Below are 120,685 nucleotides of genomic sequence, written 5' to 3'. Positions count from 1 at the left end.
GGGGGGGGGGGGGAGGGATGGATCGCTGAATTTTATTCTCTCTCCAGGATTTATGCTTCGGCCATTACCGTGACTTAGCCCGAAACTTTGACTCTGAAAAGGTGGATTCTAGGCGCCACGGCTCTCAGGAGGGGAGAGATGGGTGGGCTCCTCTTCCAGCTACACAGTTCAACTAGCACCCAGAGAACTGGGTCCTAGGAGTCCACACGGTAAACAAGACGCCCGACCTGGAGCTGCCCCCAGTCTGCCTGGGGAGACGAGGCCCTCACATTCCCTGAGAGCTCAACTGTTCTAAACCTCAGTTTCCTTACCTGTGAAATGAGGATAACCCAAGGGCACTTTGGAGAATTAACTAAGAGCCTAGGTCACGCTAAGTGCTCAGTAAGTTTTAGGTATTTGGAAACACAATGCTGCAGATAGCATCAGAAGCGGCCTTGAGTACCTAAAGGAGGAGATCCCTGAGGCCGGGCCCTCGGGAAAGACCACCGCCCCACCCGAGGAGGGGGTCTCCATCTGGGCTTGAAGAAGAGGTAGGATTTAAAAGGGAAGTGGAACCTACGTGGGAAAAGAATCTAAAAGATTGGATATACATATGTGTAAAACTCATTCACTTTGCTGTACAGCAAAAGGTAACACAACATTGTAAATCAACTATACTCCAATAAAAATAAAAAATAAAATAAAATTGAAGTATAGTTGATTTACAATGTTGTGTTCATTTCTGCTGTACATATAAATAAGTAAATAAATACCTTTTTAAAAGATAAATAAATAAAAGGGAAGTTGAGCTGGGTGGACTCATGATGGGGAAACCAAGGGAGGAAAACAGGGGAGGTGGGACAGACTCGGCAAGATGAGGGCGAAAGAACACAAGATCAGTTGAGGTTGGGGAGGGTTTTTACCCAGGAGGTGTGGGAAATAAGTTAAAAAAGGTTTGTTGGGGCCAACTGCAGAGGGCTTTGAATTAAGACCCCAAATATTTATTGAGTGCTGGCTGGGGGACGGGAGCCAGGCTGGATGCCAGGGAAGCTCGCAACCCACAGAGGAAGACGGACGCATACACAGCTGACCTAAGGCAATGCGCCAACTGCTGCGAATTCGGATACGCCTCGTGAAGAAGGTGCGTTTAAACTGTAGGAAATGAATGAAAGTTTTAGGCTGGGGCATAACAAGCTAAAAGCAAGACCCCCCCTACCAGCTGGAGGATACATTGGAAAGTGGGAGGAGCTGGAGGCCAGACGATGGGAGGAGGTGATAGTAGTCCAGGTGGTCGGCAAGCCTGGGCTTGGGCAGCCGCGCAGCGAGGACCAGTCAGCGTGGGGAGCACAAGGGCGCCGCGGATGCCCGGGCTCGCGTCCCGGAGGAGACGATCCGAGGACCAGCTACTCGGAGAGAGTTTGCCTCATCCACCCAAACACAGCCCTTCTGGGGGGAAGCTGGGCCACAGGGCCGAGTCTCAGGGGCCCTGAAAGCCGTCCAGGGAAACCTTGAGCGGAGCAACTCAGTGAGGGAAAGGAGCTGCCTGGCCGGGCCATAGGGGAGCCCAGGTCTGGCATCTGGAGAGCCTAAAGCAGAATCCGCTTGAAATGCCCCTAATGACCTTATGTAATGATGTTACATAAGCCTATGGTGTAAATCCAGGTCCTGGTATTGACCAAGAGCGTCCCTGCCATGAGGCTGACCTCCTCCTAGCCCGGGGCTCTGTTCTCTGTCAGGTAGTTGGGGAAGTGTTTCCGGCAATGCCCTGTCGTGAGGACCCCCAGCTTCTCCACCACCTGAGGCCACAGCACAGGGCTCTGCAGCCTTTCCCCAAATTACTGCTCCCAGGAAAGGATAGGATGTCACCCATCTGCAACAGAGTAGTCACCCCTGATTGTGAAATACAGACTTGTCTCTGGTTAACAAGATACCAATAAGGTAGAGTAGTTTGTTTCTCCCACCCTAAGGTGGGGTGAAGCTCTCCACCAGGTCCTCGGAATTACTTTCCTCCCGAAGGGCATCTGCCGTGCTGTGACCACACTATGCCAGGTCCCACCACAACTCCGAGGAGGGTTTTTGAGTCTCCTGGGGCAGAAAAAATGTTCACTATTGCAGACCAATTCATCCCACTTCAGTCTGCCCATCCTCTCTCCCTCCAGATGCTGTGCAAAAGCCCCACCCCCACCCCAGCGCAGCCCATTTCTCTGAACTGCACCCCCTGCCCTTCAAACCCACTTACCCCTCAAGGCACACTCAGCCCCATGCCGTTCCTCCATCTTAGGTCTCCCCACAAATAAACCCTAGAATAGGCACGTGCATGCGCGCGTGCAAACACACACGCGCACACACATACACACACACGCACACACACACACAGTTTTCAGAGACACTAAACAAAACAGTCACGTTTGAATGAAGATAGCTCAGTTCTCAGCTGCTCCTACAGTCTCCTAAAAGTCAGCTGTGCTCTTTCTTTGTTTACAGTCATGTCAAAGCTACTTTACTGTTTTAGAAGTAAGAAAATATCAATTTAAAACATTACTGTAGAAGAAAGGAACACGAAGAGACATTTCTGTTACTATCGCTGGGCTTTTTTGAACACTCTGATGTTTCTCCAGAGCTAGTTTCCCAGCCTGTCACGTGGAAGGCAAGAGCTCTGGGGAACACAAGTCGAGTCTGATCAGAGCTGTGCCGCGCGAGCCCCCTTCCCTGCGGGGTGGAGCCAGTCATCCCCTCCCAGCACCGGGAGCCTGCATTTCAGTGTGTCCTCCTCCAGGGTTGACACAGTATCTCTGTGAAGTTCCCTGCGATGGGTTGAAACGTGTTCCCTAAAGAGACAAGCTGAAGTCCTCACCCTGGGACCTGGGACTGTGACCTTATCTGGAAATTGGGTCCCTACAGATGCAGTCAAGTTAAGATGAGGTCACTGGGGGCTTCCCTGGTGGCGCAGTGGTTGAGAGTCCGCCTGCTGATGCAGGGAACGCGGGTTCGTGCCCCGGTCCGGGAGGATCCCACATGCCGCGGAGCGGCTGCGCCTGTGAGCCATGGCCGCTGAGCCTGCGCGTCCGGAGCCTGTGCTCCGCAACGGGAGAGGCCACAGCAGTGAAGGGCCCGCGTACCGCAAAAAAAAAAAAAAAAAAAAAAAGATGAGGTCACTGGGGCGGCTCTAGTCCAATATGACTGGGTCCTTCTAAGAAGAGAAGAGGGGCTTCCCTGCTGGTGCAGTGGTTGAGAATCTGCCTGCTAATGCAGGAGACACGGGTTCGAGCCCTGGTCCGGGAGGATCCCACGTGCCGCGGAGCAACTGGGCCCGTGAGCCATGGCCGCTGAGCCTGCAGGTCCAGAGCCTGTGCTCCGCAACAAGAGAGACCGCGGGATTGAGAGGCCCGCGCACCGCAATGAAGAGTGGCCCCCGCTTGCCACAACTAGAGAAAGCCCTCGCACAGAAACAAAGACCCAACACAGCAAAAATAAATAAATAAATAAATAATAAACTCCTACCCCCAACATCTAAAAAAAAAAAAGAAAAGAAAAGAAGAGACACAGAGACAGACACACACACACAGGAAAGGCATGTGAGCACAGGAGGCAGTGGTTGGACGGACGAGGCTACAAGTCAAGAATCGCAAGCGTTGCCAGTAACACCAGAAGCTGGGAGGGAGGCCTGGAGCAGACCCACCCCAGAACCTTCGGAGGGAGCGTGGCCCCGCCCACACCTTGATTTTGGACTTCTGGTCTCCAGAACTGAGAGGATAAATGTCTGCTGCTTTCCATCCTCCTCGTGTGGTGCTTTGTTCCAGGGCCCCTAGGAAACAAACACAGCGCCTTTGGTGAAGGAGTCCCGCAGCACAGACCCGGGCTGTTCAGCCCCCTACCCCGCCGCCCGGCCGTGCGTGCAGGGGAGAGGCCTGTGGGGCAGGGAAGACAGGCAGGCAACAGCCAGGCGATTCTCAGATACTGGGGCCCAGAGACGGGCTGCGCTGGGCGGTGTCACTCAAGCCTGTGATACAGGCTGTTGTCCCAGTTACAAGCCGGTTACAGCCGACAGCCACCCTTCCCTACCGACTCCCATATCCCCGCCGCATGGTGACCCCATAATTCACCATCACTTCTGGAAAGGGAACATTCTGCAACCAATACACGAGCTTGCTTTCAGTTGCTTCCTGCTTTTTCTCAGGGGTCTGCCCCCTGGAAGTGTGGTTTGCTGCCTTGGGCCCAGGGGCAGGAACCCCTTTCCCTCTCCCTGGATACAGACACTCCTTAATACGGTGAGTGAATGTGACCACAGTACCCGGCTGGCCGAGAGCCCAGTCCGAGGAGGTGAGATCTCAGCAAGTCACCCCACCTTCCAGAGACCCCTCCCGACCCTCCACGTGCACTTCACTGCTGTTCACCCCTATCCCATGGCCCTTCGCATGCTTCCCTTCCACACTGATCACTAGATCCATCCACTGAGCCCCTGAGGACCAGGAACGTTGAGGGTACTCTCTGCAAAGACACCGAGCTTGGTGTTTATACAGGCTCTAGGGAAACGCAAGTCAAAACCACAAAGAGGGCTTCCCTGGTGGTGCACTGGTTGAGAGTCCACCTGCCGATGCAGGGGACACGGGTTCGTGCCCTGGTCTGGGAAGATCCCACATGCCGCGAGCGGCTGGGCCCCGTGAGCCATGGCCGCTGAGCCTGCGCGTCCAGAGCCTGTGTTCCGCAACGGGAGAGGCCATAGTGGTGAGAGGCCCGCGTACTGCAAAAAAAAAAAAAACCACAAAGAGAGATCACCGCACACCTGTTAGAATGGCTACTATCAAAAGAACAGAAAACAACCAGGGTTGGCGAGGAAAAATGGAACCCTTCTGCACTGTTGGTGGGAACGTAAAATGTGCTTTTTTAAAGTACAGGCTCTAGGGTCAGACCACTGGGTTGCTTTCATCACATATGCTGTGTGACTTGTGCAAGTAACTTAGACTCTCTGAGCTTCTTTTACCTCATCAGAAAAACTTGACCAAGGACAACGATGCCCACTCATAGGGTGGCGGAAAGAAAAACAGAGCAACACTTGTAAAGCCCTTAATTTGTAGTATACTTAGCACAGAGTATTGGACACATTTTAGTTTATAACTACTATTACTATTCCCAGCATCGAACAGTGTCAGACACACAAGCAGGTACTGTATACATGTTTGTTCAATGAATGAAGGAAGGAAGGAATGACCTTGTTCAAATGGCCTAATTGCTCTGTGCTCAGTTTCCACATCTATAAAATGGGGATAATAATGGTAGTTATTGTGAGTTTTGGCTATGTTAATATATATGTAAAGAACTCAGGTCGGGCCCCGGCACATAGCAAGTATTAGGTAAATATTAGCTACCATTACGATTAGCGGTAATCACAACAACCCCTTTTCATACTGCCTACCCTGTCCCTCATCCCTCGATAGTTTCTTCCGGGGTGGCTGACACAGGGAGGTGTTGTGCTGGGACCAGCTCGGTGAAGGGCTATGGGAGAAGGGAGTCCTGAATGTTCGATGCCTCGCTGGCAGAGGACCTGGAACAGGGCGCCCTGGAGATGTGAGTTCTCTCTGCACTGGCCCTGAGCTGGGTGACCTGTTCTCATCTCAAACTGTGTGCAAATACCTGATCCCCTGCAGCCCGGCGCCTCAACATAACGTTTAGCACTTAAGGGTTCCCAGTTCCTCCTGGTTCCTCCCACCTCCTCTCGGTCTCTTCCAGTTGTAGCCGCCTTCTGGACTCACCAGGACTCTCCTCCTGGCAAAGCCATCCCTGACTGTTCCAGCCCAGGCCCTCCCCCTTCTCTGAACTCCTCCAATACCTATATCTTGAAGAATAGAATAGAACACCTGGGCCCAGACCACCACATACGATGGTCCAGGTGTTTTATGAAACTCAAGCCTGTCTCCCTTCTAAGGTTTAGGTTTGTGAGTCAGGGATCTTGGCTTTTTCTTCTTCGGAGTGTCCCAGAGCACCCAGCGCTCTGGGCCCCAAAGCAACCAGCTGCTTGTCTTATATCTGGACTGTCGATGCCACAACGACAAGATCTTCTGTTCAATTCCCTACAACGTTTACGCAAGGCTGGTTGGACTCCAAAGCTCACCCGTCCTTCTGGGTGGAGGATTGCAATGCCTGTCTCTCTGCCTTCTGAGCTAGCCGGCCGAGCCGGGGGAACATCTGGAATCTTTCTGACTCAAGATTCGCACGGATGTCCGGCAGGTCACTCTAACTGGCATGTTCTCGTCCAACCCTGCAGATGGAGAGGAAGGAGATACAGGAGGAGGCCACTCGGAAAGTTCTTTGTCTTACTAATTATGTGATAGGCAGACTTCACTAAAGCCTGGATTAAGGCTCTAAGTCTACCGACTTCATTTTGCTCTGATTCCATCGCTGCCAAGCAGCCTCTTTATCACTAACTTAGTTGCCCGAGCATAGTGTTACCTAGAAGAAAAATAGGAACATTTAGAGCATCTGAGTATTTTCTGATACAAGGCGCACCGGCTGTGGGGTTTACAGCGATCTCCTGCTTTTTGAAAGTTCGAATTACGCCACTTCACTTTTATGAAAGACCTACGTTAGTACCTGCTTCCGCTAACTGCAAGGAATCTGAAGAGGAGTTTTGCTTTTATGAAAAGTGAAAATAGCATCTAGCATTTGTTTTGCCCTTATAGAGGCAGCGTACCCCAGGCAGTGAGAGAGACCCTGCAAAGCTCCTTCCTGGGAACCACACTCAGCATGCCAGCATCAAGCCGCCATGGCTTTGAACTGTGTCTGTGAGCATCTGTGCTTCTTCTCTATCTGTTCTGTGTATCCATTAGCAAGATGTGTCCAAAAGTGATTGCTTCTCCACTTTACGATGTTTCAGCTTATGGAAGCTTTCATAGGGACGCCCTACTTTAGGATAGCTGGGGAAACCTGTATTTGAAACACACCAGGCTGGCTCCTTCGCTGACCATTTCCCCTCCTTCTCGAAGTGGAAAGGAAACAACTTAGGAATGGAGCACGTGTGTGCTTTGGGTGCCAGTTCATTGGTGTGGGTACTTGAAGGAGCCAGCTAAGCCGTGGGGATGCCCGAAGCCGGCAAGAGGCACTGTCCTCTGTTCACTACTGTGCTCTGTTCACTACTGTGCTCTGTTCACTACTGTGCTCTGACTCAGAGGGGCCGCCTGGCTCTTCGTCTTTTCCGCCTCACCCAGCACAATGGTCATCACCAGAATGGCTGTGGGACGGGTCCCACCTAAGATTTCCCAGGTCTTGCATATTCAGACCAGTTGGACTTATAAGATTGGGATAGGAAGGAGGTGGGAACCCAGGAAAAGGACCAGGAGGAGGGGCTGCCCACTTGCTCTTTGCTCCCATCCTTCAGGGCTCACTTTACAGGTGTCCTCATCCCGGGAACCTCCTTTGACTTTTCCTGAATTTGGGACGCCACTCCCAAAGCCCTCTGTGCTGGCCCTCACCCCGCACTCCTTATGTTTCCTGCAAGTTCTGTGAGGGCAGGGTCCTGTCTGTCTTGCTTACTATTGTTTCCCAGTGCCTAGCACAGGGCTAGGGTTATTTTTGGTGATAGTGCCATTAGAATTGGAAAAAAAGCCTCAGCCCTCATCAACACCAGCAATCTTTTTTTTTTTTTTTTTTTTTTGCGGTACGCGGGGCTCTCACTGTTGTGGCCTCTCCCGTTGCGGAGCACAGGCTCCGGACGCGCAGGCCCAGCAGCCATGGCTCACGGGCCCAGCCGCTCCGCGGCACGTGGGATCTTCCCGGACCGGGACATGAACCCGTGTCCCCTGCATTGGCAGGCGGACTCTCAACCACTGCGCCACCAGGGAAGCCCCAGCAATATTATTTTAATGAGAAAGCAGAGGCCCAGGAAAATGAGGACTCTGCCGCAAGTCCTGCAAGAGGCTGAGGAAGGGTCAAAGGTAAGACTTCTGACTCCAAGTCCAACACGTTCCCCCATCATCCCACCCCTCCCAGTCACTCCCAGCCAGCCCAGCTCTCCTGCCAGTCTAGGCTGGGGAAGCACAGCTACAGAAACGTCTGCACCCATGGTAAAGAGAGAACCTATGGGAAAGTGTGATGCGAAAGCAACCTTCATCTGTCACTAACATCCTTCCTCCTGCTGCCAGGCAGAGTGGCAGGTGGGGCTGCTGTTCTGAGATCCCCTTGGGAGAGCTGCAAACAGAGGCAGAGCCCTGGAGCTCCAGAGCCCTTGGCGGCACGCCGTCCCCATTGGAATGGCCAGGGGCACACTGTCCCCTCTCTTTGCATTCCCTACAGTTCTAGCCTTTGACACCTGGCATGAGAAATGTATATTGATGTTTCTTCCTTGTCAATTTGAGCTAAAGGCAGGGAGCAAGATGGTGATTTAGCAATTAGCTGGATCACATTTTGATTTGATAAAGGCCATTACCGGCAGTTGGCTAAATTTAACTCACACAGGATAGGAAGGGAAGGGGTGTCTGTTTGTGGATTACGGTGGGTGAGTGGATGAGAAAAGTCTGGGGTTCCATCCCCCCAACTCATTTCACAGCCCCAGAACCTTCAGATTGTAATTTTAATGAAACTTTCAGTACACAGATCACCATTCTTTCCCTCCCTCGTAGAGGTTCCTGACTCAGTCTTTGGTCAGGAGTGGTCCGGGAAATGTCTGCTTTCCGATGGGGTCTCTGGGTGGGAGATTTCCAGGAACTCAGGCCTGAACTGTTCCTAGCAAGGATTCACTCTCAGCACTGTTTTTGTCCCAGAATGTCAAAGCCGGTTATCCTTTCCAGACTTCTCCCCAGCAAGACAGAGAGGGAAGGAAAATGGCCAGAGGCTGTCCAGGCCGTCGTGCTCCTCCGCCCAGGAGATGTCGTCGGGCATGGGTCTCTGGAACCAGGGAACAAAAGAAGGCAAAGGCAGGGTCCGGCCTAGAACAAGGCTCAGAAAAAGAGCGGGGATGCCACCACCTCGGTGGGAGTGGGCCAGACGGGAGCCAAGAGGTCAGATTCGGAGGTCGGGTGGGCGGCGCCGCCGTGGATGCGCTGGTGTCGCGCCAGGTGGGTCTTGCGGCTGAAGCTCTTGGCGCACTGAGGGCAGGAGAAGGGGCGGGAACCCGTGTGGACGGCCTGGTGGCGGACCAGGTTGGTTTTGGAGCTGAAGCTGCGGGCGCACACGGCACAGGAGTGGGGCCGACTGCCTGTGTGCACCGCCTGGTGGCGGCCCAGGTGCGACTTGCGGCTGAAGCGGCGGCCGCACTGCGCGCAGGCGAAGGGCCTGGCGCCGCTGTGGGCCCTGGAGTGGGCCACCAGGTTGGGCCGCGAGCCGAAGCGGCGGCCGCACTGCGCGCAGGCGAAGGGCCGTTCGCCCGTGTGCACCCGCCGGTGCCGCGCCAGGTGCTGCCCGTGGGCGAAGCCGCGCCCGCAGTCCGGGCAGAGGAAGGACCGCTGGCTCGCGGGAGCGCCCGGGGGCGCCGGTGTGCTTCGGGACGCGCAGGCCAAGGGCTCGGTGGCAGCGGCGGGGTCCACGGTGGCGCCCAGTGTGCACTCGTCGCACCCGAAAGGGCGGCCCTCGTCACGGTGCAGACGCTGGTGCATGGCGAGGTTCTTCTTCCAGCCGAAGCTCAGGCCGCAGTCGGAGCAGGAGAAAGGCTTGGGCCCGGGAGGGGACGGAGTGGGGGACGGGGCAGGGGACGTGGGCGAGGCGGACGCGTCGGGGGAGGATGGGGCGCGGCCGGCCGCCTCGTGGACCCTCTGGTGCCGCACCAGGTGTTGCTTGTGCGTGAAGCTACGCGCGCACTGCGCGCACTGGTAGGGCCTCTCGCCCGTGTGGATGCGCTGGTGGCGGATCAGGTGCGTCTTCTTGCGAAAGCGCTTCTCGCACTCGGGGCAGGGGAAGGGCCGCTCGCCCGTGTGCGTCTTCTGGTGCGAGCCCAGGTGTATCTTCTGGCTGAAGCGCTTGCCGCACTCTGCGCACGGGAAGGGCCGCTCGCCCGTGTGCGTGCGCAGGTGGCGAGTCAGGTGGGCCTTCTTGCTGAAGCGCTTGCCGCACTCGGAGCACGGGAAGGGCCGCTCGCCGCGGTGGCTGCGCTGGTGCAGCAGCATGTGCGCGCGCTGCGTGAAGCTGCGGCCGCAGTCCGGGCAGGCGCAAGGGCCCTCGCCGCGGTGCAGCCTCTGGTGCAGCCGCAGGGTCAGCTGGTCGCGGAAGCGGCGCTCACACTCCCCGCAGCCATAGGGCTTCTCCGAGGTCGGAACCCACCCCGCCAGCGCGAGCCCGCCCAGTGCCCCTGGGGCCCCCGGCTCCAGCTTATAGGCGGCGGCCAGAGGCCCCAGGTCAGGTGCGGGAAGGGGGCTGGGGAGTAATGACAGATGCTGGGGCCATTCCACCTCCTCTCCTGCCTCGTGATCTTCCGCCTCCACCTTCACCTGCCGAATCATCCACTCCTCCCCTGAAAGGTCAAAACAAGGCGAGTCTGTTAAGCCCCACATTTCTTTATGCGCCGTGTATCTGCCAATACGACCACCACTTCCTGGAGCCCTGAAGTCTAGCTTCTGCTCTTTCCACTGGAAATTCCTGGGAATGACCAAACCCAAAGATCACTGAAAGTCTTCCTCCCGGGCTCTGCGGCGGGGACGCTTTCGCCCCGGTTTGCCGGCCTCCCTGCCTCTGGACTAGCCTCCCCTTACCCTCCCTCAAGGTTCAGTCCTCAGGTTCCTGTCCTGGCTCATATGTCCACGTGGCCCCCCAGATCTTTCTGTTCTGGAACCTCAACCTCTCATCCCCAGTTGAGCAACTCCCCTGCGTGTCCTGCGAACTGGTTACAGCTCAGCAGGCTTACCGCCAAACACCCCACCTTCCCAGATCTACCCCGCTGATGTCAACGGTAGGTCTACAGCCTCCTTCTCCCAGCGGGCTGGACTTGGAACCTTGACCTTCACCTTTGACGCCCCCCTTGCTCTCTAACTCCTCCCCAGTGGACACTGAGTACCTCTGCATTCCTTCCTGTGGTTTCTCAAAGTCTCCCCCTGCTCATACGCCCTTCGCTGCTGCTTCTAGGGCCAGGTGGGAAATCCCAGTTTAAGAAGAGGATTGAGTTTACAGGACTTGGAGGACCAATAGATGGTACCACCGCTGGAGAAGCAGGGAGGGCCCTCTGAGGGAGCAGGTTGGAGATGGGTTCCCCTGGAGCTTTGCCCACTCTCGGGCACTGCAATGGCCCGGCCAAGAGGAAGGAGCTCAGGACCCAGACCGGGAGTGTCCCCTTGGGTTCCCCTCTGCCACTCAGCAGCAGTGTGACCGTGGTTGAGTCACTCAATCTCTTTGAACTAAGTGTGTTAGCTCGCTTAGGCGTAAAGGTTGGACCAGTTCATGGTTCCTAAATCTGGTGCCACGTCATAATCTCCTGGGCAACTTTCACAAAATGCATCTATGGGAGCCGGGCCCGTGAATCTGTTCTCTTTCTTTCAAGCTCCCAAAGTGATTCTTGTTTGAGAACCTTTGTACCGGCTGATCGGAGGTCCTGTCTGGCTCTAAACGTCTGTAATAGCCTGAGCCTTGGTTACATTCCACGTGCACTATCACAATTAGATTTACTCCTAGTTTCCTTTATCCATCCATCAGTTCCAAACAGCTATTTATCGTACTGTGATGTCGCTTTCATTTTCACTGTGCCACTCTTCTACTGAAGAACAACCAATAGCTCCCTATTATTTAGAGGATAAAGTTAAGTTCTAGCTGCATCTGAGGCTCACGCCAACCTAGCCCAACTCTCTTAATACTCCCAGGCATAAACCCCTCACTTCAGACAAGCTGGTCTTCTGTAACCCCAGTCACATGTCAACTTCCCTAGTTCGAAGTCTCTTAGCCTAGAATGTTTTCCCATCCTCCACCCTCACCCTCATCCAAGCTGGAGTCTACACCTCTCTCAATATGCAGCACAAGTCAACAAAACCTTTGACAGATCCAACGCACGAGGATCTCATATAAACACTTAAGTGCTGACACTTTTACACTTCCTTGTGATGTGCCTTTATTGTTATTTGTTCTTTTCATTCTTTACTCTGGCTCATATTGGTATCAGATTTCAGTTTCTGGAGGGCAGGCATCTTGTGTTCTGTTTCTTTACGCGCCTAATGAAAATGAGGGTTGCCACCATGTACTGAGTGCCAACTGCAGATGAAGCACTGCATACGCTCTCTCACAAACCTGCACAAAAACCCCTGTGCAGAAGTGAGTCTTATTTCTCGTGGACAAGCTGAGGCTCCTCTAGCCTATCCAAGGTCGCTCAGGCAAAAACTGTGGAGCAAGGATTCAAACCAGGACCGTGTCACTCTAGAGCCCCCTCTTCCCGCTCTACCTAACACAGCCTGGACCTAGTGGGCACGAGATAAGCCCTCGTGGAGTAAGTGACATCACCCAGGCAGAAGGGGATAAAGCTGGTGGTAGTGGAAGGAAGTGACGGGTAGGACTGTGGAGAGGGAACGAACTGTCTGATCGCCTTGCGTATGGGGGAGATGCGCCAAATACAGCAGATTCGGAGCATCTGCGAGGCACCGAGATCAGTGGAGATTTGGGGGAAGGAGCGTGTCTGGGGAGAGACAGTGAAAAGGTTGATCAACGCCACATGTCTTCCTGGGAAGCATATTTCAAGTTGTCAACAGGAATGAACTTTGGGGGAGACAGGCTGGGAAGTTAAGGCTTCTGGAGGATGTTGAGGTGAGAGTGTGTTTCTCTTTGGTGGCCAGCCTCTCTGACTCCTGTTGTCTGTGGATGTAGAATTCCCTCTGCGTGCTGAAGCTCTACAGCAGAAAGGTGCCAGGGCGTGATTCATCTTGGGTTGGGAGGGCCTGGGGGGGCTGCCTCCTCAGATAGCAGCTCTGGAGCTGGCAGGCCCCTGCTCCCTCCGCCTGGCCCCCTGGTGGGACGGAGAGCTGGGGAGACTCACCTGGGCAGGAGCCCATGGGCTCAGCCTTCCGTGGTGCACATGCCCGGCCTCCTCTGCAGGGAGCTTCAGCTTGTTCAGTGGGGGCACCTTCCTCTGGTCTGGGGGCCTCGCGCCCTGGCAGAGAACAGGCTACCTCAAGGACGCCGCAGACATCAGAGATGGACAGAGCTCCCCACTGGCGCTAGGAAGCAGGGGCTTTTGACACCCCGGTCCCAGCCCCACCGGCAGGATTGCATCCCACATCATACCTGCAGGGGCTGAATTCCCAGCTGCCCCAGGGCAGCCTCAGGCTCCTTCAAGCAGGGCAGCTGCTAAGGCCGTGCAGGTTGCAAGAGCCACAGCTGTGAGGAGTTTCTGGAATATGTGTGTGTAAGATAGTGGAAGCAAGGAAGGGTCCCTGCCCTGAGGCTTACATGAGGCTCCTAGGAGGGGAGATGGGGGACCTCCCAGCCACCAGATGGACTCCAGTTCCAAGGCAAATCATTAGAGGAGATCGGGGTGTCAGAAAGCCAGGTCCACGCCTGCCTTAGGCATCTTCTCCCCGCATCTGCTTAGCTGCCTCCCTCACCTCTTTCCAATCTTACTTCCCCAATGAGGCCTACTTTCACCCCACTATTTAATCCTCCAGCCTGCCCCGCCCCTACCTGCAGTGGTCTCAGGCTCCCTCACCCTGCTTTACGCCCCCAAAGCACATAGCCTCTTCTAACACGGGTTATAAGTACACTTATTTCTACATTTGTTGTCTGTTGACCCTCTGCCCTCACTAGGATTAAGCTCCTGGAAGGTAGGGATCTTTGTCTCCTTGGTCACTGAGGTATCCTGAATATCTAGAATAGCATGGAGCACGTAGTAGGTGCTCAATAAACACCTGATAACAAAGGAAGGAAGACTCTGCCCTGAGCCACCTTCCCTGGTCCCCACTTACTTACCTGAGCATTTGCCCAGCGCTCTCTCTTCCCGGGGAGGGGACATCTGTTCCTGGGCATTCTGGGACTCTTCCCCAGGCTCACTTTGGGGGGCCATCTCCGGCTGTCCCACAGAGAGTCCTGTTACAGGCAAAAGGATGGGTCCAAGTAAAGCACAAAGTACAGAAGAGGCGATCAAAGATGGGGGGGTCTTCCCCTTCCCAGCCCACCCAATGGGTTTTCCCCATGTGCTCAGGAAGGAAGGGTCTCTAACTAGGACAAGGGACAGCCAGGCCCTGCAGTGTCTTGGCCAGGTATCGACCTCAGCCCCCTTGCACTGCGTCAAGGACAGGCGACAGAAGGAAGAGAGAATAGATTTAAATATCCTGCTGTTCTGTGAGTACTAGCACAACCTCCAACATGGACCAGGCATTCTTCCTGATGAAACCGAAAAGGATGCTGCCCTAAAGAAAGGCTCCTCGGGTCTCCGGGGTATCAGGGTGGCAACCTCCTGAGGATGCTCTGCTGTCTGAATTAGGGAAGCAGCAGGCGTAGTATGCTCTTGAATCCTCCTATTCCCCTGCCCCCCATCCAAGTTCCTTCAGTTCTGCTGGCTCACCCAGGGACCTGAGGGCCTCGAAGGTCTCTCTCATGGCAACCCAGGATAACTCCTCCTGGGGATCCGGCCACAGACCCTAAGGAGAAATACAGCCTTGTTCAGATTCTTCTCAGCTTCCACCTGGGTCCTGGCTCTGCCCAACCTCTCCCCGTCAGCTATCTCCAGGAGCTCCAAAGGTGATGTCCTCAGGTACAGGTGAGGGAAATGAGGGAACGTGGATTTCAGAAAGCAGAGACCTTTGAAGGTGGACCAAGGCGAAGGCCTTGAAGCCGTTTCTGCAAGCTAAGCTCAGGTCAGCTCTGGAAATCAGCCTGCCACCCTCACCTGCAGGTCTCTCAGAGCCAGCACCGGCCCTTCAGCGCTCCCCACCCCCCAGGGCCCTTGCCTGGGGGTGTCAGGAGTCAATCGATTCTCTGGGGAGAGGGTGGAGGGTGGGAGACCGGAGGGGAGAGCGGGGAACTTCGTCTCCTAGGCCCTCCAGCTGTCATTGCAGGAGCCGGTGAAATAGTAGCCGGCCTAGGGGCGGAGGTGAGTATCACTACTGGGCAACTGGTGGGGAGGCTCTCGGAGGAGGGTCCTCACCGGAGGCAGGAATAACTCTGGCTTCACCTCCCCCAAACCATCGCCCCTCCCCCACGGGGCTTTCCCAGGCTTGGACACCCGGCCCTCGAGCCGCCTTCGCGGCTCCTCCTCCAGCGGATCCCCTGCCCCTCCCCCAGCAGACTCCCCTCCCCCCCAGTCTCTGGCAGCCTTCCCTCCACCCTCCCCTCTCCCGCTCCCTCCGCCTTCCGCCCTCTCTCCCCACGGAAGCTGGCTGGCTGTCCAGCCCCGCCCCCTGCCCCGCCCCTCCGGCTCCTCCCCCTGCCCACAGCCTGCCTGCCAACCCCTCTCGGCCCCCTCGGGTCTGCCCTCCGTAGCCACCGCCCCCCTGACCCTCAGCTGGGGCAGCCTCCGCGGCAGAGCTCCCCTCCCCCCTCCCCAGGCTCAGGGCTGCCTTTCCCTCCCCTCCCGGTTCTCCCCCGGCTCCTTCCCCCTCCCCGGCCGCAAACCCTCTCCCTTCCTTTCCCCCTCCTCTTTTCCTTCCTCCCCAACACCGCCCTCCTCCTCCCGGCTCTCCCCTCCCCTCTCCCTCTCCTCCCCCACTCTGATTTCCTTTCCTCTCTTCCCCCCAGTTCCCTTCCCCCCCCCCCCCGCTCCCCAGCCCTCCTCCTCCTCTCCCCACACCACCCTCTCCCTCCCTCCATCCTTCCCTCCTGCAGCTCTCCTTCCCCTCCGAGGCCCCGTCTCCCTTCCCCCTCTGCCTCCCCAGCGGGCTCTCGCTTCCCTTCCTTCCTGGTCCCCACTCCCCAGAACTGCTGTTCCCCTCCCCCTTCCAGTCCGCCCCCCCGAGCTCCCGCCTAGTCGCCCGGCCCCCAGCAAGCCTCGGGTCTGAGGCTCAGCGCTCCCTCCGACTGCCCCGCCGGCCCTGCCCCTCCCCGCCCCTGCCTCCCAACCCACCTCCGCGTCCCTCCCCTCCCTCTCCGGGGCTCCGTTCCCCATTTCTGCTCCCCACTGACTTCTCACCCCTCCCAAGGTTTCCTGTCGCCCAGACCCCTCCCACCCCCTTCCCCGCCTCCATCTGTCCCCCGGAGCCCCTCCGCCTGGAGCTCACTACACGTCCCGACGCCCTCCCGGCTCCCGGGCTCACCTGTCAGCGCCCTTCTCGCGCCCCTCCCGAACGCCGGATCCCCGCGCCTCGACTCCCGCCCGTGCCCCTCGGCCCCCTCCCACACTCCCTGCCCCCTCTCCGGAGACGCCCCACTCCCTGCCCTCGGGGGCCTCCCACCCTTTCCCACCTGACTCCCACCCGGACCCCTCTCCCCAGCCCCCGCCCATCCCTCCGGATGCCGCCTCTCCGCTCTCCTCAAAGCCCTGACCCCCGAGCCGGCCCTCCTCCCCGGTCCCACCCCTCCCTTCTCCGGCCCTCGCCGCTCCTCTGCCCTCGCTCCCCTCCAGCCCCACCCCACCCCTGCTGCGCTCCGGGCGCCCGCACCCCCGGGGCTGTCACCTGCGCCGCACGGGCGGTGGCTGCGAGTGCGGGTGTGGCGGGGAAGCGGCGGAGCGCCCGCCCTGGGCGCCTCCACGGTCTCCCCGCTGCCGCCCGGACCCCGGCGCCCCGGCCTCCTGCCCCCGCGGGCTCGGCTCGCGATGGCGCCCGCCGCCTGCAGTCCGGGTGCGGACTGCCCGGAGACTGACAGACTGACAGCCCCGAAACTTCGCGGGGAGGGGAGAGGAAAAGACGCGGAGGGAGCGGGAGCGGGGAAGCGGCGCCCGGGAGGGGGAGGGGAGCGAGGAGGCGGGAGGGGGCAGCGGGGCAGCCAGTGGGGGAGGTCGGGGACAGGGTGCCCAGGAGTGGAGAGGGTGCCCAGCGGGTTAGGCGGGCAGGTGAGGGTCTGGAGGAACGACGGCCCGCAGTAGGTGATGGAAAGTGGGAGCTAAGGACGGGGGAGGGGAAGGGGTGGGGGGGAGAGGAGTGCGGGGGGAAGGGGTGGAGGAGGGAGAGGAGGCAAGGAGGAAGGGCACTCGGGCTGCGAGGGAGGGTGCCGGCAGGCGCGGAGGGAGGAGCCAGGGGAAAGGTGGAGCGCGGGGCGTCGGGGGGCGGTGTGGAGTTGGGGGGAAGAGGAGGGGGCCTGTTAAGGGGAAGGGAGCTAGTGTCTGCGCTGCTGTCTTTGAATCGCAAGTGTCCGGCGGAATGTGTCTGCGTCGCGCTCCCGCGGCGGGATCGAGTCCCCGACTGTCGGTCGGTGGGGTCGGTCTGGGAACCTGCGGCCCTGCCCCCGCTCTCCACCCTGATCCCACTCGGCTCCACCCAGACCCGTACCCCCCCCCGCCCCCCACCGATCTTAGACCCACCGCGGGAGCCGGGTCCCTTGGGGGCGGTGAGGAGAGCCCGAAGGAGACCAGTCTGGGCCCCAGTGCCTGCTAAGAACGTGACCTTCGAAGTAGAAATTGGGATGGGGGCTTTGAACCAGGTCACCTGGGAAAAGGCAGGGCTGGCGAGGAGGCGTCGGGGGTGAGGCCGGAGTTGGATGGGGTGAAGACTCCCCGGGGCGGCATCCAGGGGAGCCGCTGCGACGAGAGGGCAGAGTCCCCTGGGCGTGGTGGGGAGCGGATCCTCCCACCCGGCTGGAAACCTCTGCCAGTCGGGTGTGGAGGGGTGCCCTCAGCCCTCAGACATCCCTGCCCCTGGTTGTGACGTTTATCTTCAGCTTTGCCACTTGGGCACCCCAACCCCTGAAAGCTTCCCGTATCCCGTCCTCCTCCATCTAAAATGTAGGCTGGTTATTCCAGGCCTCCCTCTCTAATCTCTTTCTCCAATCTCCTCTGGGTTCTAGCTTCCTCCCTCCTGGCCTCTTTAGAGAGAAGGATGTGACTTGTATTTCTCCCCAATCCACGTGTGGCTTTTCCGGGAGGGGTGGGGATGACTCGGTGTGAAGAGCAGCCTCCCCTGGCTTCCACACCCCATCACCTGGAGGGGACACCAGGGCACAGAGAAGCACAGCATGCAGCAGGGGCACATCAGCATTTGTTGATGCTTAGGATGAGGGGGACAGGAACAGGTGATGCCTGGAAGAGCACAGGGTGCCTCGGAATCAGCTGTGGAGGGCTCTTCTACCTTCTGTATGGGCTGCTTCAGCCGCTCAGTGTCTGGCCTGGTCATCGGGCTGCAGGACGGCCCTGGGAGCAGAACACATCACTGTGTGCCAGCATGGGGCACAGGCACCTCGGTCTGTCCTTGCAAGACCTGCAGTGCGAGTGTGTGTTAGGTGCCAGAGGGAGAGTGTCCAGGTGTGCATGTGTGAGAGGCTGGGAACAGCTGGGTGTCCACGGCCTGACCCTGGACCTTTCCGAGGACCCCCTCCGAGAGCTCCCTGAGGGATTCACTGCGCCTTCTCCTGGCCCAGGACCAAGGGTCGGCCTGGAAGAATGCCTGGCAGGGCTCTGGTTCCCGGCAGCCCCCCGCAACCCTGCCCACCACAGGTGGGGTGACTGTGTGGGATGCCTGGAGGCACATCAGGTTTAGGGGTTGGAGGGTTACAGGATCTGAGGCTCAGACCACATTCCAGCCTGAGTGTCCTCGGAGCTGGTGACCGGTAACCAGGATGTAACCAGGATTCCCCTGGGGAGCGAGCTGCTGCCCAACCCTCTTCCAACCGGATGGTCTGCTCAGATTATCCCATCCGGTTGCCCTGCCCCAAGGGCTGGGGGAGCTGGCTGCAGGCCCCTCTGCACCCTGCCCCCCACACTTTCTAGCCCAGGCACTCCTCCCTGAGGCTGGCTCTCCTTCCCCTATCTGGGCTTCCTGGTTCTGGATCCCAGGGACCCTAGGAGAGCAGATGGACCCCGCCAGCCACAAATGATCACCCTCAGTAAGAAGTCAGACCGCACAGAGGGAAGGGCGCATGCCACCCCCCTGTCCGCAAACAGTCCAATCGCCCTGGAAACCCCATTCCTTCTGCTCACTGACCCTCGTTTCTGGAGTGCTTGGCAGGAGAAGCAGGAAAGGGACAGGGGAGAGGATCAGACACTCAGGATTTGAGGGCTGGAAGGCCGTGGCCCTGTGACTCTTAACACTATTGTGGGGTCACGGCCCCCCTTGAGAATCTAATAAAAGTTATGGAACTGTCATCAGAAAAACATGCACACACACAATTTCAAAGTATTCGTGGAGCCCCTGTCCCACCTGTGATTCCCCGGGAGGCCCCTGAGGTTTTTACTGGTAAGGAAATTGAGTCCCAGAAAGAGAGTGTGGCTTGCCCCTGTCCACGTTAATTGGTGGTAGGGCTTGAGAGTGTACTATCAGGGACACACGGACCCCCCATCACACACACACACACACACACACACACACACACACACACTCACTCACACACACAGGAAGGGGATTGTTTCCAGGGAGAGCTGGCCTCAGCTGGCCTCTGAGGGGATTGCGCCATGTGCAGGCAGGTCCAATCTGGTTCTGGGCAGCTGGGCATGGGGCTGAGATAACACCTCCCCAGTGCCACGGGCCTCACGTTCGCTGTCTCAGGCCGCCTTGGACACACTGACCCCAGGCTGCAGTAGCAGCAGTGTGGGGCTGGGGAGGCCAGCCCCAGCCTCTGCTCACCTGCCACGGCATTGGCTCCTCAAAGCCTCACAGCCCCCAAAGGTGACTTGGGGGTCGCCATGCTGCTCCCTGCCCTCCTCTGTGGGACGGCATGGGCACTGGCTAACGGGTAAGCAGCCCACCCTGGGGCTCCTCGGACTAAGATCCTTCTCCTCCTGCCGCAGGCCCAGGCCCCTCTGGGGCAGCCAGACTCCTTCCCGCACCCCCTTCTCTCAGCCTGCGTAACTTAGCCTCCCCCTCAGCTAACTAACTCTCCACGGGGAGTGGGGTCACAGGATAGGGCCTCCCGGACAGATGCGGACAGTGGCCGCAGCTGTCGCTCCCCATCTATGGGCAGGCGGTGGTGTGAGTGGACAGAGACCATCCTGGTGGAGGAGGAAGTAACCCCCCCGTCAGGAGGACCTGGTGCCCTGCACCAGCCTCCATCATTACCAGCGCCGGGGCTGGCGGCTGGACTTGACCTGGAGTGGCCGTGGGGGGCTCTGCCCCATCTACAAGTGAGTGACGTGGAGGCTGGGCTACCTGCCGAGCAGGAGAGAGCCGTGGGGTGACATCCTTAGAGTAGGGGAGGACTGAGCGGTGACCTGGAGAAGCGGGCATTTGGGAAGCAGGTCGTGGGTGGGCTCCAGAGGGGCGGAGGGTGGGGGTGGGGGATGAGTGGGCACTTCCGTGGGCAGCGCAGGGAGAGTCATGATGCCTGCTCCCCGTGCCCCCCCTTCAGTCCGCCTTCCCGAGATCATTCTCGCTTTGGAAATGGAGACCAAGAAGGGAAAATTACACGATAAAGCCTCTCAGAGAGTAGGTGACCAGACTGAATGTCCCAGGCCATTCCCAGGGATGGGGCTGAACACTAACATCTTCTCCCCTCCCCCTACCTGGTGGACCCAGACCCCCGGAAACCAGGCCTGCTGCATGGAACCTGACGGTGAGGGCTTGCTGCCCAGGCTCGGGGCGGGGGGATGGGGTGGGGGCACCCACTGCACCCTGGGTAAGCGCCTGAGATTAGCCCAGATCCAGGGTTGCCTGGAGGTGGCAGTCCGCCTTGGGGAGGGAAGTCCGGTCCAGGCTGACCGTCTGGCTCTGCCCATTCTCTCTTTCTACCCACCACAGCCCTTGCCGAAGCCAGCCTTGAGGGCCGCTGCTTTGCCACATGGCTGTGCCAGCCGAGGGCAGGCTCAGCTAACGCTTCTGTGGGAAGCCTGGAGGAGTGCTGAGCCTGGCCTTGGGGACACAGCTGGCGGGACGGCCACTCCCAGCCCTGCCACAGCTGCTCCAGCCACAAACTCCCCGGTGGGTCCACAGACCCCAGCCTGCGGGAAAGGCACAGCCCCGGCCGTCACTTGCTCCCCTGACAGGCAGTTAGAATTCTTTTATTTTTTAATTATTTATTTATTTATTTTTGGCTGCGTTGGGTCTTCGTTGCTGCACGTGGGCTTTCTTGTTTTTAGTTGCAGCGAGCGGGGGCTACTTTTCTTTGCGGTGCGCAGGCCTCTCATTAAGGCGGCTTCTCTTGTTGCAGAGCACGGGCTCTAGGCACGCGAGCTTCAGTAGTTGTGGCACACGGGCTCAGTAGTTGTGGCTCGCGGGCCCTAGAGCGCAGGCTCAGTAGTTATGGTGCACGGACTTAGTTGTTCCGCGGCATGTGGGATCTTCCCGGATCAGGACTCGAACCCGTGTCCCCTGCATTGGCAGGCGGATTCTTAACCACTGCGCTACGAGGCTGCAGCCCAGGATGTGTGCCATCAGTTGCTGGACGGTCCATGCAGGGAATGCCATGTCCAGGTACGGGTGGGGGTGCAGGTGGCATCAGGCACTGGAGGGGTGGGAAGGGGGAGTGCTGGGGAGCTGCCAAACGGGGCACCTGGTCCAGGCACCAAATTGCTTTGGGCCGTCGGTCAGGGCGCCCCCTCTGGGAGGCTCCTATATATTATCTCTAAGGTCCCTTGCAGTGTTCACCTGTTTGGTTATAAACCAGGGCGTTTTGGAAGCAAGAGGAGGGAGGCGCTGATGAGTACTGGAGAAGGCTGGTTGGCTGAGGGGCTGTCCCGGTTCGGCAGGTGCCCCCTGCTGAGTACCACAAGGCCTTCCTCTTTGCCTACCGTGCTGGGGCCCCAGCGGGCAGTGGGCGGGAGGAGCGGCTGGAGGCTGCGTGCCCCACCTTGGCCAGCTACGCCCAGGATCGTGCGGCGCGACGCATCCACGTGCGCTGGAGGAAGCCCGGCTTCTGCGGTAGGGCTCCCGCCTGTCCCTCTGTGCACAGCCTCTGGCCTACCCACCCTGTGGAACTGGGAACTGACCGAGGGCTGTCACGTGGCTCCTGTTTCCTGAGGGGTCCGCCACCCCCTGAGCGCCCCTCTCGGGGGGCTGCCAAGGCCTGCTGGCTCTCCAGCGGCAGCGGGATCTGACGGGGGGAGGGAAGCTCCTTGGGCCTCACAGCCACTCCTGTGCCCGCAGAGCGCCTGTGCCTAGGGGGCCGGCTGTGCTCGGCCTGCGCCTCGGCCTGCCCGCCCAGCTGCTCGGCAGTGGGCGAAGGGGGCGAGGGGTCCTGCGGGGAGGAGTGCGTGAGCGGCTGCGAGTGCCCGCCCGGCCTCTTCTGGGACCGCGCCCTCTGTGTGCCTGCCGCCCGCTAGCCCTGCTACCACCGACGCCGGCGCTACGACCCCGGTGACACCGTGCGCCAGCTGTGCAGCCCGCGGTGGGTCCACGGGCCTTGCTGGCCTTTTCGCTCGGGTTGGAGGCTCCCTGGTCCCCTCTGATCCCTCCCTTATGCTATCTCCTCAACCTGCCTCCCTTCTGGGGCCTCCCTCACAAGAGACCTGTGACCTCTCAAGGCATGAGTGACGGCCCTGCTTAAAAACCTAGCCGGTGACCTCCATCAGTTGACCTCTAGGGCTAACGGGGAGAAGGGGGTGCTGGGGGAGGGAGGGACCAGGGTTTTAGGGGGGTAGGAGGGCGTCTCCAGCTCGGTCCCTCCCCCTCCACCCCCTCCACTCCACCCCCCAGCCCCCCTCCACGCCCTCCACTCCACCCCCCACCCCCCTCCACTCCACCCCCACCCCCCTCCACTCCACCCCCACCCCCCGCCTCCGCCGTGGGGCCGATCCGGAGCGCGCTCTCCAGTCCCTCGCGCCCACAGCGTTGGCCAAGACAGCCGCTGGCTCTGCGCGCAGGCGCCGTGCCCCGCCGAGGGCGCGGTGGGCGGGGACGGGCATTACCTCATCTTCGATGGGCGGAGCTTCTCCTTCCGCGGCCGCGCGGGTCGCCGCTTCAGCCTGGTGCAGGTGTCCAGAGGACCAAGTCCGGGAGTGGGGTGTCGTGCCAGAGCGGGGGCCCTCGCAGGGGTGCTATGGGGGAGAAGGGACTGTAAGCAAACCACTAAATAAACAGAACACACAGTCGTCCAGGGAAAAGCTGAGAGAGAAACGACTCTGGAGGGAAGATGGCAGCCGCAGACCCACAAGCCTGCCCTTTGGGTTCTTGCCTCCTCCTTAGGTTCCTGTGAAAGTCCCGCCGTCATCGCCACCCCAGCCCAGGGGCCCAGAACAAAACCCAACCTCACGGTCCTTTCTCACACACGGGACAGCTGGACTTGTCACACGCTACTTCCTGTAAAACAACCCTAGGGGAAATGAGGGTCCTCCTTCCTCCCAGCCCTCCCCCAATAAAGTTAGGTGACTTCCCAGCTCCAGGCCCAGGCCACCTTCTTACACACATAGGCACAAACAGGAGCTCGCACATGACATGCTCACACGTGTGCACATAGATTTAGCGTGTGTGTGTGCACGGGCACACAGAGATGAGCGTACATACCCACAGGGAGGAGGGAGAGGAGACATGTTGCCCAAACATGCACACACACACCTCCACATGCGGGTGCACGCGAGCACGCACACGCACACGCACACACACGTCACATATGCCAGCCCTTGGTGAGGGTTAAGCCCCTTACCTCACAGAGTCTGGCTGGCTGGCAGGCGGTCAGCGTACGTGCTGCGTGGAAGCTGCCCCAGTGTGTGCCGTTGGTGACCAGTAGAACAGGAGCTGCTCTCAGGGTCTGCCCCACCGCCACCATGTTCCTCACCATCGGCCCCAGGACTTCGTAAAGAGGCCGCTACTGACTGTACTGGAGCGCGGGGACTGCAATGCTGGGAGCTGCCTCCACGCCATCTCAGTCTCCCTGGGGGACACCCACGTCCAGCTCAGGGACTCAGGTGGCCTCATCTCTCAGGGTACCTACCTACCAGGCCTTCTGCTCCCAGCAGCCCTCTGGAGTGTGGCTCAGGCCCCAGGGGCCTCCTGTCATCTCTCCTCTCCCTGTGGACTTGGGCTCTGTCCAGCACCCTCCATCCACACTGCCCTGTGGTTCCTGAGCCCAACTCTCCCGCGACTCCCTCAGCCCAAATCACTGCCTCAACTTCCCCCTCACTCTGCCATCTCTGAAGCAGACATAAAGTCCTGTGGAAATTTCCCAAGGCATCTTCTGCCCCATCCTAAGGGGAAAATACAATTCATAATGTTCTGAGGGATCTGAAAGGCCTCTTGGGGTGACCGAGGCAGGCAGGCCCCTCCCAGCTCTGGACAGCCAGGGCCCAGTCCCAGCCCCTCCTGCACACTGACTCCAAGGGCAAAGGCAAAGTGGGTGCGAAGGGTCACGTGGGGGTTGTAGGTGGGATGCGTGACCTCCCAGGGGTCACTCCAGTTCCCCTTGCTCAGGGTGGGCAGCCCACCATGACACAGGCCCTCCCCGCTCCTGCCCCAGGTCCTTCCCCTTCTCACAGCCCCATCCTGCAATGTGCCCTCCCCCCACCGTCATCAGCCCAGCCCAGCCCTGCGGGGGTGGCCCCCTCACAGACCCCCTATTGCAGGAGCAGTACTGGTGGACGGGCAGGATGTGGTCTTGCCCTGGAGCGGCTCTGGGGGCCTCAGCGTCTCCCGGCGCCTCTTACACTTTCCTGCTGCTGCGCTGGCCTGGGGCCCGTGTCCTCTGGGGAGCGTCTGACCCTGCAGCCTACATCACCCTGGACGCCCGCCATGCCCTCCAGATGTGCCAGAGGGCGGGTGAGTGGCTGGGCGAAGCCACAGAGGGCCTGGAACCAGCAGGATGACTTCCTGACTCCTGCTGGCAACGTGGAGACCAGCATTGCCGCCTTTGCTAGCAAGTTCCAAGTGGCAGGCGAGGGAAGGTGCCCCTCGGAGGACAGCGCCCCGCTTTCCCGCTGCAGCACCCACACTCAGCGTCACATTTTCGTGGAGGCAGCCTGTGCCATCTTGCATGGCCCAGTCTTCCAGGTAGCCAGCTTGGGGGCACTCCTCCTGTTTGCACCTGGAAAATGGGGTCAATACTTGCCCTGCCCTCCTCCTGGGCTACCGGGAGGGCCCTGGTGCCGTGCCAGGACAGCTGAGCACTGGGAGGTGGCAGTGGGGACCAGAGAAGACAGGGGAATCCGTGCGGGAGGAGCCGACCCCCTTCCTCATCTCCCTCCAAGGAGTGCCACGGGCTGGTGGACAGGGCACGGTTCCACCTGCGCTGCTTGGCACCTGTGTGTGGCTGCACCCACGGCGGGGACTGCCTGTGCCCCGTGCTCGCTGCCTATGCTCGGCACTGTGCCCAGGAGGGTGCCCTGCTTTCCTGGAGAGACCAGACCCTCTGCCGTGAGTCTGCTCAGCCGGCCAGCCCCATCCCCAGGCTCTTTCTTCCAGCACCTTCTAGGAATGGCTCAGTGGGATCCAATGGCTTTGCAGCAGGGGAGGGTCCCCAGAAGGACCTCTGACCTCGGCAGTTTGCTGGGTTTGCCTTCATTCAGAGACGTAGGGACTGTCGGGTCCGGAGGGGTGGGCAGAGCAGCAGTGGCAATGCCCCTGACCTGCATGCATCTCTGTGCCCAGCTGTCCTGTGTCCCGGTGGCCAGGAGTACCAGGAGTGTGCCCCAGTATGCGGTCGGAACTGTGGGGAGACTGAAGGCTGTGGGGAGGTGGGCAGCTGTGTGGCCGGTTGTAATTGCCCCCCTGGGGCTGCTTTGGGACCCTGAGGGCCAGTGTGTGTCCCCCGGCTCATGCCCCTGCCAGCTTGGGGCCCATCGCTATGCCCCTGGCAGTGCTACCATGAAGGACTGCAACCACTGGTAAGAGCACACACCCGTGGCGGGAGGCAAAAAGCTTGGGGGTGAAGAGGTGGAGCTTAGAGAAAAGGGGCCGGGGATGTAGCTCTGTGGGTTCCGGGCCGATGGCATGCACGTCAGAATGACAAAATGCTGATAACTTGCCCTCAGTTGTGGAGCACTTCAGGGCTTGTAAAGCGCTTTCACATATATTACCTTATTTAATCTTACTTTATTCTTACAATAACCTAGTAAGGTAGGAAGAGGAAGAATTGTTCCCATTTTGCAGATGAGGAAACTGAGGCTTGGATAAGCTAAATAGCCTGCAGAGTCACATAGCTTGTTAATGATGAAGGACTAGAACCCAGATCTCTGAATTCCAGGTGAGTGTGGTCCAGAGGCTCTTCAATGGGTTAGGAAGTAAAGGCAAGTTACAGACCTACAGGGGCTGTGCCGGATTCAGGCTTTGGTGGGTGAGAGTGAGACTTCAGCGAAATCCTTTTCCTACCTGTGCTGGGAGTAGGGTTGTTCAATATCTCTGCCCCTCCCCAGAGCCCAGAGAATGGCCTCTATTCGAGTTGGGGCAGGAAAGGGTGACAGTGTCTATCCCAGGTATGGCCAGGTGCTGGAAACACTTCCTGTGCTTGTGACAACTGGGGTCGGGGGTGAGACGCTCAGGTCTCCAGTGTCAGAGCTGGATTTTCCCTCAACGTTAGGGGCTCCAGACCCCTGGGATCCTGAGGCTCTCCCAGGGCAGGTCAGGGGCCTGGAAGTGAGTCTGGGTTTGGGCCTGGCCCTTACCTGCCTCCCCACCTCTGGCAGCATCTGCCAGGAGAGGGGCCTGTGGAATTGCACTGCTCAACGCTGCGCCCCACCATGGGCATTCTGCCCCCGTGGGCTCGTCTACGTCCCTGGTGCCTCCCTCCTCACCTGTGACAGCCCCAGTGCCAATGGCTCCTGCCCCCCAGGCAGCATGGGGGGCTGTGTCTGTCCCCCGGGAGCCGTGCTGCTGGTAAGTCCTGGAGGGGGCTACCCGAACCAGAGCCCAGCCCTGACCCCTGCCTGTGTGTAACTGGTGTGGGGGGGGATCAGGCAGTCCGCCAAGAAGCCCTTTGTCCCCGGCCTCTGCTCAGGATGAGGGCTGCGTACCTCCCGAGCTCTGTCCCTGCCGTCACGGTGGGCAGTGGTACCTGCCCAACGCTGCAATCCAGGAGGACTATAACATTTGGTATGCCCAGCCCATGACCTGTAACCCTGTGACCTAGTGACCCCTGGCTAGGGGCTGGGATGATGGTGGGTGCGATATCCAGACTGGCCTGGACAACCGGAGTCCTCAGCATCTCTCCAAACTGAGGGTCTGTCTGGAGTTGCTTGGAATCTGGACCGGCTGCCTCCACCGGATACAGTTCCAGGTCCCTGTCTTCGTGAATCTGTCTCCCCTCTCCCCGTTGCCCACAGGGTGTGCCAGGGTCGGCAGTGGCGCTGCACGGGCCAGCGGTGTGATGGACGGTGCCAGGCACCAGGTACCCCCCACTATGTGACATTCGATGGGCTGGCCCTCACCTTCCCCGGGGCCTGCGAGTATCTGCTGGTGCGGGGCCAGCGGCCGTTTCACAGTCTCTGCCCAGGACCTGTCCTGCGGGGCCAGCGGCATCACCTGCACCAAGGCGCTGACCGTGCGCCTGCAGAGCACCGTTGTGCACATGCTGAGAGGTGGCTGCGACATTGAAGGGTGACGTTGCCAGGGAGGGGCACCCCAGGTGGCATCACAGCTGCATGGGTAGCTGAGGTCTGGGGTTCCCTGTGTCTCCCCACTGCTAACCATCGGTGCAGTGGGGCTGGTGCCTCTTCTCTTGGCTGGGAATCATAATTCCGGAAGGCTCCATGAAATTAAAGCCCAGAGAGGTCTAATGACTAGCCCCAGGTCACACAGCTAGAGAAGCAAAGGAAAGGTTGGAGGGGAGGCTAGGAGGGCCTCGTGGGGATCTTGGAGCCCCTTTATTCCAAGGCTGAGCCTGAATGTCTCTCTCCCTCCACAGGCCAGGCAGTGACAGTGAATGGGGTGAGTGTAACGCCCCCCAAGGTCTACACGGGCTCCGGGCTGAGCCTGCGCCGTGCTGGCCTCTTCCTGCAGCTCGCCACCTGCCTGAGCTTCACCCTGCTCTGGGATGGAGGCAGCCCCCGCCCCCAGCCATCTGACCCCCACCCCGAAGCTCCCCACAAACTGTTCCTTCTTCTCATGTGTGGTCAGAGTCTCCAAATTATGTTTTCATAATTATATTTTTCTTCATTATGAAAGCAATACCTCCTCACCAAAGAAACAGTTTAAAAATACCAAGTTTTAGAGAGAAGAAATAAAAATACATTTCCTAACAGCCCACCACCCAAACCCAAGCAGTTGGCGATTTAGAAATAACCGTTACTGAGAAATCAAAGGAGATCAAAATAACCCCCACTGTGGGAAAAAGTCACCTGCACTGAGGCCTCTGGGGCTGGTGGGTGTCACAGGCCGTCCTGGAGTCTGGAATCCTGCCCTTTGGAGAATTTCCCTACCGCCCCCCCCAACCTGGGTTTAGTTCGGAAGGTAAGCTCTCACTTCTTGCCCTTAGCCCCCCAAAGGTAGGTCTCTTCTATCCCCACCAATCATCACCCCCGAAAGAGGGAGCCAGCGTCCCCTGGTGGGTGGTGGTACTTACCTGGGAAGGTCAAGCAGGCCCACATAATAGGCACCTAGGTCTTCTCCCAGCCCCCTGCCCTAAAGAAGGCCTCCGGGATCCTGTCTCCACAATCCTTCCCCCTGCTGCCCTCTCCGTCCGGGCACCCGGGTCCTGGTGCAGCTGTCCCCCGAGTTCCGCGGCCGGGTGGCTGGGCTGTGTGGAGACTTTGATGGAGATGCCAGTAATGACCTTCGGAGCCGCCAGGGAGTCCTGCCTGGAGACCACGGCTGAACTGGTTGCCCACTCCTGGTGCCTCAATCCTCTCTGCCCAGAGCCAGGGGACCTGCGGCACCCCTGCGCCGTGAGGATGGGCAGGAAAGGGGGAAGCGAGGAAGGGCAGCTGCGGAAACCCGGGGTGGGGGGGTTCGAGAGGCTGGGTGCTGCGGAGGAGTCTGGCTGGTCCACCGTGGTGTGCCCGGCTGGGCCCGCGCCTGCTGCGGGGTGATGCGGCAGCCGCTCTTTGCCCGGTGCGGTGCGGAGGTGCCCCAGAGCAGCACTTCGAGTGGTGTGTGCGTGACACCCGCAGGTGAGAGGAGCAGGCCTGGGGAAGGGCTGGGCCCGAGCGCTCCCTCCCTCAGATGTGATTCAGGGGGCGACTGTGAGTGTCTCTGCTTGGCCATCGCCACCTACGCAGACGAGTGTTCCCGGCATGGCACGGGATCCACGTGCGCTGGCGCAGCCAGGAGCTGTGCCGTGAGTGCCCCACCCTGGGTCCCGGATGCCCAATCCCACCACACGTTCAGCTCCTGCTAGGATACTTCTAGCCTGAGAGCCAGCCGTTCATTCATTCAAGGGCGAATACGTGTGGAGCACTCACTGTGCGCCAGCCACTTCCCTAGATGAACCAAACACGATGAAATTGCGGCTCTGTGGAGCGCGCACGTGGCACATAGCCTCGGCAGGGGCTCGGCAAGGGTCTGCACCACGCACCCCCGTGCCCTCCTGAGTGTCGCCTCGGGCTGGCTCGCCTGCCGCTGTTGCACCCTGGTGCCCTTGCACCTCAGGGACCCAAGCCTCTCTCCTCTCCACCCAGCTCTGCAGTGTGAAGGGGGCCAGGGGTATGAGGCCTGTGGCCCCATGCGTCCCCCCCCAACCTGCCATGACTACGGTCCTGAGCCTGGGTGGCACTGCCAGGCCGTTGCCCGTGTGGAGGGCTGCTTCTGTCCTGAGGGGACTCTCCTGCACTGTGTGTAGGGTCAGAGTGGGCAGAGGGGAGGGGCCCACAAGGCCATGGTGACAGGGCTGGCACAGAGGGCTGCCGCGCCCCTTTTGCCAGAGCCCTGCCCTCTGTGATCTCAGGAGGAGTCTGCCTCGAGCCGGCTTCCTGCCCCTGCGAGTGGCGAGGCAGCTTCTTCCCCCCGGGCACCGTACTGCAGAAAGACTGTGGCAACTGGTGAGTGGCGGGCCTGGGGGAAGCCCTGTGCCCTGGGCTGGCTGAGCCCAGGACACTGTCCTCAGCACGTGCCAGCAAAGTCAGTGGCTTTCTGGGGATGACGGTAGCCGCGGGGAGGAGCCGGTGCCTGGCTGTGCGGAGGGAGAGGCCCCATGCCAGGAGGGCGGGCACTGTGTGCCCCACGGATGGCTTTGTGACTACCAGGATGACTGTGGCGATGGCTCAGACGAGGTGGGTGAGTGTCCCGGGTGGCAGTGGCCGAGTGGTGGGTTAGTCCTTGAAAGTGTAACGGAAGCATGTGTCCTAGGGCGGCTTCCTAAGCTGCCGCTCCTGTTACCAGCAGCTGCGACCTGTGGGCAGGGCTGTTCTGGTTTCTGGGTTTGGGGGCTTCTCTGGGACCCTTCGTCGGCATCCTCAGCCTGCCTGCCCTCCCCACACCAGGCTGTGACACCCCAGGCCGTGGGGAGGGGCAGACGTCTTGCAGCTCCGGCCACTGCCTGCCCCTGGCCCTGATCTGCGATGGGCAGGACGACTGTGGAGACGGGACGGATGAGCAGGGCTGCCCGTGCCCCCAGGACTCACTGGCCTGCGCTGACGGGCGCTGCCTGCCCCCCGCCCTGCTCTGCGATGGGCACCCTGACTGTCCGGACGCTGCTGACGAGGAGTCCTGTTGGGGTTAGCGGTCCCTACCCCGGACTCCAGTCCACCAGCCGTCCCCTTCCGAGAGACCCATCTTGTGGGTCCCCACCTGTCTGCCTCCCCTCCTTCACCAATCCAGCTTCCAGCTGAGAAATGGGCACCTGTGGGTGTGTGAGTGAGGGCACCCCAAACAGTGAGGAGAAGGGGCAGCACCCTGGGACCAGCGCCTTTCTCTGGCTACAGGGCAAGTGAACTGCACCCCTGGGGAGGTGTCCTGCATCGATGGTGCCTGCGTGGGGACCATCCACCTGTGTGATGGAATCTGGGACTGCCCAGATGGAGCCGACGAGGGGCCAGGGCTCTGCCCGCTCCTCTCTCTGCCCACTCCCCCGGCTGGTACCTTGCCTGGCCCCTCCGCTGTCTCCAGGGAGACTGCACCTACTCCCCAATTCAGCGTCAGCCCCGGTGAGTCTCCTGGAGGGAAGGGGGTGAGAAAATGGGGTCTGGAGGCCTGGAAGGGAGGGGACAGCACCTCAGAGGGAGGCCTTGGGGCAGATGCTGGGGGTGGGAAGGAGCAGGGCCCAGACTCAGCCTCCTGGAGACACCGGAATGAAGGAAGTGAAGAGCGTTTGCGGCGGACTGAAAGAGTCCAGACTTTATTCCCAGAAGTTCAAGGTCCCCCTCTAAACCGACTGGCGTCTAACGGGAATTCTTGGATGCGGCGGGAGAGCCTTTGGAAAACCAGTAGGGCAGCAAAAAGCGGGAGCGGCTGGACTTGGGGAGGGCCGGGCGCAGGTAGGGGGCCGGAAGGGCCTGGAGGGGGAGCGGAGCCGGAGGCGGTGGAAGGGCCCGGCGGCCGGCAGGCATCCCCGGGCGCCCCGCCGGGGTGGAGCGCGGAAGCCCCCGCAGCGCCGCCCTGCGGCCTCTTCGCGAGCGGCGGCAGCGGCGAGTGCGCCCCGCAGGGCTGGCGCTGCGACGGCGAGGACGGCGAGCACGGCCGCGACCGGCCCTGCGCGCCGCACCTCCCGCCCTGCGCCCGCGGCCCGCTCTGTGTGGCCCCCGCGCAGCTGTGCGACGGCGCCGCACACTGTCCCCACGGCTCGGACGGGGACCCCGGCGCCTGCGGTTCGGGGTGGCGCTCGCTAGAGAGCGACTTAGGTCTGGGGGCCGCCGAATCTGAGCGAGTTTTGTCCTCCTTGAATCTTTTCCCGGAAACTCTCTTTGAACGCTCTTGCCCGCCCGCCCAGCCCCGGGGGAGAGAAGAAAGGGCCTTTGTCTTTGCCCGTGTGGAGGGCTGCTTCTGTCCTGAGGGGACTCTGCTGCACTGTGTGTAGGGTCAGAGTGGGCAGAGGGGAGGGGCCCACAAGGCCATGGTGACAGGGCTGGCACAGAGGGCTGCCGCGCCCCTTTTGCCAGAGCCCTGCCCTCTGTGATCTCAGGAGGAGTCTGGGCTGGATGCATCAGAGGGTGGGCAGTGAGTGGCTCTGCCGCAGGCGGTGGGGGGCAGTTTTGGGGGGCTCCCCCCAGCTTCTCCCTACCAGGCCTGGGGGTCCCCTCTGTGTCCCCGCGAGTCAGACCTTCACGGCCTGGCCACCTGGTGGCGGCTGGGCGCTGTCCACAGGCCCCATCTCCTCCCCTGTGGCCTGCCCCTCCTGGACCCCTCACAAAGGTGTCTGAGCCAGGCTGTGTCCCCTGAGGGTTTTGCCTCATACCCCCAGCCCGTGCCTCCGGCTGCCCCGCCCTCCTCTGCAGCCTCCTGCCCCGCTGCGGCAGCCTCTTCCCCTGTGGTTTGGCTCCCCAGCTGTGCCTGAACCCTGAGCGGCTCTGCGATGGGCTCCCCGACTGTCCGCAGGGCGAGGATGAGCTGGGCTGTGATAGGCACACTGTTCCCCTGATGGAGGCCACGGCTGGCGGGGGCCTGGGAGGTGACTCTCACTCCCACCTACCTGTTTTCTCTCCTCTTCCCTTCAGAGGGGCTGCCAGTCCCAGGAGGCCCCAACAGGACAGGGCTTCCCGGCCCAGAATACGCCTACCCGGATGGCCTCTGTCTCGGTTTCCAGCTGGTGAGGGTGGGGAACGGGTGGTGCGGAAGGTAGAGCCACTGTGCCCCCAAAGCGAAAGTCACCCTGACCCCGTTCCCTCCCCAGGTGTGCACCGGGCAGCCTGACTGTGAATTGGCGGGGGAGGCAGGGCCCTCCTGGGAAGAGCAGTGCTGTGAGGCCTGGGGCCCCTGGAGCCCATGGGCGCCGTGCAGCCAGACGTGCGGGCCCGGGGTGCAGGGCTGCAGCCGCCGCTGCTCCCCGCCCAGTCTCCCGGTGCTGCGGCACTGCCCAGGCCCCGAGCACCAGACTCAGGCCTGCTTCACGGCCGCCTGCCCAGGTGCGGGGTCCTGGGCACCAGGAGGCCAGTGGGATGGGCGGGGCCTACAGAGAGCCGGCGGGAGGAAGGCACTGGTCCCCGGCCCAACCTCACGGCCCACCTCCCCACCGGTTGGCCCTTTCTCCTCACAGTGGACAGTGAATGGACCTCCTGGTCTCCCTGGTCCCCATGCTCTGAGCCATGCAGGGGCACCATGGCCCGGCAGTGGCAGTGCCGCCCACCCCGGAACGGGGCTCACACCTGTGCCGTGCTGCCTGGGGCCCCTCCCAGCACCCGCCAGACCAGTGAGTGGAAGGGAGGAGGGCAAGGTGGGTGAAGTGTGGAGGGGCTGCTGGTGGGCGGCTCGTCCCTGAAGGGGACCCACCCTCGATGACCTCTGGTTCGGCTTCATCTCAGGACCCTGCCCTCAGGACGGCTGCCCCAATGTCACCTGCTCCGGGGAGCTGGTGTTCCATCCCTGTGCCCCTTGCCCTTTGACCTGTGATGACATCTCTGGTCAGGCCGAGTGCCCCACTGACCGCCCTGCAGCAGCCCAGGTAAGGGAGCTCTGGGCCTGGGGTACGGCAGGCATGTCTGCCGGGACCGAGCTCTCCACAGAGAAGCCTCGCCCTGGGCCTTCCCTAGGCTGCTGGCGCCCCACGGGGCAGGTGCTGGGTGACGAGGGGTGGTGTGTGTGGCCGCGGCAGTGCCCCTGCCTGGTGGACGGCACCCGCTACTGGCGCGGGCGGCGCGTCGAGGCCGACTGCCGGCTCTGCATCTGCCGAGATGGACGGCCCCGGCGCTGCCGGCCCAGCCCAGACGGTGCTGGTGAGGCCCCCCCGGCCCTTCCTGAGGGGTCTCTGGTCTCCTCCCAGACCAGCCGGCGGAGCACCCTGCCCTGCTGCGGCCCTGACTCTTGGCCCTCCCTCAGTGAACTGTGGCTGGTCATCCTGGTCTCCTGGACCGAGTGCCTGGGCCCCTGTGGGAGCCGCAGCATTCAGTGGTCCTTCCGGAGCGCCAACAATGCCCGCCTCGCTGGCCGAGGTCGCCAGCGCTGGGGCATCCACCACAAGGCTCGCAGCTACTGCACCCGCCAGGGACCTGCGGGGACCTTGACCTCACCTCCAGCTCCCACGTGGGAAGCCGCCTGTGCTCAGGGTGCTTCCCCGGGCACCACGGACCCCAGATAAGGACCCCCGCACTCTGTGCCCCTATTAGTCTAAACACCAGGACTCCCAGCGCATCTTCGGGGATCCCTGGCCTTCTCCTGCATCAGCTTTATGCCCTGAAGGTCCAAAAAGGGGGTGCAGGGGGCCCACAAGTCCAGGGATGGGTATGGGCCCTCTGGTTTGCACCCTGTGCCTCTGGAGGTACCTGGGTGAGGCTTGTAGGCGGAGTAGCCACATCCGCCTGTCCAGTCCCCTCTGGGGCCGCTCCACTGGCATAGCTTCTTCCATACCCCTCGCTTGGGCCAGCTGCCGTTTCTCGGGTTTGGGGTGGGATCAGGGTGACGGGGTGACCAAGTGTCCCCGTTGGCCCAGGACTTTCCAGGTTCTATCACTGAGAGCCCTGAGTCCTGGGAAACCCCTCGCTCCGGGCAAAACAGAATGGGGTGGTTGCCTAGCTGAGCCACTCAGCAGGTGAGGGGCGGCCCTCCCTCCCCAGGTGCCAGCCGAGGCCCCGCGAGGGTCCGCCGAGTCGGGGATCGCTGGCGAGAGGGCCCCTGCAGGGCTGCCCGTGTCTGCACGGCAGCACGTCACGTAGCTCCCACTACTGCCCGCTGGGCACCTGCCCCCAGGCGAGGGGGGAACAGGGGCCCTGGGGCCAGGGCGGCGGGGGCGGGGCGAGGTGTGTAGAGGCCAGGGTCGCAGGTCGGGCCAGGTAGGTGGCCAGTTCAGCACGTCTGGCCTGACTCTTGTGCCCGCAGGACTGGGTTCTGGTGGAGGGATTGGGAGAGTCATGTTGCCACTGTGTCCTGCCTGGTTAGTGGGTCTGCGGGGTAGCAGAGGGGCCCCAAGGGGAGGAGGGTGGCGAGGACTCAGAGCGAGCCACAGGTGACAGCGCCGAGTGGGGGGCACCGGCTACCCAGCCTCAGGGTGATGGGAGCCTGGGTCCTGGTTGCTGGGGAAGGAAGGGGCCCTCGGGTGGGGCTGGGGGGAAGAGCGCTTGCTTGTCTCTGCTCTCCTAAGGCCAGGCCTCAATCTCTGCCCGCCTCCTCTGACCTTTTTGGGGTTTTGCGTCCCCTGTGAGGTCACCCTTGAGGACACTTTCTTTTCTCTGGTTCTGCTGGGCCAGATCTGGTTCCTTCCCTGTTCCCACTAAGAGCAACCATGACAAAGTTGGGCTTTTCAAGAGCATCTTTACTTGGAAACTGAATTATAAATAAAACAGGAAGATACAAAGGCTCAGAAACTGATGTGCCTTTGGGTCCAGATTCCATATCTTAAAAGTACACCCATAGGCTGCTGAGGTTAGGAGAGAGCCCGCACGCACAGTTGTACAGGTGGTTCACTGCATAAATTATGTGGCGAGTGGGGCCTAGGCTCTAGCCTGGAGGACCGCTTCCATCCAGAGATGCCCTTTTCTCGTGCCCACAAGGGTACCCAATTAGCAACAGCAGCCCTGGATTAGGAACTGCAGCCGCTCGGTCCTGGCCCCTGAAGGGGCTTTGGACTGGTGGTTTTATTCTACGTTAAGTATTCAGTGGAAGTGAAAACCCCCAACTCACAACAAGGGAAAGAGGATGGGCTTTTCCAGCTGGGGAGCTGTTCTCAAAGCTCCTGGGAAGTCATGGGCGAGAAAGTGCCCCAGGAAGTGGAGAGAGGTCAGGGAGCTGGGCCAGGGGCTGGTGTGAGCCTGGGTCTCCCCACACAGGAGACAACCCACAGTCCGCCACATGGCCCCTCCAGCCCCAAGCCCCCGGATCGGGGCCCCTCTGATCACCTACATTCTGCCTCCCCCCAGAGGTAAGGGCCACGGGCTATCGTAGGGCGGAGGGGGGATGTTGCCCAAGGGTTGTCCAACCTGGGAGGGCAAACAGGATCGCTGGGCTATACCTCTTGCTTCCATGGGGAGGATGGTTTGCCTAAGCATCTAGACGTCATCCTGGCCTAAGTTGCCTCTGCATCCCTGCCTTTCCTGAACCAGCCTTCTGTCCCTGTTGACACCGCAAGGTCAACTGTGTGGGCCCTTCAAATCCCCCAACTCCCCTCGTGCCTTCCTATCTATGCCCCTAGCAGGCTCCTGCCAGCCTCTGCCCTCCCCCAGCTCCAGCCCCTCTCTCATGCACCCAGATCCCTGCTATTCTCCCCTGGGCCTGGCCCAACGCCCCGAGGGGAGCCTGCATGCTTCGCCCCAGCAGCTGGAGCACCCCACCTGGGCTGCCATCCTAAGGCCTCCCACGGAGGCACCTGGGCAGCAGGGCTGGAGCCCCGTAGAGGAAGCTTATATTCAGTGGCACGCCCAGCCCCCCTACTTGCAGCTGGACCTGCTATGGCCCTGGAACCTCACTGGTGCGTGGGGAGGGGGCAAGGGCTGGGGGAGGAGGTGGCAGACGGTGGATGGAGGTAGCGGTGGCGTTGGAGGTTGGTGAGCTGGGGTAGTGTTCACTCTGACCCCTGTCCCTCCCGCCAGGCATCGTGCTCATTTGACTGATGGGAGGACTGAGGCTCAGCTGGGAGAGGCGATTTATGATGGAACTAGAGCCTGGAGTGGGGGCGTTCTACGTTCTCCTTCCAGTTGCCTCTTTGTCTTTCCTGAGTGTAATTCACTTCCTGGGGTGCACTTGCTTTCTGCTCAGAAACCTTGAAGCGCCCAACACTCAAAACGGATACCAGGATCTGCCAGTAGAGGGCGCGCTAACCCCATTCCCTCTGTTTTTTTCAATTTTCCGTTCTTTTTTCTTTCCTTTCAGTTAATTTTCTTCTTTCTTTTTATTTTCTGTCCCCTGGTCCTCCCCCAATTCCCTCCTTCATTCTTCCTCTCCCCCTGCCCCTTTCTCTTTTGCCTTTTCTCTCTTAGATTTTTTTTTTCTGGAATGTCCACAAATTTGACAAGTGGGCTTTAAAACATTTTTATTGGAGAAAACTAAAAGGGAGGAAATACTCAAGAGAGAGATCCAGGAGACTCAAGTTAGTGTCTACTCCTTCTGAACAGATGAGGCACCACCTCTTCCTCCACGCCCTGCCCTCACTTCTCATCCCCACACCACCCACGGCCTTGTCAACCCCTCCCTGTCACCCCAGGGACCCTGCTCCCTGAGCTCCCATGCAGCCCCACGACCTTCCCAGCCGCGCCCCGAGCTGATGCCTCTCCCAGGTGGGACCCCGGGGGAGAAGTGAATGTGCCTAGGCTGAGCTGTCAATCTCTGTGTCCCCAGGGCCAATGCCTGGTGTGTGTCCCCTGGGCAAGCAGTGGCTGGACAGTCACAGGGCCCTGCTTCCTGTGCAGAGCTCAGTGCCCCAAGAGGGACTGACCAGCCCTCCCACCCTGGCTGCTGCTGCAGAGCACTGAACTCAGGGCGCGTGGCTCTGCTCTGCCAGCCCCGTGACCAGCACGTGACCCCGGGCGAGTGGCGTTCAGTATGGGCCTCTGTTTTCCTGTTTGTAAAATGTTGATTGGTTTGGAAATTCTTTTTTTTTTTTAATTTTTATTTATTTATTTTTGGCTGTGTTGGGTCTTCGTTTCTGTGCGAGGTCTTTCTCCAGTTGTGGCAAGCGGGGGCCACTCTTAATCGCGGTGCGCGGGCCTCTCACTATCGTGGCCTCTCTTGTTGAGGAGCACAGGCTCCTGTGGTCACCCTGGACCCCATGGAGCGAGTGCTTGGCCTCCTGTGGCCCTGCCCGATGCCACCGGCACCGCTTCTGCACCAGGCCTCCCGGCGTTACACCGTCCAGCTTGGCACTGCTGCCCCCACTGGCTTCTGCCCCACCTCCTTGCCCAGGCCCTGAGGCAGAGGAGAAGCCTTGCCTCCTGCTGGGGTGTGACCGTGAGTCCCGTGGAGCCCAGATGTGGCCTCTGCGCCCTGTGGATGCCTGCTGCCTTGCACCAGCCAATCCCCCGCCACTCCTGTGTGGGCGGCCTCCAGAGCCGGACCCCACCCCGGGGCCTGGGGGATTACTGCGAGGGGCCTCGGGCCCAGGGGGCCGCCTGCCAGGCTCTGCCATGCCCAGGTACCTGCTGGCGACGGGGCTGGGTCAAGGGGCAGAGGTGGAAAAGCTGCAGGGAGCATGACGGGGAGAGGGGCCTGGGTGGGCCGGGGTGGGCAACCCACCCAGCTCTCTGCCTATCCTGTCCCCTCCCCCCAGTGACCAACTGCACCGCCATCCAGGGGGCCAAGTCCAGCCCCTGTGGCCCTCCCTGTCCTTGCTCCTGTGACGACCTCGTGGTGAGTCTGGGCTCCTGAGGGTCACTTTGCGGGACGACAAGGTGTGGCTTTGGGGTGTGGCCCCTCTGACCTGGGATTGCCCCACAGTGGTGAGAAGGGGCGGGGTCAGCGCCCATCAGGGTCCCACTTGCTCCAGAGAGAAGTGGGAGCGAGCCTCACCCAGCAGCCCTTGCCTTCCTTACCGCAAACATTTCTCAGTTTAAACGTTTTATGACAGAAGCAGCATAAACACATAGGCAGGGGCAATCATCCCGTTATATCATCGTAAACCCCAGGGGCGTATCGGTGCACAGGCCTTGCCCTCCGTGCGCGCGCGTGTGCGCCTGCGCCTGCGGGGGTGTGGGGCTATCCTCTGAGCGCCCGCCCAGGACCATGGAGAGGGACACAGGCAGGCCGCCGGGGTCTCTGTCCAGCGGCGCCTGCGCGGTGGTGAGGAAGCCGACCCGAATCAAAAATGCTGAGAGAAGGGCTGGGGAGAAGGGACGCGCTTGGAGGCCCTGCTCGGACCTGTCCAGGGAGGTCGGGAGGCTCCCACACGGGGGCAGGACGAGGAGGCGGTGCCTGGTCCCGGCCTCCCCCAGGGAGCCCCAGCGCCTTCCCAAACGCCCCCCTCCCCCTAGCTTTCCAGTCGTCTGCTCCCTACGTTCTAGGAGGTCTGGGAGGTGCCTCGGTCCCCACTCATCCCTCCATGGGGCCTCACTCCATGGAGGCCACTGCGCCCAGGGAAGCTCCTCTCAGGCTCTCCTCTCCCTCCCCCTCCTCCCCTGGAGGAGAAACTCCGGTGGACGCGCGGCGTAAACTGAGTGTAGAACGCAGCAGTTCTGAACTGGAGCCTCGCACCTTCTCCCCTCTGCCCCCCCTCCCCCTCCACTTCATCTTCCGTCCCGGGCGCCCCTTCCCGGTCCCCTCGGCCCTGCTTTCCGCTGACCGGGGCCCTCCCTTGCTGTCCCCCAGCACTGGGTTTGGCACTGCCAGCCAGGCGGTTACTGACCGCCGGGTCAGGTGCTGAGTGCCGACGACGCTGTCTGCGTGCCGCCCAGCCACTGCAGCTGCCTGGGCCTGCTGACCCGGGAGCGGCACCGTCCCGGCGCTCAAGTGGCGAGGCCCGATGGCTGCAACTGCTGGTGACGCGGGCGTGCGGGCAGGATGCAGGGGTGAGGCACCATGTGGGCAGGATGAAGACGCAGGTGTGAAGGCACCGTGTGGGTAGGATGCAGGATGCAGGGACAGGTGCAGGGGTGAGGACAGGACTAGTCCACTTTGTGTCTCGTGCACCTGAGCTCTCCCGGTCTCAGCGGATGCACGCTAGGCTCCCACAAGCCCTGAGGAGTTGTGGCAGGCCCCCCAACCCCTTGTCTGACAGGTGGGGAAACCGAGGCAGCCAGCTCCGCAGTTCTGGGAGACTTCGGAGGGCTGGGCGTGTGCTGTGAGGGGCAAGGGGGCGGCGGTGTGGTGTTTCCTCCCACTGTCTGGCCCCTGTCAGCAGTAGCGACCTGTGATCATTTCCCCATAGGACAGAGTCCGCAGGACACCTGAGAGGGCCCTGAGTGGGTCAGGGAGCAGGGGCTGGAGGCACTAGAGGACGGGGAGGGTGACTGAGACCTCAGAGGGAAATGGGGCCAGGCGGATGGAAGGGAGGGCCGATTGGAGGGGTGTGTGCGGAGGACCCGGCGGGACTGAGCTGCCCTCTCCCTCCTGTGCCTGCGTGCCCCGCCCAGCACCTGCTCAGAGGGCAGGCTGACCTGCACAGACCTGCCTTGCCCAGGTATGCACCCCACTCCGGGGAAGGTGAGGAGAAGCAGCCCAGGGGCGCAGAGAGAGTTGGGTCCAGGGGAGGGATGGCTGCACCCCAATGCCCGCCATTCGCCTCCACAGTGCCTGGAGGCTGGTGCCCGTGGTCAGAGAGGACGGCGTGCTCCCAACCCTGCCGGGGCCAGACGAGGACCCGCTCCAGGGCCTGCACCTGCCCGGTTCCTCAGCATGGAGGGGTTCCGTGCCCTGGGGAGGCGGGGGAGGCAGGGGCCCAGCATCAGAGGGAGACCTGCGCCAGCCCCCCTGAGTGCCCAGGTGAGATGCTCCACTAGGTTGCGCCAATCCCAATAGGCTGGGACCTCTTGGGCCTCCTAGGGCAGCTGGATGATTTTGTCTTCCTGGCACAGTGGATGGAGGCTGGGGCCCATGGGGACCGTGGTCTCCCTGTGACGTTTGCCTGGGGCAGTCCCATCAGAGCCGAGCATGTAGCTGGCCCCCCACTTCTGAGGGAGGCCGGCCCTGCCCTGGGGGCCACAGGCAGAGTCGCCCCTGCCAGGACAGTTCTACTCAATGCACAGGTGAGGGCTTCTGTGGAGCTCTGGGGGGGGTCCCTTGTAAGGCTAGAGATGCTGCCTCTGACCTCTGACACCCCACATACACACTTGCATGTCACTTTCTTCGAGGGACAGCCCTTAGGTCACTCACCCCGTGGAACTGGGGCAGGGTGAAGGTCCGAGCGGGTGGTGGGCATAGCAGGAGGGCTTATCGCCCGACAGTCGGGATCCCCCAGGGTGGACCCCCTCAGCACCCACCCTCTCTGCTTCCCTCCTGCTGTAGACTGTGCAGGTGGCTAGGGTCTCCTCCCCTGTGGGCGGCCCTGCCCCCGCTCCTGCCGGGACCTGTCCCCCGGGGTCGTGTGCCAGCCAGGCTCGACAGGCTGCCAGCCCAGCTGTGGGTGCCCCTTGGCCAGCTGTCCCAGGACGGCCTTTGTGTGTCCCCAGCCCAGTGCCACTGCCAGTACCAGCCCGGAGCCATGGGTCAGTGCCTCCCCTCCCCCTCCCAATGGCCCCCTGAGCATGGCAGCACCCGCCTGCCTGGCCCCTGCCGCTCTGCCCACAGGGGCCAACCTGGGGCTGTGGGATGGGAATGGGCAACTCCTGCATCCTTGGGCTGGTCCAGGTTGGGGCTTCCATCTCCTGCGTCCAGGATCCCGGTCCCCATGGGGTGGAGTCTGGTAGGGAGGGAGGGAGGGAGGGAGGGAGGGAGGAAGCAGGAGGGTACGAGGAGGGATTGATGGGGCTGAGCCATCTGAAGTGTCCGCCCCCACTCCTGTGTCCTCAGGGATCCCTGAGAACCAGAGCCGGTCCGCAGAGTCTGGGCTCAGCTCCTGGGAGAGCCTGGAGCCCGGGGAGGTGGCGACTGGACCGTGTGACAACTGGTGAGCCGGAAGGGTGAGCCAGGGAGGGGGTGGACTGCCAGCTGGGCAGTAGGGCCCTCGGGGAAGCGGGCAGGGCCCTGTCTTCTGAAGCCGCCTTCCTTGTCCCTAGCACCTGTGTGGCCGGCATCCTGCAGTGCTGGGAGGTGCGGGGCTCCTGGGGCCCCTGGGAGGACGGCAGTGTTTCGTGTAGAGGAGGGGAGCAGCTGTGCTCCCGGCGCTGCGCCCGGCCACCCTGCCCCAGACCGCCCGCCTGAGCCGCATCTGCTGCACCGAGGTCTGCAGAGGTGAGTCCCAGCCCAGGCTCTGCCCTGGACACTCCGACTGAGCTGATTCCCACTTTGGCCTTTGACCCTGACTCACAGGTGCCTTTTGACCTCTCCCACGCCATCCCCACAGGCTGCGCCTTACCCAGGCCAGTGATGGGCAAGTGAAGGAGGAAGGAGGTAGACTCGGGCTGTGCTGAGGTGTGGGGGGACCGCAGGAGCGGGCGTGGCACGGGCCCAGAGGGGCAGGCTCGGGAGCGTGTTGTTGGCCTGTCTGGGGGTGGGCGCCAGGGTGAGCAGAGGCAGGCCGCGGGGTGGGCACAGGAGGCAGCGAGGGCAGCGGGGCCGGAGCTGGGCACTGACGGAGGTGCTGCCTCAGAGGCAGGCTGCCCGGCTGGGCGTCTGCACCGGGAGTGCCAGCCTGGCGAGGGCTGCCCCTTCTCCTGCGCCCACATCACTCGGCAGGTGGGCTGCTTCTCCGCTGGCTGCGAGGAGGGCCGTCACTGCCCCGAAGGCACCTTCCTGCACCGTTTGGCCTGTGTCCCGGTTAGAACTCACCCTGCCTGGAACCCACGCCTCTCCCCTTCCCTGTCAGCTCTCACCTCTGCAGACCCTGTGGCCTCTGGCAGCCTCTAAGCCTCCTGACTTAGAGCTGGTGACACTGAACCCCAGGGAGGGGAAGGGACACACCAAGTCAGGAGACAGTTACTGGCAGAGTTAGACTCAGACTCAGGTGTCCTGGTTCCTGGCTGAGGCCCTTTCCTCCTCCCTCGCTCCTCGCTCCCCACTCCCCCGTCCCATCCTAGAAGGGCCTCTGTGGACCCTGCCGTGTCCTGGCTAAGTGCTCTGTACAGGAAGGTGCCTGGCCATCTCCGATCAGGCCCATAGCCATGCATCGCTCACGTTCATACCCCTGACACAGGTGAACAGTCCCACTCGCTGCCGGAAATGCTCTCCTAGGGCCCAGGACCTCACCCCTGCCCCCTACCGTCCTCCCCTACCTGCTTCCTTCTCCCCACGCGCCTTCCGAGGATGTGCACAGATGCGGAGAGCTGGCACCCGGCAGGTGGCTCCAGCCTGTGCCACTGCACTTTCTCCTGCGCTCCCCGCAGCAGTGCTCCTGTGTGCTGACTGCCTCGCTGCTGCAGGAGCTGCGAGCTGCCGGCGCTGACCCGGGGGCTCACCTGTCCATTCTGGGAGAGGGGGGTCAGCCCCTTGGGCCTGGAGATGAGTTGGGCTCAGGTCAGACCCTCCATACAGGCTGCAGCAACTGGTTTGGACCGTGGAGAGCCAGGGAGCTGCATGGGGTTCGGGGCCTGGCACTGGCAGGTGCTCCAGGGATTGGCAGATGGGAGGCAGAGGGGCAGAGACAGAGGGCAGCTAGGGCAGGAGGTGGGCAAGACCCACTGTGCCTGGGGGCAGCTACAAGCGGACATAAAGCCACAGCTGGGCCTGTGGCTGCCAAGTGGGAGAACTGTGACGGCTTGGGGGCGGGGGGCCGGGGAGGAGCTGCAGGAGGAGGGGCCCCCTGCCCACCCCCACGCCTCCTTCCCTCCGTGACGTCCAAGATGAACCCCTCTCCTGCAGACCTGCGGTGCTCGGGGCCTTGACAGCTCTCGCATTCTGACTCGTGGCCGCTCACCCATGCCCTGGCTGAGCACCACACGCGTGCAGCTGCTGTGGGCCCTGCACGGTGCTGGCACCAGGATGACGAAATGATTGCCACACAGCCCTGTCCTCGTCTCCCCTTCTGCACGGGGGCTGCTGGAGCAGGCTGGAGGCTGCATTCCCCCAGAGCAGTGTAACTACCAGCACATCTCAGGAGAAGGAGCTGGGGTGACCCTGGCCCCCGGGGACCACCTGCAGCTGGGCTGCAAAGAGTGGTGAGTGTTGGGGGCGGGGAAGGTGGCACCAGAGCGCTGGGACCAGAGAGTGGAACAGGGACGGGGAGGGGTTCCCCAGGGCAGCCGCGCAGAGAAGGCCAAGCTAAGCCCCACGGGCCCGGTCCCAGCTTCCTCTTGCTCCAAATGAGCCCAGAGCCCAGGTTACCCCTACATGAGCTCCCTGCCCACGGCGTGGGGCTGGGTCCTGCCTCCTGAGCCCACCCTGACTGCCCCCTCCCACAGTGAGTGCCTTCATGGGGCGCTGCAGCGCACCAGCCGGGGCTGTCAAGGTAACTCGGGACCAGGGGGACCAACTGTCCCCGTTTGCCCAGGGTGGAGGGGTGGGTTTCCGGGACTTGGAACTTTCATTTCTAGGACAAGGACGGTCCCAGACAAACCAGGATGGTTGGTCACCCTGCCCTGGCCCCCTACACCTCCCTCAGCCTCTCCTGTTTCCGGACCTTCCTGGTCACAAGCTGAGCCCCTCCCTCCCTATCTACTGTGGTCTCTGGGTCTGGGGTAGGGTCCCGGGAAGGATGCTTACGTGCCGCCCTAGGTCTTCTGCCTCTGAGCCGCTGGTCCGAGTGGTCACCCTGCGGGCCCTGCCTCCAGGACTGCCCTAGAGGAGCACTGACCCGGGGACCCAGCTGGCCTCTCCCCCACCTCGGTCCCCACGCTGGCTTCAGAGCAGCACCGCCGCCGCCTCTGTTTGGACCCCGAGACGGGGAGGCCATGGGCCGGGGATCCAGACCTCTGCACCGTGCCACTCAGCCAGCAGCGTCTCTGCCCAGACCTGGGAGCCTGCCAAGGTGATGGGAGGGGCGGAGGCCACAGGGGGAGGGGCCTGGAATGCGGTGGAGTCGGGCCTGGCCAGGTAGGGCTGGGCCGCGTTGTTCACGTCAGCGTCCCAGCAGTTAGCTGGCCTGCTCACCCTCCGGCTAGTCCCCAGGGCCTGCTGGATCTGAGGCTGGAGGGTCAGCAGCTAGAAGGTGAGGAAGGGGGCTCAGCTGGAGGCAGGAGGCAGGCCTTGGGACCGACTTCCGCTTCTTCTCCCCAGGTTGATGCCAGTGGAGTCCTTGGGGGGCCTGGAGCCACTGCCAGGTACCCTGCAGTGGGGGGGTTCCAGCTGCGCTGGAGGAGGCTGCCAGGGGCCATGGGCTCAGACTGAGAGCTGCACCATGGGGCCTTGCCCAGGTAGCCGGCTCCAGCAGCGGAGGAGGGGCCAGGGGTATGGCACCTGAGGGGGATGCTGCCTCTGGCCCTGGAGGTGCCCAGGGAAGGCTCGGGACTCACGAAGTCCCGACACAGACTCCTACCTTCTGGTCCGCAGGAGAGAGCTGCGAGGCCCAGGACCCCGTGCCCACCCTGGACCGTGCCGACCACTGCCCAAGAAGCTGTGCAGACCTCTGGGTCCGCGTGCAGTGTCTGCAGGGACGGCGCCACCCAGGTGGCGGGCAGACGGCTGGGCCGTGAGTTATAGGGCAGCCGAGTGGATCTCTGAGTCACTTTCAGCAACCGGCTGGGGGTCCTGCCCGAGTGAGCCTTAGTCAAGACAGGCTGCGTCCTAAGGATGCTCTCAGGAAGCCTCAAAGTTTCCCAGGGGGTCTTCCCTGGTGGCGCAGTGGTTGAGAGTCCGCCTGCCGATGCAGGGGACAAGGGTTCGTGCCCCAGTCCAGGAAGATCCCACATGCCGCGGAGCGGCTGGGCCCGTGAGCCATGGCCGCTGAGCCTGCGCGTCCGGAGCCTCTGCTCCGCAACGGGAGAGGCCACAACAGTGAGAGGCCCGCGTACCGCAAAAAAAAAAAAAAAAGTTTCCCAGGGTGGTGCCCACACCCAGGGCAGGTGGAGAACAGGTCGTGTGGGGGGAGGGGCGGGAGGAAGGGCGCTCCAGGGCTGCCTGAGGCTTTGGACTCCAGCTGGCTAACAGAGGGATCCGTCATGTGCGCCCGCCCCAGCCCCGCTCTCCCAGGCTGCCGCTGTCCCCCTGGCCAGCTGGTACAGGATGGGCGCCGTGTGCCCATGTCTTCTTGCCGCTGTGGCCTCCCCAGCCCCAGTGCTTCATGGGTGCTGGCTCCGGCCAAGGCGGGTGGCTGGACTGCAAAAGCTGGTGTGGCTGCCGGCCGGCGGCCAGGCAGGGACACGGGGAGCTCTGGGTGGGAGGCTCGGGCCAGGTCAGGGTTATGGGCCTTGCTGGGGAACAGAGGCTCTGTTCACCCTGGCTCTCAAGGGTCTGAGCCCTTTCTGCACACCGCTGGCACAGCACCTGTGTTAACGGGTCCCTGATGTGCCGCCCCCATGAGTGTCCAGCCCTCGGGCCTTGGTCAGCCTGGAGCAGCTGCAAGGAAGGTCCTGCGGGGGCACCGTGCCAGGCCCAGGACACGGAGCAACGGCAGGAACATAACCTGCAGCCCTGCCCCGGTGAGCACCCAGGGCGCTGGGTGCCTGCTCTTCCCTGCCGTGCTGCCGAGCCCAGGGCCCGTCCCGGCTGATCGCCACGGCCGGCGGAGGGTCCCGAGGCAGCCCCCTCCCTGGGACACCACCTCACTCTCTGCGCTCCCCCCAGAGCGCCCACCTGGCCAGGTACTCAGCCCCTGTGCGACCTCGTGCCCGCGCCTGTGCTCGCATCTGCAGCCTGGCACCCTCTGCATGCAGGAGCCCTGCCAGCTTGGCTGTGACTGCCCTGGAGGGCAGGTGGGTGTGGGCACCATGCCCTGACTCTCCCGTGAGGGAGCAGGCAAGTGGGGGGAAGGGGGGATGGTCCAAGTGTAACCGGAGCCTGCCCCGCCCCGGCAGCTGCTGCGCTATGGCACGTGTGTGCGCCCAGCTCTCTGCCCTGGGGCCTCAGCTTGACTCCTGAAGAGCAGGGCTGGGAGCTGACCCCAGGGACTCTGCTCACCCAGAACTGCACCCGCTGGTGAGGGCTGGGGGCGTGGGTGGGGATGGAGGGCGGGGCTGCTGAGAACGGGGGTGGGGAGGAAGGCGTGGCAGGCATCTGAACAAGAGCAGTGTCTTCCCAGTGTCGGCCAAGGCGGAGCCTTCAGCTGACCCGTCGCTGGCTGTCGGGGTGAGATGTGGGCTGCCCACATCCCTGCTGGTCCCTCCAAAGCCAAGGCCAGGCTGGCCCTGATAAGGGGAGAGGGGCCTGCATGTCCTAGGCGGTGCTACCTCCACTTACCAAGCTGGGCGCCACTAGTATTTGGGAGGGTGGATAGAGCAGAGAGGTATATTCGGAAACCCAGAAGTCTGGAGGCTGCTGGAGCCGAGTGGGCAGCGCTGGGGACAGGAGCAGGGACCCAAGGGTGCCCAGTGTGGGAGGGGGGAGAATCGAGGCTGCACCCAGGGCTGACCCGAGTGGTGGGCTCGGTGGTCTTCCCTGGCAGAGTGCCCCCCCCCGGAGAAATGTGGCAGCAGGTGGCCCCCGGGGAGCTGGGGCCCTGTGAGCAGACGTGCCGGGAGCCCAACGCCACGGAGACTCAGGGCAGCTGCAGTGCGGGGCAGGCACCGGGGGACCCTGGTGCGTGCACACCACTGCGAGTGCTGGCACCAGGGGCGCCCCCGCCCGGTGACACCACAGCCCTCCACGCGCCCTAGCGGTACGCGGGCCTCTCACTGTTGTGGCCTCTCCCGTTGCGGAGCACAGGCTCCGGACGCGCAGGCTCAGCGGCCATGGCTCACGGGCCCAGCCGCTCCGCGGCATGTGGGATCTTCCCGGACCGGGGCACGAACCCGTGTCCCCTGCAACGGCAGGCGGACTCCCAACCACTGCGCCACCAGGGAAGCCCCCAATCATTCATTCTTAATCACATATATCCCTCAATGGGGAACGACTGTCAGAAATATTGAGGAAAGGAAATGTGTAAAAGGATTGAAATTCCTGATGATAAAGCAGCTATTATAATTTGATTGTCCACATGATTTCTGTCCTCGCAGATAGGTTACACTTGCTATGCACTTGTGCATTCAACTGCTGACTAGAACATCAATTTGAATATCACTTAGATACTTAAAATCATCATGTCCCAAACTGCTCATCATCGTCCCACAACTCCGCTCCTTCTAGTTACTCTACTTATGTAATCCCTGTTTTATCCACCCTCAAAGTCTGTGGAGCCAGAAAAAGCAGTTGGCCAGAAGCCACACTGCTGAGCTAAGCATTTGGGACAACACTTTTATTATTTTTTTTAACATCTTTATTGGAGTATAATTGCTTTACAGTGTTGTGTTAGTTTCTGCTGTATAACAAAGTGAACCAGCTATATGTATACATATATCCCCATATCCCCTCCCTCTTGAGCCTCCCTCCCACCCTCCCTATTCCACCCCTCTAGGTGGTCACAAAGCACCGAGCTGATCTCCCTGTGCTGTGCGGCTGCTTCCCACCAGCTATCTATTTCACATTTGGTAGTGTATATATGTCAATGCCACTCTCTCACTTCCCATCTTACCCTTCCCTCTCCCTGTGTCCTCAAGTCCATTCTCTAGGTCTGCGTCTTTATTCCTGTCCTGCCCCTAGGTTCTTCAGAACCTTTTTTTTTTTTTTAGATTCCATATATATGTGTTAGCATACGGTATTTGTTTTTCTCTTTCCGACTTACTTCACTCTGTATGGCAGATTCTAGGTCCATCCACCTCACTACAAATAACTCAATTTTGTTTCTTTTTATGGCTGAGTAATATTCCATTGTATATATGTGCCACATCTTCTTCATCCATTCATCTGTCGATGGACACTTAGGTTGCTTCCATGTCCTGGCTATTGTAAACAGTGTTGCAATGAACATTGTGGTACATGACTCTTTTTGAGTTCTGGTTTTCTCAGGGTATATGCCCAGTAGTGGGATTGCTGGGTCATATGGTAGTTCTAATTTTAGATTTTTAAGGAACCTCCAATACTGTTCTCCATGGTGTCTGTATCAATTTACATTCCCACCAACAGTGCAAGAGGGTTCCCTTTTCTCCACACTCTCTCCAGCATTTATTGTTTGTAGATTTTTTGATGATGGCCATTCTGACCTGTGTGAGGTGAAACCTCATTGTAGTTTTGATTTGCATTTCTCTAATGATTAGTGATGTTGAGCATCCTTTCATGTGTTTGTTGGCAATGTGTATATCTTCTTTGGAGAAATGTCTATTTAGGTCTTCTGCCCATTTTTGGGTTGGGTTGTTTGTTTTTTTGTTATTGAGCTGCTTGTATATTTTGGAGATTAATCCTTTGTCAGTTGCTTCGTTTGCAAATATTTTCTCCCATTCTGAGGGTTGTCTTTTCATCTTGTTTACGGTTTCCTTTGCTGTGCAAAAGTGGGACAACACTTTTATGATAGTCATTTCCTTACTTTCTGTAGTTTTACCCCTATGTATACATAATGGGAGGGCCACAAGGAAACTTTCTGGAGTTCTGGAAATTTTTTATATATGATCTGGGTGTTGACTACATGGTACACATGTAAAAATACATTGAGCTGTACACTTAAGATTTCTGCACTTTACTGTCCATTATTTGTATTATTATTATACACATTACATCCATATATATTACAAGTGAAACAACACATTGTTACTATTACTTTATAAAATTTTACAACTTTTAAAGAAGATGAGAGAAGAATGGAGAGTAAATATATGTATTTAGAGTTTGGTTTTCTCTCTTCTATCTTTTCCCCTTTATATTCACCTTCTACTCTTCAGTAACTAAAGTGCAATTTGCCCACACCAGTCACCAGCTAAAAACTTACTTCCAGCCCTTAAAGGCAGCACACAATGCCTTCCACATCCATCCCACGTGTCTCTCCAGCGTCATTTCCCACCACTTCCTGTCTTACACACCTTCCCTACACACACTGTTTGCTCACCTCCCTGGCTTTGCCGAGGTTGTTTCTCATGCACAATTGCTCTTCCTAGCAACACTCCTCTTCTCCTCCCGTTTTAGTTGGCTCAGGTTGCCATAACAAAATACCATAGACCAGGTGACTTAAACAACAGAAATTTATCTTCTCACTGTTCTGGAGGCTGGAAGTCCAAGATCAAGGTGCCAGTATGGTTGGGTTCTGGTGAGAACTTTATTCCTGGCTTACAGACAGCTACCTTCTCTTTGTGTCCTTACATGGCAGAGAGAGAGGGCAAGCTCTCTGGTGTCTTGTCTTATAAGGACACTGATCCCATCATGAGAGCCCCACCCTCATGATCTCATCTAAACCTAATTACCTCCCAAAGGCTCCACATCTAAACACCATCACATAGGGGTTAACACATGAATTTGGAGGGGACACCATAGCACCTTCTTTACGTGGCTAACTCCTACCTCTTGTTTTAATTCAACTCAGGCAGCATTTCCTCAGGAAATCCTTTACTAACTACCCCATATCGTCCCACCACCGCACCCTAAGGTGACAAAGTGTGCTTTAATAGAGTCTTGTGTTTACGTCTTTCGTTGCACTGTCTCTTCATTTTGTAGTTAATGTTTACCGTCTGTTTCCTCAATAGATTACGAATTCCTTGGAGGCAAAGTTTCTGTTTAACTCAACTGCGCATTCCCAAACCTTTGCACAATGCCTGGCAACATGACAGGCAACCAATGATGTTTTTTGAATGAATGCTACAAAAAGTATTTACCTCCTTGAGTAGATACAGTCTGGAATCTTCAAGGTTGACATTCGCCCTAAAAATGCGAGGGAATAGACGCAAGCACGAGCAATCTTATAGCCCAATCAGAGTACTCTGCCCTTCCTATAGGGCCTGGGAGAGCGTCGTGGGTACGCTACCTAGTAACCATCGCCGGGGGAGGGAGGCGGGAAGGGCGGAGAGCTAGCTGCTTCGTCCAATCGGGACCCCGTATTCCCGGAGCAATAGCAGCCTTGGGAGCCGCTTACCGAGCCTGGACCGCGCTTCCCATGATGCGCCGCCGCCTCGGGCTAGGCTGCTGCCGTAAAGCGGCTCGCTCGGCGCGACGCGAGTACCAGCTGCGCGCCTCTCCAGGCTCCGCGAGCGCCGCCGCCCCCTCTGACCAGGGACAGCCGGTTCCGGGCCGCGCTCCCTCCCCGCCGGGGCGCCCTCCCCTCCGGGGGTCCCGGTCCCCAAGGTGGTCGCGGCTACGGCGTTCTCAGGCCAGGCCGCGGGGGGAGGGGGCGGCCTGGAGGCCGTGGCGGGGTCAGCACGGGCCACCGAAAGCAGGGCCATGGAGCCCAGGGAGTCGGGGAAGGTAGGCCTGGAAGGGCCCTGGGGCCGCCCACTCCCCTCCCGTAGATCCCTGATCTGGGCGAGGCGGGCGGTACGGGCGGAGTCCTCGCAGATGAGCCAGCCTTGCAGGGAAGGACTCGCCCGCTCGCCCGCTTCTTCCTCTGCACTTCGGCGGCCGACTCCGGGCGAGTCCCGCGCAGCCTTCCGCTCCCTCCCCACGCGGCTGGCCTAGCAGCCCTCCGCCGAGCCCGCCCGGTTGACGCTGGGTGGGTGACCCGCTCAGTGTAGTAGTGCGAAAGTGCTTCCTATTTTCCCACACCACCACTGGCGTTTGGAAGAGGCCCAGCGTGTTTTAAGGCCTTGAGGCTGGATCGGACCCCACTGGGAGCCAGGCATAGGGATCACCGAGAGGCAGGATGAGGGCTTGGCCCTGCCTGGATCCCCCTTCCCAAGAAAGGGCTGAGAAGAAAAAGACAAGGCATCTGGCACATTTCTTGCCGATTTCTGTTTCTAGCTTATCTACTTCGTGGAGTTTTTGAGTATTGCTTAGAAGCATATTTCATAAACTTGCTTCAGGCTTTGAGCAAGAGGCTGTGAATTGGAAGAAAAGGTGGGGAAAAGTGCTTGAAGGTAGAGTTAAGTGGGTTTGACAGGATTGCTAGAGCTCGGAGTCAGTGTCAGCAAAGACGAGCGTGGTCGCACGCACTTGATTCGGAGACATTGGCAGCCTTTGGGGACCGAGATCTTTCTGGATATTATTTGATACCAGTTCTTGAGGATTGTTTCTTCTTTGGCACAAAGGGAACCTCCTCAACAAACTTTTCGAGTGCATACTGAGTCTCTCCTTTAAAAAAAATTGCTCATTTAATAAACATTTGTGATCCGTGATTTAAGTTGATGGAAATGCTGGAAGTACATATGAAATGACTACTTTCCTCCAGGAGCTTTCCCGCAGTTTTCACTTCAATAACATGGACAAGCCTGGAAGGGTTGTCCAACAGACAAAGACAGAAAAGATAGTGAGGTTATTTTGATGCTGTACTTTTTCCTGGAAAGACTGGGAAGGACTCTGAATTACAAAAGAAGTTACTCCTTGCTTAATCATCTCTTCCGTACTCCATCCTCTCCACAAGTTACCGTGATGCATTTTCCAGATGAAACAACCTATAAACAGTCCAAGACAATAAAGCTCAACAGAACGTAACCAGAGAAAGATTGAAGGTGAACTGCATGCCAGCCTCATGCTAAGCACTTTAGGGGATACCAGAAAAGTAAAGGAAATGGCTCACACCCTCAGGTAATATCCTGAGGTTTAGTTTAGACTGAACCTGAATTTGGACAGAGGGGGAGCAAAATGCAGTAGAAGAAGGGCTATACACAATTGGCACTGAAAAGTGGAATTAGTGATTTGAGGTTGATTTCAAGGTATTCTGTTCAGTTGTAGGATTTCTTAGCCTTTGGTGTGAGAAGAGTGAAATACAGATATTTGGGGAGGTGGAGGAGAAATTTTATGTCCTTTTCAGGCCCAACCACTAATTGAAAACACTGGGGACTGGAAATTTCACCCTTGATTCTGATCGTGATTGTAAGGTGTCTCAAAAGGACACCCTTCCCAGGTACATCAGTTTTTTAACCTAGGGAATGAGGATGTTATCCAAAGATGAAATAAAGTAATTGCAAAACAAACTAGCAGTGTAAGAGGTATTGCAGATGAGTGACAATAACTAAGGCCTGGGTGCAATAGCTGTGCTGTTCTAAAGTTCCATTCTGAATATCACTTTTTTCTCTCAAAGCTGGAAGACTGGGGGGTCCACCTGAGGTAGTAGCTTGGTGTATTATTAGAATCTTCCTTAGATGCTATTTTGTGATATTTATTAACTAAAAGCAGTCTTAGCCTATTGGATTAAGTGTGGGGTATCTTGCTTGCCATTGGCAGAATAATGGATAGAGGACAAGGACCTTTCCCCATCACTCTAACCCGTTATCGTGTTTTATTTTCTTCGCAGCCCTGTCACTGTCTAAAATTCTCACATTTATTTGTTTGCTGACTTCACTCTATCCCCAGCTAGACTAGTGGAGCAGTATCTGGCATGTAATAGGTTCTCAGTATTTTCTGAATGAATGACTCAAGATAGCATCTCATACAGAAGCCCTTTTGTTGTAGGTATGGGTGCTGTGAAGAACACTGCAGTCTGACACCTCATGTGCCCTCTGGGAGACTATTGTCGTTGCTGCCAAGTAGGAGTATTTAGTGTGTATGTATTTATTGCTTCATACACGTTCACTGTGTATGTATTTATTGCCTCAACATCTCTGGTTCCTAGCCACCACTGGCACCCCACCCCCCTTAGAAGTTTTATTATTGCACTTATATCACAGTTGTCTGTCATCTCCTGATGGGTTTTTCTCCTTGACAAATAGAGACAGTGTCTTTTATATCTTAGGATCTCCAAGCACACAGAAACAAATAGAATATGTTGAATGAAAAACTGAATTAAATGCCTATGAAATATTTTCTGTATAATGTGGTGGTGGGGAAAGGGGTGGTGATGGTGAAGGGGGTTATAAAATAAGATGATCAGCATAGGCTTCCTGTGGACCAGGCACCACGAGGGGTATAAAGCCTTCCTTGCTCGGGAGAAGTAGAAGTGCTTGGGCTAGGTGGGCAGGAAGTCCCTTTCGAGAAAGAGATGGAATGTGAGTAGGAACTTGATGAGTGAGTGGGAGGAAGTAGGCAGAGTCAGGGAATGTAAAGATTGGGTGTGAAGAGGGAGGAAAGGTACAAGATAGGTTGAGTGGCTGCAATTTAATGTTTTATTTTTTTAATTTTATTTTTGGCTGCGTCTGGTGTTAGTTGCAGCACACGGAGGATCTTCATTGAGGCATGCGGGATCTTCCGTTGCGGTGCACCGGCTTCTCTCTAGTTGTGGCGTGAGGGTTTTCTGTCTCTAGTTGTGGCACGTGGGCTCCAGAGCATGTGGGCTCTAGCTTTTGGCACACGGGCTCTCTGGTTGAGGCGCACCAGCTCAGTAGTTGTGGCACACTGTCTTAGTTGCCCCTTGGCATGTGGAATTTTAACGTGCCGACCAGGGATCGAACCTGCATCCCCTGCATTGGAAAGCAGATTCTTTACCACTGGACCACCAGAGAAGTCCCCGAGTGATTGCAGTTATACTAATCTGGCTGTAGTAGAGATTCCAGGTGGGGCAATACCTAGAGCTGAGGTTAGGAAGGTAAGTTAGGTTCAGATCCAGGGAACTTGGTGCTGGGCTGAGAACTCGGAGCTCTGCCTTATAGACAGTGGGAATCAGTAAAGTTGAACATCCAGAGATAGTCCTTGTTTTCTATGTAGGTAAGAAATTCCTCTTATTCAAGCAGATTTGTGTTTCCTTTCCATTGCGGTCATCTGAAGGCTCTTGCCATAATACTCGTTAAAAGAGAGGTTCAAGGCTTAGCGTAGTTACTCGTTGGGAAGACAGTTCTTCATTATCTAAACATTCAGCCCTGGCCATACTCTTCATCCTTGTGGCTCTCATAAAGTGATGGGTCTGTTGGCTTTCATTATGCCCACCTGTCCCCTCAGGAAGACAGGGTGGGTGGGAATGAATAGGGAACCCTGCTTGCCCTTGGCCACAAACTCTAACCTGCCCTGATCGGAACACCTTGCCCTGTAGTCCTAGTATACGGTCATCCTGCTAGGATCTGCCTTCAGTATAATCTCGAGGGTTTTCTTCCCCCCTCCCCACATTGGCTCTCCTTAGGCCATATGTTGTGTGTACCTCTTTGCTGTCCGCCCGCCTGCTCTTAGTGGAACCCATCCTGCAGCAGGTTTTTGCAATTATAATCACATTTTGCTTTGGAAGACACTCTGAGAGCAAATAGTTATTTAAAATACACATTGGCATACTATTGGCACATACACATTGGCAGTACAATTCCATGTTTGTTTTTAAGACTGTTCATTTATACATATTCGTAGACAAAAGACTGGAAGGTTACATACCAAATGTCAATAGTAGTTGTTTTTCAGTAAGGAGATTGGGGGTGATCTTAAAACATCTTTTCTGCTTATTGTCTAAATTTTCTGCAGTAAACATATATTGACTCATAAGAAAAATACTCAACTTACTTTAAAATATACAAATCAATAGTGACTGATAATTGTCTGTATTGTTTTTCTCAAGAAGCCTCTATGTTGAAGTTAAAGTAGATATTTCATGTGCTTTAAGTTTGAGTATAAAATTACAGGCGATTTTAAACAAATGTACTAGAACTTGTTACAAATGGAAATGACTGTGTCCCCTTCAGAGTTGTCACTTTGGAAGGACATCCTTATGTCACAAGGATGCTATTTCCCAAAATGTTGTTTTTTGGGGGTTCGGGGATTTCCTTTTTTTTTTTTTTTTTTTTTTTTTTGCAGTACGCAGGCCTCTCACTGCTGTGGCCTCTCCCGTTGCAGAGCACAGGCTCCAGCCACTCTGCGGCATGTGGGATCTTCCCGGACCGGGGCACGGACCCGTGTCCCCTGCATCGGCAGGCGGACTCTCGACCACTGCGCCACCAGGGAAGCCCGGGGATTTCCTTTTTGTTGATAGTTTTATTTATTTTTTTATTTCTTTGACTAGGTGATAAATGTTGGTGATATGAAATTTAAAAGGGTAAACAGCAACAGATTCTGTTTTCCGATTATTTCTTTTATAACCGCTTTCTTCATGGCTGCAATATCTTACCTCTCTGAGGCTATTGATGATAGTTTTGTTTTTTAAAGGTTTTTTGCTCCATGCCCCACTTCCATTTCCTCAGTTCCTCCTCACTCTTGCTCATCTCCTGTCTGTTTCGATCTCTATCAGACCTGTTAGAGCCTTTCCTCAGATGTCTGGTAGTCCAGTTGTTTGCTGACGCTTAACAGTGGAAAAAACAGAATTCTAACTGGAAGCTCTGAGCACGTGGAAGGGAGGGACTTGCCAGCTTGGAGCCTGTGTAGGGGATCTGGGCAGGCATTTGTTCCGAACAGCTTCCCCCAAATTCTTATTATTTTAACCTCGCTGCGTTCACTCCCAGGCCAGAGGTTCCTGGGGCTGCCAGATCCTGAGTCTTTTGAGGATTTCGCAAATGTAAATTGGGTTGTTTCTCCATTTGCCCACTGCTAGCTGAGGGTATGATTTTCTTGGATCTGCTCAGTTATTACTTTTTCATCTGCTTTTCAGTTAACAAAATTGTATTGCTATTGTCCCCTTGTTGTGTTGTCTACCCCAGAGGGTGTTTTTTTTTAACAATTTTTAAAAACATTTATTTATTTATTTATTGGCTGCATTGGGTCTTAGTTGCGGCACGCAGGATCTTTCGCTGTGGTGTATGGGCTCTTCGTTGCGGTGCGTGGTTGTGGTGTGCAGGCTCAGTAGTTGTAGCTCACGGGGTTAGTTGCTGCGCGGCATGTGGGATCTTAGCTCCCCGATCGGGGATCGAACCGGCGTTCCCTGCATTGCAAGACAGATTCTCAACCAGTGGACCACCAGGGAAGTCCTTAGAGGGTGTTTTGTTTGGAGTTTTTTTCGGGGGGAGAGTGTCTTTTTAAACTCACAGGAGGAAGCAAAATTCAGTGTACGTGTTCAATCTGCCATCTTAATTCAGAACTTCCTGAACGTTTTCTGAATTTCCTCGCCCTTCTTTGGTGGAACAGAGAGAGCTCCTTTATAAGCCCCATGGAATACAGTTCTCAGCTCTAAAGCTTTGCCCATCTTGATAACTGACCACATTCACAGACATAGTTCTCAGTGACGGTTGACTACTTCCAGAAATCAGATACATCTTCCTAAGTGAGGATTTACCACGTTGAAGATTTTGCAAAAGAAGTGCTGTTGGTTGTGGCTGACGCACTGGCTGAGAAGTAATGGATCCTGTGCGAAGGCTGGTGAGGAGTGTGCAGGGGGACGCGTGTGAGAGTCCGGAGCTGGCCTTCGTTATGACACTTCTGTTGCAGTGTGTGGCTGTTCCTAGAAGAATGGGTCTTATTCCCGCTGTGACTTGCACCCAGGGGGTGAGAGTAATGCGGTGTAGGTCTTGTATGTAGATTGATAACGCCCCCTCCCCCAGTCTGATCTGTTCCCAGAGTAGGGGTGTCCTCAGGTGGTTGTGAGCTCAGGTGTGGAAGATTAAGGAAGAAGTTGGTGCTTAGCTGGTGTCATTTTTCCTTGCAGGCTCCTGTGACGTTTGATGACATCACGGTGTATTTGCTTCAGGAGGAGTGGATGCTGCTGAGTCAGCAACAGAAGATCTGTGGTTCTGATGAGCTGGCGGCACCCCTGGGTATGGGCTCCTGTTCACTTCCCCACTGCCTGAATCTAGGTCAGCATTCCCAACCATGTCTGACTATGACATATTGAGAATTTTCTGGAATCCGACCATTTTTTTCCAGGCATCTTTATACTATTTATCCACTCAGTCCCATATCTGACTTAACTGCACACGGATTCACACATCACCCTTTCTCTTTTCCACTGAAATTAGCCAAGAGAAGTGGGGAAATTGGGCGTGTCAAGGCTAGACCTGGATGCTTCAGAATATCCCAGCATGCCAGAAGGGAAGCCCCACCTGTGGGCTGTGGCACTGCAGGTGGATTTTGTTTCAGTGCCCAGAGGACATTGGAGGTGGTGGGTGGTGGTGGAACGAGCATCAGATCTGCAGCCTGGAAATCTGGTCTCAGTCCCAGCTCTGCCACATGGTACTGACCAAGCCCATTAGCCTTTTCAAGCCTTGGCTTCTTTCTTCACAGGCTTGTCATAGAGGTTCAATGAAATAAAACAACTTGAAACTTTGTGCCCATGTAGGTAGTTTTCATCTTTTCTATTTTCTGAATGTCCTTTCTCTGCTTCTATGGGTAGACTTCCTAGACCATGGACAGAGAGGAATGTATTTCATCATGTGTACATGCACACGTACTCTTTTCGGATTTCAATTTGATGACCATGCGCCATGCCTTTCTCTGCTTCTTTTCTTCTTGACCCCTCAGGGTTCTGGGGGCAACAGTCTCAGCTCTCTGTGGATGGAGGGGTTGTGGTCTTACTGTCTACTAAAAATGGTTTGAAAACCAATGATTCTTTTAAACCAGAAGTTGCAAAGTAGCAGCTGTGGGCCAGATTTGGCCTACACCTTTTTTTTCTTTCTTTCTTTCATCTCTTTTCTTTGGCTTTAAAATATTTAAATAAGTTGTCAGTATTTCGCCATGGGGGGGTTTTCATATAGAAATATGATTTCTGGCTTCTGTTGGAAACTGGGATGGTCTAGAGGCCATGCTGACCCTGTATTCAGCTGGCGGCCCCTCCTGGACTTGAGTAGCTACCCCATACCTGGGTTCAAATCCACAGCCTCCCACCCCTGCCTGGTTTCCTCAGAGTATTGTCTGGTCCCGCTCCGCATTTGAGTTTGAGCCTCTGTTCTGGACCAGTAGTTTTCATACCTTCTTAGCCTGTGTGACCTGGATCCGACCTCACAGTGCATCTCTCTGTTCCTGACTCAGGACCAACTATTGCCACCCCAGAGCTGTTCTATAAATTTGAGCAAGGGCCAGAGCAGTGGCTAGCCAATGTCCAGGGCCAGAGGAGTCTCTTGAGCCTCCACCGAGGTGAGTGCGGACCTGCCCCCGGGAGGAGGGGTCCTTAGCTGGAGGGAGGGAGCAGGAAGCTGGGTCCCAAGGCTCCAGTCTCATCCTCTGCCTCTCCCTGTTCCCCACCAATTACACACGAATGCTGTTCTTCCCCCAACTGTCACCCGTCTAAGATATACACACCTCCCCCAATGTTGTTCTCCAAACTCTCATCTCCCTTTATTTTATTTCTACCTGAGAGTAGATGTTTATGTATAATTATATATTCTAAGTTCCATGAAGGCATGACTTGGTCTTACTTACTACTGTAGTCCCAGTACCAAGAACAATGCCTGGCACGTGGTTGCGTAGTAGACAATCATGGAATGAATGAGTGAATAAACAGATGGCTGCTAAATCCTGGGGACTGATGTTTGCTTTCCTCCTTTGATAAGCATGTCCTGTTCAGGGATTGGCTTGCCCAGAGCCAGGCCAGATGGCCTCTGTCATTGTGTAAGACGAGCACGTTAACCCAGCCCCTTCTACAGGAGAAAAGGGAGGTGGAACGAGTTCCCCGATGGATCGAATTGTGGATGTTTGCTCTCCCTTGTGATTTATCTCAGATGGACCGCAAGGAGCCCTAGACTTCACAGATACTAATTTGTTTCGGTTTGTTTCTCCTGTGCTTGGCTCTTAACTTTGAGCCCATTGACTCTTTACTCGTAGCTTTGTGCTTCCGGGGTTGGCTACAGTTTCGTAGACTGACTGGTCCATTGGCCGGGAGAAAGTACTGTTGAGTCCTTGCCCACTGGGCATCTGAACTTGTTGGTGCGTAATAAATGGCTCCAGAGGAGTTAGAGTTGTCTAAGCTGCATTTCAACCAAAGAGTGAATAAAGAAACTGCTGGTTTAGCTTAAAGAAGAAAAGTCTTAGTGACGTCATGGGATTTTTCACTTCTTGGAAGGGTTGTGGTATGGGAAGGGCTGAAGTAGCACTCCTGAGGGGAAGGTACTCAAAGATGGATTGCAGCTCAGGGAAGACTCTGGGGACCAAACTGTCTGCCCGGAAGGTAGGTTGCTCTCTTGCTCTAAAGGTACATGAGCAAAGTGCAGATGCCTGTCTGGCAGGGGTACCAAGGAGGGGGGTTCCTGCCAAGTGTGCAGTTGCAGTGTTTGCTTTAATTACCTTTTTAACCCTACCTTCTCTTAGTTCAGTGTTCTTATCCATAAATAAGTCTGCTCTCCTGAAGACTGTGCCACTGTTTTAGGTTGCAGAGATCTCTTTTTTGCCAGGTATATCTGTCCTTTATATCAAAAAAAAACCAACTGTTTTCTTAAAGCCCATTTGGTTTCTTCTGGGTTAGGCAAGGTGGACCTGGGGGTTGGGGGCTGGAGAGAAGAGAACACGGGTGCAGGCTGTCACTTTGTGGGTGTGGTTGCAGCTTTGATAGTCCATGGATCTAAGCACCTCTGTGAGTTGCAGTGACTCAACCTATAGGATGTCAGAGAAAATTCCATGTGTTTCTTTTTCCTAAAGGAAAAAACAAGATGGGCTTCATGGAAGAAATGGACATGCAAAGTCCCGCCAGAGAAGCTGGACTCTACCTGCCTCCTCAGAAGAAAGCCTGTCCTTCGCATTTCAGCTCAGAGGGTGGCAGCCTCCAGGAAGACTGCACAGGAAGAAGCAGAAAACCATTGAGACCCCGGTCCATCCAGAAGGCATGGTTTGCGCAGTTCCCATGGTTGGTCATGAACGAGGAGCGGACGGCTCTCTTTTGCTCGGCTTGCCGGGAGTACCCATCCGTCAGAGACAAACGGTCAAGGTTAATAGAAGGTTACACAGGACCATTCAAGGTGGAGACTCTCCAATACCACGCCAAGAGCAAGGCCCACGCGCTCTGTGCCAAGGCCTTGGCAGCTCGGGACCCCAGCTGGGCAGCCCGTTTCCGGAGCATCCACGACGTGTCCAGAGAGGTGCTGTCCAGTCCGGGACACCTTTTCACTGCAGATTACCCCATATGTTACCCCCCAGGGCCTCAGGGGATCTATGATAACATGGTCCAGCTGCTGCCCAGCTCGAGAGCTGCACTGGAGGACCCTGGAGGGCGTGGAGCAATTCCTGCATTGTACCTAGACTGCATTCCTGATTTCAGGCAAAAAGAAATTGCTGATGACATCCGCAGCTCCTCAGACGTTAACATTTTGTGTAATGACTCACCTGAACCCCGTGGCCAGGTAATACGTTTATAATGATTGCTCAAGGGGAAGGATTCTGTATAACGTTACCATAAGCTGACATGCTTGTGATGTGCTGGGTGTTGTTTTAAGTGCTTTGCATGTATTAATTATCTCCTTTATTTGTGACAACAGCCCTACTCTCATCATCTCCTTTTGGCAGATGACAAAACATAATTAGTGGACCAGGATATTCTAACTTCTGATATAAAGAGAGCACCTAAATTCAGAACAGTAATCTTTATCCAGAATCCAGAACGACCACAGAACTCAGGAAATTTTCCACAGCCACAAAACAGCCACAGAGCTCTTAAATAATCAATGTAAACAAATTTTTTAACGTTAACTTCAAAATCATGTAGCACTTTTAAACACTGCAAAGTTTCCTCAGACGTGTCCTTTTATGTAGTGTTTTTAATGCTGCTATGAGGTGGGTGGAGCAAACCTAGTTAAACTCATCTTGTTGGGGAACAACTAAGACTTAGGGGGGGAGTGACGTAGCCAGAGAACAAGGGCTCTTGCGGCAGTGACCTCCCCTCAGAGCCCTTGACCGCCAGCCCAGTGCTTTCCTTCTACTCCCTGCAGCACTGGTGGGCCCTCAAAGACTCTAGTTCTCACCTCAGGTTTATTTTGTAAAATAAAATAGGTTTATTTTCTAATTCTTTGGAAAATTGTCCTGCAAAGAAACTGTATTAATTGGAATCTTCGAGTAACCAGATCTGGCCCCTTTTCTCAACTCTTCCATGTAAGCGGGATTTTGCTACAAATCACTTTGAGCAACCCCTCTGGTATTCCGATGAGAAGAGCTCAGACGTTCCGCGTGCCTAACATCATATGTAAAGTTAGTAAGCTCAAATTTTTATGGAATCCAGAAAAGTGACAAAGCTCATTTCCCTTCATGTTCATGTTCCTTCTAGTTTTTAGTATTCGAAGCTAATAAACAGGTCTAACCTTTTACAATCTGAATTCCTTTAGCAGTAAAGTGTGTGTTAACCTAGTCACTGAATATGAGCATCTTTAGTTCTTTTTCACTGCTTCTTCCTTCCCATCCTGGTGGGGAACCTTAGCAGGGGCTGCTAGAGGCAGCTGGCTACCTTTGCAGTCGTGGATGAGTAGAAGGTGCCCCTTGGGGCTGTAAAGAACAGGGTGCAGCCATGAGGTTCTGCAAGACCCCTGTTCCTCAGTGCATTTTCCTTTCCTTCCAGGAAAGAAGAGGAAGGATCATTCCTTCCTTCTAGAATAACACGTTTGGTTTTTACCTGCTAATTCTGGGCCACACACATTTGCTTCTTTGGCTTTTGGTGGATAAATGAATTCCTCAGAGTGCATCGGGGCCTCTTGGCAGGCTTCCCAGGAGAAAAAGGCCTTGAGCAGGACCCCGGAAGGATCATGCTGGGTGTCTGACGTGAGAGGAGTATTGAGTGACTGCTGCTCTTTGTTGCAGGATCCTTCTGAAGAGGGGCTGTTTGAGGAGGTTCCCGTGGTGTTTGAGGATGTGGCGGTGTATTTCACCCGGGAGGAGTGGGGCACGCTAGACAAGCGGCAGAAGGAGCTGTACAGAGACGTGATGCGGATGAATTATGAGCTGTTGGCATCCCTGGGTAAAGATCCGTGTAGACCTTTGTTTGCCACCATCACTTGACGTGGGGACCCACGAGGGCAGCAGTGGCTTGTAGTCGTGTTCCCATTTCTGCCCTCTCACTGTGCATAGGCAGAGAGTGCTTATATCTCTGCGTCTCAGAACTCTCCCTGCTTTGGGGTACTGTGCTTTATCTCCTCTTCATCCACCCACCCATCATCCATCTTCCACCAAACATTATTGAGTACCTACTACGTGCTGGATGGACGTGAACGAGTCACGGTCTCTGCTTTCAAGGAGCTGGCAGGTTTGTGGGAGAGACAGACACTATATATAATAAGAAACTATGCAATGACACCAGCTCCATTAGAGATTCAGGAAGAGTGTCCTGGAGCTGCTGAAAAGAGTGACTTAATTTGGCCAGGCATCCGAGGGAGGGATAAGGGCTGTCTTTACAGAGTATGAAATATTTTAACTGAGTTGAAAGCCAGGTGCACAGGGACGGGCATCTAGACATGTCAGAGGTGGGGACAGCGTGAGCAAAGGCAGGGAGGCGAGAAAGGGCCTCCGGGAGGATTCCTGGATTCCGCCCTCTACTTTGTGCTGGGGCTGCTTCATCAGGGGCCAGCATGGCGGGCGGTCTCGGCCTGGGCGTCACTAGGTTATAGGCACTGGAGAATGAAGAACAGCACGTGCTGTTCATTACTTTCCCAGAAGAGGCTCCTCTCCTGCATCTGCTTCTTGTTCTTTGCCTCCTTTTTCCATCAGACACCCAGGATTTTCACGTGGCACCAAAAAGACAACTTTTCATCTTATACAGCTGTTATTTACTATTTTTTTACCAGCATATATTGTAACAGAAACCTTGCAGAACAGGCTGCTGTACATAACTTAGGAATTCCGACAGCGACCTGTATCGTGACTTCTACGGAATAGGAAATTGGGGTGTTTGTGGCTTACCTGATGTCATATCCCCAGCTTACACACTGCCCTTTCATGTGCAGCTGAGATACGGATTATTTTCTGAACATACTTGACCTATAGACTACTTGTTTTTATCACTGTTCACAATTTTTAAATGGCTCCCCAAACATTCAGAAAGGCTGTGAAAAATTGTTTCTTTTATGAGGAGAAAGGTGCTGTAATCGTGTTCTGGGCCAGGGCACTTGTACCAAGTGCACCTTCAAAGAGCATCACTACCACTGACAGCGTTTAAAAGAGAGAGAGAGGGACTTCCCTGGTGGTCCAGTGGTTAAGACTCCACACTTCCAATATAGGGGGCCCGGCTTTGATCCCTGGTTGGGGAACTAGGATCACACATGCCATGAGGCACGGCCAAAAATAAATAAATAAATAAAAATAAAAATACAGAGCGAGAGGGAAATTCGTTTTACATACCCACTTACAAGAAGTTGGTTTTCCTTTGAAGGAGTGAGCAGCAGTGCTGCCCTTTGCCCTTTGCACCCCTGTGGAAAGTCATGGGGAAAGTGGTGGGTGACCAGTGCTGTAACAGTGTGTCTCCCACAACCTGGGCCTGACTTGGATTGTTCAGCCAGACAGCAGCATTTTCTTTTTAACTTCCGTATGTTAGGAAGTGGGGAAATCTTAACGAACTGGGGAAATTAAGGGACAGTTCAGCCTCAGTTAAGTGTTGTTTGGATGAACAATAAGTATAACCACGGGAGGGGTAATTAATTTTGCTTGAGGGTTGAGGGCATGAATCAGGGAAGGCTTTATAGAGGATGGGGCTGTCCTCTTCAGTTGTCTGTGGAATTAAAATGGGTCCAGGGGTCTAGGAACGGAATTGCATGTGTGAGTCCTTCTCGCTACTTTAATTAGGTCTCCAGTTTTTATCCTTCAACTGTCCTCCAGTTGAGATGATTTTTCATGCTTGAGATATAAAAGCATTTTAAGGAGCCTTGAGGATATAACTGGGGCCAAACGTAAATGATTTGTATGTTTAAAAATAACTTTTTAAAGGGCCTCAAGCTGATAACTGGGATGTAAAACAGTGTTGAAATATAGTGGACCTAATTATTATTTTTGCTTTGACAAGGTTTTCTTCCTCCAATACTTTATCCTCCTGTGACAAGTATTTTAAAAATAGAAAACCTAATATTATTTGGCATTATCTTTTTTTTTTTTTTTTTTTTGATACACGCGGCCCTCCCCCTTTTGGGCCTCTCCCGTTGCAGAGCACAGGCTCCGGACGTGCAGGCTCAGCTGCCATGGCTCACGGGCCCAGCCTCTCCGCGGCATGTGGGATCCTCCCAGACTGGGGCATGAACCCGTGTACCCTGCATCGGCAGGCGGACTCTCAACCTCTGCGCCACCAGGGAAGCCCCTCCCATCCATTTTTTTTTATATCTTTGTTTGTTTGTTTGGTTTGGTTTGGTTTTTCAATTTCCTTCCTATTTATTTATTTATTTATTTTGGCTGTGTCGGGTCTTAGTTGTGGCACGCGGGTCTTTCATTGTGGCAAGCGAGCTCTTCGTTGCAGCACACAGGCTTCTCTCTAATTGTGGCGGTGCAAGCTCAGTAGTTGCAACGCACAGGCTCTCTAGTTGTGGCACAGGGGCTCCTGTGGGCTCAGTAGTTGAGGTGCGCGGGCTTAGTTGCCCCGCGGTACGTGGGGTCTTAGTTCCCCGACCAGGGATTGAACCCACATACCCCGCATTGGAAGGTGGATTCTTAACCACTGGAACACCAGGAAAGTCCACTCCCATCCGTTTTTAACGTTTATTATCTTTTAATTGAAGTACTGTGACTCTGCTTCTGTTGGGTGTTACAGGAAGCCTTTATGTTTTCTTTTATTCTTATGTCTGGAAATAATAATAGGCGCTTTTGCTGTTGACTGAACACCTACCAAAGGCTATGTTGAGTGTCTTGCGTATCTGCTCTCTAATCCTTAAACCAAACCTGTAAAGCAGGTAGTAGTAGTATTTTCAGGTGAGAAAACAGCCCAATGGCTTTGAGAATCCCACCCATTTAGCTGGAAAATGGCTAAACTGAAATTCTTACTATTCCACCTACTGCATGTGCGTTAGACTTGGCTAAAATTCCTGCTTCGTATATGTTTATTACCAGTTGGACTCCAGTTCTTTTAGTTTCAAGATTTGCGCTAATCATTGTTAATATTAAAATAACTATAGCACCAAGGATAATATAAGATTATTTAAAAATTCAAGCAGTATTAGGATTTTTTAGAAGTCTCCACTCCTATCCCCAGTCCCCCTAGCAAGAGGGTTAATAGTTTGGTCTGGCTGTCTCAGACCTTCTCTGTAGGTCACTGTTAGTGCTCTTGCCTCCGCCTCCATGAGAACGGAGGTGCAGAAAGGGGCTGATGCCCTGGGGTGAGAGGCTGTGGTTGCTTCAGCCCAGCTCAGGTCAGGTCATGGTCTTTGTGGTCTGGTGTTCATCCTGCTGCATTGCAGCACATTCATGCCGTTGATTCCTTTTGCTTTTATCATTTGAAGAAATGCAGCTAATTCTTCCGTTGCTCTTATTAGGATTTACAACTAGTAGATTTGTTCTTTTAGGTTTTATAATTTTTGTACCTGTTTTTAAACAGACAGTCTCAATTTGATGCAGTCAAATTTAATATTAATTTGTCGGTTGTGTGGCAGTTAAATTGCGTCGACTAAAGCTTTTCAACTGATGGTAGTTTCCAGGTCAGGTCCACTCACCTGTCAACAGCCTCCTTGGCCTCACCAGCTCTCTTATCAATAGGACTGAACTTGCAGAGGACAGTCATTTTGATTATGGAGAAAAGAAGAGGTTTATGTTGTTTTTAATGCTTTCCTGTGTCAACCTCTACTTTTGTGGACTTGCTTTTGCTTAGAACTATTTATCACTGTAGAGTACCAACTGTTCTTTTATTTCTGTACTTTAAATTCTGGTTTCAAACTTTGGCCATATTTGGTGATGTCTCTTGCTTCCCCTGCAAAAAAAGAAAACTCAGTTATATTCCACTGTTAAGAAACTAATATTTGTCAGTAAGAACAGAAAAGCCAATATAGGGACTATGTGGTAACCCTCGTTTTTACTAGGAAAGGTGTCATCATATGCTGAGTGGCAGGTCACTCACTTCAGGTGGGCAGTGTCTTTTCTCCATGTGAGGTCATCAGCTACAGCTAGACCTCACATAGCTGAGGGAAGAAGTCATGTCACTAAGTGGAAAGCAAAACTAAGTGGGAGAGCCCTCAATGAGATGAGCAGGAGTTAGAATGGCTCATATGATGACTAGGAGGCCAGCTGCTGTATGGTGGGCCATATACGGCCTCCAAGTGGGGGCCGTGCTGAGCTAGAGAGAGAAGAACCAAGGCAAGGTGCCAGAGTGGCCGTCTCCAAACTGATTCGTTGGCAGGCCTGCCAACCTTGGGCTGAAGTTAGCCTGGAAGGATCAGAATCTGTCTTTGTAGGCCAAGCCATTTTTATGGGCTTTTATGGAGTGTGTGTGTGTGTGTGTGTGTGTGTGTGTGTGTGTGTGTGTGTGTGGCCATGCTATAGTTATGTATTCTTAGTCACTTTTCCATTACTAAGACATAGGAAAATCTGTTTGAAAATTCCCTTCTGTTTCACTTGTTCTGAAGAGAACAAAAAGAAAAGGTTTCTGGCAACATTTCAGCCGTAGCTTCAGAGAGGTGTGATTGGGGTACAGCACTACTGGGGCCAGTGTGGTGGTGCTAGGGGCAATCAAAAGTGACCAATCCCCAGGGTAATATAACTTAGGCAAACACATCCAGGGATACTCAGTATCATGTATGTTTTCAGTAAATCTTTAAAAAATATTTCTTCATAATTACGTTTCTTTAATCAAAGTAGTTCTCATAAGACATATAACAAAAAATGACAGTTCCCTGTCCTACCATTGTCTGTTGCCAGGTCCTCCTCCCCCCAATTTTTTAGCTGTTTCTTCCAGTACTTGTTTCATTATTTCTGAGTAACACCTGTAGACGTTATTTTTAAAAGCATGAACTTCAGTAGGAGGCACTCATAAAACAGCTTCACTCTTTTCCATCAGCACTTGTTTGGATCAGCTCTTTGGGGATTTTCTTTCTCACCCTTTGGGTTGCCAAAAGAAAATTCAAAGAGCTTTACTTGCTATGAATATTTTTTTGAGCAAGGAACAAACTGTTCATGAACTGGGAGACTTCAAACCCAAAGTGGTTAAAAACTTGGCTCTCAGCAGTTAAAGCTCAATTTGTAAAACATGAATGAAGAAGTACATTGTTTTTTAACTGTGATTATATTCTCTTCAGGGTCGTAGCACCGTGTACCTTTTCTTGTGTGTACTGATTGGCTTGGAAACTGTAAGGTCACACTGACATGAAGGAAACTTCAATTTTGTTTAAGACCAGAGTCAGCATTTTGAGGAAATCAGGACAGCTTAAGATTTGGTTGTGTGACTGTGAGTGTTTGGTCCAGGGGTCTGTTCAAATTGTGGCCTCCATTTTGGTTTCTCTTTACAGGGTGAAACCTGGGGCAGGGCACATGACTTGTCACACTCAGGTAAACAGAAACTCCTCCAGTCACTTTTTAGTCACATTAATGATCTAATTTCAATTAATAAAATGTCCAGTACAGTACTCTTGAAAAATGTCCTGATTAGGAGGAGGACTCTGGTGGAGCTCTAGGAATCTGTCTCCTCACGTAGACAACAATTGCACTGGTAGAATCTGTCTGATGTGACTATTTTGGAACTCTGAAATCTGTCAAAGGCTTGCAACTTACAGGAGAAGAGTTGGAAAGTAAATTGTGGTGAAGTTCGGTCAATTTCAGCTCTTAGCACCTTAGCAGCTGCCCATCTCCCACCCCTACGATGTTCCTGGAGCCGCTTGCACACAGATTGCAGGAATTAGGGTGGGCAAAAAGAATGCTGTCCTCTAAGCATCAGGGATCAGTGCTGTGATCACCGATCGCTGCTTCTCATCTCAGAGGTGCAGACAAAGAAGTAAGCAGCCAGTGTTGTTGCACCTCCCCCATTTTTGCAAGTTCCTCCCCCTTCTCTTAACTTTTCTCTTTTCCCTCTTTTGAAAACCAGACATTAAAGACTAGGACATTCAAAAACATATAGAAGGAAAATTAGAAAGTGATTTTGCATACCCAGGGAAAGACTCCAAAAGACCTGAGAAGACTTTAAGTTTACACCTCAGGTTGATCCTTGGCACAGAGTAGCCTATAAGGATTAAAAATTTTTAAATAATAACAATAATCGAAAACAATGAAAACAGCAAACCTTGGGGATCGGGGAGAATCTGATATCCAGAGTTACCACATTATTAGATTCAGATATCCAGTGTTCAACAAAAAATCACAAGGCATACAAATAAATAGGAGAGTATGACCCATTCAAAGGAAGAAACTAAATCAATAAAAACTGTCCCTGAAGAAGACCTGATGGCAGGTATACTAGATAAATACTTTAAAACAACTGTCTTAAAAATGCTAAAAGAAATTTAGGAAGATGTGGAGAAAGCCAAGACAGCAATGTATGAATAAAATGGAAATATAAATAAAGAGAGGAAACCTAAGAAGGATCTAGAAAGAAGACTGAGAGCTGAAAACTACAATAACTGAAATGAAAAATTAACTAGAGGAATACAAAAACATTTGAGCAGGCAGAATAGAGAATCAGCAAGCTTGAAGATAGGACAATGGAAATTATGGAGCCTGTGAAACAAACAAAAAAGGTCAAAGAAGAGTGAACAGAGCCCAAGGGACATGCAGGAAACCATCAAGTGGACCAGCATACACATTGTGGGAGTCCCAGAGGGAAAAGAGAGAGAGAAAGGGAAAGACCTAATGGCTAAAATCTCTACAAATTTGATCGAAGACATGAATATAAACATCCAAGAAGCTCAACAAACTCCAGGTAAGATGAATTCAGACACCCACACTGAGACACACTATAATTAGAATTTCAAAAACAAAGGCAGAATCTTGGAAGCAGCAAGAGAGAAGTGAATCAACTAGAGAAAGCCCGCACGCAGCAATGAAGACCCAACGCAGCCAAAAATAATAAATAAATAAAAATAAATTTACTAAAAAAAAAAACAAGGAAGATCTCAAATCAACAACTTAACTTTACAACTTAAGGAGCTAGAAAAAGAAGAATAAACTAAACCCAAAGTAGCAGAAGGAAGGAAATGATAAAGATGAGAGCAGAGATAAATAGAGAATAGAAAAACTAGAGAAAAATCAATGGAACCAAAAGTTGGTTCTTTGAAAAGATCAACAAAATTGACAAACCTTTAGCTAGATGGACTAAGAGGCACAGGCAAGAAAGGAAAAAATAGACAAGTTGGGCTTCATGAAAATTGTAAAATTTTGTGAATCAAAAGACATATGTGGGGCTTCCCTGGTGGCGCAGTGGTTGAGAGTCCGCCTGCCGATGCAGGGGACACGGGTTCGTGTCCCGGTCTGGGAAGATCCCACATGCCGTGGAGCGGCTAGGCCCGTGAGCCATGGCTGCTGAGCCTGCGCGTCCAGAGCCTGTGCTCCGCAATGGGAGAGGCCACAACAGTGAGAGGCCCACATACCGCAAAAAAAAAAAAGACATACATATAAATATAATAAAAAGACAGCATACAGAATGGGAGAAAGTATTTGCAAATCATATATCAGATAAGGGTTTACTATCCAGAATATATAAAGAACTCCTAAAACTCAGCAACAACAAAAAACCTGATTAAAAAATGTACAAAGGACTTGAATAGGCATTTCTTCAAAGAAGATGTACAAATGGCCAATAAGCATATGAAAAGATACTCAATCATTAGGGAAACGTAAATCAATACTACAATAAGATACCACCTCACACCCATAAGGATGCCTACTATCAAAAAAATAGAAAACAGCAACTATTGCTGAGGATAGAACCTTTATGCCCTGTTGGTGGGAATATAAAATGGTAAGTCACTGTGGAAAACAGTATGGTGGATTAAATTATAGTGTTATATCAATGTTAAATTTTCTGATTTTGATCATTATACTTTGACTATATAAGACATATTAGTTTTTGGTTGCCGCATAACAAATTATCACAAATTTAATGGCTAAAAAACACCCATTTATTATCTCACAGTTCTGGAGTTCAGAAGTCCAGGTGGGCTTAGCTGGGTTCTTTGCTTAGGGTCTAACATGGCTGAAATTAAGTGTGCCAGACTGGCCTCTTATCAAGAGGCTCTGGGAAGAATCACTGGGCTGTTGAGTTGTTGGCAGGATCAAGTTCCTTGTGGTTGTAGGACTGAGGTCCCCACTTTCTTTCTGGCTGCCGACCATTCTCAGCTCCTAGGGCCTGCTCCCACGTCCTTTCCACATGGCCTTCTCCATCCTTAGGCCAGCAATAATACATTGAATTTTTTTGGTGTTTTGATTCTCTGACTTCCTCTGCTTTTAAGCGGCTAGTGTGATTACATTAAGTAATCACCCAGACAACATCTCTTTTGCTATGTAATGTAATTACGGGTGTGATATCAGTTCACACATTTCAGTCACACTCCAAGGGGCAGGGATAGGCAAGGGTTAGGGTCTTGGAGCTCGTGTTAGAATTTTGCAAACCCGATAAGAGAATGTCTTTTTTCTTGAGTACTACACACAGAAATATTTAGGGATAAAGGGAGGAATGAAAACAATTTAGCCTCAAATGGTCCAGAAAAATATTATCTATATATATTTTAAAGCTTCCCAGGTAACTCCAGTGTGCAGTCTGCACATATACATATATATGTATTTATATATTATACATATAGAGAGAGGAAAGGGAGGGAGGGAGAGAGGGCACATGGGCATGATAAAGCAAATGGAACAAAATGCAAATGATTGGAGTTCCTTGTTTTATTATTAAAACTTTTCTATAGGTTTTAAATGATATCAAAAATTGACCAAAAAAAAAATCAGGAAACAAAAGTCCAGTCCTTGTGTAGTGGTTAAAAATCTGGACTTCATTTAAAGCTGAAGTTTCTTGCCTCTCCCACCTCAACCTGCTTTAGGTCTAGAATCCGGAATCTTGTGATAGGAAGAAAGAAGTTCTCCTCCTACCTCCCAGCTTGTTCCAGGATTTCTGCTGCATCCTGGCTGGGAATGGTGGTGTGTAGGCGGGGAGGAGAGGTACAAGAATTACATCCATGTAATCTGATACCAGTTACATGTAGCTGGGATAATTGAAAGCTGATTCTCCAAGTGTGTTTGTGGGTTCTGCACTCCCCCAAACCCCCGTTACTGGAGATCTCTCACTACAGTGGGTAATGTCTGCTTTGGCAGTCTGCCCCATATGGGCTCCTTAGGGGAGCATCACCAATAGGCAGACAGGGGCAGCCCCTTTAAGTGGCTCTGGGCCTCTTCTCTTTCCCTCCAGGGCTCACATCTGGACCATGGAAAACACTTACATATCCTTTGCTCTGACAAGCCCTGTGAATGTAGGCTCTTCCCAACATGGCCACCACCAAGGAACCATCGGTCAGTTTATGCCTTTAGTCTTTTCCAGGCCTGGATTCCTGAGCAGCCCCACAGCTCCAGGAAATACAGGTCGGGATGTCATTCCCATTAGGCTTAAGGTCAGAGGAAAGTAGCCCAGTCCACCCCACCCCTCCCCATGGGAGTGTGGAGGGCTCACAGTACACTTGACAGCTCTTTCCAAAGCATCTCTAATATCCAACTTCCTGACCTCCTCACTCCCAGTGCTTTGACTCCCTCTTAGTGGCAAGTGCTTGGGTTACAGCCCAGTGTTTCAGCCACTCTTTCCAAGTTGGCTTCGGTGGTCTAGCTTTGGAATGGGGGAGAGTTGGCTCCTATTTTGGGGGGGCCTTCAGCCAAAACAGGCAGACAGAATCACACTTTAATATCCTGTTGCATATGTTTATTGCTATTCCTGATTTATTGATTTTAGATATTATCTATTGATTCCTACTGTGGAGGATGAAGATATGGCCCTCTTACATCACCCCAGGCCCCCACTTCTCTTCCCTCCATCCTCTCAGAACAGGTATATCATACTTTTTTGGTTAATTCAATGTAAATTATTTGCCTAATTATGATTATGTATTATTTACTTCTAATCAAAGTGACATATTATGATGATGTTTCCTTTGTTGTAGGATTTTCCCCCCAGGAATTGAAATTTTTTCTTATTTTTTTACTTTGCTAGCTTTCTGTACTATCACCAATTCTTCTCAAACTCTCCATCGAATTATATAACTCCTTTGAAGAGTCTTTAACGCATCATCAAACATCCTGTGACCTATCCGTTTCACTTTTTTTTCTGGAAACTTCTGTCACTGGGTCTTCCATTCCTCTGCTCTATCTAAACTAGTTATACTTTAGGCCTGCTGCACAGCTGTGGGCTTAGACTTTCCTTCATCTCTCTCTTATTTCCTGGATCTATTGCTTCTTTTAGGTTTATGTCTTCATTTTGTTGGAGCACATCCTTCAGTAACTTCCTAAGAAAGGGTTCATGGGAGGAAATTTTTTAAAGACTCTGTATATCTGAAAATGCCCTTATTCTGCTCTCACAATTGATAATGTGGTTTGGGTATAGAATTCCAGGTTGGAAATGTTTTTCCTCAGCATTTTGAAAGCATTGATTTTAGGTTTTACAGGTGCTGTTGAGCAGTCTAAATACCTTTTTATTCCTAAATCTTTGAACGCAGCCTGTTTTTCCACTCTGAAAAGTTTGAAGGCCTATTCCAGTGTTTTGAAGTACTTAGTGCTTAATGATACGGATTTTTTTTCATCTTTTGTTCTGGATATCTGGTGCTTCCCTTCCATGTGGAAACTCACAGTTTCCATTTTGGGGAAACATTCTTGTATTATTTCTTCCTTTATATTTTCTCTTTTCTTTCTTCCAAAAAAGTCCTATTAGTTAGATATTAGACTTCTTAAATTAAGCCTCTGGTTTTGTTTTATTTTTTTCTCCTATTTCCTGCTTCTGTCTTTTTTGTTCTACTTTCCTGGAGTTTTCCTCCATTTTATTTTCTAACAATTCTATTTAAGTTAAAACATTTTTTTCTATCATATTTTAAACTAAGAGCCCTTATTGCTCTTTTCATGGATAACTATCATGACTTTTCTCTGTGGGAATGTTCTAGTTTTGAGGGGAGGGGGTTGAAATTTTGTTTTGCTTCCTGCAGTATCTCTAGTTCCTTCAATCCTTTTCCCTACTTGTTAGCAGTTTGTCTTAAATAAATATCTTTAGGTTCATTCACATTTAAGAGTAAAGCCTTAAAAACTGGCTGGAAGCTCTGTGTGCATGGCTGGGACTCAAGGGGTAGGTTACATTGTAGGGTGACCAGCTGTGAACCTGGATGTTTCATTGAAGAGCCCAGCAAGGTCTGGATCCGTGGGTCTTTTGGGGAGGAGGCTTGGGGAGGGGCAATTCCATTTCTCCAAAGAAAACTTCCAGTCTCCTGCTTGGCTGTACCCCAAGCTGGTGTTCTCGGAGCCGGGTAACGCAGCTTCTGGTCTGTAGACTGTCTCCATCTGTTTGCATCACAGCTCTTCTTCATCTTTCACTCACCCCACCATCCCAGGGCCCGGAACCTTTCTGGTTAAGTTTTTCTGTAGACCAACCTCTCTCTCCTCCTTGGGGGAGGGTGGTGGTATTTTCTGGCTTCCCGGAATAGGTGAGCGGACCTGGCCTTGAACCGGTCTCTCCTTACCCACCACCTTCTGCTGCACCTGGTGCCTCCAGGTACTGGCTCTTGGGGATTCTGGGGTCAAGTTCACTTCTTTGTCCTTATTACCCACTCTGCTGGCATTTGGTGTCCAGCTCTGTTAGTTCTTCTCTTTTATCTCCTTTCCTTCATCTAAAAATGTATTAACATTTCTAGTACAATGTTTCTCTTGGGCTTACACTTCTTTTTATTAGTATCCCTTTGCGCTCATTTTAGAGACGTTTGAAGATGAGTAAGTGTTCAATCTACCACAGATTAATAATGTATTATATTTTTATTAGTAGTAAATATGTGGATACATACACACATGAACATATAAATACATTTGAATGATCCAAAGGTGAATAGTGAAATAATCTCCCTTTCACCTTGTCCTTCAGTCCCTCCACAGAGGTGCCCGCAGTTACCAGTGGCTTGTATATGTCTTTCCAAACAAAGGCTATACACCCTTTCACATCGATGCGTAAAAAGCATGTAAGTAGGGATTAATGGGTTTTACTTTAAATCAAGAAAGCAGTTTCTTCGCATAGCCCTGCAGAATATTCATATTTTCAGTAAAGGGCAGTGCTTAACCCAAGGACACGAACCTCTTCTAGTCGGATTTCAGGTCCCCCTGCAGGTGGCAGGCAGCGTTAGGGGGCTTTCCAGGTGCCCCATGTAGTTAGCCACCTGCACCAAGGCCAGCTGTGGGTGTTGCTGAGGGCCACATGCGTGGGACAGTTGTTGGTGGCCCTCTCCCACTTCTCGTGTGGCTTTCTTTATCATCCCTGTCCTCTCTCCTTCTATTTTGTCCTCCGTATTTCTTCCTGTTTTCACCCTTTCCCCTCCAGATCCGTTTAGCTGAGTCACGCTCCCATGGGTGAGCCGTGGGGCTAAGGGATGCACCCTAATTCGGTGCCTCTGTGGGTTTAAAATAAACTGGCACCCTAGATGGGTGTGCTCGTCGCGCCCCTGGTGGGAAGGTTTCATTAGGAGATGCGCCCAGAGGCCTCCCTGGGGCTTTCAGATGGGCTGCTTGACTTGACAGTCCAGAGCTGTGATGTCGCTGTGACTCTTCGTCCCTGCAACAGGGCCTGCTGCTGCCAAACCAGCCTTGATCTCAAAACTGGAGCGGAGAGCTGCACCCTGGACCAAGGACCTGAATGGGCCAAGGTGGGGGAAAGGCCGTCCTCCAGGTGGGTCTTGACCTGCTGGGTTCTGAAGGGTTGTCCGGGGGCCCAGGCAGCCCTGGCAAGTCACACAGTGCTAGTTCCGCCATCCTCCTGCTGGACCTGTTGTGCACCAGGCCCTGTATTGGTAGAAAAACGTGAATAAGAAACTAACCGTGCCTTCACAGTGTAGAAGAATCTGAGAAATGGGACGGTTTGGGAAAAATAAGGAGCTTTGATGAGCAGAAGTGAAACGGGGAGACTGTGGTAGAGCTGATGGGGGTGGTGCGTGGTGGACACGGGCCATGAGGAGCCCCGTGACCCACGGCTGGGAGCCTCTGCTGCCTTCTCCCCGCTCCTCTGGTGTTTAGTGACAACACTGTTGGTCTGTGAGAGTTAGCAATGCGTGTATCTCTGTCAGTAACTTACTGGCTAATAGCTACTGCGTATACTTCTATGCCTCCCTTGTTTCCAAGACTCATAAGAAGAGTTCTGGATGTTTAACCTCATTTCTTTGTGGTGCCTCGAAAGAGGATTAAAACCATCCAATAGCATCTGTGGCCAAGGTGCTAAGTAAGCTTATTAGCATCTGATGTCACATGATCTCAGGGTAGATATGTGGATAGGGAGGGGGAGGCTGGCTAAAGAACCCACAAGGATTAGCAGACAACTCTTGGGGAGACAGACTGGCTTTCAGAGAAACTAGTGGGAAAGGGTTTAAATAGAAGCCACTACTGATTTCTAGAAAGGTGGATGACATTCATCCTCTCTGCTTTGCATAAGGGGTACTTACTGAATTGGGGTGTCTTAGCAGATAGGAGGCTGCAGAGTTCTGGGCAGCAAAACCGAGCACAGTTTGACTTGCTCCAAAGGGAAGAAGACGACGGTGGCCATCAGAGAGGCACACACACAGGCCTCGGCTGAAGAATCTGCACTGCTCCCAGCTCCTGCCATGGAGACGTGCACCTCCTACTGCAATCCCAGCCTTTGTGAAGTAGAAGCAGATGGACGGAGGAAAATCAAGAGGACTTACAGACCCCGCTCAATTCAGAGGTCGTGGTTTGGGCAGTTCCCATGGTTAGTAATTGACCCCAAAGAGACCAAGCTCTTCTGCTCAGCTTGCAAAGAAAGACCTAGTCTCCACGACAGATCATCCCGGTTAGTCCGAGGTTACACGGGTCCTTTTAAAGTGGAGACTTTAAAGTACCATGAAGTCAGCAAAGCACACAAGCTCTGTGTCAACACCCTGGAAGTCAAGGAAGACACCCCGCAGGCCGCCCTCGTCCCCGAGATCTCCAGTGACCTGATGGCCGACATGGAGCACTTTTTCAATGCCGCCTATTCCATCGCGTACCACTCGAGGCCCCTGAACGACTTTGAGAAGATCCTGCAACTCCTCCAAAGCACTGGGACCGTGATTTTGGGCAAGTACCGAAATCGCACCGCCTGCACTCAGTTCATCAGATACATCTCCGAGACTCTGAAGAAGGAGATCCTTGAGGATGTCCGGAACTCCCCGTGTGTGAGCGTGTTGCTGGACAGCGCCACAGACACCTCCGACCAGTCCTGTGTGGGCATTTACATCCGCTACTTCAAGGGGATGGAGGTGAAGGAGTCTTACATCACTCTGGCCCCACTCTACAGCGAGACGGTGGATGGATACTTTGAGACCATCATCTCTGCCCTGGACGAACTGGACATCCCCTTCCGGAAGCCTGGCTGGGTAGTGGGCCTGGGAACCGATGGCTCAACCATGCTGAGCTGCAGAGGAGGTCTGGTGGAGAAGCTCCAGGAGATCGTCCCCCAGCTGCTGCCGGTGCATTGTGTGGCCCACCGGCTACACCTGGCCGTGGTTGACGCCTGTGGATGCATCGACCTGGTCAAGAAGTGTGACCGGCACATCCGAACCGTCTTCAAGTTCTATCAGTCCTCGAACAAAAGGCTGAATGAGCTGCAGGAAGGCGCGGCCCCACTGGAGCAGGAAATCATCCGCCTGAAGGACCTGAACGCTGTCAGGTGGGTGGCCAGCAAGAGGCGCACGCTGAGTGCGCTCATCGTGAGCTGGCCCGCCCTGGCCAGGCACCTGCAGAGCGTGGCGGAAGCAGGTGGCCAGGTCGGGCACAGGGCCAAGGGCGTGCTGAAGCTGATGAAGGGCTTCCATTTCGTCAAGTTCTGCCACTTCCTCTTGGACTTCCTGAGCATCTACAGGCCTTTGTCCGAAGTGTGCCAGAAGGAGATCGTGCTGATTACGGAGGTGAACTCCACGCTGGGCCGGGCCTATGTAGCACTGGAGACCCTCCGTCACCAGGCAGGACCCAAAGAGGAAGAGTTCAATGCCGGCTTCAGGGATGGGCAGCTCCACGGCATCTTCTTGGACAGAATGGAGATGGCAGAACAGCGGTTCCAGGCGGACAGGGAGAGAATGATCCTGACTGGGATTGAATACCTCCAGCAAAGGTTTGACGTGGACCGTCCCCCTCAGCTCAAGAACATGGAGGTGTTTGACGCCATGGCCTGGCCAAGTGGGATGGAACTGGCCGGTTTTGGGAATGATGATATTCTTGCCCTGGCCAGATATTTTGAACTCTCACTGCCCCCAGGATACAGCGAGGAAGCACTGCTGGAGGAGTGGCTGGGCCTGAAAGCCATCGCCAAGAACTTGCCATTCTCCATGCTGTGCAGGAACGCCCTGGCCCAGGACTGCCGCTTCCCCTTGCTCAGCAGGCTCGTGGCAGTGGTGGTCTGTGTGCCCGTCTCCACCTCCTGCTGTGAGCGCGGGTTCAGTGCCATGAACCGGATCAGGACCGATGAGAGGACCAAGCTCTCCAACGAGGTGATCAACATGCTCATGATGACAGCGGTGAATGGTGTGGCCGTCACAGAGTACAACCCCCAGCCCGCCATCCAGCACTGGTACCTGACCTCCTCAGGTCGGCGCTTCAGCCACGTCTACGCCTGTGCCCAAGTGCCACCCCGCTCCCACACAAGTAAGTATGCGTGGCAGAGTTCCTGGACATGGGGAAGCAGAGGAAGAGAATCTTAGCTTCCCAACCCCATGGTGAGCCCACAGCCTGGTAGAGTCTGCTCAAGGCAGCTGTCACAGTGGGCTTGCCCTAAGGTGTCACGTGCCCTACCATTTGCTAGACCAGTGGGTGCTCAAGACGGGACACCTGCCCTCCAGGAGATTATGATCCAGCTAGCAGGCAGGACGCCCACCCTGCAGGGCACAGGGCATAGAGCTAAGAGCAGGACTTTCCAGAGCAAGGCTGCCCAGGTTCAAATGCTCGTCCTGCCGCTGACTAGCACGTGACCTGGGGCAGCTTAATCTCTCTGTGCTATGGTTTTTCATCTGTAAAGCGGATTAATAGATGTGAAGGGCTTGGAACAGCGTCTGGCCAGTAGTGCCCACGGCAGTCTTTAAAGGTGCAGACTAGTACCAGAAATCACGTGGGGACTGGGCCAGCGAGGGCAGAGACACCACATCCCCGTGGGGCTGTGCGGACCCTGTTTGCAGAGGGAAGAGGTCGGTGCAGGTCACAGGGGCTGTGAGGACAGTGCTGTGCGGAGGAGAAGGTTGGGGGTTTCAGCCAGGGGAGGGGTCCGTGAGGAAAGCCTCCCACCTAGCCTGGAAGGCCAGGTGGGGACTGGGCTTGAGGGGGAGGTGACATTATCCTGGAGGCCAAGTTACTGGAAGTCTTAAGTACGAAATTTTCCTCTTTTCAAGTAGTCACTGAACACCAAGAAAACCAGAGCTTCTCCAGGCTGCTCCTGTGTCACTGAGCAGTGACAGAGCCATGGTTTTTCTCCCTTGGCGTCTTCCTATAGCGGGTCTCCGTCCTCTTGCTTCTGCTGTCATCTTACCTCAGGGTCTGTGATCAGCAGCAGTGGACTGGCCTCAGGGCTGACAGACGCTCTGTAGGAAGCATGGTGGCCCTGGACCTGCAGCTGGGGGGCGGGTGCAGGGAGGGGGCAGTAGAAGTGGAGAGAAGGAAGGAGGGTGATTCCAACATGGGAGTCCTTCACCCACGCATTTGGTGAGTGAGTTGCTCTCAGTGCCCGATCTGTGAAGGTGAAGGAGAAGACGCCATCAGCTGTGCGCTTCTGCAAGTTGTAATCATAGGGCGATGGGACTAGTAGGTCTGAAGCAAACAGAGAACACGGCCAGATTGTATATGACAAAGCCTTCTTTCCCAGGCAGTTTCTCAGCCTCAGCACTGCTGCCGTTTAGGGCCAGGTAGTTCTTCGCTGTGGGTGCCTGTCCTGCGCCTGGCCACCCCTGGCCTTTCCCACTACACACACACTGGGTACCAGTAGCACCCTCCCCGTTGCAGCAATCAAAAAGGTCTCCGGACTCTGCCAGATGTCCCCTAGGAGCAAAATTGCCCCCCCCACCCCCCGCATGAGCTCCGCTGCCCCAGGGTGAAAGTCAGCAGAGTGGGACTCCATCAGGCCTGCAGAGAGCAGCCCTTGTGCGTCTCCAGTCTGTTCTGCCAGGGGTTCTTCACCAAACATACCTTGGGGCGCAGTTGGTTGTGGGGAGGGGATTATCATCTGATCTGTTTTCTCTGTCTGACTGTACCCTCCCTTTCCTCCCGCACGAGGGGCGGGGCTCAGGAAGGAGAAGATGGGAGCGCTCCGTGTGGAGGAGGCCGTGACCCAGAAGCCGCCCATCCCGTCCTACAGGGAACCCATGGAGGTCCTGACGGACTGCGTCCTAGAGCCACGCCACGGACTCCTGTGTCCCCACCCCAGCCAAGAGGCCCTGGGCTGTCCTGATAAAGCGCTCCTGTAAGAGCAGGACCCTGAGGGGTTGCCTGGGAGCCCCCTGCTGCCCTGGCCCTCGTGATCATGGTGACAGGCCCTGGGATTCTAGGCTGCCCTAGAGTCTTCACTTGGTGGGGACTCCCTAAGCACTGGGAAGCGGCAGTGACAAGATAATTCAGCCCACATCCCAGGGAGGCGGGGGTGGGGGGGGGGTGGGGGGGTGGTCAGGAGGCGCACAGCCTGCTTACCGAGGCCCCGCCTAGGCTGGGCGTGACCTCCCAGCACTTGAGTATGCAGGAGGGTTCGCCGCTCAAGCTCATTTTAAAGGTGCTTCAGGAGACAATTCCATCATGAAAGATTTCACCCCATGTTTTGGTGGCAGGAGGACTTTTCTGAAGTGGGAGAGACGGTTGGGGGTAGGAGGCTTAAAGGAGCCCTCCAGCCCCTGGGTAGCTGGGGAGCATCCCAGCGGGCTGCCCACAGCCTGAGTGGCGTGGGGTAGACACGTGGTGAGGGGCCTGGGATGAGCAGGTCTAGGGACAGCGGCCTGGCTCTGGGATCTATCCCCCTGGCTCCATGGCAGAAGCAGGGAAGCCTCAACTTCAAATGGGAGACTCGCATCAGAGACTTTCTCTGTCTCCTCCCAGGGCCTTCCTTTAGGGTGAGGCAAGCAGAACCCCTTGGCACAGAGCAATCAGGAAAGGTTATCCTCCTGCAGCTCCCAGACAGGGGAGGAGTGTTTCCCTGGAGGGGGCCTGGCCTTTTCCACCAGTCGCAGCCCTTGTGTTGTGCTGAGCCCGGGTCTTCTACGGAGCAGAGCGGACAGGACAGGTTTGCACTGGGGGGGCTTGGGATCCTGTCCCAACTCTGCTGCAGGCAGTGGTTCAACCATGATTAATCCCTTCCTCTTTTCTGTGCCTTTGTGTCCCTCTCCATGAAGTGGCAGTAGAGAAGCCAAGTGCCTGCTGGTGCCCCAGCTGCCACAGGACTGATGGATGACAGCGCCGCCAGCTCTGAAAGACGGCCCTCAGGCTGCAGAGTGGACTTGGCTGCCTTCAGCCCTTGTCCTTGTCCCTTGCCACCCAAGTCCTTATTACGGGAAGAGGTGCTCTCTCAACATGCCCTCAGCATAATGGTCTCGTCCACTCTTCCCAAAGTTGCTCTGGGGACCAGCTTGGGAATCACTAGGGGTGTCTGTTTAAATCTGTTTCACCCCAGACCCACCTGATCAGATCCCCGGGACTGTTTCCAGCAAGGCCCTCCAGGAACTTTGTGGGCTTACTCAAGCATGAGAACCACCACCCTGGCGGCACAGAAGGGTGTCCCACGCTATTTGGCTCCCGTTGCCCTCCCCGCATCAGCCCATCTCCTCTTCCACCCGGAAGTAAAGCACTTTTCCTTCCAGGGCAGCTGCTTTGGGCAGGTTCCTAGGCTGCTCCTCCGGCTGAGGATGATGTAGTGTCTGGGTCCCGCCTTCCTAACCACAGGTGGGAAACGAGGGCAGGTTAGAGGGAAGGGCTTCTTTGCCGCTGCCTTTCTCTTGTTTTAGACGGGCAGGAAGTAGTGCTCCGTCCTGGCCATGCTGCCTGGCCCTAGGTGGGGTCCCTGCTCTGTGATGCAGGTCCAAGTGGCCTGGCCCTCAAGCAGCCATCTGTCCACTTCCCACTCCTAGAAGGTGCCGAGAGCCCCTGAGATGCTGGTAGCGAGTGTCTCACTGTCTGGCAGAACCCCTGGTTCCCAGTGTCTCTGACTCTCCCTTCCCAGCACCCCACCCTTAGCACTTAGCCTTAGCGCCATCGCTTTCCTGTTTTCTTCAGCTTCGAGCCAGGAATTCCGTTTTCGCTTTCTGCCGTTTCACCTGTGGCACTGTCTCCCTGACAGCCCCGTGTTCCGGGGGCTGAGGTGTACCACGGGCCCTTAGAGCTTGAACCCTGGCGATGTTACTGTCCACATGGCCAAGATGGAGCCCAGGCCTCCCTCTGCCATTCGCATAGGTCACCGTGGGGAGTTCAGGAATCTGCACTAGGCCAGGCATCGCGGGTGTGAGTTGGTGGGATGGAAGGGAGGAGGGCCCGTTAAAGTGGGCCCCCCCACCCTATCCATAGCGATTCAGATTGAGGTGACTTTCTCGTAGGCATCCTCCCCATGGCACCTTCTATCCTTTAAGAATCCTCAGAGCAAGAGGCTAGTCCTGCGAGCAGTGCCGTGCCTGAGTGCCACATGCACGATTCCCTGTGCGAGTCTAGTCGTGGAGGTGGAGGCCAGCTAGGGACGCCCCTGCCTCTCCACATCTGTGCTCTGAGGAAGCCTCCGATGCCAGCTCGTGAGAAACTTGGGCCCCTTGGCAGGGTGTGGGGGGGGGGGCGACTGAAAATGCTGTTTGTCACAGGGATTTGCACTACCCGCTTTCTCGAGGGGCACAGGCATGCCCTGGGTCCCCTCTGTTCGCTAATGGCAGAGAGGACGCTGACCATTTTGTGCAGGACCCCAGGCTGAAGCTTGGTGAGACCCCTTGCCCAAGCTGACATCTCGTTTTTGTTTCAAGAGACTTGCAGCATTTCAGACCCCAGGGCCTGGAGACCCTGTTGTTGGAGAGCCTTCCTATTTTTGCCTCACAAAAAAACAAGCTGAAGGGCATTGGGGATGGAAGGAGCAAGCTCTTTGCCTTTGGCCAGAGTCCTAGCCATGCCTCCACCCTCATTCCCTACCTGTGATCTCCATAGACATGCCCACAGGGCTGACATTCTGAGTGACCAGCATTTTAACTGACAGTTTGAGTTCAATAGCCATAGAGACCAGGTGGGAAGGCGGGGTCCCGACCCCCTGTTCTAGCCAGACACATTGGAGTGTAATTTACTCCAGACACTTTTCTTCCCTCAAAGCGCAGGTTCAGTTCCTAGGGTGCTAAGTATTTAGCAGGACAGTGTGAAGATGGGCCGTTTCCCTCATCCAAGTGGCTGACGAGGTCACCCCAGGTAATTGGCCCAGGGATGTTCTCTCCTCCTCTGGTTTCAAAGATGTGCAAAACATGGTTTAAAAAACCATGTCTGGGTCTTCCCTGGTGGCGCAGTTGTTGAGAGTCCGCCTGCCGATGCAGGGGACACGGGTTCGTGCCCCGGTCCGGGAAGATCCCACATGCGGCGGAGCGGCTGGGCCCGTGAGCCATGGCCGCTGAGCCTGCGCGTCCGGAGCCTGTGCTCCGCAACGGGACAGGCCACAACAATGAGAGGCCCGCTTACCGCAAAAAAAAAAAAAAACAAAACCATGTCTGATTCTCAACCTTTTTCTATTTGAATAAAGCAGAGTTTATTTCGACACATGCCTCAGTCCTGTTAATCCCGTAACCAAAACTAGCATACTGGGGGAGCTGCTCAAAGCTAATTATCTCTGGCTTAGAGCAAAGCCCGCCCACGCCCCACCCCGAGTGACGCGCTGAAGCGCCTGCGCGGGTCGGGCTCGCTGAAAGGGCTTTCTTAGGCGGCCGGGTCCTGCTGCGCATACTCGGCGCCCACTGCCTGGGCCGGACCTCCGCGCACCGGAGCATCTGCAATTCTGACTCGCATCCTGGCCTGGGCATCCCGCGCCGGGCCATGACGGCGCACTCCTTCGCCCTCCCGGTCATCATCTTCACCACGTTCTGGGGCCTCATCGGCATCGCCGGGCCCTGGTTCGTGCCGAAAGGACCCAACCGCGGGTAAGGATCGCGCGGCCCAGCCTCCCTGTGGACACCTTCGCGGCCGCGCGCTCCCCCTCCCCCGGCGGCTGCGCGGGCGGCGGCGGCGGCGGCTGCGGCGGCCCGCGGTGCAGCGAGCACTGTCCAGGCGCGCGCACGGCGCCCCACTCCTCTCGGGTCTGTGCTGGGCCGCGTTCAGCAGGGAACAGGCAGGCGGTCGGGGCCAAAGGGCAGAGATGCTCGTGCTTTAGAAAGGTGGAGACAGTTACGGGTCACCCTCCAACCTGTAAAGGTAAAGGCTGTGGCTAGACACTGATGCAGTTTGTCCACTCCTGCCCAGCTGTGACCTTGAGCGTCTATCACACCTTCAAGCCTCATTTTTTCTTAGGTAATTGGGGGTGATGATGATACCTGCCTTTTAAGGTTGCTGTGAGGCTTACACAAAATAATGTATATAAGACTCTTAGTGCATGGCACATATTGTATTGAATAATTTTTAGCCAGTATCATTTTTTTTTTTTTTTTTTTTTTTTGTGGTATGCGGGCCTCTCACCGCTGTGGCCTCTCCCGTTGCGGAGCACAGGCTCCGGACGCGCAGGCTCAGCGGCCATGGCTCACGGGCCCAGCTGCTCCGCGGCATGTGGGATCTTCCCGGACCGGGGCACGAACCCGTGTCCCCTGCATCGGCAGGCGGACTCTCAACCACTGTGCCACCAGGGAAGCCCAGTATCATTATTTTTTGAAGGTCCCCTAGCAGGTTTCTCTACCTCTTGCACCATTTACCAGTTTCTGCTTCATACCATCTTCAGCTGTAAAGCACTCTCTCCCCTTGATTACAAGTTCCTCGAGGTGGAAGATTGTCCTGTTCACCACTGTAGACGCCATTGCCCAGTACAGGACTGGCCCACGGCACTTGGTAATGTTGAAAGAATGGATCAAATGCTAATTGCTCTGGCACCAACTTAAAGTACTTTAGATCAGAGGTCCTAGGGCCTGGTTTGGGTTAGATTTAGCTTTGGCTGGAGGCTGCATTTGGGTGTTGCCTTTGTTCTTAAAAATCTGCAGGGCTAGGGACTTCCCTGGTGGTCCAGTGGTTAGTACTCCAAGCTTCCATTGCAGGGGGCACGGGTTCGATCCCTGGTTGGGGGACTAAGATCCTGCATGCCGCGCGGAGTGGCAAAAAAAAAAAAGGACCTGCAGGGCTGAGGTCCCATGGCCTCACTTTGTAAACCATTTTAGTGCCTCGCCTCCCTTGCAGACCTTGGTGAGTTCTTCCTTCTGAAGTTTTCCTCCTGCATTTAAAGCCTCTGTCTCCAGCATTTGAGTAGATTCAAGGTAGCCAGTTGCTATTGTCATTATAACTGCCCATTGTGCCTCAGAGATGGCTCACGGTCTCCTTGCCTCCTGCCCTGTCTTCTGGTCTCCTGTCTTCCTTCCCTTTGCCCGATGAACTTTGGATTCCAGAGGCCACTCCATGGTGGGTGGCTGCAAGTGCAGCTCTGTGCAGTGTCTTTTCCCAACATGTTTGCATTAAGATGGAGAAACAGTGGGACTGAGAAGGCAGATAGGTGAAGGGAAAGATGCATAATGTAACTTGGATGTGATCAAGGTTGGCCTCCCCAAGAGGTGACACTTGGCGTTTTTATTTTCCATCTAGCAATTCTTACCCTGAGTAGAACTCAGCCTCCCTGTGTTCAGGTGGCATCAGACGGGAAAGGGGCTGGCACCAGGAGCTCTTTCTCTGACCTCGGCCAGGCCTCCTGGGGGCAATGCTTCCATCCGTCCTGACCTGACGTCCTCTTCCATTGCAGAGTGACCATCACCATGCTGGTGGCCACCGCTGTCTGCTGTTACCTCTTGTAAGTACTGCTCTCCCAGCTTGAAGTCAGCTGGGGCCTTTGTGCCCCCTTCTTTCCTCCTTTCCCAGCCCTGCTCTCCCCTCTGTCCTGGTCCTGGCACGTTCAGCTCTTGAAAGGCTGAGGCTGTAAAGCACAGAAGAGGAGGCAGTTGGAGAGGCAAAGAGAGCGATGGGCTGGAAGTCATGAACTCTGGGTTCCGGTTCTGAATGTAGCACCTGGACAAGCTCTGTCATGTTCATAGGCTACAGTTTTCTCATTCACAAAATGAGTGAGTTGGGCCAGCTCAGTGCCTTTTGTACCTGATGGGACATCAGAATCACCTGGAGAGATTGTAAAAACACAGCTTTTAGGGCTCCACCCTGGACCCACTAAATCACAGTTCTCATGATCTGCACTTGGGAATCCTTATTTTTAATGCCCCTGGGTGATTGTGATGCAGCCAGTTTAGAACCACTGGATGAGCAGTAGTCTTCAAACTTGGAAAAGGTCCCTGGGATATAGAAAACGTTCCAAGAGATGCGAGTGCCTGGACAGTGTGAGGGAATCAATTTCCAGGTCCTTCATGTCTAGAGGTTCTCTTTCTAAAACTGCCGTTCATGGTAGTCCCTCCCCTTTTACAAAAAAGGCAGTCTGCTATCCCTCCCCAATCCTCCTATGTTAGGTTGCTCCGTGTTAAATCACCCTGGCTGCCAAACTGAGGAATAAATCCAAGCTCTGGTTTTGAGGGAGGCCTCTCTCATGCTCAGTGAAGCCGGTATGGCTTCCCTTTGTGCCCTGGAGGCCGTCTTACCTCTTCGCTAATCCCAGGGTCCAGCCCCAGCGCAGGGATCTTATAAATCTACAAAACATCAGATCAAACCAAACCTAAACCCAAACCCACACGCCCCAGACTGAGCCCCCGTGCCGGCCGCAGTGTGGGTGGCTCCATGAGGCCCTTCCCTCCAGAACCCAGACCCTGCTGCTGGGTCGGTCATGTGATCAAAGGCGTGGTGGGAGGTGTGCACGGCAGAGTTCCTTGTGTCTGGGCTCACCCGCACTGTGCTGTCCCTGGCAGCTGGCTCATCGCCATCCTGGCTCAGCTGAACCCCCTGTTCGGGCCCCAGCTGAAGAATGAGACCATCTGGTATGTGCACTTCCTGTGGGAGTGACCACTGCCGCCTCCTCGGCCCCAGGTACTGCTGGGCAGACGGGCAGGGGTGGGGAAGGGCCCGGGGCGGGGGGAGGACAAGGTCAGGCAGGGTTGTAAGACTTTGCGTGTGGATTCAGGCATTCATTTATTAAGAAAAAAAAAAAGAATGCTGAGCGCCTGCTCCCTTCCTGCCCAGTGGTGCGCTGGGCGGCAGGGACGGGCGGAAGACTCGGGGTCCTGCGGGGGAGCATGTGGGCCCAGCCTTGTTTGCGGGTTTGCAGGCCCCAGAGGAGGCGGCCGGCTGCAGAATCTGTTCTGAGTGAGGGAAGGGTGGGGGCAGGGAGCGGTCTGAGGTGAGCTGGGTGACGGGCACAGGCTCTCCAGGGCGGGGCTGGGGGAGAAGGGTCTCCACAGCGAGGCCGTGACTTGTTCTGTGATGTGCTTTTCAGGTGCCCCAGCTCTCTGGATGACCTCGGCTCCGCTGTCCCTGATGACCCTTTTGTCACCCCTACAACTGTGTCCCAGTCCCTCCGTGCTCCCTCCCCCAAGGCCTGCCTGGTTCTGGAAAGTACCACCCTCCCCAGCCAGTCTGGGCCTCAGGAAGCCCCGAGCTCAGAGCCAGGCCGGAGCAGATGTCCAGCCCTCAAGTTCCCACTGCCCGCTCCCGAGTGGGTCCAGGCCAGGAGCTGACAAGGGTGGGGCTGCGCCTTTTACCCAGGGGGGCAGCCAGAGAAGGCTGCTTGTCCTGGGGAGGAGGCCGTTCAGCCCAGGATGCTCTGAGCTCAGGTGGGCCGGGCCGGGGAGGAAGCCCTGGGGGAAGAGGCAGAGCCCTGCCACCGTCCTCCTGTGTGACCCCAGGAAGCGTCTGCCTGTGTGGGCCTCCTCACCTGTGAGATGGAGGGGCTCGGTCAGGTGTGGCAAAGGCCTTTCTTGGAGTTCTCTTTTAATTTTTGACACGTTGCGATGTGAAATTTCTGGAATTGTTGACGAAGTGGAAAAACAGTCCCACAAAACATCACGATCCAAAGCGTCAGTAATTTGGATCAAGGTTGGAACAGGTATGTTTAGCGTCCTTTACAGTCACGAAGTCACTTACGTTGGCTTGCTCAGGAAGTGGGATCTCCTCAGAATATCCTCTTCCCCCTTCCTCCCCACCTGGATCACCTCTCTCCCTTCCCAGAGGCGCAGCCTGAGCACGGCAGGAGCTGAAGAAACTGGAGGCAGCTCCTGCTGAGGCCGGGCCGACTCTGGCAGCGGTGAGGGTGGATCTCGGAGCCCCTCACAGCAGCACGTAGGTCACCTGGAGCGAGGGAGGGCACAGAGGGACAGGTGTGGGTGAGGTGTGGGCTGGGCTCTGCTGAGATGCTGCTGGGCGGGGGAGCCCCTGGCCTGGTGACGCCTGGAGAGTTGGGGTGGAGACCTCAGACACTTGCCCGCAGCCCCGGAGCTAATTGGAGCCCCCCCCTCTGCTGCGCCACGTTGCCTCCCTGGGGAAGAAGCCAGTCTCTTGTATTTATTGACGGTTGAGTTGATTGGCATTCTGTTTAGTAGGCATCGTTTTTGGAGCGGTGGTAGAACGTGGTATGTCTCACCTGGATTTCTTGGTTCTGGACTTGGCCTGTTGCTCAGATCGGGGCCTCCCTTGAACATCCCACCCACCCCCTTTCCAACTCCCTTCCTGTGCTGACCTCTGTGGCCCCCCTGGAGTGGGGCTGTTGAGTCTCGATTGGCGGCTAGAAGCATGACCCGTGTCTAGTGACTAATGAGTGGTGAGGAAATTCCTGTTTGGTGGCAAAGTCCTGGCCAAGTTCGCTGGCTGCCGCTCCCCTGCCCACCTGATTCCCATTCCCTCGGTGGGTGAATTTGGGGCCCAGGAAAGGGACTGGCAGCTCCTTGGAGCTGCAGCTCTGGGATGTGGACACTGAGACTACATTTTCCTGAGACCTGAGCGAGAATCCTGCTGTCCTGGATTTTGCCCAGAACCAGGCCGGGCAGGAGGAGGAAGACGGAGGACTCGTTCAAGTGGAACTTTGCCCCACCACCCATCTGTGCCCCAGATTACAGAGTGCATGGCCCCTGGGGCTCTGCAATAAAGCCGGTCCCCAACATTCCACAGAGCGTGGCCTGCATGTTCCTAATACCCCTACATACCTGGGAGCTGGTAGGCTCCGTGCTTGGCCTGGGCGGGGATCAGCTTCCTGCCTGGGGCAGGGGGATGGAGTGAGCCGAGGGGAGAGCTCCTGGGGCTGGAAGGTGCTTGGAGGAGAGACCCTGAGCCCTGAGGAGTGCATCCAGAGAGAATGCAGAGCCACAGAAGGATGAAGCAGGGGAGTGACGTGACCCAACTTGGTTTCCAGGATGATCTCTACAGGGTGCATAATGGGCCTCAGATGAGATCGGTGGTGAGAATGGGGACGAGTGGGCGAATGGAAGGTCTAGTTAGGAGCTGAAGGGGGCCAGCGCCTTGGCCATGGGGGGAGGGGGGAGGCGGGGTGGACCCTGTGGTGAGCAGTGGGCAAATGCGGTGCCCAGTACCTGGCGGCTGGAACCTCTCAGTGACAGGCCACAGAGGGCACGTGATGACCTGGGGTTTCCTGTGTGTCCTGGTGAGCTGGTTGTGTCCGGGGGTATCTCCGTGGAGACGCCCAGCTAGTGGTAGGATACGTGGGTTTGGTCTTCAGGAGGAAGATGTGGCCTGAAGACGTGCAGTGTATGTCTGTCCCTGAGTTCTCATGGAACCACTCGTGGCGACCTCTGTTCCCCGGGTCCTGGGGCGCGCCCCCTGCTCTCTGGGCAGCTTCTGCAACTCAGGGCTGGCACACCCCCTCCCAGCACACTATCTTGCCGTCCTCCCTTTCTGCCTGTGTAGCCGTTCAGGGAGGGGGAGCTTGGGACGACCTCCCAGGATCCGTGCCCACCCGCTTTGCGTGGATGGCGCTGATCTCAAAGCTCTCACCCCACTCCGAGGGGGACTGCAGGGTGAGCAGGTCTTATCAGAAATGAACACAACCAGACATTAGTTACAGAGGGGAGATCAGGTTTTATTCCGAAACGACTGACAGTAGGGAAATGTGAGCTCCGTGGGGTCCGTGCCCCTGCAGGGTGACTGGGCACTTTAACAGGAGAACGAGAGCGGAGGGGAGGGGTGAGCGGGGCCAAGTAGAGCCAGGAGAGTGAAAAGCCACAAAGGATGGGTTGGCGTAAGTGTGAGTAGGCCACAGAGACCGGGGGACAGAGGCCCGAGCCTTCCTGAGTTCATCTCAGAGGGAGGGTCCTTGGGAGCCACTCCTGGGTTGCAGGAGGTACATCTGCATCCCAGAGGGACAGAGGAAAGATTCACGGTCGTGAATGCTCTTAGAAAGGGTGGAGGGGCTAGGCGCCAGAGGCCTGTGGTCAGGTATTGGCTAGAACAAACAGTAAATTCTTCTGACAGCCCAGAGCTTGGTCAGACAGGAACTGGATGGGGCCAGGTCGTCCCTGGGTTACGGCCGTAGGCGGTCCGAAGCCAGGCCTGGCTGGACGAGTCTCTTAGTGCCTGGTGTGGACGGACTCGTTGTTTGTTTCAGGCAAGAAGTATCTCCCACCCCCCTTCCCCTGCCAAGTGGGAAGCACATCAGTAAATGTCAGCCTCTGACATAGATGATCAGAGCAACTACAAGTAGCAAAAGATCCCTGAAGATGGGTAGTGGCTGGGGGTGGGATACCCCTGCAGCAACCCTAGTGGCAGAGCGGGAAGCAGCCTGGGAGACCCTCCTGGGACTGACGGGACAAGCCTGTGGAGAAGACAAGGCAGGTGAGGTTAGCTCAGCTGCACGTACAGAAGGTGGCCGACAGAGGGCAGTGCCGCCCAAGGGACGGAGACCTCCAGACCAGGTTGTGCTGCCACTGGGAGTGCAACGCCCTGCACTGATGTGAGAGGTTGTGGCCTTAGAGCGTGGCCCTTATTGGGAACAGGGATGATTTTCCAGGTGGTACCAGAGCCTGGATGAAACCTCCTTGAAGGATGTGTAATGACAACAGCAAGGTGCCAGGTATTGCTCGGGGAATCCAAAGGGCAAGAACTAAGGAGCCTTTTGCCAACTGAATGCTGCTCTGAGGCCAAGCTTCCCAGCAATCTTCCGCGACTTTTTCCCACCTCAGCAACCTGAGATCTGGTACATTCCAGCCTATAATAGGGACACCCGTCAGCCCAGATTCTCAATGGAGAGGAAAAGTTCCATACAGAAGATGGCTGTTACTGCAGACCGCAGGGTCACCCCTCCCTGATAAAGCACCTAAAGCAGGGCCCTTGATGAGGGCCTTTGGGTTGCTTTGTACAGAAGTCGGTTCGTTGATGACATTGGAAATACGGGGAGCAGAGAAATAAAGTGGGGTTGGCCATGTGCTGGACGTGACGTCTGTTTAAAAACCTTGGGGTTTCCAGGAATGAAGTCACTTGGCAGCCACCACAGTTTTACTTGACTTGGACCCAGAAGAGTGAGGGCAGGTGACCAAAGTCTATGCTAATTCAGCCCACACTCCATGTAACGAACCTGCGTAAGAATCACTCGGAACAAACAAACCCATAGAACGCTGGGACCAAAGCCACGCACGTCTGTTAGGACAGGCGTTCCCTGCCTCGACACTGCTGACAGTTCGGGCTGGATAATTCTCTGTTGGGGGCCATTGGAGCCGGGGCTGTCCTGTTCATTGTAGGGTGTTGAGCAGAACCCCTGACCTCTGCCCAGTGGATGCCAGCAGAACCGCTGTCCCTGCCCTTGGCTCTGACAGTCACACATGTCTGCAGCCATTTTGAAATGTTCTCTGGGGGTCCAAGTCCCTCTCCCCCACCCCTACGTTGGGAATCACTACTCTAGAATCTCAACCCCTCAAGTGATTGATAAAAATTTAATCAGTTTATCAACCCAGACAGGAGGTTGGGGAAACTTGAGGGAAGCTGGTATCCTGAATACCAGGGTTCCCCGTGAGCCATTCCCAGCAGGACCTGGAGCTTCTGACCTGGAGACCATGCCCTGGGGAGAAGGAAGCACCGAAGCTTTAGAGGATTATTGGGTGCCTGAGCAGACTCTAATTCCAGCACCATGTGGTCCAGCAGAGGCCAGATGGTGGGGGGGGGGGGGGGGGGGACTCAGCCGGGGTGGGGGAGAGCATCGCGCAAGCCCAGTAGAACTTTGGCTAACCCTGCAGGCATCTGCCCGGAAAGGGGCTGGGACAGATATTCTCAGAAAACCGCAGAAGCCCCACCTCAGCTTCCTAACCACAGGATTAAGGGCCGGGATTGTAGCATGGCTTCCCCCCTGCTGCAAAGGTCAGTCTTTCTTCCCCTGACAAAGCCCGGCAGACATTAGGGAGATGATTCTCTGCGCCCACCCACTCTCCATCTCCTAAGCAGGAATACGGGAGGCGGGAAGGGTTACTGCAGAGGCTGCAGCCTTGATCCGTCGTGATCCTGGGTGCAACGGCCGTGCCCTTGGTCTGCAGCAATTGATTTGGCAAACATATTTTTCTCTTTTTTCTTTCTGCCCAGCCTTCCAGGAGCTGTTGACCGAACAGCCTCAGCTTAGCTTCAAGGTCGAGATAGAGAATCGAGACCTGGGCTCCCTGGGTTCAAAGTCCAGCTCCTCCCGATTATTAGTTGAGTGAAAGTTCGTCTTTCTGAGCCTCAGTTTTATAATAGCACCAGTGCCTGCTTCGTAGAGGTTTTGACTGTGAGCTGAGGGAACAGATTAAAGTGCCTGCCTCGTCACAAAAATGCCATCAGTAAATCACACGACTTTTACGTAGTAACTCTTTACTTCGATGGCCCCCTTCGTTCTGCCAGGATCTCAGCTTCCTTCACCTTTTCTTGTTCCCACCATGGACACCACACTGATCCACCCTGTGGAAAAGGAAGTGGCAAGCCCCCTGGGTACTTCGACGTGTGCGATAGGACCTGGGAAGTAAGCACCATGAAAAATACCTGGGGCCTGTGTATGCATCTGTGTTTCTGTGCTTCACGTCAAATGTCCTTCATGTAATCTATAAACGTAGTGTCCTCTTGTTGAAAACAATGCTTTGGGGGAGTGAGGGGAGAAGAGAGAATGGGTACTAGACTAGATCTGCTGAATTCTAAAGTTCTCAGGGAAAATAAACATGTAAGAAATAACCATGGGGACTTCCCTGGCGGTCCAGTGGTTAGGACTCCAAGCGTTCACTGCCGAGGGCCTAGGTTCGATCTCTGGTTGGGGAACAAAGATCCCGCAAGACTCGCTGCACGGCCAAAAAAAAAAGAAGAAGAAAGGAAGAAAAAGAAAGAAAGAAAGAGGAAATTTCTGAAAAAAGCAGAGTATTTACAGGGACATTAGCCCTCCCAGATGTTTAAAAGTATTATACAGTCACAATATGAAAGGCTACAGAAATGAAGACAGTGGTGCTGGGACATGAATAGACACATCAATGGAAGAAAACGAGTCCAGAAATAAATTGGTAAACATGGCAAAGCTAATCCGTGAGGAAAAGATGAATAAAGGCAATGAACAGTGTCGGGACTCTCTCCCTCCCGGCAACAAAATAAATGCCAGCTGGATCAGAGATTTAACAAATGTAAATGAAACTATAAATGTACCAGAAGAAAACACAGGGGAGTTAAAAAGAAATTATCTTGGGGCTCGCGCCTGCGCGGTCTGCGCCAACCCGCGGGCTGCTCGGAGGGACGGAGGGACGCGCCCGCTGGGAATCCTCGGGACCAGCGTGTGGGGAGGTTCCCTCCCGCCCAGCCGTGAATGAGGGATTACCATCCCAAAGAGCTCATTTTTTTTTCTTGAGGTGTTCGGAGTTAGTCCCACACCACAGATTTTCACTGTTTATTTTTATTTAGAAGCCAGCCTGTTCTCCTGATCAACTGTTAGCATAATTGCTAACCCTTAGACGCTGAATGATTTACGGTGATGAGAGTGGAGGAAAGGGTGAAAATTATGGTGAGAGCAAGGCGACCATGTACACTAATGTGATTAACAAGTATGTTAAAGTTTGCATTTTGTTTGCTTGTTGTTTGAGTCGAAGATACTGTGACAGATTGGACCCCTGAATTTTTAATCATATAAACTGAATAGGATACATGCGCTTTGGAGTCGGGTAAAATCTTCAATCCAGACCCTCCAACTTGCTGCATAACTGTGACTTTGGGTCACAGTTAAATAACTGCTCTGAACCTGTTCCTCCTTTGCTTAAAAAAAGAAAGAAAAAGAAAAGAAATTATCTTGTAATGGGGAAGATCTAAGAGGGGGAAAGAAGAAATCCAGCAGTGATGAAGATAAAGTTTGATAAATTTAAATTAAAATTTAGATTTTCTGCAAGGCAAAAAGAAAAAAATTAAATAAAAAAGATAAATGACAAACGGGAAACGATTTACAACTCATGACAGACACAGAGGTCATCAACAAGATAAAAAGGACAGAGTAGGTAAATAGAAAAGGAGTCAAGCAGACGGATCACAAAAGAAGCGGTAGAAATGACTTTTGAGCATCAAAAGATGCTTCTCATCATTTATAATCAAGGAAAGCAAATTGAAACAACAATGTAGCCCCATCAGTACCTATTATATTAGCAAAGATCAAAACTGATAATAGACTAGACACGTATATTAGTAGCCACAGTCAACGTCCCCTGCATCTCCCCATGCTCTGAGTACTTCCACGCATACCAGCCAACTTCCCACTGCCAGCAGTCTTCATGTCCGTGCCGAAGGCTGGAAGTGCTGTCAGGAAATTATTGCCATCAGCACACTCCTCAACCAATGACTGATGGGACTTGTATGTACACGCTCCCAGGGTGTCTCCAGCTCCAGGCGCCCATAGAGCAGATGGCTTGCGCTTCTGCCTTCACCATGAGAAATGCATGCCCTGGGCAGCCTACCCAGCAAAGAAACATGGGGAACAGACTAATCCCAAAATGACCTGGAGCCAAGTCTGGCCAAACCTCAGCAGAAGCAGAGTCAAATGAGCAAAAAAATAAATGCTGTTGTTCCAAGTCAGGGTTTTCAGGTGTTTATTATGCAGGATTATGGTGACATAGCTGACTGATGCAGTGTTATGACAGATAGATCTAGCCCAGGGTGATATACATGTTATGTTTCTACTCCCTTGTTGATGACACTTGCATTACTCCAGGTCTTCCTGTTATAAACAATCAGCATCCCTAGATGTGTCTGTGCAAATGTGCTGGAACTTCCTTAGGATGTATGTCTCCATGTAAAGAGCAGAGTTCTGGGTGATGTTTACTTTCAACATCACAAGATATTGCCCAATGGCCCTCCAAAGAGATTGTTTACACTCCTACTAACATTATATGAACTCCTGGACTTCATCTGTTATTCAGCCTTTTTTATTTTTTCAATCAGATAATGTGTGTGAAATGGTATCTTGTTTTAACTTGCATTTCCCTAATAATCACTGGTGAGCCTGACTCTCTCTTCATGTTTGTTGACCATTTGGGTTTCCAATTCTCTAATGTGCCTGTTCATATTGATTGCTTTTCTATTATCTTTTTTGGGGGGGTATTTTTCCTATTGATTTATATAATTTCTTTATGTATTTTAGCTACAAGTCCCCCTAATCCTAGAGAATCTAGTGCCAGGAAGAGAGAGGGAAGAAGACAGTGTGTTTGGAGGGGATGGTGGTGAGATAAAAAACAGCCCCATCTTTTCTACTGCTCTTTGAAACCATCGTTAAACAAATGAAAAGCTAATCACAAATTAAGAAAAAATATTTGCAATGCACATATTTGTCAAAGGACTTGTATCCTGAATATATAAAGGGCTGAACAAAATATAAGTATATAAAGAATATAAAGAATTCAACAATAAGACAAACCCAGTTTTTAAAAGTGGGCAAATAATTTGAACCCACACTTCACAACAGTTTTTTCATTTTATTATTTGTATCTCCCAGTTTTGCAATCAAGTCATCCTTGGTTCTAGAGTGCCTCTGGGTTAACACTGCAAAGGGACCAGCTGAGCCCATTTTATACAGACCCTCATGAGACAGTACAACTGTGAAATCATCTGTGGCTCCCTCCATCTCTTACTTTAACTCTCCGTGTGACTGAGTCTCGTTTCCTCATCTGTATAATGGAGAAACCAATACCTCCATCTCTGAGGCATGGAGAGAATCAAATAAGATTAAAAATCACTTTGATAAAGGGCAAAGATATATACTCTCATTGCAGGGGTCCTAGTTTTAGCTCAAGTTGGAGGACGGCACCAGCCTGGAGTTGATGGGCCCAGAGCGGGGGCGCTGGAAGGAGATGGAAATAACTGAGATCAGCCCTGGGAAGGTGAGCAGGGAGGACTGCCCAAGGCCCGGTGGTGCCCAAGCCTAGGCCCTTGGATTTGTCTGACTCTGGCGGTGGAAAGAAGCTCAAGGTAGCCTATGAAACAAGAGTTGGGTACTTTGGTGTCCAGGTGGGACCAGGTGAGGAGAGGCATTCTCCGCTCAGCCCAGGAAACGCGGCCTTTTTGGCCCCGGGATAATTCAGTTTCGGGAGTTGGCAGAGCACCTCAGTGGAGGCGCGCACGGACGACCCCTGGTTGTCGGCGAGGCCTCCGCGGTGTCACCGGGAATTTGCCCCAGGAGATACCCTGGGTGGGTGTCATGAAATGCTGGGTGAGCCCTCAAGGCGGGAAGAGACTCCGACACACGGATCATTAGCATTACCGTGGTCCCTTCTGTCCGCACGTGCGCACAAACCCCGGGCTGCGCTCGGGCGGTCAGACTGCTGCGGCGCAGAGCCGGGGACGGAAAGGGCCTTACGAATCCGCCAGTGGAGGAGGAAGACTAGGCCACCGTCGGCCCGGAGCGCCTGCGAGTGCTTCCTCCCAGGCCACACAGCTAAACTAGCACTATTAAACACAAACAAAGAAACAAAGCCCCCCCCCCCCCCCATCCCCCACAAAAAACAAAAAAAACCCCAGCGCTGTTAAACTTCTACGAACGAGTCCCGGTCAGGTGAGAAAAGCGCGCGACTTCCGGCGGAGGAGGCGGTGTAACACCACTGCTTCCGGCCGCTGCGCCTGCGCCTGCGCACTGGGAAACTGCGCCTGCGCACTCGGTGCTGGCTGCCTGCTGGGGGAATTTAGCAACGGCTGGAGACGAGTGGGCGCGGAGGACCTGCTGACTGTCGCTACCGGAGGTCGCCCAGGAACCTGGACCGCCCACCAAGCTCTGCAGGGCCCTTGGCGCCTCAAGGTAGGTCCCGCTGCGGTGCGGGGGTGGGAGCAAGCGGGGCGGCGGATGGCTTGTGCTTACTACCCGCCGCGGGGGCGCGGTCGGCCGCCGTGGGAGCTGCGCCGGCTTCACAGCTTCGCCAGCCCCACTAGCCAGCCAGACCTTTGGCCCTAGGTAAGCCGGGGAGGGGGCGTTGTGGTCACAGACGTAGACTTGGGGGCGAGGCGGCTTTCCCTGACCTGCCCTGCCCATCGGGCGGCCCAGGTGTCCCCCTTCCAGCTTCCCTCCCTTTCCCAGTGCCCCGCACCTGAAACACCCGGTGAGGCCAGAACTGGACAGCGGCTCGTATCCGTCACTCACTCTGTGCCAAGAAGTGTCTTTAAACACTGCTGCTGTATGCGTACATTAACTCCATTAATTTTTCACAAGCCAGCGAGGTGGATGCTTTTATCCCTGTCGTATAGGCTCGGAAACCGAGGCACGTAGCAGACGAACACAGCTGGTGGGTAGCAGCCAGAATTTAAACCCCCATAGACCGGCTCTGGACTAAGTGCTCTCAATCCATTGTGGAGAGCAGCCTCGCAGAAAAGAGCAAAGGGTTCTGCTGGTTTAAAACATCTCATTTTATGTCACTTTTGCATATTGTGAAATCTAATGAAGCTTGGTTATTTAAAATCTCTCCCTTAGGGTTTAAAAGTAGCCAAATTTGCATGTGGGACAAAACCCCAAAATGTGTAGTGGTTTGCTACTCTTTTTCTTCCACACATTCCTCTGGTCCCATGCTTTTCTTCATCTTCCATCTCCTCATAGGTGAGCGGGTGGGGGAATGAGAAGCCGAGGACTTGTAGGCTCACCAAGTGCTTTGAAGTCTCCTGGGGTCTGGTGGATAGACAGGCACCACCTCCTCCTCCCCCCTGCCAGTGCAGGGGCTGAGAGAAGAGGGTGCTGGTAGAACTGGGCAGAGTGAAAACTCGGAGAAAGGTCTGGCATAGGTATCGAATGCCCAGGGTGGACTGAGCTCTGCATGAGGCCCTAGGGTGAGGCAGGCCCAGGAGAAACAGAAAAGTGACCACTGTGCTTCTGGGCATGCGTGTGGGAAAAGGCCTGGTGAGCGCAGTGAGGAGGAAATCTCTAATCCACGGAGCCAGCACACGTGTAAGTGCTGAGGCACTTCCTGTCTCAGGCTCAGCCAGCAGGTTGCTAACCCCTCGGGAATCTATAGGCTCTTGGGCATAACTGCCTTGGGCCCTCCCTGTGCCCACACTCAAGGACCTGCCTGCCACCATAGCCGTCCATCTTTGCTGTGTCAGGAAAAATAAAAAACCTTTCTCATCTGCAAGGATAAACCCACCCACCTGTGCCTTGAGTCCCTCTCCCTCAGGAACTCCTGCCATCAGTCCTCCCTTTCTTCGCACTGTACCTTTTCTCTCTTTTGAGACAGAGCCAAGCCTTTTCCCTCCCACCCCAAAGCGTGACCCTTTGACGTAGCAAGTGCCTGCGTCCCCTGCTTCTCATTGCATAGCCCCGGGGCTCCACTTGCTTCATCTGCTGAAGGGACCCTGTCTGTCCTTTCTGGAAAGTCTTCCCTTGGCTTCCCTAACATTACTTAGGTTTCTCTGTCCTCTGTCTGTCAGGCATCTTTGGAGTCTGCTCATCCTCTGCCCTGCCCACAGTGTCAGTGTTGCCTGGGCAACCACCCTCCACTCTCTTCTCCCACTGGTGTTTCCCCTCAGTTTCTACGGAGACTTTTACACAGATCTGTATCTTTAGCTCAGACTTCTGTCCCCTGACCCTGTATCTGTCACATCTACTCCTGAAGATTTTTCCAGAAGAACCTTAAAATCACTATATCTGTAACTGAACTGTATTTAGCAGGGACTGGGGTGTCCCTCTGTATCCCCTCCTCCTCCACACCGCAGCCCAAGTATCATCTGCATGGCTCTCCAGACTGTCCCTTCCCCTCCAGTCCCACCTCTGTTACCTGCTCCTGCCCTCCTCCCCACCTGCTTCCCAGGGCTGCACCTGCCGCCTGCCTCGTGTGGTCCCACCTGATGCAGCCCCGGAGTCTCCACCTTGTTGCTGTATCAGGTGTGTGTATCAGCTCTTATGAGAAGTGTCACAAACAACTTCTTACCAATAATCAAAGTCCTGGAGTCTGTGGATGATTTTCTTTTTAAATTTTGCATTTTAGATTCGTGTCGACTCCAGGCTGGCTCTCCACAGCATCCACCCCGCTGTCATCCTGATGTGCTTCAGTGAAGAGCAAGGGGTGCCGGTCATTGCCCAAGACCCCAGACCTGCCCCAGGGACTGTCGGGATGAGGTTCCTCAAGCAGTAGCCTGGGGTAAGCGACCCTGCCAAGGCAGAATCTAAACTCCCGTGTCATAGACTCGATTTGCCTCTCGGTCAGCCCGTGGCCTGGCTCCACAGCACTTACCCTGCTTGCCTTGCCCTGGTGTCAGGAGCCGTTTGCAAGTTGTCTTCTCGTCCTGAGCCCCACGTGCCAGCCGGGCAGTGACTATCCTGTTTGTATGTTTAGGGCGCGGTGCTGGCTCATGGTAGATATTTGACGAAGTATTGCTAAATGGTTGAGTGGCTCAAGGGTATCTGCAGAGCACAGTGGGCTGGTGGGACAAGGCTGATCAGGGAACAGAACAGGGTTGGGGCCCTGGGTTCAGTTAGCGCGTCCTCAGGCGAAGGCTTTGGGGTGTAGCCCAGGCTGCAGCCTAACTCACAGGTATTTTCTTTTTCTCTGCCCTCATCAGTGAGAGCAGGTGGGACATAGGCCTGGTTTCAGTACCGTGTTCTGTGTTCTCGGGAGCAGCGAAGCCTGTGGACTGCTCTGGTCCTCCGCTCTGCCACCGAGCATCACGTTGCTGCTCTGGGTTTCTGTTTCTTCAATCAAGATAAGAGCGAAGGTTAGTCCCCTCTGGCTCTGACATCTAGAGCCCTTCCCCTGGACCACGACGGTGTCTTGTGCTTCATTTACCCCTTGATCCAGCCCCTCCACCGCGTCACCTCCCGTGAGCTTCAGACCCCTGGTTTGGTGGTGGCTGACTGGGTCGTCGAGTGATGGGCTTGGGTGGTTGCCTCTCGGTTCTTCCGAGGCCCCTGTGGCTGGAAGGGGCTCCTCGGTGTCGCGTTGTCCACCCTGGTTCACAGCCGAGTCTCGCTTGAGTTGCCCAGCGGGCTCGTCCCCAGTAAAGGCCGTCCTGCCATCCCTGGTGATCCTTCTGAATGTTTACCATCACTCAGTGTCAGAATGTTGTGGTTTAAACCTCCTCATTCAAGCTGCGTCTCGCTCTGGTCTGAAGAGACGCACGCTGCTCACTCTCAGCTGTTTGGGGCAGGATCTGCGCCACCTTACTCTGAATCTTCTCTTTCCCGAGGAGACACAGCCTAGCTCACTGGGCTTTTCCTTCCCTCTCATTTGCTTTTCTTTTTTCCGCATGTTTCTCCTCTGACTTCTTCATGTGTCTTTTCTTTGAGAGCCCTGGATTTGACCTCATCTGCAGGAGAATGAACGGGGTGGGGAAGGGAGTCGAGGACTGTGCTGAGGTGTGCGGTCTGAGCATCTGGGTGAACAGGAGTCCTGTGTACTGAGCTCGAGTTGACTCTAGGCCGAGCAGGTGAGGGGAGGCCTGCGAGGGAGTCGTGAGCCGAGAGGGGCTGGCGGTGCTCAGCCGGTGAAGGTGGCCCTGGTCAGGGAGAGGGTGTGGGAGGAGAGACGAGGCCTGGAGACGAGGAAGCCCAGGAAACACCATTAAGGGGCGGGCAGAGGAAGAGGGACTAGAACAGAGACTGAAAAGGAGTCGCAGGTGACAGGAAAGCTGAGGAGATGTGCTGTCCCGTAGCTGCGGGTAGCAGCATTCCAGGTGGGGGGCGTGGGCAGGTGCTGTAGTGCGGAGAAGCGCGCTGAGGCGGGGCACCGGGGGTCCCTGGGGCCTCAGCGGGAGCACTTCAGGGAGCAGCAGGGGCCGCAGCCAGAGAGGAGTGGGCTTCGAGGGGAGGGGGCGCTGGGGGCCTGCGTCGCTGGCATCAGGAGCTGCCCCGTACCACGTGCTCTGACAGAGGCTCGGGAAGCCTCGGGCCGCGTTGCTCCCCGCTACCGAGCGACGTTGCCTGTTTATGAGGCCCTGCGGGTGCCAGGCACGGCCCGGGTGCCCAGGACGCAGAGACTGGCCTCCACAGCCCCGTGGCCTGTGCTGACAGCGCCAGCGTCCGCAGCTCTTCCCGGGAAGCCTGCCTGACGTCTTGGTGAGGTCCCTCCCGCCGCGGTCCCCCAGCCCTGCAGCGCCCCTGCACGCCCTGCACCTCGGCTCTTGTCTTCCCTGCCGTGTGTGGGGGGGCATTTTATTCTCATCTGCCCCCCGCCAGCCTGAGGGCCACGTGCACACAGGGGCCTGGCCTACCTTATACTGTATCCATCGCACAGGAAGACTGCCAGTGCCTACCAGGCTCTGGATAAACATTGAAGGAAAAAAGAGATGTGAGTTAACGTGGCAAAGAGGATGGACACAGAAACCACTCCTGTGCAGAGGGCTGGGGGCTCCGGTCGAGGGCTGCTCCGTTGGGTCTGGAGGAGTGAATGTCAGGCTTCACCCAGGAGGTGGCGTCTGGAGAGTTTTGTCCTGGGATTGATTTCATATGGTTACTACGCCTTACATCCTCTGCTCTCTTCTCTCCCCTCCGGCCTCACTGTCCCGTCAGTGGGCCCCGAAGTGAGTAGGCAGCTGGCTGAGAGCCATTCTCTTCATCTTGCCTTAGATCTTGCCTTGTCTTCTGTCACCTTGCCAGAGGACAGCCTGGGCCTGCCTTAGATCTTGCCTTGTCTTCTGTCATCTTGCCAGAGGACAGCCTGGGCCTGTCTTCTCATTGCCCCAAGCTCCCAGGCGCGTCAGAAGTCGGAAAAGTCAAAAAGCCCCACAAGAAACACACACTCTGAGGATCCACGGGGCAAGAGCCCCCTGTGTGTGCTGACTCCTCCGTGATCAGAGCCAAGACCCACCTGCCACGCTGGCTTCTCCTGGCTCCAAGTTCAACACCGGAGCTCTCAACACCCCTTCTGAACTTGGCCGGGGCGCCAGGGAGCACCTGCCAGAGGCTGAGGTCAGACCTGAGTTTGTACGCGCAGGGGAGGAGGCTGCAGTGGACCCGGGAGAATCAGAAGCCCCGGCTCCCAAAGGAGGAGTGGGAGGGACCTATCCCTGCAGGGGAAGAGACCAGCCTGCGCCTCGGCAGCAGCCTGCGGGTCCCAGCACCTGACCAGGCTTTCCTGGAGGAGCAGGAGGAAGGCCTCCTGTGGCTGCGTGTCCGCAGTGAGAAGAGAGCAGCCTGCCCTGGAGAGGCCTGGTCTTGGCCTGGCTGCCCCCTGTGCAAATTGCCACCCCAGTGCTGGGCAGGATAAGCCAGAGGGAGACTCCGGACACTGTGGCCTCCAGTCCGTGCTGGGGCAGGAGCCCCCGGTGCAGCCTGAGAAGAACGTGTCCAAGTGGAAGGCGAGAGGAGGGGGAGCTGGCAGGAAGGAAGTCGAGGGACCCAGAGCTCAGCTGCAGTTCGGTCGCCTCTGACTTGCTGCTGCTCCAGGCAGCCAGCCCGGACAGGCTGGAGGCAGGCCAGCCTGGCGAGGATGAAGCGGCGAGGCCAGCCGACATCCTCATAGCCGATCTGGCCGGAGAGGCGCGTCACCTCAAGACACGGAAGAAGAGGTGCTTGCTTCCTGGGGAGGACCGCGCAGGCCGAGGCCAAGGGCTGGGCTCCTGGGCACTCCCTGGGCCCCCTGGACACCCTGGGTCAGAGACCGTGCCTGACGTGAGACGTTTCTTTACCATCAACTGCAGGAATGTCTGCCGTGTCACGTGCACTCTGCCGCCGAGCATCAGACAGGGCAGGATTAAGGGGCGGTCCCAGCCTTCAGCTCTGGTCTGCCACCTGGCAGCTAAGCGCGGGCAGGAGGTGGGGAGGAAGCCAGCTGCAGCCGGCCCTGGGGGGGAGCGGGGAGGGGTGCCCGAAAAGAAGCAGAAGGACCTGCCCACGGGGGCTCCAGCCGTGCCCCGAGGAGCTGCATTCACCATGCTGCCGCCGGGCGCCTCACCTCTGGAAGATGGTGACGGACAGGTGGGCCCAAGCAGCTGGTACAGGTTTGGCCTCCCCCGCCTACTCCCACCGACGGCAGCTGGGGAGGACTGAGGTGGCGTATGTGCCCCCAGCCAGCTCCGAGCACGGGCCTGGAGCCAGAGCGCTGCCGAGTTGCCCTGCAGCCCGGCGCTGCCCCTCTCCTTTGTCTTAGCCCCGCTCTTCAGGAGGTTTAGGGCCCAGGTGGACCATCGCTACCGCCTGCCGTCTCCAGCCGCCATCTCCTGTGAAGCCCTGCCCCTGCTGCACGGGGCGATGGGCGAGCAGGTGCTTCGGGATGCAGTGGGCCGAGGGCAGCTGCGTCCACCTCACTGTTTCCGTGGCAGCCCGGGTCACCGCCCACTGTGGGGTGACGCAGCCGGGTGGCCGGCAGGTGGCGTCAGGCAGCCCGAGGAGGCAGGCCACGCCTGGGTCCGACACCTGCCCCTGGACAGGGCTGCGGAGATGGGCCGCGGGAGCTGCAGGGGCCGCTCAGCCTCTGTAGCTTGGCCACAGCTCTGTGCCTGGGCTTCCTGGTGTCGGGCGGCTGCCCGAGTCTGGAGCAGGCTGTGAGGACGGGGGGCTACACCCATGCCCCTCGCTTCACCCACTGCCTCGACTCCCTGGTGGGAAACTTCTGTGTCACCAAGATAGTGTCCAGATCATGCTGGGCACGGCTAGGGCCATCTGCAGCCACTTCCAAGGCTCTGCGGAAGCCCGGCAGCTCCTCCCAGCTGCAGTGGCAGCGCGGCCTCCCAGCCCACCAGCCCTTCTTGGGGCTCTCGCATCCCTGGGTGTCCGCCTACCACTTGCTGGAGTGGCTGGAGAAGCGGCAGCTGGGGAAGGCAGGGGTGGCCCTGTCGGCCGTGTTGCGGAGCCTGACGGACAGTCTGGTCAAGCTCCCGCAGCCCTTCTGGATGGTGGTCCGGGAGGCGAGCGCCGCACAGGCCGCCTTAAGCCTGGTGCTGCCCCAGCTGTGCTACCTGCACATCTTCCTGGCGCAGGTTCGGGGGCGCTTTGAGGAGCGGAGCACCGGGGAGATGGGCGCGGCCGTGCGGCTGGCCGAGGGCCTGGCCCTGCAGCTCTCCACAGACCACCAGCTCCCTGAGCTCTTCCACCGTGAGGAGTTCGTGCTGGCGACCCTGCTGGACCCCGCTTCAAGGGTAGGATAGAGGCTGCCCTCCCCGAGGGGGCCGACATCAACCATTGGAAGCAAGTTCTCGTGTACGAGGTGAAGGAGCTCGTGGTGTCTGAGTACTCCTGCCGCCCTCCCCTTCCCTGCAGGGCCCCACTGCTGTGCGTGTGGACGCCCCTGAGCCGTGCAGGAGCCAGGAGCCCTGGGGCCGAAGGGAAGGGCCGGGAAGCGCCCGAGCAGAGAAGCGGGACCTCTGGGTCCTTGCTGCTGGGCCAGAGGGAGAGGAGCCTCCTGGAGCAGGTGGAGAGCAGGGGGGCTGCTGGTCTCGGAGAGGAGCGGTGCTTCCCTCTCCACGGAGAGCCACCTGGTCATCATCATCCGCAAGAAGTACCTGCGTGAGAATGAGACAGTGGGTGCCCAGGAGGACCCCCTGCTTACTGGCAGAAGCAGCGGGACGTCCGGCCAGACCTGGCGAGACTGGCCACCATCTATCTATCCTGCGCCCTGACGGGCGCCTTCTCTGCAAGTGTCTTTGCGTCCCTGGGCGGCCCCGCCATCGTGGAGCATGACTCCCCTCTCCCAGGGGAGATGGCTGAGCGTCTTCTCTTCTTGAAGACCAACCTGGAGCATCTCCCAAGCTACACCCACGCCCTTTATCTTCCCCAGCAGGGACCTGGCCGAGGCGCGCAGGCCGGTGAGTCTGACCGCAGGGTCCGATGCCCTGAGAAGCTGCCTGTGGGAAGTCTGCGTAGATGACGGGAGGGAGCACAGTGTTGCGTCCTAGGACATTAGACGGGGACAGCCAGGCTCCAAAACTTGTTTGAAAGGAATGAGGACAGTTTCTCAGTTCTTGACAGATCGTCATGTTCGTTTTCGCGGAGATGTCATCTTCCATCTGCCCACTGCTGGAGTCACTGCCGGCAGTACGTGGGTGGGAGGGCGGGCTCTGGTCATCGGTGACTCTGAGTTGTACCGCGCAGCGTATGGACCGCGGTGCTCCTTGAAAGTGTCGCTGGGTGAGGGGCCCTACACGCGGCTTGTCCGTGTGTGTCGGGGCGGCAGGCCCTCAAGGTCTGTGTTCTCAGCGGCCAGGCGCTGTGCGGGATATCCTCAGCCACCTAGGGCCTGGGGAAGCCGTGGACACTCTTCCTGGAAAGGAAAGAAACCCTAACATGATGGAGGGCGGTGCCCACACGCACACCGGTCTTCTTAGGGTCTGTACTTGCCCGTGGATCCCGGGGTTCCCAAGAGCCCTGGTGGAGGGCACCGCCCAGCTCCCGCGGGCGTGTGATCGAGGAGAGCTGGGACGCCCAGTCATCACGTGGCCGTTGTCGCCTGTAGTTTGTTTCCAGACTACTGGAGGCCTTGGGGTTTCTTCTTTCTACAGTGAAAGCAGTCTGAGGAAGCAAGAAAGGGCAAGTATCCCAGTGACTGAGCGGCCTGAGTTCCTTTAGGGTCGAGTGCAGGACCTGAGGGCATGGGGCCCAGGCTCTGGTGGGATCAATGGGAAAAGAAGGAAGGGTGAGGCCAGAGCGTTTGGGGCGGGGCTCGTCACACCCAGAAGACACAAGTCCAGCTCCGCTGAGGTGCTAGGCCACTGGGAGAGGGACTTTGAGAGGGAAGGGGGGGTGTAGAGGCACTTTGGCCCTGGCTGTGCGGTTGAGCCCGGGAGCCTGTCCCTTCGCTTCCCCTGTGTCACTGTGACTAATTCACTGTAGGACGTTCGGAAGTTACTGAGAATGTAAGGAAGCAGGAAAAATTCACCGTAATCCTTTCACTCAGCCTCTATGAAAACTTTGACGTATTTCCTTTTTTCCTTGAGGTCATATCCTCTGTGCTAGTTAGTATGCTGTATTTTCAGTTTAACACTGTAACGTGGCATTTTCTTGAATAAGGCTTTATACAGATCGTGTTTAGTGGTCGGAGCACCACGATAGGAAGTGAAGTCTCACCTCCACGCTGCTCAGGTCGTGTCTTCTTCCCCAGCTGCTGCAGGGCATGTCTGCACAGGCTCCCTGTGAGGAGAGGCCGGCGCGCCTGGGGGAGAGGCTGGGACTAGGGCTGCGCTCCCTTAACGTCTGGACTCTGCATCCAGTGCATTGGGGTGGTGAGATCAGGGCCTGGCCCTGGACCTCTCCCTGTGTCCCTGCCTCCCTTCCTTAAATTGCACGTGGGTCTCAGACTTCAACGAGAATCACCTGAGAGCATCTTAAAACTGAGGCGTCCTGTCCATCCCTCGCAGGTTCGGGTGTAGTAGGTCAGGTGGGGGCAGGGATGTCATGTGCCCTAACTAAAGCAGTCCAGGGGGCCGTGTATTGGTCAGTGCTGCCACCCCTCGAGCTCCTCCTGGGAGAGGCACTGTCCCCTTGCTGTGTGGCCTCCCCTCAGCGGCTCTCCTTGTTCTCGGGGAGGGGAGGCCTGGACCAGCGAGGCACCAGGGTGGGGGGGTGTGAGGAAGACGAGGGCAGTGAAAGGGAGGCGGTGAGAAGCTTGACGGTCCTGAGCTTGGGGGCTTGGGCTCTGGAGAGGTGGCTCTCAACCGGGGGCAGTTTTGTCCCCCAGGGGCCATTGGGCAACGCCTAGAGATGTTTTGGTTGTCACAGCTTGTGGGGGGATTGCCACTGTCCTCCCGCGGGTGGAAGACAGGGACGCACAGAGGAGCCTCCGCAGCAGAGACTTAGCCCGGCCCCAGGTGGCAGCAGGGCCGGGTCCGAGGACCCTGCGCCCGGTTGTGGTCGGGAGGGAATGGGGCGGAGGAAGGGGCCCCAGTTCACCGAAGCGGCCCGGTGACTGTCCACCTGAGGCTGCTCCGAGCTGAACCATTTCTTCCCTAGACTTGGCTCTGCCCTGCCCTGGCGACTCACGGCATCCTCTTCTGGCCCATTCCCTACATAGGTAAACTGAGACTCAGAACTGCTGGCTCTGAACAAGGGAAGATGGGCCTCCCCCCGGAGATCCGGAGTTACCTGTTTCAGTCATAGCCTTGTCTTTGTGACCGAGTCCTTTTCACAGACACACGTTGAGCCAGTGCCTCTGTTCGCTCATTTCCATAAGAGGACCAGGGTGATTCTGGTTTTTTAGAGGAACGTTGACGCCGTTGCATGTGGACGAGCCGTTCTCGCATTGCGCGGAGCCTGCTGGCCGCTGCTGGCCGCTGCGTTGGCTGGGTTTGCACAGGCGTGTGGGCCCCGGCCTGGTTGAAGTGTGCAGATTTGAGGTAAAGTGGGGCACAGGAGCGGAGCAGAGGTCATGGACACGCTGGAGAATCAGGGTTTGACTGCGGTGCTGTTCATCTAACTGCAGACAAGGGCGTGGGACCCAGGGCCGAGGGCACAGAGCCAAGTGCTGGCGGGGCACGTGTCTCCTGCCAGATGGGACCTTGGGGGCACAGGAGGCCTGATGTCCAGTCCCAGTGCCATCTTCCCGCACCCCTGTCCTCTTCCGCAGAACGTGGGCACGCGCACACCGTTCTCTGCCCGCCCCCTTGTTCTTTCTCCCCTTTGCGCACCACCTCCATCCCCATCGCTGGCGGGGTTCCTCAGGGTACCGCTTCCCCCACAGCCCGTCGCCCGGCGGCGGCGGGGCATTTGGACACGGGGCTGGTGGCTCTTCCTGGAGGCCTGGCGTGTTGTCCTCCCCACCCCGGCTGCTCAGCGGTCCCCTCCGTTCAGCCTCGAGCATGTGGGTGTTGGCCCGACTTCAGCCCCTGGCTGTACCCCAGGGCTCCCTGACCGCTTTCACCCCCAGCGTAGTGGCTGGGAGGATGTGCGCGCCCCTGGAGAGAGGCCCGCAGATACTTGGAGAGGTGGTGTCCCCCGAGGCTGGCCCGTTGCGCCTCGCTCTCACAGACGGTGCCTGGACCCCGTCATCCTGGACTCGCCGCTGCCTCCTGAGGCCGATGCCACAGGACACCCCAAGTGCAAGACGGGAGCCCGGCCTCCAGTCACATGGCCAGGTTCCGGGCACACGTTCTCCTCCCTCCTCGCCCTCAGGCGGGGTCCTCGTCTCTGGCTATCTGGCTAGTGCTTTTATGGCCCATCTCTGGTGCCCGGTGCCCTGTGGGCCAGAGCAGGTTTAACCAACGTGGAGGTGACTGCATCGCTCGCTGCTTACAAACCCAGCAGGTGCTTCCCCAGAGTGACCAGGTTTCTTAGCGGGTACCTCCATGCCTTTTGGACAGAAACATTGGTAGAAGTGAAGGAGGAGCTGGGCTGCTGAAGACTGGAGGGGGCTGGGGAAAGACGTAGGGCTCCTTCTCAGAGACGGTGGGGGTCAGACGTGTTAGCAGCCTCACCAGCGTCCTGGGGCGTGCGGGAGGAGCTCTGGGTCTGATTTCCTTGGAGGGGTTCTGAGGAGCGGCGTTGCTATGGAAACGCAGCCTCGGGGCCTGGCGGGGGCTCTGGAGCCCCAGGTTTTGTAAACAGCAGGAGTGAATGGCTCCTTGTTTCTCTGCAGGCCTCAGCCAGCCCGGCCTGCGCCCGGCCAGAGTCTGTGGGGTTGGGGAGCTGCCACTTGGAGCCGAGGTCTGCTTGTTTTCCTCTCCTAGACCCTGAGCCTTCTGCGCTTGCTCGCATCGCCGGCGTCCCTCCCCCTGGCCTCCTGCCTCGCGCTCTTGTCTTGCACTGACACCTGGGTTTCTGCCACCCCACGGCCACTGGCGACTAGAAAGTACCCTCCCTCCCCTTTTCTGGATCCAACATAGGTGCCACCCTGCCCCTCCCTCCAGGACGGCTTCCTTGACTGCCCGGCCTCCCCTCCCCAGCCCCCCTTTGCCCGTGTTTGCAGCTGGAACCATGCTGTCTGGCTGGCAGCGATGGGCACTGTTCTGTTGGTGCCACAGTGAAGAGCTGGTATTGACAGGCAGGTTCGGGGAGCAAAGGTGAGGGGCCTGGCAGTGCAGCCACTTACTCCCTGTGCCTCCGCTGTCCCTCCCCTCCCTCGACCTCAGTTTCCTCATCAAGGACTGAAGGCTGAGCCCTCAGGCCCCACAGCTGCCACCAGAGGTCACAAGTTGGCCCATGGAACGTGGAAACCACCTTGAATTCATTGCTGATTTTTTAAAAAAATTGTCAAGAAGGCCCAGGTGCTCTCATTTGTGTTTGCCAATGCATGGGTCTCCCAGGAAGGAAACGAGATTGGCGATGATGGTGACCTGTTATCTCTTCAAAAATAAGTGTAAATGGTTAAAAGGAAACACCTCAGAGTTAATACAGGTAATCGTGAGCAGTTACGAGAAAGGAAAGTAATGAGATTGTGTCGCCGGAGCAGATTTGGGAGACGGGAAGAATTGGTAAAGGCGGGCCTGAATCCCATCCAGCATGGCCATAACCGCCAGGGCCGAGTCAGGACCCCCTTAGGCAAGGGCCTGTGCCTGGCCCACCTCCCTCGGAGGGGCTCTTGACCCTCCTGTGCCCTGGACTCTTGTCCTCAGGTCCCGCCGGGCCGTCTAGGTCTCTGGCCCTGGCGGTGGAGGCTGGGCGGTCACTGAGGTTCTCAGAGGCCCGCTTACTCTTTGACTGTTTCTCCTCAGGGACCTGCTGGCCCTTGAGCGGGGGTGTCGGAGACAGGCGTCCAGCCCAGGCCGAGTGGACGGGGCGTCCTTTGGGGTGAGCAGCCCGCTGACCGCCAGTGGCACCTGCGTCACTGTGACGGAGCTGCCGGGGCCCCGGCCACCGGGACCCACTTCGTCTCATGGAGCCTCGGGGTGAGAAGTCGGGAGAGGCCGACGGGGTGCGCGTCACCCCTCAGCTGCTCAAGGCGCGCTCGGGTGAGTTCGCCCTGGAGTCCATCCTGCTGCTGAAGCTGCAGGGCCTGGGGCTGGTGGACCTGGGCTGCCTGGGGGAGTGCTTGGGCCTCGAGTGGCTGGACCTTTCGGGCAACGCGCTCACCCAGCTGGGCCCGCTGGCCTCCCTGCGCCAGCTGGCCGTGCTCAACGTGGCCAACAACCGGCTGACGGGGCTGGAGCCCCTGGCCGCCTGCGAGAACCTGCAGAGTCTCAACGCCGCAGGCAACCTACTGGCCGGCCCCGGGCAGCTGCAGTGTCTGGCGGCGCTGCCGGGCCTCGAGCGCCTGCGGCTCCGCGACCCCTCGGCCCGGCTCAGCAACCCGCTGTGCGCCAGCCCCTCCTACTGGGCCTCGGTCCGAGAGCTGCTGCCCGGCCTGAAGGTCATCGACGGCGAGCGCGTGAGCGGGCGCGGCAGTGACTTCTACCAGCTGTGCCGGGACCTGGACAGTTCCTTGCGCCCCAGCTCCAGCTCCGGCCCGCGAGCCGTGGAGGCCCAGCCCTGGGTGGAGCCCGGCTACTGGGAGTCCTGGCCCACGCGCAGCAGCTCCATCCTGGAGGAGGCCTGCCGCCAGTTCCAGGACACGCTGCAAGAGTGCCACGACCTGGACCGCCAGGCCGGGGACAGCCTGGCCCAGGCCGAGCAGGCGCTCAGCCCCGCCCGCGCCACCTCCTTTGTCTTTTGAATGCACCCTGTGGCCGTGGCCCTTGGGGTTGGCACGCTGTGGCCTCCCTGCTTTTCTTCATGGTTTCATCATGCTGGCCACTGGCCCTGCACACGGGCGTCTTATGGGCCCCCTTGCCTAAGAGCAGCCCCCCTCCCTCTCACACCTCCATCCATCAGGGACACAGCTCCCTTGGACCCTCCTCAGGCAGCTGGCACCGTGTGAGGCTGTTCTGCACCTACGCTTGCTCCTGGGAGGAGGCCCGGCCTCCTCGTGTCCGTAGCTGCTGCCACTCCCGGCTGCCTGAGCCTGAGGCTTAGGGGAATAAAGTTGCTTGGCCCCAAGGCTAAAGGTGAGAGGCGAGGACGGCGAGCCTCCTGCCCAGCCCGTCCTGGGAGGGGACGTGGCAGAGCTCGGAGCGTGGAAGCCGCATCTTCCAGGCTGGCCTGTCCAAGTGACCCTGTGCTGTGTCCCCCTGGGGTCTCCCTGAAGCTTCCACTGCCATGCCCACCCGTGCCAATCCCCATTAAATACTCGTGTTTTAATTTGCATCTCTGCCTGTCATTGCGTGTGGGCCCCTGAAAACGAGCCTGGGTCCCTGCTGCCTCTGGCCTGTCCTGGGGAAGGAGGAGCACACAGCTTACTGGGTGTCCTTCTGATGGGAGGCATCGTGCTCGCCCTCACCCTCTCGGGGCTTTGCTTCCTCCCCGTGAGGCTGGAGCACTGGGGCCCTTTCCTCCCGCTGCTCTCAGGAGGGAGGGAAGGAATGCGAGGGGAGGAGAGAACGCAGCTCTAGAGCACTTTTATTAGGGACAATGGGACAGTCCTCCCTGGGCGCAGAGAAGGGAGGGCGGGCTTTCACTTGTTAACCTCCCTCACGCTGCTTCCAGGAAGCCGGGTGAAATTCTGGAGGGAAGGGAAGAGAAACTAAGACTGGGTATGACGGGGGCTGTTTGGGCCCCGCCCCAGCTGTCTTCAGGCTCCCGGCCCCTCTCCTCCTGCCTCCCACAGCGCAGTCGCAGCTCCAGCCTCCTCTCCATCCCTGCCCCACCTGGCTGGCCTCCGCCTAGTCCTTCCTCCCTCCTTCCTGGCGGGCCACCTACCAGTCAGGCCTCAGCTGGGGGGCAAGGCTTTGAAGAACGCGAACTGCCCGGGGAAGTAGTGGCCGTGAGGGTCCTCGCCGGCGCGCTCCACCCTGCTGCACTGGGCCTCCTGGCGCTCCTGCAGCTCCTGCGGCAGCGGCACCGCTCAGGCCGTGCCCCCTCCACGCCCCCATCCCCCAGGCCCAGAGCCCTCCTCGCCCCTCCATGCAGGCTTCCGCCTCCGACCTCTCCCACAGGCCCAGTTTCTGTCCACCAGCTCCCTCCCCAACCTCTGCTCCCTCCTCCGCGCACTCTTACCTGTTGAACCTGTGTCTCTATGGGGCAGTGGACCATCCGGCCCAGGACTTTATCTTCAGGGTCCAGCTTGATGCAGGCCAGGCATTTCCGCTTTCTCTGGGCAGGGGCGCATAGAGCCCAGAGAGGAAACGGGTGAGTGAGGGGAGGGCTGCGGCCCCGAGGGTGAGAGTGGGAGCTGGGGGGCAGCATACAATGGGGGTTCCCCTGGCAGGCCAGGTGGTTCCAGGCTCAGCCCACCCTCAGACCGGGAAATTTCGGAAGTCAAACCATCCTGCAGTTTTCTATGAACCCTGAGTGAGTGTGTGTGCGCACGCGCGCGTGTGTGTAGGTGGGAGTCCTCGTCCAGGTGGGTTCTCCCCACCTGACTTCCACCTGAGCTGCTCTGCTGTCATCTGTTATATTTATTTGTATTTTCTTGTAAGATTTGAACACAATGGTCCTGGTATAAAAGTCTAGAAAACCACTCGTATAATCCAGTCCCTCCCTTAACAGATGGAGGAAACTGAGGCCTTCAGAGAACCTGGGAAGTAACAGGGCTGGTGGTTGGCAGAGCTGAGACTGGACACCAGATGGTTGCGTTCCGGCCCCAGGATCGCCCCCATGGCAGTGACTTTGCCCCCAAGGTGGCTGATGACAATCGAGCCCTGTTAGGAACCAGCCCGGGCTGGGCCATCTCCACTTGAAAACACACAGGAAATGGGGCATTCACCAGGCCTAGGGTGGGGACCACCCGAAGCCCATACCATGGCCTTCTTCCACCGGTGACGCGAAGCCTGAGAGAGGAACTTGGATGGCATGGAAGGTGGACCCACTCTGAAGAGCATGTGTCCTCGGGGGTAGCCCAGCCGTCCCTCCTCCTGCCTGTCCAGGCCCCCAGCCCACCTGCAACCATCACAACCACCAGCCGAGACAGGCAAGTCAGCTGTCAGGGAGGCTGCCCCGCCCTGGGGTCTCCAACCTGAGGCTTCTCGCTAGATCTCCTCCTGAACCCCAGTCGCACACCCCGGCGCTGAGCGCATGCCCCATCACGTGCACGTGCCTTCACTCACCCCGCTGGGCTTGACCTTGCACTCCGCTTTCTTCCAGTCCTTCTTCCGGCAGTTTGTCTGCTGGAGCTTAAACTCCAGCCTCACAAAGGTCCCGGCCGGGAAGGGCTACCCACAGACGGAGGAAGGCCAGCAGTCAGCTGAGCAGGCAGCGCCCTTCCTGGACGTGACCTGTCCCTCCTCCCTCCCCGCCACCGTGAGACAGCACGTCCCAGGAGATGGCTGGGCTGGCTGGCCCTTCTTTGGAGAGCTGGGCGCCTCTGGGGCCCAAGCGCCTTTGTACCTCCTCCCTGGGAACGTGCCGACCATCCCCCTCCCCTCCCTGGGGTGCCGCTCACCGTGTCCATGGCACTGTCCACACTGGTCTCCCGGAAGGTCCACTGCACGGGCGGATGCTTGTGGAACTCCTCCAGGGCCACCTGCAGGCCCAGGTGCTGGGCCGCCGTGAGCTCATCCCTGCCCAAGCCCATCACGCCCGGCCACAGGGCCAGCGGGAGCAACAGCTGCCACATGGCTTCACCTTAGTCACCCTGACCCTGCGAAGGGTATGTGTGGATCCTCAGCTCATGTGCCAGCCCGCGGAGCCACCAACTCCCGGGCCCTGTGGCTTGGGGACCACATCCGGTAGAGCTCTGGGCAGAGGTGCAGGGACAGGGAGTGGCGCTTTGCAGAGATTCCCCTGGTATTCCCCTGGCCCTTCCCCTCCCCTCCCCTGCCCCCACTGTTCCCAGGTCCAGCTCAGGGCGGCTTTGGCCCTGTCCTGGGTAGGTGCTGAGTTGGCTGTGGTCCTCAGGCCAGCCTTGGGGGCAGCACTGTTGCCCCCTCCAGCCCTCCCCTGGTTTTCTGGCCCATCTTCTCTGACCCCAGTCCCCAGACTGCTGGCTCTGTGGGGTCCCGGGCCCTGACCCTCAGCCTGCGGCCCCCGCCCCCCTACTGGAGGTGGGGAGGGACAGGCCCAGAATGGAGGCCAGCTGGAGGCTGAATATTTTGGGGAGGACGTAAACACGAGGGAGGGGCCCAGAGCGGGTGGGAAGTGGGAGGATGCTTAACCCTCCCTGTGCTGCAATGGCCCGGTGCCCTTGGCCCTCTGAGCCCCCCACCCCAGAAATGGGGGCCTCGGCCCCACCAGGGCTTTCTTTCCAGAGCAGACCCTCCCTCCCTAGCTGTTTTTTCTGGAGCTTTCGCCACCAGCCCTCTCCCAGCCCTCTGATCCCGCCTCCCGCAGTCCCTGACTGGGGTCTCCTGAGGGCTGGACCCTCCCCGGGAACTCTGCCTGTACAGTCTTCTTGGGACCAGAAAGCCACAGATGTGGAAACTGAGACCCCCGCGGTGAAAAGCTACCAGGGTCTCGCCTTGAAGGGAGGGCCCACAGACAAGTTGCCCAATCTTGCCCTTTGGAGCTGTGCCCTTTGCCCGCCCCATCCTCCCGTCCAGCTGTCCTGCCATTCTCCCCCCCTCACCTCCTTTCTTGCGCCTTGGGGTCTCTCCTACGCTTCCCCTCCCGAGGCCACGGCCGAGGCCTACTCCTGGCCAGGCTGTCAGCCTATTCCCGGCACCCTCTCCGGCGTCTCTCGGGTCGGCCCCCATCTCCTCCCCTCCCACCTCCTGGGCCCCTCCAGCTCCCAGCAGCTGAGGCTCCTCCCCCCCGCTAGGACCGCCCGCCCTCCCGGGACTTCCCTCCCCATCCCACCCTCCCCTCCCCTCTCCTCCCGCTGCCCCCGCAGAGGAGCCCCAGCTGTTGGCCTTCTCGGCTGGGCTCGGCTGGCCAGGCTTCGCAGCGGGATGTGGGACTGCCCTGCCCCCCAGGTAGGGCTGCCCTTTCCTTAGGCCCTTCCCGGGCGACCAGTCCCTCGCGTCCCCGAGACACGGATTTCAGGAAATTCTTGCCAGAAACACAGACATCCTCAAAACCACATGAGACCTTGAGTCATTTGATCCCTCCCCCTGCTTCCCGCGCCCTAAAGCCGCTCTGAGAGGGAAGACGTCTCCTTTAGAGGTGACTCTGGTGTCTGACCACCTCCAACACCAGCAAACATGTCCAGTCGTGAAGGATCACGTCCCACCCATGGTGGCGACAGACTGCAGCGTCTCATGTGGGTGAAGGGTGAGGTGGGATTCACAGGCTGATGGGGAGTCAGGGAAGACAGGGGTCCCAACTCCTGCTGGTCCTGAGCAAATAAGAACAAGCTCTGGGACTTGGTGTGTCCGCCACCAGGGCTGATCTCCCACAGAGAGGACCTCATTTAACTGCCCAAATCCCTGGAATTTCTGCTCCCTTCTCTGTGAGGGGGGGTCAGAGACCCTACCTTTAGGGGTTGTTTTGAGGATTAAATGAGCAAAGTGGAAAGTGACAGATGACCCAGTGTTTGGCACAACTTTTTCTTCCCTTCCCTATGTACGCCTGCCAGGATTCTCCACGTGGAGCTGAAACCTTCCTTTGCAGTGTGCTCTGGGGGCGCCAGAGAGATCCTTGGCTTCAGTTAGCCAGTTCTGGTGGCTGAAATCCCACCATGGACATTTCAGTCCCATCTGTGAGCTGTGGACAATCATTAAGCAGAGATGAGAGCTGGGGTCTTTGTTCTCCAGGAGCTTCCGAGGTGGGGGCTAGAGAGACAATAGGCATGCAGAACACATTTCCCAGCCCAGGGCCTCGTGCTGGGGGACGTCCTGGGGGTGGGTGACCAGAGAAAACTTTGAGCTGAGGACAAGCTGGGACAGAAGTCCTCCTGCCTTTGGTAGGGGCCGTAGGAGGCCTGGGGGGGCAAGGGAGGCTTGGCGCAGCTTGGTGGCAGCCGGCAAGGAAGGAGGCTGGGGGCTGGGTGCAAATACAGTGTAGGTCACACAGCGAGACAAAGTTCCCTTTGGGTGTAAGGAACGTGAGGGGCGGGCAACCGCACTGCAGGGCAGTCACGGGTGGGGACATGTGAAGGGGCTACTTAACACACATTCATGAGCTCAGCACCAGGTGACACGTCCCAGCCCAGGGGAGCGGTGACAGCACTTAGCTACTTAGTAGTGGTTAATGATATTCCCGGCATCACAGTTGAAAGTGGAGATTCACATATCCGAGTCGTTCTGGCAAAGTTTTCCAATAACCGAACTGTGTACCCAAAACAATTTCCTTTAATAGTTGCTGCCACAGAGACAAACCAGTGTATGTTTTTTCAGAGAATCAATTTGACCTTGAAGCAAAAGCATATCACTTTCAAAACTACACCTGTCTGAGTTAGGTACATTCACTACTTTTTGTATCAACTCAGTATAATTGACATACATTCAAAAGAATATTGCAAGAATTCAAAAGCAACTATAAATGTATCAAATCGACAAACTGTTCTTCAATTTTTGCTTGTAAATTTTGCAGCCACTTTACATCATGCTGTCTACTGTAATTAAAACCCTTTACGTATTGATTCATGTGAGAAAAGTATGCAAAGTCATAATTATTGATCTCTATTCGTAAAAGATTTAATTTGAAATTCTTATGTGTGTCTGGACAGGTCACAAATGAACTTTTCCTTTCTTCGGAGCTTCAGATGTCCCTTGATCATACGTAGTGTGATATTGGTGAGAAAATTTACACTGACATTTAAAATCTTTGATTGCTGAATATTTGGTTAACATTCTTTTTTGTTTCAAGAAAATCTTGGCGTTAAAAAAAAAAAAGAAAGAAAATCTTGGCGTTAACAGTGCAGTAAACCTTAGTAAAACCCTTCCATGACTCAACCAATGAGCGTTGGCAACGAAAAGCTTCTTAAATTCATGATCTCCTACTCCTTTCAATAGTCCCCTAAACTGCTGATGTTTCATAGTATTTGCACTTAAGTACCGAACAATTTTAACAACTGTGTCCATGACGCTTGCACAGAGTCCGTTCAGAAAAGCGAGCCCAAATATTTTCAGTATTCAGTGGAATGAAGCAATGTGGGAAACATCGGTCTCTTGTTTGAAAATTCCAACACCTCAGTCACACTGGCCACATGTCAAGTGCTCATTATGAACCATGGTGTCTATATATGTTCATAAATGCGTGGGCTATTTCTAGAAGGAAAAACAAAAAACTTGTAGCAACGGTTGCCTCTGAGGAGAGGAACTGTCTGGCTGAAGTAAAGGGAAGTGAGGAAACTGCATGCCCTTCGTAGTTTTACAATTTCATACCGTCTGGGTAATTTGTTGCGTAAAGTGTAAAATTCGTTTTTAGAAGTTTAAAAATCACAAAACAAACAGCATTTTTGAAAACTCACCCTGGCAAGTATGTAGAGAGTGGACGAGAGGGGACATGTCCAGGTGCAGGACGCCCTCGGTAGGAGACAAAGGCAGTTGTCAATGAACGTGGCAGAAATGGGGGTGGTGAAGATGGAGCAAAGCAGGCGGATAAGTGGAGCGCCTGGGAAGTAAAAGCGTTTGATGATAGACCAAACGTGGGCTCCACGGAGAGGGGTATCAGGAGGGAATTCCAGGTTTCCGCCTGAAGAATTACTCTAAAGAATTCTGAGTTCACATTCTTCTTTTTATTTATTTTATTTATTTTTTGATGTGGACCATTTTTTAAAGTCTTTATTGAATTTGTTACAATATTGCTTCTGTTTTATGTTTTGGTTTTTTTGGCCGCGAGGCATATGGAGTCTTAGCTCCCCAACCAAGGATCGAACCAGCAGCCCCATGCATTGGAAGGTGAAGTCTTGACCACTGGACCACAGGGAAGTTCCACACACTCTTGTTTTTAAAACCTGGGAGGGCTTCTGTGGTGGCGCAGTGGTTGAGAGTCTGCCTGCCGATGTAGGGGACACGGGTTCGTGCCCCGGTCTGGGAAGATCCCACGTGGCGCGGAGCGGCTGGGCCCGTGAGCCATGGCCGCTGAGCCTGCGCGTCCGGAGCCTGTGCTCCGCAACGGGAGAGGCCACAACAGTGAGAGGCCCGCGTAGTAACGGGAGAGGCCACAACAGTGAGAGGCCCGCGTACCGCAAAACAAAACAAAAAACCAGGGGACTCTCTGAATTATGCCTTATAGTTCCTTTCCCACATTCTCCCTAATATTTCCTTCTGAAATTTTGATCAGATGCTTGTTAGACCCTCTCACTCTAGCTTCCTTATCTCCTAATCCCTTCTGTATTTTTTTATTTTTCATCTCTTTATTCTACGTGCTGCATTCTGGTTAAATCTTTCATTCATTATTTACCAGGTGTACTAATTTCTGCTTCAGTTATGTGTAATCTGCTTTTAATCATTCTATTAAATTTTAGGTTCCATTCAAAATTTTCTAGACATTCTATTTGCTTCTTTTTCAAATCTTCCTGTTCCTTTTGGTTACTCTTCTGTGCTCTTTGGCCATTCGTATACCTTCTTTGGAGAAATCACTATGAAACTCCTTTGACCATATTTTAACTTGTTTGTTTGTTTGTTGTTGAGTTGTAGGAGCTCTTTATATATTCTGGATGTTAGTTCCTATCAGATATAGGACTTGCAAATACTCTCCCATTCTATGGGTTGCTTTTTCACTCTGTTCATAGTGTACTTTGATGCACAAAGGTTTCAATTTTCTTGACGTTCAGCTTATCTGTTTATTGCTTCCGTTGTCCAGTTGCTCTGGCTAGAACTTCCAGTACTTTGTTGAATAGAAATGGTAAAAACAGACAGCCGTGCCTTGTTCCTGATCTTAGAGGAAAAACTTTCAGTTTTTTGCCATTTGAGTATGATGTTCACTATGGGTTTCTCAAATATGGCTTTTATTAAGTTGAGGTAGTTTCCCTCTATTACTGGTTTGTTGAGTGGTTTTATCATGAAAGGGTATTGAATTGTGTCAAATGCTTTTTCTGCTTCAGTTGAGATGATCATGTGGGTTTTGTTTTGTTTGTTTGTTTTTGTTTGTTTTTTGGCCACGCTGCACGCAAGGCTTGTGGGATCTTAGTTCCCTGACCAGGGATTGAACCCGAGCCCTCCACAGTGAAAGCGCAGAGTCCTAACCATTGGACCGCCTGGTAATTCCCCATGCATTTTTTTTCTTCATTCTGTTATTGTGGTTTATTAAATTGGTGGATTTTAATATGTTGAAATATCTTGAAAGTACCAAGAATAAATCTCACTTGGTCATAGTGTATAATCCTTTTAAGAGCTGCTGAATTTTGTTTGCTAATATTTTGTTGAGGTTTTTTCTTTTGCATCAATGTTCATAAGGGATATTGGTCTATAGTTTTCTTGCAGGTTTTTTTTTTTTTTCTGGCTTTGGTATCAGGGCAATGCTGGCTTCATAGAATTATTTAGGAAGTGTTCCCTCCTCTTCAATATTTTGGAAAAGTTTGAGAATAATTCATATTACCTCTTTAAAATGTTTGATAAAATTCACCAGTGAAGCCATCTGGTCCTGGGCTTTTCTTCATTGGGATATTTTTGATTACTGACTCAATCTCCTTGCCAGTTATAGGTTTATTCAGATTTTCTATTTCTTTGTGATTTACTCTTGGTAGGTTTTATGTTTCTAGAAATTTGTCCATTTCATCTGTTATCCAATTTGTTGGCATACAATTGTTCGTAGTACTCTCATAATACTTTTTATTTCTGTCAGATCAGTATTAATGTCTCCACTTTCATTTCTGATTTTAGTAATGTGATATTCTTGACCTTATCTTTCATACCTTTTATTGAACTTTTAAATTAAAATTTCAGTGTTTTTTAGTGTCAAAAGCTCTTTCCTATTTAAAAATACCATGCTGTATTTATGGGATTTCTTTTAAAAAGTTCTATCTGCTCCTTATTTCAGCTCATAGTTTTGGTCTTTCGTGTCGGAAGCATTCCTCAAATGCCCACTTGAAAGTTTTGTGGAAAGTCTGGGGCCCTGTCAACTGGCGGACTGCACTGTAGGGCGATCGGGTAGTAAGCCTGATTTTTTGTTATTGTTTGAATGATCCCCAGTGTTGGTATTATCCATAGGTCTTTTCTTTGTAGCCGTCCAATTTTTCCAAGAGTCCTGTGAGCTTTTGCTTGTGAGTAGTGCTAGGCTGGTTGTGTTCTGGGTGCCAAGTGGGGTCAGGGGGCTGAGAGCCATCATTAGCATGGGGACTTTGACTTTGCCCTTCTGCTCTCATTTGGGCCATTGCACTCACCTGATTCCATTTTTACAGAGCAAAGCCTGTGGTCTCCAGCAGAGTCCACGTCCTAAGACTTGGGATGCACTTTACCATTAATGTAACATACCATTATGATGAGGCTTTAAAGGAAATTCAGCAAACTAATAAAAGGAACTTGCACCTTTATCAAATACATTTAAAAAGACGCTTCATGAGTGCAAAATATTTTCCTAAATCGGAGTGGTCAGAAGGCAAATATCAAGCTGAATGTCCAACAGATACCAAGGAGCCCATTAGATGGCACTCCATGATCTACCACTAGATGGCGATGGTGAGCACCAGCTAGGTCTTTGCCCTTAACAATTCCCTATTTTTTTAAATAACAAGGCTGTGGAACTATTTTTCTTACATACTTGCGGTAGCCTATCATCACTTTTTGGTCCCTGATTTAATCCTAAGAACTTCTCTTAACTCCATCTGACCCATAAATCACGCCAATTTGTTGCAGTGGTTTTGTATTCATATATCATATGCATGTTTGTTATGACCCTAAACCAGCGCACAGCAGGGATAAGCCGCATCTCAGCCAGTGGAAGGCACATAGGGTAGTTTAGATACTATGAAATTAAACAGTTTTTTTGTTTGTGTTTTGGCCGCGCCGCGTGGCTTGTGGGATCTTAGTTCCCCCGACCAGGGATTGAACCTGGGCCCCCGGCAGTGGAAGCGCGGAGCCCTAACCACTGAACCGCCAGGGAATCCCTGAAATTAAATACTTTTCAAGTGTTCTTTTTTTTTTTTTTTTTTTTTTTTTGCGGTACGCGGGCCTCTCACTGTTGTGGCTTCTCCCGTTGCGGAGCACAGGCTCCGGACGCGCAGGCTCAGCCGCTCTGCAGCATGTGGGATCTTCCCGGACCGGGGCACGAACCCGTGTCCCCTGCATCGGCAGGCGGACTCTCT

General features: G+C 55.6%; 7 protein-coding genes and 1 long non-coding RNA gene across 22 annotated transcripts; 5 read left to right on the top strand and 3 right to left on the bottom strand.

Moving 5' to 3' along the window:
* Positions 1–8,524: 8,524 nt before the first annotated feature.
* ZNF467 (zinc finger protein 467) lies at positions 8,525–16,928 on the bottom strand. Of its 7 annotated transcripts, none has more exons than XM_027101569.1 (6): positions 16,482–16,928; positions 14,759–14,950; positions 14,435–14,510; positions 13,840–13,956; positions 12,911–13,024; positions 8,525–10,414 (listed from the first exon to the last, which is right to left on the bottom strand). In XM_027101569.1, the coding sequence occupies exons 3-6, from the start codon at positions 14,466–14,468 to the stop codon at positions 8,910–8,912; spliced, it is 1,770 nt and encodes a 589-aa protein (XP_026957370.1). In that variant the 5' UTR covers positions 14,469–14,510; positions 14,759–14,950; positions 16,482–16,928; the 3' UTR covers positions 8,525–8,909. The 7 variants fall into 7 exon arrangements, with proteins under 7 accessions (XP_026957370.1, XP_026957372.1, XP_026957366.1 ...); XM_027101571.1 differs by lacking the exon at positions 14,759–14,950 and adding an exon at positions 13,159–13,264; XM_027101565.1 differs by lacking the exon at positions 14,759–14,950.
* Positions 16,929–16,997: 69 nt separating this feature from the next.
* Positions 16,998–47,098, top strand: SSPO (SCO-spondin). Its single transcript, XM_027102750.1, is given in 80 exon segments — positions 16,998–19,689; positions 19,918–19,966; positions 19,968–20,077; positions 20,469–20,535; positions 20,538–20,568; positions 20,691–20,930; positions 21,307–21,362; positions 21,638–21,809; positions 22,035–22,275; positions 22,717–22,861; positions 23,674–23,791; positions 24,446–24,516; positions 24,518–24,624; positions 24,665–24,869; positions 25,067–25,232; positions 25,467–25,582; positions 25,584–25,702; positions 26,501–26,690; positions 26,812–26,906; positions 27,137–27,274; positions 27,276–27,391; positions 27,718–27,850; positions 28,494–28,608; positions 28,610–28,702; positions 28,801–28,876; positions 28,879–28,921; positions 28,974–29,055; positions 29,058–29,088; positions 29,429–29,581; positions 29,695–29,788; positions 29,854–30,023; positions 30,230–30,463; positions 30,671–30,892; positions 31,337–31,552; positions 32,399–32,490; positions 32,575–32,806; positions 32,938–33,090; positions 33,203–33,322; positions 33,325–33,342; positions 33,431–33,613; positions 33,717–33,740; positions 33,743–33,877; positions 34,451–34,513; positions 34,516–34,583; positions 34,713–34,771; positions 35,663–35,751; positions 36,079–36,351; positions 37,164–37,205; positions 37,208–37,365; positions 37,529–37,775; positions 37,778–37,794; positions 37,836–37,956; positions 38,092–38,171; positions 39,126–39,295; positions 39,890–39,936; positions 40,047–40,238; positions 40,331–40,501; positions 40,761–40,883; positions 40,886–40,960; positions 41,265–41,361; positions 41,471–41,604; positions 41,607–41,645; positions 42,004–42,170; positions 42,737–42,931; positions 43,212–43,303; positions 43,355–43,507; positions 43,751–43,797; positions 44,064–44,112; positions 44,114–44,316; positions 44,565–44,624; positions 44,627–44,701; positions 44,841–44,954; positions 45,477–45,590; positions 45,593–45,614; positions 45,768–45,925; positions 46,071–46,198; positions 46,301–46,328; positions 46,331–46,421; positions 46,525–46,571; positions 46,890–47,098. Coding segments are annotated over 80 exon segments (9,438 nt in total). The 5' UTR covers positions 16,998–19,639.
* Positions 47,099–50,485: 3,387 nt separating this feature from the next.
* ZNF862 (zinc finger protein 862) lies at positions 50,486–82,809 on the top strand. Of its 8 annotated transcripts, none has more exons than XR_003431833.1 (10): positions 50,486–50,702; positions 56,878–56,986; positions 58,197–58,301; positions 59,799–60,496; positions 61,941–62,097; positions 74,818–74,922; positions 75,768–77,882; positions 79,497–79,683; positions 80,307–80,490; positions 80,600–82,809. XR_003431833.1 is itself a non-coding variant. In XM_027101544.1 (10 exons), the coding sequence occupies exons 2-10, from the start codon at positions 56,571–56,573 to the stop codon at positions 80,649–80,651; spliced, it is 3,549 nt and encodes a 1,182-aa protein (XP_026957345.1). In that variant the 5' UTR covers positions 50,487–50,702; positions 56,443–56,570; the 3' UTR covers positions 80,652–82,809. The 8 variants fall into 8 exon arrangements, 7 of the variants coding, with proteins under 7 accessions (XP_026957344.1, XP_026957346.1, XP_026957350.1 ...); XM_027101544.1 differs by lacking the exon at positions 80,307–80,490 and adding an exon at positions 56,443–56,591 and having other exon boundaries at positions 50,487–50,702; XM_027101543.1 differs by lacking the exon at positions 80,307–80,490.
* Positions 82,810–83,115: 306 nt separating this feature from the next.
* ATP6V0E2 (ATPase H+ transporting V0 subunit e2) lies at positions 83,116–88,431 on the top strand. The gene is made up of 4 exons (XM_027101594.1): positions 83,116–83,353; positions 85,144–85,191; positions 86,246–86,363; positions 86,770–88,431. The coding sequence occupies exons 1-3, from the start codon at positions 83,250–83,252 to the stop codon at positions 86,337–86,339; spliced, it is 246 nt and encodes an 81-aa protein (XP_026957395.1). The 5' UTR covers positions 83,116–83,249; the 3' UTR covers positions 86,340–86,363; positions 86,770–88,431.
* A 6,781-nt stretch (positions 88,432–95,212) lies between these two features.
* LOC113617959 (uncharacterized) lies at positions 95,213–96,304 on the bottom strand. The gene is made up of 2 exons (XR_003431835.1): positions 96,013–96,304; positions 95,213–95,450 (listed from the first exon to the last, which is right to left on the bottom strand). It is a non-coding gene; the product is annotated as an uncharacterized LOC113617959 (long non-coding RNA).
* A 2,445-nt stretch (positions 96,305–98,749) lies between these two features.
* On the top strand, positions 98,750–110,769 carry LRRC61 (leucine rich repeat containing 61). Of its 2 annotated transcripts, none has more exons than XM_027101590.1 (2): positions 98,750–98,866; positions 109,302–110,769. In XM_027101590.1, the coding sequence occupies exon 2, from the start codon at positions 109,463–109,465 to the stop codon at positions 110,237–110,239; it is 777 nt and encodes a 258-aa protein (XP_026957391.1). In that variant the 5' UTR covers positions 98,750–98,866; positions 109,302–109,462; the 3' UTR covers positions 110,240–110,769. The 2 variants fall into 2 exon arrangements, with proteins under 2 accessions (XP_026957391.1, XP_026957392.1); XM_027101591.1 differs by lacking the exon at positions 98,750–98,866 and adding an exon at positions 99,327–99,440.
* Positions 103,530–107,850, top strand: ZBED10 (Putative protein ZBED10P). The gene is given in 3 exon segments (XM_027101592.1): positions 103,530–103,788; positions 103,791–104,083; positions 104,085–107,850. Coding segments are annotated over 3 exon segments (723 nt in total). The 5' UTR covers positions 103,530–103,553; the 3' UTR covers positions 104,280–107,850.
* A 234-nt stretch (positions 110,770–111,003) lies between the features above and the next one.
* On the bottom strand, positions 111,004–114,301 carry RARRES2 (retinoic acid receptor responder 2). The gene is made up of 6 exons (XM_027101593.1): positions 114,125–114,301; positions 113,003–113,200; positions 112,668–112,772; positions 111,619–111,714; positions 111,322–111,448; positions 111,004–111,124 (listed from the first exon to the last, which is right to left on the bottom strand). Exons 2-5 carry the CDS (start codon positions 113,174–113,176, stop codon positions 111,332–111,334), a joined length of 492 nt encoding a protein of 163 aa, XP_026957394.1. The 5' UTR covers positions 113,177–113,200; positions 114,125–114,301; the 3' UTR covers positions 111,004–111,124; positions 111,322–111,331.
* Positions 114,302–120,685: the final 6,384 nt, after the last annotated feature.

Source organism: Aethalodelphis obliquidens, unplaced genomic scaffold (assembly GCF_003676395.1).
Source record: "Aethalodelphis obliquidens isolate GAN/ISIS:26980383/991018 unplaced genomic scaffold, ASM367639v1 scaffold5, whole genome shotgun sequence".
NCBI lineage: Eukaryota > Metazoa > Chordata > Mammalia > Artiodactyla > Delphinidae > Aethalodelphis > Aethalodelphis obliquidens.
The sequence above is the reverse complement of the archived record's forward strand: the minus strand, read 5'-3'. Positions and strand labels throughout refer to the sequence as shown.

Coding starts and splice junctions, on each gene's coding strand:
- ATP6V0E2 (XM_027101594.1), top strand. CDS start 83,250: ATGACGGCGCACTCCTTCGCCCTCCCGGTCATCATCTTCACCACGTTC. Junction 83,354..85,143: donor CCGAAAGGACCCAACCGCGG/GTAAGGATCGCG, acceptor CTTCCATTGCAG/AGTGACCATCACCATGCTGG. Junction 85,192..86,245: donor GCTGTCTGCTGTTACCTCTT/GTAAGTACTGCT, acceptor TGTCCCTGGCAG/CTGGCTCATCGCCATCCTGG.
- ZNF467 (XM_027101569.1), bottom strand. CDS start 14,468: ATGAGAGAGACCTTCGAGGCCCTCAGGTCCCTGG. Junction 13,957..14,434: donor CGAGGCCCTCAGGTCCCTGG/GTGAGCCAGCAG, acceptor TGCCTGTAACAG/GACTCTCTGTGGGACAGCCG. Junction 10,415..12,910: donor GCCCATGGGCTCCTGCCCAG/GTGAGTCTCCCC, acceptor TTGACCTTTCAG/GGGAGGAGTGGATGATTCGG.
- LRRC61 (XM_027101590.1), top strand. CDS start 109,463: ATGGAGCCTCGGGGTGAGAAGTCGGGAGAGGCCGACGGGGTGCGCGTC.
- ZNF862 (XM_027101543.1), top strand. CDS start 50,679: ATGGAGCCCAGGGAGTCGGGGAAG. Junction 50,703..56,877: donor AGCCCAGGGAGTCGGGGAAG/GTAGGCCTGGAA, acceptor TTTTCCTTGCAG/GCTCCTGTGACGTTTGATGA. Junction 77,883..79,496: donor GCCACCCCGCTCCCACACAA/GTAAGTATGCGT, acceptor CTCCCGCACGAG/GGGCGGGGCTCAGGAAGGAG.
- RARRES2 (XM_027101593.1), bottom strand. CDS start 113,176: ATGTGGCAGCTGTTGCTCCCGCTGGCCCTGTGGCCGGGCGTGATGGGC. Junction 111,715..112,667: donor GCAAGGTCAAGCCCAGCGGG/GTGAGTGAAGGC, acceptor GCCCCTGCCCAG/AGAAAGCGGAAATGCCTGGC. Junction 111,449..111,618: donor TAGAGACACAGGTTCAACAG/GTAAGAGTGCGC, acceptor CCGCTGCCGCAG/GAGCTGCAGGAGCGCCAGGA.